Source organism: Halichoerus grypus, chromosome 3 (assembly GCF_964656455.1).
Source record: "Halichoerus grypus chromosome 3, mHalGry1.hap1.1, whole genome shotgun sequence".
Taxonomy (NCBI): domain Eukaryota; kingdom Metazoa; phylum Chordata; class Mammalia; order Carnivora; family Phocidae; genus Halichoerus; species Halichoerus grypus.
Genome location: NC_135714.1, coordinates 123,964,031 through 124,108,209, shown reverse-complemented (window position 1 = coordinate 124,108,209; position 144,179 = coordinate 123,964,031). Strand labels below are relative to the sequence as shown.

The window sequence follows — 144,179 nt, the reverse complement described above, 5'->3', positions numbered from 1 at the left end:
CGATAGTGATGGCATTAGGAAGAGCCAAAGACCAGAGAAAGAGGAAATGCTGACAAGGATACAGAACATTCTTACTACCAAACCTAGTCCTATCCTTCCATAGGAGAGATGCTATCTATGTAGTCTAAGAAAAAATTATAACTATCTAAAATATGCCCTTTAATTAAATCTTACCATGACTACCTCTTGTTACCCAACAAAGCTATGATCAAAAAAGAGAAAGTAATATGCTGAGAGAGAGAGAAACAAAATTATAAAGCATTCATTCAACAAAGATTTGACCATTTACCATGGGTCATGCAACAGTCTAGCACTGGGGATACAACAATGATCAAAATAGAACAAAGTTCTTGACCTCATAAAGCCAACATTCTAGTAAGGGAAGACAGACTATAGATGTATAAATAAGGAGGCCAGTGTGGCTAGATGTGAATAAGCAAGAGAAAAAGTAAAAGAGAGAAGGTTAAAGAGGGGGTCAGATATACAGCCATAGATATGACTGAAGAACTTTTGACTGTGAATGAGAAGGGAAGCAGTAGGACCAAGAAGAACCTGATTTGACTTCTGTTCTAAAAGGATCTGATGGGGATGCAAGAACAGAAATGGGAAGACCAGCTAAGAGATTACTGCAATAATGCACATGAGAACGATGAGGACATGGGACCACATGGGGATGGTGTTAAATCAGATTCTGGATGAATTCTAAAGGACCTGCTAATAAATGAGATGTGGGATGAAGAGAAAGAGAACAGCCAGGATTTAGCACAGGTTTTACCCTGAGCCACAGCAAAGATGGAGCTGCCCTTTAATGAGCTGAGGAAGACTGCAGGAGGTCAAGTTTCAGGTAAGATCAGGCATGTTTAGTTTCCGATACCTTAAGTTTGAGATGCCTACCAAATATCCAGGTGGGATCCTGAGTGGGCAGTTGCATTACTAGCATAAGGAAAAGGTCAGAGCTTCCGTGTAAATTTGAGAATCATTAAGTATTTAGGTGTTAATTAAATCTATGAGACCAAATGAGATTAGCAGAAGAGTGGCTGGAGATAAAGAGGTGTTTTACCATTTTTCGTAAAATTTTACACACACACACACACACACACACACACAGAAATACACATGGCAAAATGTTAACTTCGTCTATAGGTAAGTGGTATTACAGTGCTTATATGTTGTTTTTTGGCTAACCATATTTTTCTGTTGTAGGCAGAATAATGCCGCCGCCCCCCCCCCACCCCAAAGACGTCCATGTCTTAATGCCTGGAACCTATGAATATGTTACGTTAAATGGCAAAGGGGAATTAAAGTTGCAGATGGAATTAAGGTTGCTAATCAGCTGACCTTAAGATAAAACAATTATCCTGGATTATCCAGGTGGACCCAATATAACACCAAAGTCCTTTAAAGAAAGAGGGAGGTGGAAGAGCGAAATGATGTTATGTGATGAGGACTCAGCCCACCCTTGCTGAACCTCTAGGATGGAACAAAGGGCTACCAATGCCTTGATTTTAGCCCTGTAAAACCCATGTCAGACTTCTGACCTACAGAACTGTAAGATGATAAATCTGTGTTGTTTTAAGCCATTAAGTTTGTGGTTATTTGTTACAGTAGCAGAAGAAAACTAATACAGTTGCTATGGCAAAAAAATCTTTTTTAAAGATAAAACATAGAATTTGTATACTTTTAATAAGAAATGTCTAATAACTTCTCATGATTAACTTTTTACCTCTGACTGTATCTATAACCTGTAACTTGCTTCCTTCTGCATTGAGATTTCTTCATAATGTGGCAATCAAACTTGATGAATCAGTTACTATGACCATCAGCATTACATTCAATGTATATTTATGTCAATTTCTAAATTAAACATAAAATTAGCATATATACTTAAAAACCTAGTAAAAAGAATTATGTACAAGGTGAAATAAGTGATAATCATATTTTAGCTATGCTTCTATGCACAGACATTCTATCAGAATCATCACATTAAGATATGAAGTTCAGTAGTACTCTGAAATGATGTGATACACACGGGCTAGTAATCATTTTGAGCACGGAAGCTTTAAAAAAAAAAAAGTCTAAGGGCGCCTGTGTGGCTCAGTGGGTTAAGCATCTGCCTTCGGCTCAGGTCATGATCCCGGGGTCCTGGGATCAAGTCCCACACCAGGCTCCCTGCTGCTTCTCCCTCTCCCTCTTCCTACCACTCTGCCTACTTGTGCAAGCTCTCTCTGTCAAAGACTAAATAAAATCCTTAAAAAAAAAAATCTATATGCTTAATAAAAATTAGGTGTCTAGAATGCTTATCTTCCACTTTTTTGCCTGACAAAGTCCTACTCAGTTCAAATATCACCTCTTCTAGGACACATCTTCACTACCTTTCTCAGGCAGTCAACTGTTCCATCTGCAAAGCTCCACAGCCTTTTATTCATCTTGTTTTCTAATTCATCTATTTACAGATCTCTACTCACCAATTCTCCTCCCTGAGCCCAGTTGATGATCCTCCCAGAGGAGAGACAATCTCTTATTCTTAGTTTCCTCAGAATCCAGTACAGTATTAGGCACATGGTAACCTGTTAAATTTTTTTAAGGTTCATGAGTGGGTTCTCTACTTTATGTTGATCTAATATACTAGAAAGGAAAGTTTGAGTAACGTCCTTAACCTGTGTCATCTGAGAATCTTTACTAAAAGCATTCTACCTTCTAAGTTCCCTGTTCTGAATCAAGGCAACTTTGACATCTAACTAATGTTCCCAAACAGAAAAACAGATAAGTTTGTAAGGAATCAAAACCCAGTAACAAGAGCTTTACTAGACGAAAATATGTCCACTGATAATAATGCAAGCAAACAATATTCCCTAAATAAATGAGATGAATAAAACTTGTCTAATAAATAGTACACAGGTTGCTCTAACATTTAGTTATTTCTTACAACAATTTAATCAAAGTCTTTCCCAGAAAATCCATGCCAACAACCTGACAAGCTTATGGTTTATATTGCAGGGTTTATCACAATTTGGGATTGTGAAGTTCTCTATCCTTTGATGCCAATACAAATCTTAAAAGGCCTTTAAGTGAAAACAAAGAGCCAGGAAAAGGATGCTATCATTTTCCCCCATTCTTCTGCCAAAACCAAAAGGCTACCCAGATGTACATAATTCAAGGTTTTTACCCCTTCAAATCTCTCCATGGGGGCTGACTTCCTGGGTGGCCCCAACCCTTCTGGACCATGTGATGGCAGAACAGCAGCTGCTACCTTTCACTGACCGTTTATTATGTGTGAGGCATTTCTGCATACACTTCTTCAGCTAAGCCTCACAACAGTACACAGGATTCTATTTTACAGGTGAGGCTCAGTAAAGTTACACTGATTGACCAAGGCCTCACAACTAGTGGCAGAACTTGGGAAAAAGGACGGATTTTAAAAATCCAGATGTATATGAAGAGACGTGGTATCATGTCACACCAAGGGAATATGAAATAACCCTTTACATTTAAATATGGAATGATTATGGCAAGCTGTTTATCTTCATTTTTTTTTCTTTTTTGCTTAGGCCAAAATGAGAAATTGGTTTACATTTTCTGTGCAAACCTTATCAGTAGGCCATCCCAATAGTGTATAAGGTGACAGAACAGACCAAATTTCTACAATTTTTAAATGTTTTTCACTCCACAGAGAATAATTCACACCTGATAATTAAGTGCACAACACACTTAAACTGATTAATTTAACCTCAACCAGATTTTAAAGAAGTCCATAATTTCTGGGCGCCTGGGTGGCTCAGTTGGTTGGGCGACTGCCTTGGGCTCAGGTTATGGTCCGGGAGTCCTGGGATCGAGTCCTGCATCGGGCTCCCGGCTCAGTGGGGAGCCTGCTTCTCCCTCTGACCCTCTCCCCTCTCATGCTGCTTCTCTCTCTCTCATATAAATAAATAAAAATCTTAAAAAAAAAAAAGAAGTCCATAATTTCTTTTAAACCAATGTAACTCATCCTTTATGAACAACTCTCTACCCTTATAACATGTCACTGGCAGAACAGACTACTAGAGTGGCAAAATCATGGAGGTAGGGAGAAAGACTTCCCATCTGCTTGTGTAACTAAGCATCTTTTCCTGCTTTCTTATGGAAAGAAATTTTAAAACTTAGCCAATAATCAAACTGTTTCAATGAATTTTAATGATTCCTGAGAATCACGGAGGTCTCATCCTACAATTTTAAGTTGAGTACTACCAGAATACAAGAGAAATTTCTAGCATTTACAACATTCAGTAAGAGCCCTCAAAGCACTGCCATTCTTAATAAACCAGAATGTTAATTTATTAATATACAATGAAAAATATCAAGTGGGCAAAAATACTAAAATAAATAGGTAAGTGAACCCCCCTTTCAGGCAAAAAGGTTCCTATGGACAGCAGCATTTTAAGATTCACATTTGTTTTCCTCCAATCTCTTTTTAAATTCCTTTTTTTTTTGAGAGAGAGCATGCGCCCGGGTGTGTCTGTGGGGGGCGGGGGTGCAGAGGCAGAGGGCGAGAATCTTAAGCAGGCTCTATGCCCAGCATGGTGCCCGAAATGGGGCTCTATCTTACCACCCTGAGATCATGACCTGAGCCGAAATCAAATGTCAGAGGTTTAACCCACCGAGTCACCCAGGCGCCCCTCCAATATCTCCTTAATATCCATCCCCTCTTCCCCACCCTCCTTCCCACATTTCTCTACTATAATGGCTTTCAAGCTCTGATCAATGTCCATAGGAAGAAATGCACTTACATTAGTCTACATGTAGGAATATAACTCAAACAAAAGTTTCACAAAACACTTCTTACTGCTAGTACATGTGATACACTCTAATATTATCTTTTCTATTGTTTTTCTTTAATGCAGATTGCAAACTACCACAGGCACAATCCTAGGTTTGAAAAATGCTGATCTACTCTAGATACCTCTATGACCATTATTAATTCATCTTCCATATTACCACTTATCATCATAAAATGTAAATCTATTTTACTCATCTGCTTAAAATACATAAAAAGTTCCCTCTGCCTTATTTGTAAAATACATACATACATATATAAATTAATTAAATAGTTTTTCTTTAATTCAGCCATTCATTTACTCAGCAGCTATTTATTGAGAACCTACTGAACGCTAGGTACTGTGCTATACATTGGTATATGGGTCCAACATAGGTCCTTAACATTGTAAAGTCTACAATCCAGCTAAGACAGTTACTACAAAAATATTACATACTCTTTAGGAGTGCTCTTATCTACCTCTCCAACTTAATTCATTCCCCTCCTTCACTTTTACCACACTGCTATAACTATTCTGATTTGCACACAGGTCCCAGAAAAACCACACACTTTGGCCATTGTCCACAAGGTTCCTTCTGATTAGAACGTCCTTCTTTCCTTTAATCATCTCACAAATTCCTCTTCAGCCTTCAAGAAACAACTCAAGTGTCTCCTCTAGAACAGTTCTCCACTCCCCCTTTCCATGCCCTTTCCGTTGTCACTCCTTTCTTGTCATCATGTATAGGTCACATCCCTCTATTATAATGTTGGTCACATTGTTTTAAGTTGTTAGTCTTGCCTAGACTATGAGTTATCTTAGTTATCAATAAACAGCATAGTTTATTGCTCACAGAATAAATTAACGTATACTATAATTGTACATGGGTCAATAACTCCATTATGCTGATTACTCAATTAATCAATGTTTGGAAACATATATTTTTCTAGATATTTACAGTAAATATATATTTATTTTAAGGACTTTCTTTTTAAAGTCTTATTTCAATATGTGGATGTTTTCCTTCATTAAAAATTTGCTCAGCAGCAGCCAGTCTGACTTGGGATATTTGTCTTGAAATTGATCCAATGAATATTCTCAATTTCAATAACTACTCTGGCAAGAAAAAGCATATAGGATTTCCAAAATCAATACATTAGGTCAGTGTCTGCAGCACAGCACAGTTCATACAGGCAGGGCAGTATTACGCCATGTGTTTCCATTTCTCAATGCTAATCATTTTTGATTTGAAGATAAACTGTCAGATGCCATTAATCTGTTTACCATCTCCCACCATACCCCACAGAGGGTTTTACATTGTCCTTTTCCAATAATCTCAGGAAATTTTGGTAGAGCAGAATGACTTTTTAAAAAAGCAACCTTTAAATAGGTCATTGTTATATAAGAGTAACATCGAATACATACGGAACTCATGCAGGGAATATCCTATGGTTCTCTGTCCACTTTACCTTTTATCACTTTTCCAGTTAAGACTCAGATCTCCCCATTTCCACTTTTAGGATTCTAAATCTGTTTGGAAAATCTCTATTTTTCTAAATTTCATCACGGTTAAACATTTTCATTCATGCCCATTGCTAACACTCAAGTTCAAATCCAAACTGGTCTTAGGGAGCCCTGTGTACAATCTGCATATGAGGGACCCACATGCCCACATGGCAACAGGCAGCTAAGGGGCAAATGTTTCAAGCACTCACCAGCCCTTTCCATGCCAAATACAGGTTTTCTTTGGACATCATCAAATATCTCAAGTTGAGATTTACATTTCTTATGATTATATAATGTTTCATACCTGTTTTGCCTCTAACAGAATACAGCCCTTAAAATAACTGAGTTGTTCCCTTTTTAAAATTCTTATTACCCTGAACACAAAACGATATTAAGTGTTTACCAATAAAAGAGTATTTTGGACATTGTAGATGATCCCAAAATGATTAAGAATCTGCACAGGCTTTCGGGAAACGTGGTTTCCTACCAACTTGGAAAAGCTATAGTAATCTATTTGTTTTCCAGAGTATATGTATTTGGGCACAGCTCTTAAGAAAGGTAATAAAAGAAGAAATTTTATGCCATTTTTGCTTAGGTGGTCTTTCATTTGCTAATGAGAAATATAAATCATTTGAATACAGTACGTCTGCCGGAAAGGACTTAGTCCATGCCTCTCCAGAGTATTTGACAAAGCCTAGATACTCCTTGTGACTTTCAGTTTGAACCCTACTTTTATATCCTGGATTTTATTCCATAAAAGAGGAGTTTTAATTTCACTCTTGCGGAGAAGCTATCGTGCCCTTCTCTGATCCATTCTCTGGTTAACCATTCGCCAGGTTTGGCAGCGGCAAGGGACCAGCAACCTTACCAAAACCTCCTTACTGTGGTACAACGGTAAGCTCACAATCCTGCCTAGACTGATGTAAATTTTAAAACACTGCTTACAGAGCATTTCCTTTTTAAGGAAAAAAACAACGAAACTTCCCTCTGAACCCATTTTGCCGACGCCTGCCAGTCAGCACATATCCCGCATTCCCAGTATCACCCAATTCAACAATATTCTCCTTTCCTTCCCCCACCCCAAATCCTCCAGGGGGCGCCCCTGACACCGGGGTGGGCCCCCACCAGCAGCCCGAGGCGGGAGCCCAACTCCGGCTCCGGACGCCGCGCGCAACCCCCGCCCCACACTCACCCACCGGACGACAAGGAAGTGCAGCCCGCCCCTTCCGCCGGACAGGGTTCGCCCCGCCCCGCGCTGGCCGCGGCGCGCAGGCGCAGGGCTCACTGCTGGACGCGAGAAGCCCAGGGGCGCCCGGGGGCCGGACGGAGGCGTTGGGCGGGGCTAGGGTCTCGGCGGACGTGGCCGCGGAATTCCGGCGTGTGTGGGGGGCGCGTGTGCGTGAAGGCCTGCGGGCCTGCGTCGGGGGTGGGAAGTCGGTGGGGCGCCGGGAAGCTGTCGGGAAGTGAAGCGGGGGAAGGTAGTTTATGGCTTTCGGGTAGCTTTTCCCCGGGTCCTTATTCGGTCATCCACCTCCAGAGCTCGAGGGTAACATTCATACCCTCCCGGCCTTGGCGCGTTGAGAAGTCCGGGAGACGGAGCCAGAGTGCAGCCCCGGGGCCCCGCGGCATCGGCGGGCCGCAACCGCAGACCCCTTTTTTCCAATCCCAGAAGCTTCGAGTGTGGGGTAGAGGGTGAGACGTGGGATGTTTGACAAACGGTAACAGCAGGAAGACCCCAAAACTCCGGAAAGCCATTTCCAGCCTATTGGAATAAATGCTCAATCGAAATAGACCTCAAGTGTTTAAGCCATGGCATAGGTTTTTTTTCTCTTAAAAGTTACCATTCGTATTAACATTACTTGTACCAAAAGTAAGGACCCGCGACTGCCCTCGGAAACTCACCGAGGGGGAAAGGCTCCCGGTTGAAATGGAGATGAAAACGAACATGCTTTATATTTGCTACCAAACTGCGGGGCTGGAATGATAATGATAATTAATTTTTTGAAAACCTGTTGGATTATATAATAAGTAGTAAAACCTAAGTTTGACCTGAGTTCTAGGATTTTTAGGGAAAACTGAAGTCTCCCAAATGTATGCTATGATGTAATAAAGACAGCACCAATAGGCATTAAATAGCAAGGATCAAATTATGACAAATAGAAATGGTCCTAACTGGGGTCTATATTATAATCAGTATCCGGAGCCAAGACCACAATCTGATATGCCAACCCCCCCCCCCATGATATGCATACTTGAATGCATTTGTGAGGGGTTAGGCCTTCCTCAAGTACTTGGTATGGGTTCGTTCTTGTTGGACATAGAACAATAAAAAATAATGAACTGTTGGTTTTCATTACTGTCTTCATTAGTATTCAGACTAAAAGACCACCACTTTTACCCCAATTGTAATTGACCCAAGTATAGTCAATTACGGAAAACTAAACATAAGTCTTAAGTGAAGTAGAGGGCCTAGTGGAAAACATGGAAGCAGATCTGGTTTCAAGTCTCAGCACCTGAACGCAGTAAATACAATAAGGATAAAAACTTGGTAGAAGTTACTTCATTTCTTTAAGTTTGGAGTTATTCATCTGTACAATGGTTTGTGTTTTGTTTTTTATTTTTTGGTATTAAATTTTATGAAAGCTCTGTTTGCATTACCTAAGGAAATGAGGAAAATTTGTTAATTTAAAAACGATTTTTAATCCTTACCTGGTTTTTATTCTACAAACTGTTAAACACTTTAGTTCATTTCACTTTTTTTTTTTAATCCAGGTGTTTCCTAAACTGTTCTATGGAACGTTAGTCCATTGCAAAACGTTAATAGACGTTTCATAGAAAAAATTTCCAGCATCAGTACTGGGAAAACACATACCTGTTGCTGTGAGGTTACTGCAAGTACATCCATGTAGCATTCTTGCCAAAAACATTTAACCTGAATCTGTGAGGAACACTCGGATAAATTCACAATGTGATTTATTTGGACTTTTCAGTGTAAGGTCGAGGCACAGAAGAAATAAAAAAAGGACCAGTTTGCAGTTAGGGCAACTGAACTGGATAGGATCGTGGATTTTTTAAGTTTTAGAAGAATTCTGTGGACAATTGAGGAAATTTGAACATGGAAGCAAAATTAGATACATGGTTGACTTAAATTTCTCAGGTATGATAAATTGTGTTTATTACAAGAATGCTTTTGTTCTTAGGAGGTGCATGTTCAAGTCTTTAGGGGAGAGATCATGATATCTGTCTGGGAACTTCTTTCAAATAGTTCAGGCCAAAAAAAAAAAAAGTATGTATGTAAAGAGAAAACAGCCCTGTGTTAATTATGGTTCTAGGTGAAGAGTATATGAATGTTCTTTCAACTCTTCTATAGGTTTGAAATTTTTAAAAATTAAAAGTTGGGGAAGAAATTATAGCTAGCAGCTACTAGTTTTCCTTTTTTTTTTTTTCTTCCGAACTAGCAATTACTTTAAAATACACTGGTAATGCTTATTTATAGGAAAATACAAAGTTCATTTATATACTAGTTTTCTTATAATCTGACCTTGAGAAATGGTGTGCCATGTCTAAGAACTGTAGGAAACTGAGAAATTACCTCATTCTTAAAGGCATGATATTGAATCTACACTGAGGCCTATTCCCTGAGTAATGTTCAGGTACATCATCCAATGACCCCTGCTCTATGCTGTGTATGTTGCATTAGAATTTTAACAATATTAACGAATTCTTGTAATCTGTTAATAGTTTTTAAAATGTTCGTTTATTCCTACAAATATTTCTTTACTGCTGTGTGCCCAGGCACTGTACTAGGTTCTAGAGATAAAGCTGCCATCAGTAGTGTACAGATAAAGTTCCTGCCCACACAGTTTACATTTGGGGAACAAGAGAGAACACAGAGTACAAGCAAATATCCATCAAATGATAAGTGCTATGTAGAATAATAAACTAGGGTTTAGAGATTAGGGGACACCAGGTAAGGTTGGGCAAATACTACTTTATATAGAGTGAACAAAGAAGACCTCACTGAGAAGGTGACAGTTGAGCAGAGATCTGAAGGAAGGGAAGGAGTGGGTTGTGGATATCTAAGTGAAGTGCGAACTGAGAAGCGGACAGCATGCTTGGCATGTTTCAAGAATAGCAAGGAGACCAGAGTGAATGAATGATAATAAGAAAGGGAGAGTCGTAGTCGATGAGGTCAGAGAGGTAGCCAAGGCCAGATTATATAATATGCTTTCAGAGGTGTTTTAGCTCCTTTTTAAATAGAATTACCATCTGGGAAGCCCTTGCTGTAGTGCTAGTATATGTAGAACATAGTAACTGCTAGCTGTTTTTGTATTCGTTTTCTATTCCACAAACTTAGTGGTTTAAAAGAACGCAGATTTATTATCTTATAATTCTGTTAGTCTGAAGTCCAACACAGGTCTCACTGGGGTAAAATCAAGATATCAGCTGACTGCATTCCTTTCTGGACAGAATTCTCTCTAGGGAAGGCTCTGTTGCTTTGCCTTTCCTGCTTCTAGAGGCCACTTACATTCTTTAGCTTGTGGCCCCTTTCTATCTTCAGAGCCATTAACATTGGTCAAAGATTCTCCGCTGTTAAGGCTTCCTGTGATTAAATTGGGCAAACCCAGATAATCCAGGATAATCTGTCCACATCAAGGTTCTTAACCTTAATCACATCTGCAAAATCTCTTTATCCTTATAGGATAACATTCACAGATTCTGGCAATTAGGGTGTGAACATCTATGGGAGAGGCATTCTTCTTACCACAGTCCAACCTCCGAGCACCAAAGATTCATGTCTGTTCACATGCAAAATCTCACCCCCCTCCCTCAATCCCCCCAGTTCTCAACATATCACAGCATTTCATCTAAATTTCAAAATTCCCAAACCTCATGTAAATTATTTATAGGTAAGGCTCTGAGTACAATCCATCCTGGGACAAAATCCCTTTCCATTTATAGACTGGGAAATGAGAAAACGAGATGTGTGCTCCCAAAATGCAAGGGAAGGGGAGGCACAGGAGAGTAATTGTAGCCATTCCCATTCAAAAACGGAGAGGTGGAAGGAAAAAAGTAGTCACCAGTCCCAGACAATTTCAAAATCCAATCAGGCAGGCTCTATTAGTTTCAAGGCCAAGGAATAATCTGTGGTTCTTGGTTCTGCTCTCTGGGCTCACGGGTCCACTCTGGGCACTGGGAATCACAGCATGGCTATCCTTGTGGGGGCTATTATTATGACCATCACAAGCATCGTTATTAGATTTAATATTATTTTTTTACTAATCTTCATTCAGTAGTGGTTCCTTAGCTCTTAAATTTCTCCATTAGCCCCAGTCAAGAGGTTAATTACCTTTATACAAATACACAATCAGTACTTGAGAAGCTCACCATTTTAAGGACTTTATTGTACATCATTTCATGGTAAATGCAAATATCCCATCTAATTTCTCTTAGATGAAAAAGAAGGCACTCCAAATTTTATACACAGACCATATTTTCTTTACCTGCAGTTAATTTATTCTAAAATTATTGATTTCTGAAAAAATAAAATAAAAATAAAATTATTGATTTCTTTCAGGCGCAAGGGTACCTATATTATGTTTCATTTTATGGGATAGGCAAAGTTTTACAACTTCTAGGGTCATTGCTCTTTCCCTTTGAGGACACTGGAAACTCATTTCTGCCTCCCAGCAGGTGGCAGCAAATCAATATTCGATACGGTGCAGTAAAATTGTTATAATTTTCTTGTCCTGATAAACGTTCTGAATGTTGCAGACTGTGGCTATTCTTAGCTAGAAGAGCAAAAAGACTATTGTTACCAGATTGTAGGAATTTATATCGGTGTGTCAACTACTTGGGAGAATGTACTTATGTAACTAAATTTTATTATGTAGTTATATTAATATTCATTGTCTCTCACAGAACCCAAAGTCCATTTGTAAGCAGTTATGTTGGAATAACAATAACGCTCATATGTTCTCTCCATAGATAATAACTCTCCATTGCCATTATTTGGCTAATATTCATCAACACAACACAGCCTTCAAAATTTATGGGATACAGATACGGTATTCTTAGAGGAAATATGTATAACTCTTTTATTCCTTTATTAAAAAAGAATAGTTAATTAATGATCTAAGTCAAGGTCAGCAAAATGATCCATGGGCCAAATGTGGGGCAGAGCCTGCTTTTGTACACCCTACAAATCTCTTAACAGAGCTCATTTAAAAATAGAGACAAATTACCAGTGTCTGGAATGAAAGATCACTAAAGATCTTACAGACATTAAAACACTGGTTCTCAACTGGAGGGGTTTTGTCCCCAGGGAACATTTGACAATGTCTAGAGACATTTTTGGTCATCGCACCTGGGGAGACTGCTACCAGCGTCTAGTGTGTAGAAGCCAGGGACACTGCTTTGCGCAGGAGAGTTCCCCATGGCAATTTTCTGGCCCCAAATATCAATAGTACTGAGGCTGAAAAATTCTAATTAAAACCACAGAAGGAGACTATTACAAATTTAATAAAATTTGATAACTTAGAAGAAATGAATACATTCTTTGGAAAACAAAACTTAACCAAAACTGACTAAAGAAGAAGTAGAAAATCTTTGTAGTTGTACATCTATTACAGAACTTGAATTCATAATTAAAGAACGCTTTGCAAAGAAAACCTCAGGCCCCGATGCTTTCACTGCTTAATTTTATCAACATTTAAAGAATACATACTGTCAATCTTATATAAAATCTTGGAGAAAACAGAGGAGGAGAGACTACTATTCCACTAATTTTATAATAACAACATAACCATCATAGAAATATCTGACAAAGACATTAGAAGAAGAAGATGACAGACCAATAATCACTCATGAATATAAATGCAAAAATACTATATAAAATACTAGCAGACTGACCCTAGCAATAAAGGATAAAATACAATGGCCAACTGGGATTTTTCCTAGAATGCAAGGTTTGCTCAACATTTAATAAGTTAAACAATGTAGCTTACCATATTAATAAAAGAGAAAAAATGTTATGATCATTTCAATAAACTTAGAAAAAGCCTTTGACACAATTTATTGCCAGCTTATGTGGAAAACATTCACAAAACTAGAAATAAAAGAGAACTGACTTCATTTTATAAAGAGTATCTATGAAAGACAAATAGCTCCTATCATGCTTGATGGTGAAATATTCAATCCTAGGATTAGGAAAAAGCTGAAAATGTCTGCTCTCACCACTTCTATTCAACTTCGTCTCAGAGGTCTTAGATATTGCAATAGGCAAAAATAAAATTATACAAGGTGTAAAGATTAGAAAGGAAGAATAAAACTGTCTATTCACAGGCGTCTACATAGAAAGTTATTTTTAAAAACTATAATTACTTGTCTTTAGATTAATAACTGCCCATTTAGAAAATCTTTGAAATCTACTAGAATGAATAATTGAAATTAGTGAGCTCAGGATAAAAGATCAGTAATACAGAAATCAGTATTTCTATATATTAGCGAGCAGCAATTAGAAAATAAATTTTTAAATGTAACATTTAAAATAGCATTATAAATACCTAGGAATAAATTTAATGAAAGACATGCAAGAACTGTACTACTCTGAAACATTGCTGAAATGAAAGACCTAAATAAATGAATATGTGTGTGGATGGATCTCTCTCTCTCCCCTATTTGTGCACACAGAACATATACCAAGAAAGACCATATTCTGGGCTATAAAACAGGCTCGACTGATTTGTCAGGATTGAAATCATGCAAAATATGTTTCCTGACCACAATAAAATTAAAATAGACGTCAATAATAAGTTCCTGGAAAATCCCCAAATCTCAGTAATCAAAGGCATAGATTTTCTAAACTGCTGGCCAAAGAAGTTCAGGTTGATACCGGAGACATGTTTCTTCTCTCCACAGCCAGTTGAATCACATAGGAATTGATTGATTGATCAATTGATCACATTCTAACCAACTGCGCTAAGCTGGCACTGCCCTGAGATTGGGGTATACTGCGAGCAACTGTAGACGGCTGTTATGTACTTGAATCTTGCTCTGGGACAGAGTTTCAGCATATTTAAAATTCATGAGATCATTCCCATTCCTTGCTTTCTTTCCCTCACAGCCTGAAAATACTGATGAAAAATCTGGGAACAAGACTGTGGGTGTAGTTGACAAAACAGAAAATCTGTTCCAGAACAGCTTTTGATGAATTTAATAAGTGAAAGATAATGAACATAGACTACATTTGCATAATGGCATAACAAAAATTCATTGAACAATGCTAACTCTCTGGGGAAACTACACTTTGGAAACTGAATGTAAGACTGGTCCTGGCAAGACTATCCATTCTATCTAAGGATGTGCATGGTTTGAAAAGGGGGGGGAATCCCCCACATGCTTTATTCTCACTGATCTTAAATATCTTTCATCCTATTTTTCTGGAAATAATTAAAATTCATTTTCTAATAGAAAAATTCCCAGCATCTGGAGCCATCCAAATGTATCTCTTTCAAGAATTTATAAAAGTATACATTTCTCTTTAATAGACCTTCAGAAGGATTTGGGACTATAAATCATGTTTAATATTAAAAGGTTTTTTCCACCCTTGAAAAGAATTTTAGGTTACCCCCCAAATTATTTATTTTGACTGTCAATTATGGTTAATTTAACCAGATAATTTTCAAATTTCACTTTGTAAGAATAGTTTAGAAGACCTTTCTTACCAGAAGTTTCCTTCCTTTTCTCTAAAAAGGCACTATTATTTGAATGTTCTTTCAGTATCTACCTTTTGCAGTTTTTAACTTCAAGCTACTTCTGGTCATTCTAAAGATAATTATACCATTTGGTATAATGTTATACCATTTTGGCATAATTTTCTAAAATCTCAGGGGAAGTCTTCTTTTCTGATACTCATTCTATTTTAGATTTGAACATAAAGAAAAAACCAAATGTGATGGTTTTTTAGCAGTCGATCATAACTGATATTATTGAGCTATTTGATGGCCATTGTGCTATTATCATAAAAGTAATTTTTCCTCTCAACATTCCTGTGAGATAGATACTACTGGTATCCCCATACTTATGAGGAAACTGAGACTCAAGGAGATTAATCAAAGTGCCCAAGGTCGTATCATAATGAGTAGGAAAGCCTGGGTTTGAGCTCTTGTAACTGACTACAGTGTCCACATAATTCATCATTGGTGTTTACTAGCTCTCATTTTGCTGTGCATTAACTAAAGTAATAGCACTACTGTTTCAGATCCCCCAACTATTTATGAATCTCCCAATTTCAGGACTCTCTCTCTCTAAAACGTACTATAATGGTACCTTGTCTTCCTCTATGTGGCAGGTTTTCCAATGTGATACACAGTTTCACCACATGATGGCGCCGATGAAGTGAGAAGCCTCGTACTGATAGTATTTGACGTTAGGCTCAGACCTAAATATAAATGTAAACAGAAAATAATTAAAGGTGTTAAAAAAAATAAGATTAAAAAAAAGTGGCCACAAAGGATTACAGTCTAGAATATCTTTTTAAAACATAAGGAATGAAAAGATCATAATTATGAAAAGGGTAAGAATAAATGACTCATAAAAGCTAAAAATAAAAAGATAAAAGATGAGCCTTTGTATTCATAAAGAAGTATGTGGGACAGATGTCAGAGACTTCCCACAGGAAGGAAAACACCAAAGGAAATGAACTAAATGAGAGCAGGTGACTTACAAAAAAAAAAAAAGAAGAAGAAGAAAGAAAAAAAGAGACCAGCTGTATAGTGATGTAGCTCCAGGGTCAAATGAATAAGTAAGATTCCACAGTAAGTGCAAATGTGGTAGCAAAAGCCAGTGAGTAAGGATTTTAGAGAACCTTTTAATAGACATTACTATTTCTTTTTCTAACCAAGATAAGTATTACTATTTTTCCCCCTGCAATATCAAAGACAGAACTTACTGTGGAAGGAAGAAGCATTGTTTTTCAGAAATTTATTGAAGCAAATCTGTATGCATTCTGTTCATTACAGCTATTCCAGTGACTCAAAATGTGATCCCTGGACAATCTGCGTTACCTGAAGTTGTTATAAATGCAAATTCTTTGGCCCCATCCCAGACTGAATCCGAAACTCTGGGCATGGGGGCCCTGCAGGTGCTTCCGATGCAGCCGAAAGATCCAAGTCCAACTGTATCGCTTAAGAAAAACAGAAGAAGAAAAGAAATCCATCGAAACATTATTAATATAGAGATATTAAAAATTATAACATTAAAGGAACATTAAGTAAATAATGAAATGTTATCAGGACATTTAAACAAGTCTGATGGATAGTTTTTAATAATGGAAAATATATATCATAGTGGAAAATTCAGAATACAACATTGATCTCAATTATGTAAAAATAGTTCTGGAAAAAATAGAAGGAAACAAGCAAGAGCAGTTAACAGTGGTTGCCTTGGAGTGATGGGATTATATGCAACTTTCTTTTCTGCTTCTTTATATTGCAGGTGCTGTTTTCAAAATTTCTATGAGGAGCCATTTTACAAAAAAAAATAATAAATCATCAATATACTGATTTTTAAAAAAGTAAAAAAAGAGAGACTTTCTAAAGTCGAAATACTATTTACAGATTATATTCTTGCTCATTTTTTTTCTGTGTAAGTGGTTAATTAGGAAAAAATTGACACAGTGACAGTCCAAAGCATAAAGAAGAAACACAGTCATGATGTTGCTTACTGGAGAGACAAAGCACAGAAAGACCATGGAGTTGATGTATTCAGTGTTGAAAGTGGTACAGGAAGTAAAAATTTGAGAGGGAGAGAAAATAATCTTTTTACAGACACTAACCATGCGCTTTACTCTTTCAAGTATCATTAGTTAGTGAAAATATTAAGCATTCTAAAGTAATGTAAAGGGAAACGTCTTCAAATTTAAAAGAAAATAGGCTTAAACACGTAACCCCTAAGAAAGCTGCTTATTTTGTCCCTATGTCATTTGAATTCATGGTCTGACAAACCAACTAGGGGAAAAAAATCCCTCATATGACTACAATTGTAAAGATTAATATCGGGGTGCCTGGGTGGCTCAGTTGGTTAAGCAACTGCCTTCGGCTCAGGTCACGATCCTGGAGTCCCGGGATCGAGTCCCGCATCGGACTCCCTGCTCAGCGGGGAGTCTGCTTCTCCCTCTGATCCTCCCCCTCTCATGCTCTCTGTCTCCCATTCTCTCTCTCAGATAAATAAATAAAAAATCTTTAAAAAAAAAAAGATTAATATCTATGTTTATGAATATCTTGAATATTAGACCCTACATATGATTCTTTTTTTGACAAGTGCCTGTAAAATATATGTTAAAATTGATAAATATATTAGGCCACAAAAACTCAGTGATTTTTTTTAAATCTGAAACTAAACAGGCTACACTCTCTAAAAATAATAAAATACAATAAAAATCAATAATAAATGAAAAACAAGAGGAGGGAAAGGGAATCGTTTGAAAATGGAGGAGGGAAATGATTCCAAATAAGTCTTAGGGTAAAAAGGAAATCAAAACTACAACCCTTAAGAAAAGGCACATGTGAAATAATAGAACTAATGGATGTATCCAAAGTCGAAGTCAGAAACACATTTATTATTTAAATATTTTCATTACTTAAAAAAGAAAACTTAAAGGTAAATGAAGTATTCAGACAAGGAAAGATTCTCCCTGAGACCTCAGAGGGAGTACGGCTCGACCATCACCTTGATTTTGGATTCCTTGTTTCCAGAACTATGAGAGAATAAACCTCCTATTTTAAGCCATAAAAACAAAAAAAAAGGTAAATGAAGTATTCAACTCAATAAGTTAGAACTTTTTTTAGTTAGAAAGAATTTTTTTTTTAAAATCATAAGAAAGCAAATAAAAGTAAAAACAGAAATTAAAGAACTGTGAAATAAAAACTATTAGAGGTATAAGTGGACCAAGAGTTGTGTCATTGGAGGAAAAGGACTACAGAAATGCCCTGGAAATTTCTAATTAAAACACACACACACACACACACACACACACACACACACACACAGATACACACTCTAATACATTAAAATGAGGAAGGGGATAGAAACACAGGTTGAATATAGTTTTTTAAATTATAAAATAAGACCTACCTTTCCAATCATATGGCAGGCTACATTATTCAGGCCAACCCTCACACCTGGAGGGAAGAACAACTTAAAATAATGAATACACAAAAAACCAGTTCATAAAAGCAACACAGATCTGCTGAGACAGTAAGTAATTTCCAGGCCAAAATCTAAATAGAGGAGGAAAACCAGAGATGTTAGCAGAGCACTTCAGTTGCTTTGCCCTAGGAGCCTTTGCTAAACTAGGCAAACTTTCACTTTAGTGGCCTTGCAGAGTGTGGACAATGGAAATCAAAGCCCAGTGTTTACCTACGCTGAAGATCTAAAAGGAAACCCTTCCTGAATAAAGCCAAGATACTCAAGGGATATTCCCTCAGTCTAAGAATGAGCCAAAAGTTAACCTACCCCACTTCTGCAAGGAAGGTTTTCTTAGCTCTAAGCAGAGCAGGGATGGGAAATGAAAACCATCCCTGAGAAGTTTTAACCAGATGAATGCTTCAGGAGTTTGCATACCATAGTTACATCACCAAAGTGCTTCCAAAACCCTTAAGGCATGAATTTAAGCTGTTTCTGAACTGGTAGTATTCTTATGTACCAGGCAGAGACAAAAATATCTTCACTTTCAGCCTGTAGGAATCCTTAAAAATAATTTTCCAAGGGAAAACAAAAAGCAGTTCACAGTCAAAAGTAACAGAGTGCCACAAGGAGATCACCAAGAACAAAACCCAACAGAAACAATAAACTGCAGAAACAAAAAACATACGTTGAATTTAGCTATTTGAATTTTTCAGGGACAGATAATACAATTACTATGCTTACTATGTTTTTAAAAATGAAAAACAAGTTTAAAACATCTTCAGAGAATAGAAAACTATAAAATAGAAGCTAACACATTTGCAAGAGAACTAAACAGAACTTGTAGAAATAAAAAATAATTAAAATAAAACACTCAACTGGAGATTTAACAGAATTTCTATTAAGAAATAGTTGAAAAAAGAATTAGTGCATTTGAAGACAGGTAAGAAGAAATTATTCTGAATGCAGAGATACAAAGAGGTAAGTATGAACAAGAGTTTATGTAACATGGAGCTTAGAGTAATAAAGTCTACCACACATCTAATAACAGTTCCAATTAAAGAGAGAAAAAGAGATGTGGCATAGATAATGGCTGCGAATTTTCCAGAAGTACCCAAAACACTCAAGATAAATCTCCAGGTGTCACTGCAGAAAACAAAAACTTAAGATTTTTTAAAAAGCCAGAAGAAAAAAAAAAGACCCTATATTCAAAGATCTTCGGTTAGATTGACAGCAAATGATGAAAGCCAGTAGATAGTGAAATATCTTTAATATGTTGAAAGAAAATCACTAATCTAAAATCCTACATCCAGTAAACATTTTTAAACAAAAAATGGAGAGAGTTTACCACCACTGAAAAATCCCAAAAAAGAAATTGCAAAAGATATAATCTGGACTGAAGGAAAGTGATTTGAAAGGAAGAGTCTGATAGGCAAAAGGAAATAAAGGGCAGAGGAAGGACTAAATGGTATGAGTAAATGTGAACAAGTATTGCATGTTTCAAACAAAAATGATAGTGTTTAGTGGAATGAAAAACAACTTAGACTTAAAATCTATTAAAATAATGAAATGTTATTTGGGCACAAGAAGTAAATGGACTTAAAAGTGTTGTAGGTCCTTGTAGATAAATATATTGATTAACTTTAGGTTTCAGTAAGTTAAATATTTGTATTGTAATTTCTATGTAAAAGGAATGGGGGAAACTGAAATGATAAAAATGACCCAATCAACTCAAAAGAAGACCCAAATGTAGAGAAAAAGAAACAGAAGAAATAAACACAAAGCACAAAATAAAGTGGTAGTTTATAATGACTTACACAGATAAGCCCCTTATCTATTAGGAATTATATTTAATGTAAATGGATTAAATACTCAAGTTAAAAGACAGATTGTGAGACTGGATTTTAAAAAATCAAACCATATGCTTTTTACAAGGAGCACATCTAAAACGTAAGGATACAAAAGTGTTGAAAGGAGGAAAATTGGCAAAATTCAAATAGGGTGTGTGGTTAGTGTATAGTATTATATAAATATTAATTTCCTGGTTTTGATAACAGTACTATGATTATGTAAAATGTTATAATTAGGGAAATCTTAGTGAATGGTATATGGGAACTCTCTGTACCATTTTTACAACCTTTCTTTTTTTTTTTTTTTTTTGAGGGTGGGGAGGGGCAGAGGGAGAGGGAGAGAGAATCTTAAGCAGACTCCACATCCAGCCAGGAGGGGCCCCATTTTTAGAACTTTTCTAACAGTTTAAAATTATTTCAAAATGAAGTTGTACATATGCAAGTCTTATGATGCAGTAATGCCACTCACAGGTATATATCATGAAGAAATATTTGCAGTCATGTCCCTGGAGAAATGTATAAGAATGTTCAGGGGCACCTGGGTGGCGCAGTCAGTTAAGTGTCCAACTCTTGGTTTTGGCTCAGGTCCTCATGTCAGGCTCGTGGGATTGAGCCCTGCATCGGCTCTGCGCTCTGCATGGCGTCTGCGTGAGATTCTCTCTCCCTCTTGTTCTGCCCTTCCCGCTTGTGATCTCTCTCTCTCTCTCTCTCAAATGAATAAATAAATCTTAAAAAAAAAAAACAGAACGTTCACAGAAGCATTATGCCCTAAAATAGAAAGAAACAAATATCCATTAACAGTAGAATAAATAAATTGTGATACTTTCAAGTAAATAATCTGCTGCATGGATGAACACTAATGAGTCACAACAACCAAATACTCAGGGAAAAAATCTAGACATAAAATCTTTATGCTACGTGATTCCATTTAAAATTCAAAAATAAGCAAATTATAATGTTTATGGATACATACTTGGGTGGGGAAATTAAGTGGAAAAATAGAAAAGTGATTATTTTAAAAGTCACTATTATGGTTACCTTTAAGAGCTAGAGGGGCTTGCGTCTGGGGAGAGGAAAGAGGGAGCTAAGAGAAGGCATGGAAGCTCTGTGCCCCTTCCCCATATACTCTGCTCTATGCATCTCCTCATCTCGCTGCTGATTTATATCCTTCATTGTATCTTTTAATACACTGGCAAACTAAGTGTTTCCCTGAGTTCTGCGAGCCATTCTAGCAAATTAAAAGGACCTAAGGAGGAGGTCGCCAGAACCTCCAATCTGGAGCCGGTGGGTCACAAGCACGTTACCAGCCTGGGACTTTCTTGCCACTTGCATTCGTGGGGCGTACGTGGGACACAGTCCTGTAGAACTAAACCCTTAACCTGTGGGATCTGATGCTGTCTCCAGGTAGACAGTGTCAGAATTGAGTGTTTTGTGTGGGGTTCCCCCCAACCCATGTTGGGATTGGGTCTGGGGAACCCAAAAAGAACTGGTATCATTAGAAGCAGGACACAACAGAAGGAACACTCTGAAAGTATAGAGAGGAGATGAGCTGATTTAGGACCCCAGGACAGGAGAACATCTAACGCATTTACCCAGTTTTGTCGTTGCTGTCATCTGACCCAGAGAAGTCTTTTCTAAATAACTCCAATAGTAGATAAACAGCTTTGTTCCAAAGAGGTTTTAAGCAAAGAAAACTTAGGGGTACCAGATTTAGCAAATAAAAATCCAGGGTCTAATGCAATATTCCAAATACTAAAAATGTTTTTATTGTTTATCTGAAATTCAAACTTAACTAAGCATCCTCTATTTTATCTGGCAACCTAACCTAAACCTAAATGCATTTTGGACTTCTGTTCAAATGGTTACATTACCACAATTATTATCTTAGGGCAGCGGTTCTTAACTTTGGTGACAGATTATAATCAACTGGGGAGCCAGGATCTCAGGGGTGGGAACCGCGCATCGGTATTTTTACAATCAACCCTCCCTGCCCTCTACCCCTCTCCCAACCAGGTGATCCTAGTGTGCAATGTTTTCAAATGTTTAAATATTCTCCAGTTTACACAAAATTCCATAAAATGAAAAATCAAATTTCCAAAATAGTTGTCATAATTTAATTTAATGTATTTAAATACATTGTCTTAACTTGACAGTAGTATGTGCAATGTATCTGACATGACCACATCACTTTACAGGCAGCCTGGTTTTTACATTGCTCTGGAAACATTCAAGCTTCCTTTCCTCTCATTCAGGAGAAAAATTGCTAAAGGTGATGGTATAAAAGCAAGGGCTCTTCCCTAAACTGAGATGAAAAGCAATTCATTGTATTTTTTAAATTGTATTTGGTGATGGACTTTTATTTCAAAGTAGAAGGAAATACATTTTTAAAAAACAGATTATATTAAAGTATGAGAATTGCCTTGAAGCATAATTCAATATTTATCAAATTGTTTGTGTATTTCTGCTGAACTTGGAAAGAGTAGCTTTGGTCTCAGAAGACTAATATTAAACTGTCTATGATAAATATCCTTAGTCCCTTTTACACCAAATCCAAATGTGCTTATTTTGTTTCTTTTCAATTTCACAAAAAAGAGAGACAAGACTGAACTGCCGAATGTTTTTTTTTAATCTCATACATTATTTCAGCTTGTTAGAATAAATAAAAATGTCTGTTTATTTAATTAAAAGAACTCCATTGGCTGTGTTAGCCCATCTTCCTACTGATAGTGAAAGCAACTATACTTATAAAAGGAAAGGATCAAAAGTTGCGGGTTCAATTTCTCCAACATTTTCTAGTCTATTCTGACAGTTCTTTGGAGTATCAGCCAATGTTTTGAAAATGGTTTCTCTGAGCCTTGAAATAACCATTTCCTACCTCACATTTTTAAATCATTATTTCCTCCCTAGGGATAATTGATGGAGTGCCTCCAAAATATCTCCTGATTATTGATTAATGCAAATTGCTGATTGGAAAGAGAAGTTACCCTAAAGCCAGGAGTCTCATGGGGAAAGCCTGCTGGTCAGCCTGACATGGCTATCAGGGTGCACCACCCGTGATTGACTGCTCCTCTCTATCCAGGGCCAGACTTCAGCCTGGCAGACTCACACTTGATTTATGATCTCTCTGGTAAAGACCCATTTTAAGCACACTCATGGACACTAAAGTGCGTGACCAGAACGCCAATTTATTGATTGGTTATAAAAATATAACGTGTACTTGTCAATAATTCTCTCTACAGGCCAATTTCCATTTGAGGCCAAATTTCAATCAGAAGAGGAGTAAGATGATTTTAGTAGTTAGCATCATTGATCTATAATACCTGATATACCAGCTCCATTTTAGGGTTTTATCTCCTACGTTGCTGATCACCAGTTTTGACTGATATATACTTTTTTTTTCTTTTTACATATATCTAAACATTCGGTCAGATGACAGTGGAGTGTTGTTGGGCAAGAGTACTTTTCTTTATCTCCATGGTGAATTTGTGTTATTGATGAAATGATACTTCATAAGCTTTTTTAATGGCTTACTCCAGAGTTCAGTCATATTTTTCTCTTTTCATATTCTGAGAGCATCTCAACACTGAACAGAAGCTGCATGAGGACAGAACTCTTGTCTGTCTCATTCACAAGTATACCTCCAGAGTCTAGAACAGTGTCCATAACGTAAACACTAATAATAATAGTAATAGAACAAAGGAACAAACGCTGTCTTTAGTTACTTCTACATTACACAAATGTTATTAGAAAAAAGAACATGTCCTAAGTACCCATGGATTATTCGTCTTTGAGGATCTCAAAGGAAATAACTCACATAGCACTTGCCTATGACCCATCAGTTTAAATTAGACCTTTCCATCCCCACCCACCACTTTCTTATTCTCTCTCTTTTTTTTTCCTTCAGCACTTACCACAGTTGGTAGCTTGCAATTTATTTGTGCTTATTTATTTAAGATCTGAATCATAAGATCTGGAAGGTAAAGACTATCTGTTTTATATATATAGTCCGTGTCTATAGCTTATCTTCATGCTATGGGCTTCATGATATTTAATAAAAATCACTTGATCTGGGTGCCTGGGTGGCTCAGTCGGTTAAGCATCTGCCTTCGGCTCAGGTCGTGATCCCAGGGTCCTGGGTTCGAGTCCTGCATAGGGCTCCCTGCTCAGTGCAGAGTCTGCTTCTCCCTCTGTCCACCCCCCAACTCCTGCTCTTTCTCAAAAATAAGTAAATAAAATCTTAAAAAAAATCATTTGATCTATCTTGAAGTTGTAGGAGGAATAAGAAATGACTTGGGGATTTTGGATATCAGGCTAGTTGGATGATGAGCTATTTTGCCAAGTAGCCACCCCAATACCCCAAAATCATCCCCCACAGAGAAGTGCTGCTCACAGGCAAACCATGGATCATTGGTGTTCCCCCCGCTATCTATAAGAAGGAAAGAGCAAGGAAACAATTTCATGTTCATTTTGTAAATTTGAAAGTTAAGATTAATTTATTATATTTTCTGGAAATCTAGTTGCATACTTAATAATCATTATGTTCCTGAAAGTTGCTCATCCCAACTACTATTCCATTCATGGTGCCCTTTGCCTTGACTACTGCATTTTATACATTGAAGTGCTATTTACATCCGTTAATTTTACGTGTTTTATTGCATGTTATGATGGCCAATTCACAGAGATAAATCAGGTACTTACAGGTAGTTAAGTGTTAAGAGTTGTGTTGCAATGATAACGTCAACATAACAGAGCCCTGTAAACGGTGAACAAGAGTCCAATGCAAATATCGAACGTGAAACCATGTGTGCTAGAACAAGGGAATCTTGATGAATATGTGAAAATTGGATTTCACCAGACCAGCAATCAATTTGCCTCTAGTTTCTATTGCATTGTCTGTTACAAAACTTTGTTAAGGAATGGCAAGAAGCCACAGAAGCTTTTGCATTGCTTTCAAAGTACCGTGACCTTTCTGATAAACCAATTGAGTTTTTCCTGAACAAGCACAAAATAATGCTTTCTAATATGAAATTGATAAATTTTGTCATTTAAAGGTGAAGAGACCCAACCTAAAGAAACATTATTCGAAATTGTAAACCGAAAACCAAAACCACCACCACCACCACCAACAAATAAGGAAGTCACACTGTTGCTAAAAGGTTTATAAATCCAGCTGTAAGGCTAATGATAATTACCATGCCTGGGAAGAAACTTAAATTAGCTACTGGGAATTTCATAATCAAAGAGTGCCGTTGTACATCATGTAATATTCATGGCATATAGCACAGAAGGGCAATGTCTATCATGAGTGCCCGCTACCAGACATTTGGCTTACATTTGGAAAGAATCACAGATGTGCAGAGTATCAATCAACACTTGGCAGAAATGTGCAGAAATGTAGAGAAGGGAGGTGCTCACGGACTCACTGGTGAGTTTAGCGCTCTGCCATCGTGCTAGAGGAGATATCTCACGTAGTTGGCAATTATTTTGTAAGCCATGATGCAGGCTGGAAAGACAGCCACAGTACCAGCCATGTTTTCAACAAGGAAGTGTTTGCCTGTTGGAGAAATTGTCCCTTTACCTACTGCTTCATCTCAGGACATAGTTGGTGAACATGGTTAATGTGTTCAAACTGTGGTCATTGAGTATTTACCTTTGAAGCCTGCTTTGTGAAGAAACTGGCAGTCAGTACAAGCCTTCTTTTCCATACAGAAGTAAACTGTTTATCAAGGTGAAAGTGTGTAGACAAGCTTTTGAAATCGGGGATGAGATGGAAGCATTTCCTCATGACACAGATAATGGCAATTTTTTGTAATAAGTAGTGTTTTCAAGTGGCACATTTCAATGATATATTCTATTTTTTTAATAGCCTCAGGTTATCACGCCAGAGTGTAAATTTTCTCGTTTTAAGTGTTGTCACTATCAGGACTTCTTAAGAAGACCAAACTATGGTGTAAATCTTTTAATCAACAAGTTTGATTTTAACACTTGATTTTCTTCATTCATCGGGGAAATCCAAGACAGTATGGGACATCCTTGTATGTCATATTCTCCAAAAATAAAACAAAAGAAAGCAATCCAAATGCTTTTCCCAAACTAGAAAAAACACTTTTTAGAGCCAAATGAAATCAAAGTGGAGTAGGATTCCATTTACCATCATCTCTGAGGTTGAAACAAAACATTCCAAGTATCAGGTATAGACCTCCTTTTTTTTTATTTTTCACGTAGCATTTTGTGGGACGTGTGGTCCGGGAAGCACACTTTGGGAAAGGCCAGCCCTACAGAATTGTGATATTGGGATTTATAATAAACACACATGTGGTCTTCATCCCCATTTCCGGCACAGGGCTCCCAAAACCCTTGGCATTTCCTAAACGATGAGAGCAATGAAAGTGTGTTGATATGCTTAACAAACCCCTTTCAACCTCACCTGAGTTTATGTTAATGAGGTGACTTATGGAAAGTACCTAAGGCTGGGAGCTGGCTGCCAGGGGAATTGATCAGTTGCTAAGAGGGTTGAAAATTCCTGCTCCATCCCACTGACCTTGGAGATGGGAGAGGAGCCGGAGGTTGTTGAATCAATTGCCAATGGCCTATGATCTAAATCAATCATGTCTATATAATGAAACCTCCATAAAACCCCCCAAAAGATGGGATTTGGAGTTTCTCTATTGTGGAACATGTGCAGGTGCTGGGAGAAAGGCTTGTTCACAGAGCTTATAAGCTCTGGCCTTTCCCCCACACCTTGCCCTATGCAGCTTTCCATCTGGTCCTAAGTCACATCCTTTTGTAATAAACCAGTGATCTAGTAAGTAAAATGGTTCTCTGAGTGCTGGGAGCTGCTCTAGCAAATTACTGAGCCCAAGGAGGGGTCGTGGGAACCTCTGATCTATGGCTGGTGGGTCAGAAGCACAGATGACAACCTGGACTTGGCATTTGGCATCTGAAGTGTGTGTGTTTTGGGGGGTGCGAGATGTCATAGGACTGAACCCTGACCCCATGGGATCTGAGGTGATCTCCTTGTAGATAGTGTCAGAATTGAATTGAATTGAATTGAGTTGTAGAACACCCAGCGGTGTTGGAGAATTGCTTGGTGGTAGGGAAAAAACCCACACATTGGAACTGGGTGTCAGAATGAAAGGAATCATTTATATTGCCATTTCTTTGTTTTTCACCCCTGTTTTATGTGATCACTGCAGGTTATCAGTGGCTCAGGTGCTGTCAAATGATCTTAACACTTTTTGTTATACAGTACGTTTAAATGACATTAATTGTTTTTTTCTTATTAGAAAAGCAATGTGATCTTATGGAAGAAAAGTTGGAAAACACAGATCAGCAAAAAGAGTAAAACACCCATGATCCCACCATTTAGGGGTCATCACTGTTAACAATATCTGGGTATCAATTCAGCCCTCTTCTTGTTATAAATATACACATTTATATACTACAAGAAGACCATTCTGTACACACTTTTGAAACCTGATGTTTAAATTAACAGTCTACCACAAACTTCTTCCCATGCCAGTATTTGTCTACAGTATTATTTCTAAATGGCTAAAAATTCCGTATTTGTAAATAAGTAAGTATAATACTAAAATGCAGATCTGAACTATTGGCACAGACTTTGTAGGTTCAGGAAATACATAAATGTCTCCATTCATTTTATCTCTTCTGGGTTGCATTTTAATGCCATTTTTAAGGAAGGATTTGGTCAGCTTTTCCTAATCCCTCCACAGCTGCATTTTGACTATTTAGATAGAGCCACAGCTGATCAAGGTTATGTGTGTCTCTAACATATTTGCCTATGATAGTTCTTAGATGAATCCTGAAAAGTCACTATAATGTCTAGAGACACCTGTTAGCAATTCACGTATATTTATTTGTGCATTGGTTGTCATCTCTTGCACACTCTGGACGGACGACCAATGGTGGTTAGCAACAGAAACTCGAAGTTCAAGGGAGAAAATGGGAAAAACGCAAACCATCTTCCAGGAAAGGAATTTGGCTTTTGAATTGAAATCTGTAGAGAAATCACCATCTTTTCCAAAGATGATGCTCCCTAAGTATTTCCATGTGCCACCCAAAACCTTATGTGTAATTATGTTCCTATTTCAAAGGCCCTCGGAGATCAAAAGGGATTGACTTGGCGGAACCACTGTTTTCAGGAAGGAAAGAATGAGCTGGTGAAAGCCATAGTCTTTTTCAAGGACTCGAGTGAGGGCTCTCCCCCGTCCTTGTCATCATGTCTCCTTTCTCACTGCCTCAACACCGCCCATAAAAGTCATAGTACAGCAAAGTACTTCTGCGAGTTTAGCTACACTGCACCTGAGTTCTCACTCTGACTGTGAGTAGAGGGACTGCTCCTCTGGTGAAATAAACTCTCTTAAATTTGAGGACCTGATGGGTCACCAACTCGAAGCTCCTGAAGGATAGAAGGTTTACTCCAAAGTAGGAATTAAAAGTAGGGACACAATCAGGCATACTTTGAAATTAATTTCAAAGATGGAAGTGTGTATCTTTATTTTAAAAATGTATGGGCAGTTGATTCACTTGGGATATCATTGTTTCTAAACCATAAATGTTTCTGATCAGGTATAAGAATAAGCACAAACAACTAGAGGATTAAAGATCACACACTTCAAGAAACAGAAGTAGCCTAATTCTAAAATCTATTTTGGCTTATTGATCACGTAGAAGTATTCTCTTTCAATTTGCCAAATCACTCAGTCCATTTCTAAGGATGTTTTTATGGACTTAGAAAATAGATCTTGTGTTTCTGCCAAGGAGGGCTTTTGTTGCCAATAAATAAACTCCATACACATGCATACATGCACATAGACACAAGCTTCAATCTAGTTTCATGAATAATACTTCAAGAGCAGTCAACACTATTGTATGTTAATAGTTTAGAAACTTTTACAATTTAAAGTGAAGCCAGGAGCCAAAGTCCCAAAGGAATACTTAATTAATGCTCAAAAAATAATTGTTGATTGAAACCCTGTTCAGTCAACACATCTTCGAGAAAGAAAATATGTATTTGCCGACATAGAGATATATTTCTACTTTCACTTAAAATGGCTCATCGTACTCACATGTGCTTAGTCATTCTCTTGTCTCTCTCTACATGCTCATGCAGTTAGATAATACGCACTCAAAAGATATTTCTTGAACAAATGATCCTTAGAATTGCAAAGTATGTGTACGTGACCTGAGCAGAATTATTTCTTAAGTCAAGACACTTAAGGGAGACAAAACTCTTAATGAAATGTACATATTTTGAGAGACTTTTAGATCAGAAGATGACCCAACAGATCATTTCATCCAACCCCTTCATTTTACAGATAAAAGGACTCCTGCGCCGGGGAAGTAAAGTCGAATTGTCCAAGGCCAGAGAGCCATCCGTTGGCAAAGCTGAAACTCAAAGACTCTGGGACCCCAGGTCTCCCGACACTTAGGCTGAATACTTTTCACTCCTACTCTACCATTTCTCACATGGTGTGTGTTTTAGGAAATCCATATATGCAATAGTATTATACATCCATGTTTATAAAATATACACTGGCATGTATTGAAAGTTAAGCTACTCCTAAGTCAGTTCCTTACAGAAACCTTCGCCTATTCCTCAGACTTGGTCAGCAAGCCCCCATTCACTCTCATAGACTAATGTCCCAATCATTCAGAGTACTAACCCTGGGCATAATTTTACATTTTCTTGTATGATCACATGACTGTTAATTCTGTGAGGACAGGAAACACATCTATTTTTGCTATTATATCCCAAGCATCTAGCACAGCATCTGGCACTAAACAGCAAACTCTCTGGGAAGAATTGGGTAGCCACCATGGGTCTTGGACTCCAGAATAAAACTCTGCTCATTTTGGCATTTAGGATGCCCCTAACATAATGACTATGAAGGGACCCCTCCTGGTCAAACAAGCCCCTTGCTGACACTCAGAGGGTGTTAGGCTTCTAATAGGCCTTTCAATTGCCTGTTTCTTCAGGATGAATGGAGAATAGCAGTTCAACAGACATTTGAGAAAAGCAAGCACCATGATGTAGAAAGTCCAAGATTAAAAATCAACAACAATAATAAAAACCCAGAAAAATCTGTAGCAGAGGAAGAAAAAAAATTAAAAGATATTTCAAAAATTTTCAGAAAAAAAGAAATTTCGAAAATAAAAGATATTTCAGATTCACTTTGAGATACTCTATCTGAAAAAAGATACATGTCCATAAAGTAAGAATTGGATCCTATAGAAGAGAAACAATCAAGGAATAATAGGTCTTGAAAATGAAATATGATATCTGAAATAAAGCATTCAATTGAAGGGCTGGATGACAAAGATGAGTAAATCTCTCAGAAATCTGTATTGGTTTCATATTATTGCTATAACAAATTGCCACAAACTCAGTGGCTTAAAACAACACAAATTTATTACCTTACAGGTCTGGAGGTCAGAAGTTTAAAATGGATCTTCTTGGGCTACACTCAAGGGGTGGGCAGGTTCCTTCTGGAGGTTCTAGAGGAGGATCGGTTTCCTTGGGTTTTTCAGCTTCTAGAGGCTGTCTGCATTCCCTAACTTGTGGCTCCTTCCTCCACTTTGAAAGCCAGCAGCATGGCGTCTTCCATCTGACCCCTCTCTCTCACATCTGCTTCCCAGTCCCAGCTCCTTCTTTGATTCTGACTCTCCAGCCTCCCTCCTTCCCTTATAAGAACATTTGTGATTTCACTGGACCCATCTGGCTAATCTCTCCATCTGAAGATCTTCAACTCACATCTACAACGTTCCTTCTGCCATGCAAGGTAACATGTTCACAGATTCTAGGGATTAGGCTGTCCTTAGCAAAACTGATGAAATGATTTTAGTAACAGCTAGAACTATCATTGTGACTTTCAACATGAGGAAGAAAGAAGAGATCCCACAAGCTTTCAGTGGAAAAAGAGATCCTCTAAAAAAGATTGATAAGCAGTCTGGCATCAGTTTCTCACCAACAATCCTAGACAGCAAGGAAAAACTCTAACAGTGCCTTCAAAGTTCTTTGGGGGAAATATTCTCAACTTGCAATTCTTTAACACAAACTATCCATCAGGGGGGAGAGTGAAATGTAACACATTTTCTCAAAGTTGCCCTTCATTTTTTTTTTTTAAAGGAAATAACTCTTAGCTGAACTCCAACAAAATGAGGAAGTAAGCCAACAAAGAGGATGATACAGGATCAGGAACCGTAGATTCAACCTGGGACAGCAGTGAAGGTAAGTCCTGAGAAAGTGGTCGTCCATGCCTGGGCTGACTTATATAGACTGGAGGGCCAGGGAGACAGTTCCAGGAGGGAGGGCCCCAGAAAAAAGGGGGGGCATTTGGTAGACTAAATAATAGGATGAAGACTTTGGTAAAACTTGAAGATGTGACAAAGGACCAGAAGTGTTCAAGGAGAAAAGAACTAGTTAGAGACAATAGAGGATTGATAGATAATAGATTAGATGTAGGGATAGAGAGATGAGAGATAGGTAGATATATAGAGAGAGATTTGTTATAAGGGATTGGCTCGCACGATTGTGGGGGCTGGCTCTACAAGTCTGAAATCCATAGGCCAGGTTATCAGCAAGGGAAGATGACAGCAGGTTGAAACCACGGATACAGGCTGAAAGCTGGTGTCCACAGGAGGAATTTCTTCTTTTTTTCTGAGGGAAACTTCAGCCCACCACTTTAATCTCCCTTACTTAGAATCAACTGATTGGGGGCTTTAATTACATCTTCAAAATCCCTTCACGGCAACACCTAGATTGGAGTTTGAATAACAGGACTCTAGCCTAGTCACGTCGCAATATCAAAAACCTCATGACATTCAAGTCAAAGAAAAGAAAAGAAAAAAATCAGTAACTCTAAGAAAAACAAAAAGATCCCATCATTAGAAAGTTATGGTCCTGGAGCACCTGGGTGGCTCAGTCGGTTAAGCATCACCCTTGACTCAGGTCATGATCTCAGCGTCCTGGGATCGAGCCCTGTGTCAGGCTCCCCCCTCGGCGGGGAGTCTGCTTCTCCTGCTCCCTCTGTCCCTCCCCCCACTTCCCACCCCTGCTTGTGTGCGCTCTCTCTGTCTCTCTCTCTCTCTGTCTGTCTCAAATAAATAAAATCTTAAAAAAAAAAGAAAGTTATAGTTCAAATAAAAAGCAAACTGCACTGAAATGTTATTTTGATTACATGGTGGGAACACACAAAGGGAGAACCCATTTGAAGTTCCCTCCAGAAACATTTCCCTCTGAGGGATTCTGTAGTTGAGATATTAGAACCATAGAGCCGCTTGGCTCTAGCTGGATATTATTTACATAGTTATGATAATGTAAATGCTGTTTATTGGCTTGGAACATGTAGAATCAACCTGTGGCAAATCTCAGGAGACTTGACTCTGTTTAAGGAACACAGTGTAAATGCCATCAACCCTGACTTTGTGAAAATAGAGGTTCGGGTTACAAGGCTGGGAGGAGAAGCTGAGGGCAGAGTGAAGGAAACAAGAATCATGAAACTGCTATCCCGGGCGCAGGCAGGAAGGGGATGTGGGAGCCGTAGAGTCTAGCGAAATCGTCTGTCACGGGGGATCAATAAACGAGGTCTAGAGTCGATAAATCAAGAAATGGAAGTAGAAGCTTATTATTTAGAGCTGTGGAGATGGCAAGCAAAAGAAAAACAGTCACGGATGACAATGGTGGCCTCAGGGCAGCAAAATTAAGAAAGGGGAGAGCAGAGCCTGACCTTGTCGCTTTGCAAGGTAAGTCCCTCTGTACTGTTCGTTAATGATCACAGGCATGTCACCTGAATGAAAAATGTAAACAACTGTGTTTGTAAAGAAAAATCTCAAACAAAACAAAAGGCTGTGTGAGAGAAGTAGAAGAAGAAAGTTCGGGAACACTGTAGGAATCACCATATTTATAGTGGAAATCCAGCATTACCATCCAATCCCGTCTTCTTCTGTCTCCGTCCTCAGTGAAGCCCCCCCACCCCCGAGATTGGTGTTTGGGGGTCAACATTCAGCATTGGGCACACAGCTGGCCTGGGGGTTGGGGAAGAATGCTAGAGGACAAGTCAAGTATCACGTGGTAGTAACATAACATCTGACCCCTGGTCAAGATCACAGGGCATTTCTCCAACTGCCCGGCTTCCCAGGCCATCTGCCTTTTGGCTACTCACATGCACAGTCAGCTCTGATCAAACGGCCACTTGGCCGCCACGGGAACGAACCTGGAGAGAGGAGACGGCTCTGCCAGTGACCCCAATTCTCCTAGAGGGTCACCACATGCTGCAGGTGAGTAAGGCTTTTGTTGGAACGGTGCCAGGTCTGACTTCCTCATCGCAATTTCCTGGCAGCTGTGCTCCAAGGCTAGATGAAATCTTGACTCTTACCAGAAGCCACTCTCAATAAACATTTGCTGAATAAATGCTTGCATACATGAATGAATGATTAGAAGCTAGAGGAGAAAAGTCTCCAAGACGGGCTTGGAGGCGAGCGGGGCGGCAAGTGGGGGCACTCCATTATCTTTGCAGGTGGGGGAGCAGGCTGGGCAGGAGGAGAGATGTGGGGGGCACGGGGGCAGGCAGAGGGCAGACCACGGAGAGCTGGCTTCTCCGATCAGTCTTCTCCTCTTCGTGCTGTCCGCTCTGAACTCCTCTTTCTCTCCTGCCCTGTGACGCTCGGCCCCGGGCCCCGGGCTCTCAGGCCTCTTCCCGGCCACCCCTCGGTTCTGCTCGGCATCTGCAGTGAGCATGCAGTTGTCCGTGCTGTGCACGTACTTCTAATGCTTGGCTTCTCCACATTCACGGAATGTTCCTCTGATCTCCCTCCTGGCCTTTCTTCCTCCATGCCATCTAGTCTTTTCTAGGAGTTCCGAGAGAGGGAAGACAGGTCCGCACACACGGACCCCTCGCCCCGCAGCTGACCGGCTCATGATGGCAACATACCTCATTGAGCTGTTCTGCGGCCTGGGTTGGGAGCTTTTTCTCCCTCTCTCCCCCCACGAGAGCACCTCCAGAGGGAGACCTTTTCAGCGGTGGTTCCAAGCTGCAAGTAGAAGCCCCACAGGCAGTTGTGCAACCCAGGAAGAACCTCCTGTTCTTGGGTGTTAGGGCAAAGCTGCAGACATGGCTACCCCGTGCTAGACAGTTCTCGCCACTCTCCACGGCCACTGCCTCAAGGCTGTAATTCGAAAGAGGGGCGCGTTCCATGAGCAAAAAAGAACCTCAGTTTTACCATTCCAAACTGAAGGGCTGTGAGGCTTCTCTTTCTAAAAGCATAAAAATGCACTTGGGACAAGAATTTTCAAGGGAACTTCTAACTGTCACTCCCTATAGAGAGAACGAAGGAACAAAATGCATAGTCCCTTAAAAAAAAGTTAAATAACTTGGCCCATGTATAAATAAAGCAAGTCATCACAATTTCAGAAACTAAGGGCCTATGAAACTGCAATTTTAAGAGCTCCAACACAGCTCAGTAATTTTATTACAGAATTTGCATTCTGACCTGCGGTACAAATTTAAACGTAATTTAGAAGTATCTCCAAAGTGTGTGTGTTGGGGGGGGAATAAATGAAAGTACCAAATAGCACTCAGTCGTAGTACGGTTACATAATCCGGTGTAAAACAGAGATCAAGCACAGTAAGCAGATGCCTTAGCCCCAGTTTTAAAGTGGTACCCTTGATATTATATTTAATCAGTTTAGGAAGCCTGTCTAAGAAAACTGCCAGAAGCATCAGGCTTCTCTGATGGGAAGGCAACATGGGCAGGCAGTGGAAAGATCCCTGGAGACTGGCTTCCAGGCAGAGCTAGGACGCTGAGGTGCCGCGCGGCCGTGGGCAAGGCCCCCAACCCCCAGGACGAAGCTTTCTTCATTGAGGGAGGGAAGTCGATATTGGGTGAGATCTTAACCTTTTATTGGCCACAGATGGTTTTGAGAATTTAATGGAAGCTATGGGCCCATCCACCTGCAGGGAAAATACACCTCAATACGTGCACAAAACATTTTAACTGCAGTTTCAGGGGCTCATCACACCCCCCACCACAACCCTCCTCCTCTTATCCCGCGCACATGGGTATGCCAACCCGCTCTCCCTGGTTCTTCAAGGTCTCTCCTGTGACTGTCTGCTGGGCTGCCTCAGCTCAGTTGTGCACCAGGCTTGGCCACATCCTCCACTCTTGGAACCCCCCAGTATAGCCTTCCGGTCACAAATGCCCTTGATGAAAGCTTGTTGAATTAAACCTTTGCAAATACTCACCTGCCTTCACGCATCTCCTGTGTTTTTACTGAACACTATTCTGAAGAAGTAGAACATGAGAATCCCAAGGAAATGAAGCTCAGATCTCACATTCAGACTCAGGTGGTGAGACTTCCCTATGGAAAAAGCAAATCGTGTTCAAGGGTGAAAGGACAAAAATCATATTTAGAATAGCAGTTTCTGGAATGTTAGTTTACTCCAGCAAAAGATCATAAACCTTTAGTAAATTCATTTTCTCATTCAGACAAGCATTCACTAAGTGTCTATTATATTCTGAACCTCAGGTAACACCCCAGCGCCTGAGAAGATAAACGAGATACAGTCCTGCATTCAAACAGCAGCTAGTCGAGTGGAGGACTATGAGGAGAAAATTACAGTAGGAGCATTCATCACTTACAGTGGGAGTATGTCTAGAGTGTTATAATAGCATAATGGGGGGGGGGCAACACTGCCCGAGACAGCTGCAGGAGGTCCCAAATACTACTACTACTACTTTTTTTTTTTTTAAGATTTTATTTTTTTATTTGAGAGAGAGACAGAGATAGCAACAGAGAGCACAAGCTGGGGAGGGGAGGGAGAAGCAGACTCCCCCTGAGCTGGGAGCCCGACATGGGGCTCGATCCTAGGACCCTGAGATCATGACCTGAGCCAAAGGCAGACGCTTAACCGACTGAGTCACCCAGGCACCCCGGCCCCAAATACTTCTTGATAATGAGTTGGAATTTTCTGGGCAGCAGAAGGACCTCTCAGACAGAGGCTGTGTAAAAGCAAGTGGTCGTCAGGGATGAGGAGAACAAATTTTCCAGAGTGACTGGAGCTTAGGGCCTATATGGGGACACACTAAGAGGCGGAAGCAGCCAGACTATGCTCTGCAAGAGGGTGGCACTTCATTGACCTCATTATTTTACATGTCATATATGGTGATAAGGACTAACTGAAGGATTTTCATTGGAGTAGAGTGATAACACTGGTATTTTAGAAAAAGCATGTAGAGGATGGATTGAAGATGGGGGAGCCTGAAGGCAGGTAGTTCACACTCTTTACACACATCTCTCTTTGTATGCTCTCTTGAGAAAAGTTTTATTTGCCTAAGCTCTATGCTTATATGCCAGTTTTTGATAAATATTTCTTTGCTTAATTGGTAATCACGGTTTGCTGGGAGACATTTGACCTCATATTCATCCATTATGATTTTGTTTTTAACCCCAGTTTGAACAAGAAATCATTTATATGAGCTTTTATACACTGCATATGTGACCACAAATATATTTTAACTAAGAAATACCACACTTAATTGGAAAAAAAGAGCCTGCAAATCATTCGTGAATGTACATTCAGTTAGCTCTAATTTGTAGTCTCCGAAATGGTGAGCATGGGTGCTATTGATGCCGCCATATTGTTTCAAATGTCTTAACATTTTATTTCGTAATCCAAGCATTTACAGTTTTATATGTTATAAAATTATGAATGCTAGTTGTATGCTACCACCAAGATGTTTACCTTGCCTCATGTTATTCATTCTTTAATTCCACAAACATTTACTGGGCCCCTACCATATTCCCAGGCGATGTTCTGTGTTCTGTTGTATAAAACAGAAAAGATCCCTGAGCAGGTGGTGACCACTGGTGATGTGATGGAGAGTGCCTCGGGACCACCACGGCCAGAGAGGTCAGCAAGGACCGAAGGAAGTAATACTGAAGGAGGAGTCATCGCGCAAACAGCAGGGAAAAGAGCATTGGAGGAAGGGGGTGGCTGGTGCAGAAGCGTTCAGGTGGGAATGAACCTGGTATATTTGAGAATTTGGCTTGGGGTGGGATGAAGCCAGGTGGGAAAGGTACTTCAGAACCAGAGCACACACGACACAGGACACTGAATCTCAAACCTGAGACCCACTGCCTCTTTAAAAAGAATTGTAGTGCTCCTCCTACTGCTGAAGATAAAATTCCTATATATGTTAATTTCACCTTCACTGGTTTTTTTTTTGTTTTTTTTGTTTTTTTTTCACCTTCACTGTTTTAAAAGTTAACAACATATTAAGAAGACAAAAGCTATCTAATTCCCCTAGGAAACGTAAGAATGGTATTAAACTATAAATCCTGCCCCTACTTTGTAGGTGGCCAATAAATTGATGGACCTCATCTGCAATATTTCCCATGAGAAGAGTAAGACATATCCTACATGGTCTGTGTTGATTATTGTTTATTTTGTTAGACGATTGTTATGACAACCATTGTCTATGCATTGGGAAATAATTTATGCTTCATATGTAGTTCCCTCATCTCATCTCTTGATGGATGAATATAACTAGTGCAAAATTTTTGCTCATAAGCCCAAACTGGTATCATCAATCAGCCATTACTTCTTGTTAAAAGTAATTTTAAAAAAGCAATTTATAATAAAGGACTTTGTATTTCAACATGTAAATGCTTAGGCACGACTCTGCTAGAAGACGTACATAAGCGCGTTAACGGCCCAGTTAGGCAAAACTAATGTGCGTGTGAAGGGATGCTGCAATAGTGACTCAGACACAGCCAGGGGCTTCCTCAGCAGTGAGGTGATTTTCTGAAATGGGGAACAGTTCTAGAGAAAACTTGGAACAAAACACAGCACACCCTTTTTTGCTTTGCATTTAATATATAGTATCAAGTCCAGATCCAGCCTCAGATAATGATCGACCGGCAGAATGAAGGCCCATCCTGCAACTGTAGGACATCTAGCATTCCTCACGCTGCCCACTAAATGCCAGGTGCAGCACCCCCTCTCAAATACTATGACAATTCCAATGCTCTCACCAAACTCCAATCTCTCCCTAGCAATGAGAACCACCGAGGCATGGTCTTATGAGACATAGGAAGGAGTTTGGATTTGATTCTAAACACCTATGGGAACTTAATGAAAGGTTTTATGCTAGGAAGTAACATAAAATGATTTGCGTTTTTAAAGGATTTCCCTGGATGCCCTGTGGAGAATCAGTTGTAGCAAGAGCAAGACTGGTGATAGGGAGACCAGCCAGAAAGTGATGGTTGTAGTCCAGGCAAGAGATGATGGTGCCTTGGGCTAGGATGGAAGGAGCAGAGGTGGAAAGAAATGGATAAAGATATGTTTTGAGGGTAGAGGCAAGGGATCTACTGATGGAATGGATTGGGATGAGAAAAGATTTTTGGCTTTAGCAACTGGATGAATGATGGTGGTCTTTACCAAGAAGGGGAAGAGCATGTGGGGGAGTGGCATGGGATCATGAGTTCAGTTTTGGCCATGTTAAATTTGAGATGACACCATGTGGAGACATGGAGCAGGCAGTTAGATGTCTGAGTTCCCAGGGGATGCCCTGGCTGGAGACACGTCTGTGAGTCAATGGTAATAGAAGGCAACCCAAGCCATGGGATTGGAGAGTAGAGGAAGTCACCTTGAGAGAGCGGGTGTTTGAAGGAGAGGACAGACAGGACAGAGCCTTGGGGCCCTCCAACACCATTAAATGAGGCCTCTACTCTATTAATTATTCCATTACGAGAAACACTGAAGTTTTTACATTAATTTTAATGGGAATATTTAATGATTAATGACACCAGTGTTGGCTTATGAACAAAAATTTTGGAACTAATTATACTCATTTATCAAAGCATGAAGATGTACTTTTTCATGAATTTCAAATTATTTCCCAAAGCGTAGAGTATGATTATCCTAACAATCTTATGATACAAAAGTAGTAATCAATGTTTGGATCAAGGGCAGTCTACATAAGGGAGAACTTGGGCTTGTGTTCTCATGAAAAACTATAGATGAAGTCTATTAATCAATCTTTATTCGTCCCCTACAGAATAGGCACTGAGATTTTTCAGCTGAAAAATCACTTTTATATTTTCTAAGGGAATTTGATAGATTCTATTTTCTAAGTTAAAAAAAAAATCTTTTTCACAGCTTTATTAAGATATAACTTTCATACCATACAACTTTATTTTTTTAAAGATTTATTTTTTTATTTTGGAGAAATTGAGAGAGAGAGATGCAGAATCCCCACTGACCGCACAGGGAGCCTCATGTGGGTCTCGATCTCACGACCCTGAGACCATGACCTGAGCTGAAGGCAGACGCTGAACCAACTGAGCCACCCAGGTGCCCCCATACCATACAACTTTAATGTTTCTGAATTTGAAGGCAGTTACAGTGAACTTTTGAATAGACATATATAGGTTAAAAAATAAATCCCCCTGGCAGCCTAACCAAACATAACAATGACATCTCTTGTTTCCTGGGCACAAACTCAGGTAACAGTAGGACAAGCAGACTTTATATCATTGTCCCTCTTCTTCACAACATTCCTGATAGGTATGCCTCCCATTTTACAGAGAGAAATCCGGGCCCAAACAATTGGACACCTTCACAGAGATCACAAGAGGTCATCAGGGGCCAGGGTTTGGATGCAGGTCTCTGACTCAGACCCTTTCTCTCTCCCTTACTTCTTCTAGCTCCCAGTCTCCTGGAAGACAGAAGCTCCAGTCTGGAATATATATAGGAACCCTCCACCCATTTTAAGGGTAGCTCAGTGTCACAACCCATTGGGATTGATTCAAATTTTAAAGCGTTTTACTGTCACAGGGGGATTAGCTTTAGAGCCGTTTCTTAGTGGTGTTACAGTTAATGCCTTATGCTTAAGTAGAATTACATATCCTATAAAGGTTAAATTGGTTTATCTTGTCTCCTTCCTCTCAAAAGGCCCTATGCGAATTCCAATTTCTAAATATATTTAGGCAAGTGAGGGGGTAGAGTAGGAAAATTGGTAGGGACAGGAGTTAATGGATTTTACTAGATGCCAGTGAGTTATGAATATACGATGACTGGTAACTGGTAGAATCTGCTGTGTATTTAGGCAGACACCCAGGGCAGAGTGGCTGCCAGCTCACCCAGTTAGGAATCATGCACTTCCAGAAGTAGAATAGGAGCCTTCCATGTCCTGACCAGAGGAGACAGAATTACACTACCAAAATAAGTCCTTGCCTAAAAGGGATAAACAAGAATTTGGAATGTTGGAACCACACAGAAAAAGAATGGCTAAGGTTGTGGGAAAGGCATCCACTGGATGTGAATTTCCAGTGGGGTTGCCTTTCAACAGACGGAGCAGACTCTGGGTAAGAACTGAAGAGTAGCTTGAATCCTTTGGGGTCAGTGACACTCTAAGGTCGGTTGTGTGTGTGTTGGGGGGAGTTACGGTTCTGTGATCAGGTTTGGCGAACATTCGAGATAGAAACCACCAGGATGGAACTGGCAATAAAGAAATTATTTTAATATTGGCAAAAACAAGGGTAAGAGGTGGCCTAACGTGCAGCTAGTCTATAAATTAGGGGTGGCGTTGGGATAAATGTAAATCAATATTTGTAAGTACTCTGAAAACACAGTTATTTAGTAGTAAATAGAATAAAACTGGCAATATTGTCACATCAAAATTCTTCAGTCAAGAAACCATAGGGGGGATTCTTGTTGGAAGCAGCAGGGGAAAGAAACATCAGCTGTGCTATACATTGGGCATTTCTTTTGTGTGTGTTTTTTTTTCCCTCTACTCTAATGCTTACTATTGTTGTGGGGATTTAAAAAATTCTTGCTGGGTTTCAAATCATCTACCATATCCGAAAGATAATGAGAATACTCAAGAGTTCATTTAGGCCTGTTATTTATGAAGCCCTCCAGGTCATCATCACCACTGCACCCAAGCCACTATTAAGTGCTTACTGTGTGCCTGGCTCTGTGCCAAGTATTTAGTGCACATCACACCTATCACACAACTTATGAGCGTGACTATTCTTTTTCCATTCACGGATAATGAGACTGAAGCTCATACATTAATTCACTTGCCTGAGATGACACAGCTGGAAAGTGACGGAGTCAGCATTAAAAAATAAGTCTATAATAACTCATGTGCCCAGACTCTTTAACTATGGCATCGGCAACATAACTGTAAATCCATGGGATGGAAATATGGTAGAGGTGAATCTATTCTTTAGTTTCCATCTGACCCAAGACCAAGGGAAGAAAGAAAAATTTCTCTTGTGCTCTCACAAGGTATTTAGTCCTAAAGAATAGCAGCAGCTCAATTTCAATTTTTTTCTTAAGAGAGAGAGTTGGTGGGGGAGGGGCAGAGGGAGAGGAAGACTCTCCAGCAGACTCCGCACTGAGCACAGAGCCCGCCTCTCTCGGGGCTCCATCTCAGGACCCTGAGATCATAACCTGAGTTGAAATCAAGAGTCAGATGCCTAATCGACAGAGCCATCCAGGTGCCCCTTCCTTTTTTTTTTTTAACCTTTTTCAAACTTACTATGTGTTTAGGGACAAAGAAGGCTGTTACTTTGACTTACTTGTTTTTCGGATCAAGATGGGGGGGGGATTTACAAATTACCAGCTTTTCACAAAGTCTTCCTTAAAGAAGTCATTTCCAAGCTTTTAAATATGATAGGACCCTGCCTTTTAAAGAGCATATTGCATCTCGACAAGAATGTATGATGGCTTTTCAGTTGCTAGCACTGAGCTTCCAGATCTGCTGTGAAGAGGTTTTCAGTTCCAGTGCTTGGAAACTGCAGGCCTGACAATTCCCTACAGCACCATCCTTGGGGACCACTGCCTTAAAAACCACTTAAGAATTATAAAAATTATAAAATTACACAGTCAACAGACTCAATAAAAAAAAATAGGCTTTTCAGTAAACTGCCTACAATCCCAATTATCCCAGAAAAATAATAAATGTATTTGTAACAAAGAAATCAATAAACATTGAGGCCAGCAGCTCATCTTCTGTGTTGGGTGAAACCTCAGAGTTAGGAGATCTAAATCTGGTACAATATTCGCAAGGCATTTGGCAACCATCCCCTCTGAGAAGTCTTCCCTGACTCTTCTGGTCCAGTTTATGTTCCCTTCTGTGTCCTTTGCTGACATAGCACAGTGTTATTGTCTGTTTGCTGGCTTCCCTTTCTCTTCAGAGTGCATGCTGCTTAGGCGGGGCTGAGGATTTATTCACTTTTATCACCCAGCACAATGGTCGGCACAGGGTTGGTGCCAGTTAACGGCTCAACAAAGGGGGCCGATCATCATCTCCGTACTAATGGGACTAACCTTTAGACCTGAACTTCCTATAGCATGCTGAGGATCTCTGTGCCAGCTTATCATAACCACCTGGTTCAAGGACAAACTAACTTAATTACCAACGGTTAGTACAGGTGACTTTTGATTTCTTCTTTTTGTTTCTTAGACTTTTAAAATCTTTAGTGAACAAGTATTGTTTTGGCTAAAAGAAAATTATCTACAGAAATGATCCTTTTTTTTTTTTTTTAAAGATTTTATTTATTTAACAGAGAGAGAGAGAGAGAGAGCACAAGCAGGGGGAGCAGTTGAAGAAGAGGGAGAAGCAGGCTTCCCGCTGAGCAAGGAGCCCGATGCCGGGCTCGATCCCAGGACCCTGGGATCATGACCTGAGCCGAAGGCAGACACTTAACCATCTGAGCCACCCAGGTGTCCCGAAATGATCCTTTTTTTAAAAAAAAGATTTATTTATTTGAGAGAGAGAGAGAGAGACAGCACTAGAGAGAGAGCGAGCGAGCACAAGCAGGGGGAGTGGCAGGCAAAGGCAGAAGCAGGCTCCCCACTGAGCAGGGAGCCCAATGTGGGACTCGATCCCAGGACCCTGGGATCATGACCTGAGCCGAAGGCAGATGCTTAAATGACTGAGCCACCCAGGTGCCCCAGAAATGATCTATCTTTACAAAAGTATGTTCATACTGTATCGCATAAACCACACACTCTTGCAGGCTGACAAAAACTCAAACTACATGAAGCAAAAGAGGGATTATCCACAAAGATTCTGGTGTCCCAGGAAAACCAAGAGCAGGAATGTGGGAGCAGTAGGTTAAGTCCTACACCCCACAACCTGGATGCCCAGCCCATACAGGGCCAATCCCAAGGTTTACTGTAGTTTCAGCCAGGCACAGGATAACCCTTCCTTACTTCCAGCCCCAGAAGTCCCAAAGAGAGAGGTCCCTACCTAGACCATCGAACAGTGGCCAGAGGGACTGTATGATAAATCCCACAGAAACTCTGTGGGTTGGAGGCATGTCTTTAGAAACTGGTGGGCAGATGCTGGGGTGTCCCAAGCAGCAGGTATCTGTCACACATACTTTTACTTATACTGTTCTCTTGCCCAGAAGCTTCTCCAATGATCAAAATGTTTTCCATCCTTCAAAGCTCAACCTTAAATACCACTTTTTCCGTAAAACCTCTATTGATCTCTACTCACCCAAGTCTGAACTGTATCTTCCTTCCTTTGTGCTCCTCTGTGCTTTTCATTCTGCCTTATTTTATAGTAAATTTTTATGTCTGCAAACTAACAAGAGAAAAGGATGGTGATGCCTGTACTTGCATGGCAATTATGTTTCCAAGGTATTTTCACACTTTTTTCTTCCAAGAGAGCTTCACCTCCACTTTGTGATAAGGAAACAACAACATTATCGCCTTTTTACAGGTAAGGAAACAGAGGCTCACAAACGTTAAGTGACCCAGCAGACATGCATAAGCGTGTGTTATAATACAAGTATTCTCTCCAAGGCTTTGTCCACTTGCACCACGATGTTTTTGGAGACAGCAGGATGCAGTAGAAATTTGTGTGTGGTCATCGTTTGGGGAATCAATAGGGCTGGTAAACAACTGTGGGAAAGATGTATAAAAATACAAAGGAGAGGGGTGCCTGGGTGGCTCAGTCAGTTAAGTGTCTGCTTTTGGCTCAGGTCATGATCCCAGGCTCCTGGGATCGAGTCCCACATCGGGCTCCATGCTCAGCGGGAAGCCTGCTTCTCCCTCTCCCACTCCCCCTGCTTGTGTTCCCTCTCTTGCTGTCAAATAAATAAATAAAATCTTTAAAAATAAAATAAAAATACAAAGGAGAAAGGGTGGCATCATTTTGGCCGGGGAAGACCCTAAGTCTCCTCCAGCCTGCGTCCTTCCAGGGCAGACTGTTGGGGCGAGGGTGGGGGATAGGAGAGCGGCTGCGGCATTCCCGTCATTCCCGCGGTAAGCAGATGGGCAGGTGAGCCCCGTCTTGTGGCGGTTTTAGTTCTCATTCTTTCCCAATATTACACTTGCTTTCTTGTGTGAGGTTTAGATATTGGAACTTTTGGTTAACTGAGTGCTGTCCATCAATAATTGCTTGTGCTGCAATTCCTCACATAAATTTATACATTTAGGTGTAAAATTCCAAATTTTGCTAGTTTTTTCTTAATTTCCGAAGTTCCACATGTCCTTTCTCTTCCGATTTAAAGGGAATCTGCTCTCTTCACGATTCGGTTTCCCTGTCTCTGTGTTAGTAATTTAGTTTGTTAACGTCTGGCAAGGAATATTTGAGAAAAATCTCTCAAAAGAGTAGTAAATCTTATTATTCCTAAAATCTAGTGTGTGAATTCAGGAAGGAAACAACAAAGTTTTAATCAAAGTAAGCAATAATGACAGGTTTATTTAAAATTTCCAGTAGAGAAAACCCACTAGTTTCGGAATAAAAGTACTCAATGTACGAGAGCGTAAGTGAATATAAAAGATTAGCAGAAGAAAAATAAAACCAAACATAGTACAAAAAAATTTAAAAAGTTTGAAATGGATTTAAACAGGGATGTTCTTTAAATCCTCCAAATATTTAACAGTTACTAGGTTTGGCAAACAATTCACTTGAAAATTAAAGCCTATTTCTGTAAACTCCATAAAAACTGCTTAGTTACATTCAAGCACTCCATACAATTGGTACTGAAACATACAGGCAGTCGATTTCAGAGTAGCAGGAATTACTCATTTGCTCTCACAGTTACATGAATTAACCAGCTGCATAACTGCTTTTGGAGAGGAAGGGAGAGAAGACACGAGAAAAAAAAAAAAAAAAAAAGAAGTAGGATAAAATCTCTAAAAAATGGAAACACAGCAAAATTCAGACATCAGTTTGTTTCTTGAAAGCAACAAACTGACTCTTTACAGTATATTCTACATTTGCAGTTGTCATTTCCCTCTCCCCCACCCCCCTCAAATGCTCCTAAATCCACTAGTCTAATCAGTTCTTAACTTCCAGAGAGTCTGTACATAGATATTTAGCAAAGAGCAGACGCCTAACATCATTCTGACAGCAGTATGGTCAGGATACAATTTTAGAAAGATTACTATGTATATCGTCAAGATTAAACTTTACTTAAAAAACAAAAACCGTTACTAAACAAATAGTTTTAAAATATTATGAAAACCCATGAAAAGAAGACTCAACATGGGTTCTAAACCTGATAAAAACACACTTCAGAGAGACTATTAATGCTAAACTTTTGCCAAACGATGACCTTAAAGTGCCAAACACAAAAGAATCTCTTAGGATCGTTTCTCCAATAGATAATTTGTCCCTGGCTTGGCCATCTCTCCTTTAACTATACACGAAGTCCTGCTAAAGGTATGCATTTTAGTTGATTTTACCATAAAATGTTACAATGTAAACTGAACAGGTTCTTGATATCGACAGTATGTTACCAAGGTTTTTTTATTTCTGAATCCAACGGTTGGTCACAGAGGTCAAGTATTATCAAGGCTCCTTGGTCAGTTCTCGATCGTGTCTGACTCATCCATCCTTCAAGTACATGCAAGGCTCAACAGTTTTCAAGAGGCAGAAGCCTGAGGCCATTTAAGATACAGATGAAATAGGATTGTGAGGTGAACCCATCTGAGTAAGAACTTTATCCAGCCACTGGAGCGGGCCATGCAGGTGGATCTCAATCCAGCAGGGGGTGCTAGTAACATCCTGGCGGTGGTATTCTGCTCCCCAACCCTAGAAGACACATAGGAGGTCATTTAACTTGCTTAACTCCGTGGTTAAACTTTTAAGTAAGAAGAATTCTCATAACCGGACATGTTGATTAAAGACACGGATGCTTTCCATAAGACAGATGCTTGTGCACACAAACACACACACAATTTGGCAGGCAATTTCAGGGGATGGGTGTGTTCAAGGGCCCCTAAAGTCCCTCCATACTTTCCAGGTTAAGAGGTATGAATTTTCAAATACATTATAAGGCTGTTTTAACGAAGGCACTTTTTAACTTTCATTTTCATTTCCCACTATGTTACTGACAGGGTTGTAACAGATATTAAATTCTCATTTTATCACCAGGAAAACAAGGAAAAAGTTATGTTAGACAAACTGACATTCTGCTTCTCCCCCACTCAGTCACTGATGGTCCTCCTATCAACACAAGAGCTCTTGATCTTTCAATCTCGAAGCAGACTGAGAGAAGCACATACATATCCCAAAAGCTATTACTGACACCTCATCATGGCTTTGAATCAATAGATTCCACCATACGCTTGTACAAGAAGGTAGCTTGCCAGACATCTTCAGTATGACTGAACTGGGACACCAAAGCTGCACGAGAGAAAGGCAATCTTGCAATTGCAAAGATCAAAAAAACTCATTGGTGTGGTGGGCAATGGAATATAAGCTCTGATAAACCCTTGTTTCACGAGGGATGTCAGAGGTTGGGTACTACTTCTCCCTGACACCCACCTACTCCAGGAATTTCAAGAAACACATATAAATATCAGAACCTCCAGCTAAAAGCTGTGAGACATGAACTGCCTATGTATATGCACCCATGCATTCCTGCATCTATCAGTACATTGCTAACTTGAAAGGTTTGTGTGCATGTTTCCTCCATTTGATAGGGAGTTCTTTGAAGGGACCAGATCTTACTTATCTTTGATCTCAAACATCTAGCACAGTGATTGGCACAAAGCAGAAGCCTTAGAGATACTTGTTCAGCTAAACTGACTTGGATTTTTCAAATATATGGGGAGTTTAGTGTGCAAATAATTTATAAAATGTGTGCTTTAAAGTCCAAAATGATTGTCTTCAAAATAGCACAAGATTGGCTATTAATATGAGTAAAATGTTCTATATCATTTCTCTAAGATGCTAAGTGTGACAAGGGCAAGGTATGCAATCCTTATGATAAAAAAGAACAATACTGTACAAACACTATACAATTTTTTTTGTTGCAAACGTATGATAAGCAGCTGCCCTTTATCATGTCGGCAGGAGTTTTAAAACAAAATTTGCTGACCCTTAACTCCAAATCCAGCTTCCCAGCTATGTTCATTATATCTTATATTATCCCCCATTCCACTATATATCACATTATTTTATGATTAAATACATACTAGGGCATTAGCATTGTGAACCTAGAGAATGAGGTGCTTTTTCAATCTTTGCATTAATTCTCTGGAATAGTGCTAAAAATATTTGCTGAATGAATGAAATCTAATACATTTTTAATGCATGTCCTTATATCACACTTTTTATTAGTGTAAAGTTTGTTTTTACTTGTGTAAAAGTAAATAATTAAAAATGTATAAAAGTAAAACCATTAAAATTGGGTAATCAATATGAAATGAGCTTGAGGAGAAAGCCAGTTGGAGCAGTAGAGTCGTAAATTCTTCTTGAGTGGTCCGGTCCTTCAGTAATAGTAGACTACCACACTTCCCATCTCCATCCACCCATTTTAAACATGATGATCATGAAGATCGGCAAAGGATCCCTGTGCCTTAATCGCACAGTTAAAAGGGCAGCTAAAACTAGAACCTGGGTCTCTTGACTCTTAACAGGTATTCTTTCCTCCATACCAGTAAAACAACAAACAAAAAGCACTGCTGGCAAGTTACTGTCCTCATTTCAAAATTCATTTTAGCCAAAATGCAAAGTCAAAAATCAAACAGTGACTGTCAGTTGTGGATGAGTAAGATCTCTGTAGTCTCACAGGTATACAGAGTATTGGTCAACCTCTTTAAAGGGTAAAAAAAAAAAAACCTTTAAGACTACAAAGGGACCAGACCAGCCACACACAACTGTTGAATAATGTTTTGAGAAAACATTAAGAGAACAGAGTCAAAATCTGCTAATATGATTCAAAGAAGTAAGAAAAAAATGATACGCAGGGAAAGGTATCTTTGATCTAAAGGATGATTAACAAAGGAAGGTTCCAAAATTACCCTCTGTAACACACACATTACAAAACAGGTTTAACAACAAGTTAGGTGAGCTTCTGAAGAGAGGACATAAAAGGTGATTGCCTCACCCAAATATATAATTAGTTCTGTTTCTCGAGGTAACAGAGGATGAAAATTTATCTTTGAGAATTCAGAGACAAGTCAGTCACTAGCGTAAGTTACAACATAAGTTACAACTCATGAAATCTAATCAGATATTTAATTTTTTTACATTTCAGTGACATCTTAAAATTTTTTATTTCTCAGAGGCAAAAGAGAAGGCAGGAAAGAGGTTATTGTGAGTAATGTCTTTAACCTTCTCCATCCTCAACCCTAACAATAATCTTAGAAGTAAGGCATCTACTAATCTGTGGGCAAGAGTCTTATTAATTTTTGAATTATAAGAAAATGATGTTTACTGAAAACATTAAAAAAACCTGACCGATCAAAAATAAACCCCAGTGTGATGAATTTTTATTTACAAAAAGGTCACCTGTTTATTGTTGAAACAAAAGCAACAAATGTTACCATCACAAAGGTACTAAAAACACAATGAAAAGGTAGGGAGGGTGTGTTTACTGAATTGATCTCTTAAGAAAATGATGCATTTAAATTATACATGTTAAATATATAACAAAATATTTTCTTATGGTTCTACAATAGTTAAAACAGTGCTTATTCGAATAGGAAGAAGTTATTCAAGCCTCCTACACTGTTGACATTTAATACACACTCCTATAATTCTAATTATATCCTCATAATAACTGACATCCTTACTGAAGTTCAAAAATGCCTCGGTAATAAGTTGGCTTCTACGGACACATATCAAGGAGATACAGATTTGTACACTGAGGGGAAGTGCAGCAAGTGTGTCGACTCGGAGCTCACTTACCTTGACAAAGCTCATGCGGATAGTGCACATTTTAGTGAGCTCATAGACTGTCTCGAAGCCATGGTTCACAGACTGTGCCAGTAACTGAGCGAATTCTTGGTTATTAAAAATTTTCAAACTACACCCACTAGGGATCTTGCAAACAGTAGTGGGGTGAAATCCATGATGGTAGTTGCAGTTCCGACTTTGCACAAAGATGCTGCTGTCGCTGAGGCATTCGGCATACACTTCCCCTCCAACATAGTAAAGATGCACTCCTGTAGGAAGACAACACATGCAATGTCTTCATTATCATTTTCCTCAGCCAAAAAGCATCTGTGTATCTTCAAGATATGAATTTGCATGGATTTAAACTTTGGCTAACTAGACAGATACTCTCCAAATCTTGCACAACTGATAAAATCTTAGTTAACCCTATTAGGTCATACAATGTTCTTTTGTTAACACGTACGCCTAAGAGGTGTCTAGGAAATAACAAAGAAAGGAGGGTCAAGACAAGTAAAAGAACTAGAAAACCAGAGGTGGAGGAAGTAGTGCTGAGAGCTAGAAGATGTAAGGTCCAGGGGAAAATAATTATAAAAATAATTCATACTGTGTGCAATCTGATCTCCCCGAACTACCATCTGCTCCAAACTTCTTCCTGTGACATCTTAGAGTGCCAGGAGTGTAGGAAATTGATCCTACCCAGCCTTTAAAAAAAGGAAAGTGGGGGGAGGGGGGCTTTCTGACAAAGCCCTACACCATTAAGGGAGATTATTATAGGCCATGCAGCGAACAGAGTCACATCCCATGTGGCTTTAAACAATCTACTGTGCAGGTAACTCTGGCATATGCCTCAGCCAATGCTAAAACTATTGTCTCCAATCCAATCCAAAAAATTATGTGTTGTGTTTACATGTACACACAATGGCTAAGACTTCTGTAACAATTAAAATAGCTGCTGGAACAGAAGCCCACCTTCCTGCCTGATGTAGAGAAAACAATTTAAGAGACAGACTGTGTGTGTGTGTGTGTGTGTGTGTGTGTGTGTGTGTGTGTTGAGTTTTTTCCTGATTATAAAAATGAGGAATTTTCATTTTGAACATTTAAAAAGTAAAACAAAATATAAAGAAGCAGAAAATATCATCACTTGTTTAGTGACACAGAGACAAGAACTGTTAATAGTTGGACACACTGGATTACAGGTTTTGAGTATTACTAAACTTTCTCTGTAAACATTTAAAGTATCTACACGATTATATGGATACAACAATTTACTTTAGCAATTCTCCCAATACTGGACCATAGCGTTGATACTAATTTTCTGTTATAACAATGCCAGTATAAATGTCTCTGGATTATTTTTGATAATATCCTTGGGAGAGGTTCCTGGAAGTTAAATCACTGGATCGAAGGCTCTTGACTCACTTTGCCAAACGACTTTCCAGAATGCTTGTATCAATTTACACCCTACCAGCAGTGTATGAGTGCCTTTCTCGTTTTGCCTGGGCCAGGACTGAGTAAGCTTAAGACAAAAACAAATAAATTAAAATAAATTACAGCTGAAAAACAATATTGTTTTAATTTGCATGTGAGACTGGATATGCTCTCATATGTTTATTAGCCATCTGTTTCTCTTATGAACTTACTGTTCATATTTCTTACCTATTTATCCCACTGGGGTTCTAGTATTTTTATTGTTTTTTTATGAGCTATGTGTAAGCTATAAATAATTTATTTCCTATTTGTTTCCCCATTAGTCCTTTGTATTTTTAATCTACAGAAGTTTGAAAGCTTTGAGTAGTCAAATCTCTTGTGATCTTTTCTACTGCTTTTTATGCTTAGAAAATTTCTACCTCTTTGATCAAATGTATTTTCTTCTAGCTTAATAGCTTACCATTAAAAACAAAAAACAACAAAACTCAATTCATTAATCTATTTGCATATATGAAATGAGGTCAGGGTTTCTCCCTATAGCCTCACCTAAAAGCTAACTTTGTTACTGCAGGACCACTAGAAGACTACGGATTTGTTATGCTTCACTTAACATACATTAATTTTGAAATACAATATAGTCTGAGTTTAATTTCTTCTACCATTTTGTCTAAACCTGATTTAATTGTAGTTTTCATAATATTTAACCTAACATCAAGAATTTTTTCTTTATTCTTCCATTTAAAAATTTAGCTATTTTCACTTGTTTATCCTGCCAGGTAATATCAGAACACATTTTCCCACTTTCAAAAAAATAACACATTGTGATTCTGGCATGGGTTGTTTTAACCCATAAACTGAAATTAGGAAGAATAGACATCCTTAAAATATTCTCATGATATTAAGCCTTCTCTTTAAGGAACACTGCTTATTTATATACCTAAATTTTCTTTCTCTCAGTAAAATTTGATTTTCTTTACATAATTCTCATGTATTGCTGATTCGGATTATTTCCAAAAAATTACATTTGCTGTTGCTATTGGAAATGTGATTTCCCCCTCCACTATATTTTCTAACTGGTTATTGCCAGGTTAAAGAAAACTGGCATATAGTTTCTAAAAATAAATTCTTTAGAAGTTTCTAGATAAACAACCATAACTTTTGAATAAACACAAGGACCATAAATATTACCAGGTCAGTATTACTTATGTCAGTAATACTAACATGGGTGAAGGAGGAAAGGCACTCATACACAGACTTATGGTGCAAGTGGAAAGTAATAAAAGCTTTCTGGAAAGTAATTTGGCATAATATATCAAGAGCTTTAGACCTACTAATTTCACTCCAAGAATCTATCCCAAGAATATTATCAATTAGTTAATCACATCATCTGCAATATTGATAATTTTGGCTTATTTCCATTATCGATAACTCTACATTTGAATACATTAGTCAAGGCATCTGGAATAATTTTAAATAACCGCATTCCCAGAATCCTTATTTTCTTCCTATTTTTTGTTTTTTTAAAGTAGGCTCCACGCTTGGCATGGAGCCCGATGTGGGGCTTGAACTCACCCTGAGATCAAGACCTGAGCTGAGATCAAGAGTCAGATGCTTAACCAACTGAGCCACCCACGCGCCCCTCTTCCTAATTTTTAATAGAAATGTTCCAGAGTGCAATGGCTTTTTAGTACTTTGGGGTAATGGTCAACTTCAGAACTTAGGGAAAAATATATCCCTCCGTCCCAAATGTATGCAAAATTGTGTTTATGTACAATTTACAGGGTTTACAGATCATAGATCTCTATGTTACGAACCTAGTAGCATTTCATCATCAAATGTGAAGGTTAGGGTTTATTTTTTCTCCCTTAATCATATAAAGGAACTATCTATTAATTCCTGTTTTAGGCTTTTTTTTTTTTTTTTAAGGATCAAGTGTTGTATCTCAAATGCCTTTTAAGCATTTATTAAATAACCACTTAATCTAGTCCACCATTCTAAATTTTATAGGTCATTTTAAAAAAATGTTTACCATAGAAATAATTTCAAACTTACAGAAATAGAACAGCCAAGAAAAACAGAACAAAGAACACTCATATAACCACTATCCTGATTCATCTATTGTGACAAGTTTGATCATTTGCACCTCCTTCCCCTCTATGCTTTTATACACACCCTCATATACATTCATATATACACATCCACACATATATACATGTATATGCATAGATTTATATATATTCTGACCCAGGATTTGTTTTAGATGGACAGATATCTCTACTTATCCACATATTTGTGTGTATATACATATACGTGTGCATATCCTAAGACTAGGGATGTTCTCTTACATAGCCACAGGACAGTCAGCAATGCCAGCGCATGTACCATTGATGTAATAGTCTTACCTAATCTATCACTCGTGCTCTAACTCTACCTGCTGACCCCAGTAAGGCCCTCTGTGGTATTTTTTCCCCTTTCTGGGACAGATCATTACACAGCTTATTGTAATTTGGGTCAATGGGTCAGCTTATTACACAGCTGTCATAGCTCTTTAATCTCTTTTAATGTGGAACATTTGCACACCTTTGTCTTCTGACGTTGATATTTTGGAAGAATACAGTTCCTCCTCACCCTTTTTAATAGAATTTTGAGTTTGTCTGAAGTTTCCCCACTGATGAGATTCAGACTGGCATTCTCGACTGGAAGTCTGCATAGGTGATGTTACTTCCTTCTCAGGGCATCACATCCGGTGGTATATGACATCCATCTGTCTCTCACTGGTGATGATAATTTTGATCTCCCAGTCAAGATGCTGTCCAATGTCTCCACTGTATGATTACTGATTTTTATTCTCCCTTGTAACTAAGAGGCAGTCTGTGAGGAGACACTGCAAGACCATGCAAATATCCTGATTCTCGCAAAAAATTCTGTTTAGCATCCACTGAGGATTCCCGACTGATGGCTGCAAAATGATGACTTTCCAACTCTAGCACTCACTCTACATTTCCCAACCAGCCTTCCTCATTCATTCCTTTATCCATTTATTATTGGCGTGGACTTACAAAATTACTATTGTTTTTCAGTGGTTTAAAATCCATAGCTGTACTTAATTATCTTGGTGCTCAAACCGTCCCAGAACTGGCCCAGGAAGCCCCTCCAAGTTGGCTCCTGTGACATTCCCCCATCATTTTCATAAACGTTTCTTCACTGTCTGGTGTAACAAAATGTTCCAGGCTCATCATTGTCTACCTGGAGTCAGCCCTTTCCCTGAGAAACCCCGGATCCTCTCTCAGTGGGAAATGGTGTTAGAGATGATGGGCCGAGCACCAGATGTGCTTACTGCTCCTGGGTGTCTTTGCTTGTTGGCCCTTTCAGCAGACAGATCACAAACTATATGCATGTTTGAGCACACCTACATACGCACATGCACGCACACACACATCCACGAGAACATAAACATGCATACACATATTATTAAATCATCATTTCACCTTGATACCTCCACAGGGTTTATCTTTTGCCCTCCTCCACACCTGTATGTTTCTTATTCCATAGTGAACAGCCAGGCTCTCAGCAACATCCACCCACACACTCAGTCATTTGCTTCATCTTCTATCTCAATGAAGTTCCCTATTTTATTCATATTGCTACCAGATAATCAAGTCTACTAAAAAGGGTTCAGGATTTGTTTGGAAGCACTCTACCCTACCTGGCCTGGCCTGGAGATTCATAGCCGAACACTATATTCATAAGTTATTCTGGATTGGTTCTTTCTTTCTTTTTCCCCGTGAGTTACGGTACTCATTTGAAACACATTAGGTTTACTTGTTTTAACTTGCGTTTAGTTTTAGGTTGTAAGTCACTTTCTAACAGCTGCTTTTATCCTGCAGCAAAACGTAAGCTAGAGCAGTGCTCCCCAGATCACTATTTCAGCTAATTAATACCAACTCCGATGAGGCGGCAGACCACGAAAACTGCTGATTGGGAAGTGAGCAACGTCCTGCTGATAGAAACTGAAAGAATATTTACCAACTGGAGCCAGTGTTTCCTACCTGGTGTTTGCTATACGAGTCTGCTCTAGGAACAACTAAGTGGGTTCTAGGGGAACAGGGACACAAGAGACAAACATTTGAAAGAGGTTCGAGTGCAAACTCACCTTTTCCAATGTGCCGCCTGGTGTTTTCAATAGTGGAATTCCGGTTAACGTTGGAGAGCAGCCCAAGGCAGAAACGGTTCTTATTGTTGGAAGGATCGGTGAAACCATCCACCAACACACTTGTGGAGGAGGCGTGGAACGCTTCACCCACACGATTATTGAGCTCATAGTAGACAATAGAGCACCAGTGTTTTGGTTCCTCATAAGCAACCGCCTGAACATCTGTAAGAAAGAAAAGCTTATAGTCAACCTCGGTTAGTGCCTCAGGCTCTCAAAAACTGAAACTGTGTTGTAAAATTGGCTCAGGATCATGGAATGAAGATATGGAAAAGCAAGGGCCATTATAACGTATACGGTTTCTCTATGACATCCAAAACAGGTCCTCCTTACTAAGTGTGACATTCCCCTTTAATTGGAAAATAATTTTCCCCAATTACTATCAGATCACCAAAACGCCAGCTAAGCAAGCATACCAAGAGCATTTGCTGAACACTCACAATATGCTACTCGCTCCCCACCACAGACGCTGGCTCCCCATCTAAAGAAATACAAGTGGCAAGTGAAAAACCAATGGGAAGAGCACAATAGAGGACAGGAAATGTGCCAAAGGTGCTGGCAGAAAAAGGGTGACTTTCAACAAAGCCTTCACAGGCCTAGGCTTTTTTCAAAGCAATGAAAATCAGTTTCTAATGATTGATAAGCAGTTCCCTTACTTCACATTCAGCTGCCAATAACGATCACAGCCGCAGCTCGGCTCCAGTCCTCAAACGCAGGAAGAAATCTTGCCAGCTGGCCATTTTTACAGAATGAATCATATCTCGCTCATCCAGATTTCATGCTAACTTCCTTATATTTGCTTTAAGTCATGCAGAGCAGGTGTGTTTTGTCTCTCCATTCCCAGAATGGGCCAACAATGGAAATTACCCAACTTTACTGACAGGATGCAGCTTGTTAAGTCAAATCTCTTAAGACTAACAAATCTCCAAACAGAACATGCTTCTAAACATTTGCAACTAAAAGGTTCTAAAGATAAGTTCCTTCTGTAGTAAAACCTCTTATACCACTGCTTTAGAGATTCCAGGAATACAAACCACGTATGCCCAGTATGCCAATACGTAATGATCTGAGGTTTACGAGGTCCTGAGCATACAGTCGTAAAAAGAGAAAGAATATCCGCATTAGAAGCATAAGCTGTAACTGCTTAGGAAGAAGTACTTCTGTGTTCTTAACATCAACCTCCACGGATATCCCGATGCACTTAATTTTAGCATTCGGTAAAGAAAACAAAGAAAACGATCATTAAAAAAAATCCACGCATATGTTAGCCGCTCTATACACTTAAGCACGTGAGCCCAATACAGGCGTACGCTATCTTCTCTGCTGAGCAACGATCCCAGGTCAGCTTGCTGTATTTCAAAGCGCAAAATTTTAGTGATTTACCTAGTGCTAAATCTTAAAAGAAGGCTGCGACATCATTAGAGAAGGCTTTTATAAGCTATTGGGATTGTTCAAGATACTATTCGTTTAGGTCGGAGGATGACACATTTTTTCCTGTAACAGACCAGAAAGATTTTGTGGGCCATCTGGTCTCCACTCCAACTATTCAACTGTGCCCTAGCAGTGCTAAAGCTGCCACAGATCATACGTAATGGACGTAGCTGTGCTCCCGTAAAAATTTATTTACAAAAACAGGCAGCAGGCTGAATTGGTCTGCGGGCTGTAGTGTGCTGAGTCCTGCCTTAGGAAAACCAGCAAAGGTAAAACAGTAACAGAAAGGCCAACATTCCTTCCTCATGAAGATATTAACTGTAAACCTATTCTAATGGGGAAATTTCAAAAAGCTATTTAAAGGAAAAATTTTATAGCAACTGAAAGGCCTATTTCCTGACAGCAGACATTTTAGGCTTAACCACGATCGCCACAGGGTCCACCCGCTCCTCACTGGACAGCGGTGCTGTGCCCATCCTCTCCTGCTGTCCTGTTCCCGAAATACAAACTCCAAAGATGGGTGAGACAGGAGAGTTTTTTTTTTTTCCTCAACCAGCATTTTTATTTTTTGGTTGATAATTATGTTTGGGAGGTTGTTCGAGAGATTATGAGGAACCATAAAATACAAAGCCAGTAAGACAGATGTAAAAATATTTTACAGATTAAGAAGTTGTACATTCCAATTTACTACACTGCACATCTAAGAAAGGTTCTTTAAGTTTACCATCAGGTTTTAAGAACTTAAAAAAATGTAAGCAACTCTGATAAAGTCTGAGGTACCTCCCATTTTAATAAAAAAGTAGTAAGAACGAAATGAGACATACACCTAGTAATGAGATTGCACTGTAACTTCAATGTGCATAAAATGCATACATATTGAGAAATGGTCCATGCCACGGGGCACCAGGGTGGCACCTTCTTCCACGAGAGGCTGTTTGGGAGCAGTTTTCTTCAACAACATGCTCATGACCTCCTAAGGTGCTCAGGGACTCTCCCAACACTCACTGACCCGAGTTCTCTGCTCGGCTGGGCCCACACCACTTGCCAGTGCAGAACGATGGCGTTCTCCCCTCAGTCACTGCCGGCGGGATGGTTATGGTATGACAGGGCTGGAAACACACCCACTCTCTACCAGAAAGGGAAAGAAATGCTCCATCCTGCTTAGAGGTGCTGCTTATGCTCTTCCAGGTGAGAAGAGGAAAAACATGTGCCTCCGCCCCTTTTTGTAACGAGGTTAGAAACAAATAAATATAGCAAGAAAGAAACAAATGTTATATTAGTTTGTTCCAGCTGCAGCTGTATATGGATGAGGGCTGGAAAATAATGGTATTGATGAATATCAACAAAAGAACCTTTGGAAAGCCTTGTTATATGAACTTCTAATTTTGGAAATCACCAGTGACAACTCCACTTTAGTAATGTTATGCTCATTGCTTCTTACTACTATCCCTCTGTCCTTCACTTAAAAATATTCTTTTATCACCAATTCAAAATCATCAAGTATTGTGCTCTCAACAGAAGACCGCACAACTGTACTTAGGCCTTCATTAGTTAAGTCAGTGTGTTTGTTCTTCATAGGAAAGATTTATTTGTAATCCAAAAAATTCTATCTAGCTTCTCTTATTGAGCTCTTTCTCCAACAGCTATCTTTTTACAGACTAATAAACATTTGTGAGAGAAAGTAACGTTTGGACAGATAAACTTTAGACACTAAAAAGGGAATACACAGCAATGCATTTTACCTCCTCTGTTGATTTCTGAGGGCAGGGAGGGTGCCATCATATTTGTGTCCATCGGCTGAGAGCCATCCTGGGTCATGGGGTCTTCGGGAGGCAGGTAAGCAGGCGGGGGCGTATCAGCTACAAAGTTTAAAGAAAATGGTTTTTTTCTCCTTAAATAAACACACACACTTAAAACGTATATTGTGTGAAACTGAGACTGAATTGCCCATTTCAAGTCCCCCATCAGAAAATGGCGACTGCAGACACTGAACTGGGTATACGCTTCTACAAGCCTAACACACCTCAGGATCTGGTACAGCTGTGGTCAGCCCAGTGGAGGAAAAGCACTCTCCGCCAGCTCCAGGAGCGGTCTGCCTAGCCGGGCTCGTGCTCTCTTGTAATAATCAGAAGAGCTTTAAACACACTGCCATACAGTCCACTTTGAGAGGACCTCTGCGTTTCAGTTTCACTGGTGGACGGCAAAGCTACAGAGGATTTCTTAAGAAAAAGAGCTTCAGGGTCTCTTCCGTTAAACTCATAGGCTCTTAGGAATTTACCAACTGACTTTCATTACAGCCAATTTGCTGACTTCGACTGTTAATTTCTCCTGACTTCAAGCACTGTTAGGACTACCTTCTCCCTACCTACTTTAATAATCACTAGTTTTAAAATCCCTAGTAGCAGAATAATAATCAGTTTATCACAGCTACTTTCTATTTCAGAATTTACGTATGTTCTTCTAGAAAGCTCAGAGCCAGCTGGCAATAAGAGGCAAAGAGCATGACTTTTGAAACAAAGAACACTAATATGGGTCTTGTGTTTTCTTAAATAAAATAAGGGGTTATGGGTTGCCCACAAATAGTCCTTTGTGATCAAAAAGCAAGTCCCTCACTGGCTATCGGGAGCCCATCTCGCACACTTGACAGGGCAGGGAACAAAGCTTTACCTTAGGGAACCATGAACAACCCGGAGGAGTAGCCGAGATCACTCAGGGCAACTGTGGAATACAAATGGCCAATACTGCTGCTCCTTTAACAGCTTTTCAGAGATTTCCAAGACCGAGTCTCCAGCTGACTCACAACCCAGGAACTCCCACCGTCCAGCTGCCAGCAAGCAAGGACTCACAGCACAAAGACTGGACTATGGGGACCTTATCTGGATGCCTCTGCACCCTTTCTCCGGCTTCTTTTAATTCAGCTCCTTCCCCTGCAGCTGTAACACTGACTCTGCTTTACTTCCAGCCAGGAATGAAGACAACGAGCATCATGCCTCTGAGACCAAATCCAATAAATTTCTGCAAATGACCTGGTGAAAATTTCATCAGCAACCGATGGATCAGCACCACTGGGAGAGACCACCAGAGAGCGATGGGTAATACTCTGCTCTTCCCGCAAGTGCCTCCTCCCACCCCTGGCCGCTTTCTCTTTTCCACGTTTCCTTTACGTGGCCTGTAGCCTTACTCCCTCACAGCCGGGGACAAAGTGTAAACTCAAGCAATAATTTCCCAGTTTTTCACTCTTGGGCCCACCCTGGCTTTGCCACTGCTCAAAAGCTTCTGAAACTATCTCTTCACCACTTACCTGTTCATCAAACCCAACGGGTCTGGGAGAGAGTGGGGTGAATAGGAGATCACCAGATGATACTTAGTTTGACTTTTAAACTCATCTATATCCCTGCTGCCCTGCCTCATCCTAAACAGTTTTGGATTGAGAAACAAAACAATGCAAAATAAAAGGCTCAAAACCAAAAGAAGTCATAAATATGGAAATAAAAGACAACAGTATCAAGTGTGGACCACTTTTCAATTTTTGAGGACCTACCAGCACTGTTGTCAAATTCACATTTACTTAAACACATTTCAAGTGGCTTAATAAACAGGCCTGCCCGCCCATTTTCCCCTTCTTGAAGTATTAATCAATGTTAAGTACATCTTTGTGTAGAGCATCCTTCTTGAAGTCTACTGGCAAGAAATTTGGCACTAATCATTTTTTGTGAGATGCTTGCTTACTAACCTATAATTTGAAAAATATAATGTCCTAATTAATCATTTATTTTTATAAACATTACACCATCAGTTAAATCTAAAAAAGGAGGATAATTGTTTTTGTCTTTGCTAAGTTAAACAAGCAGATGGTCTCCAGTACTTCTGCTGCATTTCCTTTGTTGCTAAAGTATATGTTTCTTGGGATTACATCACCACTTAAATGAATTTAATTAAGTAGGGGGGTGTGATCCCTCAGGAAGTATCTTTTCTGAGGTTGCACTTACAAGAGGGTTTTTTTCCCCCCACGTACAGCAATGTGTGCAACACATTATTTTTCTCTTTCTCTCTTTTATCAAGAGCAAAGACTGTAACAATTATGCCACTCCTAGAAGGATGCAGCTGTTTCAAAACCCTTCAAAATCAAAACTTATTCAAGCTTCTGTGCCTGACAGATAAAACAGGACATTTGCTTGCTTGACCACAGCGGCATCCTGCATCTGAGAGCAGAGCGCCGTGTAGCAGAGCTGAAGAGCGCTCTGCGTGCAGGTGCACCCGGCTCCCCCCCAACCCTCGCAGCAGCACTGTCTACCTGACCCGAACGTCGTGGAATGTTCCAACCCACCTGGCATCTGGAAAGGGCTTCCTGGGTCTGAGCTGGTGGGAGAGTGCGGGTAGGTACCACTGCTGCTTCCAGGAGAGTTGGGGTAGCTGCTACTGGGGGAGTGAGGGAACGGATGGCTGTTGGGTTGCTGGAAAGAATCCGGGAAAGTGGCGTTGAGGGGCATGTGAGGCTCATTTTGTCCTAAGTTACGGAACTGAGCTAACAGGCTGTGCTGAGGATTATATTCGCTGTGTCTTGGAACCAGCACTGGAGGAAGAACTGGAAAAAGGGAAAGAAAAGCGAGAGATAAACATGGAAATGATGAATATCTGTAATAACGTCACAATGAACCCTGCCCTGCTGCCAACTCAAAATCATCATTCAAGTGCAAAGCACCTTTCACTCAGGAATAAATGGGGTAACAAATGGTCTCTTTAGAACGGCTGCGACGTAGGCCCGAGACCTGCAGCACAAACTGCCCAAGGAAAGTCTGCAAAACACCTTCTATGTTAAAAATGTTAAGGCTGGTTAGCCTGGTGAGGGGTATTAAAGAGGGCACGTACTGCATGGAGCACTGGGTGTTATACGCAAACAATGAATCATGGAACACTACATCAAAAACTAATGATGTAATGTACGGTGACTAACATAACATAATAAAAAAAAATGTTAAGGTTGCCCCATTCTTAATGTTTTCATTCACTAAAAACCGAAGCACAATTAAGAACATATACCACCGACGGTTCCACACGCTCACAGCTCTGGTTGTTGATAAGATATTACGTTGAAAGAGTTAATACTTACTGAATGGTATGGATTATTCACCACAAATGTTTTGACACATTAACTCACTTTAAAACAAAAGGAGGCACAGTAAATAAGATTGAGAGGATAAATACAGTGAGCAGCATAAAATCCAAATGCCAATGAAGGTAGTTAATTAGATAAAATATGTTTTGTGGGACAGACTTTATGTTGTGTCCAAGTAGTCACACTTCACAAAAAACCTTTTCCCTGAGGATATTAATGCATGTAACCCACTTCTCAGTAATCCTCAGCACTACCTGACAGGCAAAGGAGAAAACGGGTTATACAATCCACATTTTGCTAATTGGATACTCAAAGTATAAAGGCCAAAAACATACATACCATTAGAGAAGGAAAGAAAACAGCTCAAGTCATTCCTAAAAGCTCTGTATGGTAGGAACCTAAGGAGTTAATAATTAGCAGGGTCTGCAACCTCCAGAAACCTCTAGAGGCAAAGGCACTATAAATAACTCTAAATAAGATGCTAATCGAAGTGAAAGCCTGGGTAACAAGCCCTAACTGGGTTAGATCCTCAACTTCCCACCACAGTCTCCAGATAGCTCCTCCCCAGGAACAAAGGCCCTCAGAACCCCTACTACTCTCATGGCCTTGGCTAGAAAAACCACCCATTTGGAAATCTGCATGGAGGAGAGGGGAGGAGATTTAAAATCTGCTACTGTTGTTGGGAGCTGGAACTCAGAATATATTCTCCCCAAGAAACAATATTTAGTGGCATTAGGGATTAAATAGATTTTTGAGGGCTTTCCAGGGATCTATCTGTAACTTACACCATTCCTGCAGGAAAATGTGCCCTGAACACTTAGATTATCACTTACTCATGAGCTGGAGATTGTTTTTCTTTTAAGCAAAAATAGGTTCTTGAAGGTCTTAAATGGTCTCATAAGCTATATCTTAAATTGCTGATCTGTAGAAATAAATTCCCCACTAACTGATCCTTTAAAAAACGAATCTTTTTAGTATAATACATGTATTTCCTTTACTGCACAGTGATGGAATCTAGCCAAATTAAGTCATCAAAAGCTTAAATCCTCCTCCTACCTTTCAATAGTCACCTGAAATATAAACTATTTTGATGAAGAAAAAATTCCTAATTGTCATAAAGGCTCCCCCAATGTCAACAGAAATCTATATTCCAAAATAAACAAAGGCTCTGAAATAGCACAATGCCTGTGAATTACCCATGCAATTAAAAACAGTCTTTTTCTTTGAGCGGCTGCCGCTGGACTCACTACTTCCCAGCCTGCCTCTCATGGTCATCTAGCGATAGTCTCAATTCTGATTAGGGCCTCTAAACCCTGCCCCCAAAATGCAGCACCAGACGACACCTGGAATCCATCCTCCATCTTGACCCTTCAAAGGACACCCCCCAAATACACACACACACTCTACTTACTGGAGCCCCTGTCTCAGCGACTCCTATTGCCTATAATTTGAGAACTGGGCATTTGCTTCTCATCGCTCACAGACGACAGTGGCAGGAGGAGGTGGCAATGTACACCTCGAGTTCGTGTCTGGCATGTGTGTTCCTGCAGCAACCCTGTAGTGTGCTGTGGTGGTCCGGCTCCGGGCGCAGCGCCGTCCTTCGTCCACAGCGCAGATGACATCATCAGCGTTTGCAGATGACCTGGGAATGAGCCACCAACTACAGCAAAGCGCCACCCTCCAGATAAGCTTGAGGAGAAAAATAACTTTTTCCTCACCTCTGATTAGTAAGATCAATTTTGCCACTGCCAACACAGGTACAAGTATCTTTATTATTTTTTTAAGTGGGCTCCACGCCCAACGTGGGGCTTGAACTCATGACCCTGAGATCAAGAGTCCTATGCTCTACAGGCTGAGCCAGCCTGGTGCCCCGGTACAAGTATCTTTTAATAAACTTTAAAAAAATGTGTTGAGGTATCACAGATCTATAGTAAAATGCACAAGTGTTCATATAAATGGAATAATACATACTCTTGTGTCTGGGTTCTTTGGTTCAACACTGTCTGTAGGAGTCATCCAATGTTGTGTGTGGCATCTTATTATATGTATATTACGATTTGTTCACTCAGTCCCCCCATCTAACCTCCTTAAAGGATAATCAATTTCTTTTTATCCCCTGGTTTATCCTTCCTGTATTTCTTCTTGAAAAAGTTAAGCTGACAAATATGTGCTTTCGTCTTTACTACTAAACAGGAAAACAGCCTACTCTATATATTGTTTTGCACTTTGCTTTATTCACCTATATCCTACAATTAACTTACTAATTTAGAGAGATCTTCCTCATTTGTTTTTGCAGGTAATACAGCACCATAGTTTCTTCAGCCAATCTCCCATGTCTGGGCAGTTTACAATATTTTACCACTACGCGTAACACTGTAATGAATAACCCTATGCACACATATACTGCCGTATTGTTAAAGGAGTACCTTCTGGGTAAATCCCTAGAAGTGGCCATACTGGATGAAAATGAAGATACAACTTTGTTATCGTCAAGCACCCCTTCACGGGGGTTGTGCCATTTCGCATTGCTACCAGCCATGTACGAGAGTGACTTTTCCCCCACAGCCCCTAGGACAGACTATTTTGTCAAGATTTTTTTTTTAAGGAATTTCTTTTTTCTTTTTCTTTAAAGATTTTATTTATTTTAGACAGAGACAAAGAGTGGTGGGCAGGGGCAGAGAGAGAGAATCTATAGCAGACTCGTGCTGAGTGCGGAGCCCGAAGCGGGCCTTTACCCAATGACCCTGAGATCCTGACCTGAGCCGAAACCAAGAGTTGGACGCTTAACTGACTGAGCCACCCAGGTGCCCCAAGATTGGTCAATCTGATGGGTGAGAAATGGTATTTTGGTGCAATTTTAATGTATATTTCTCTTATGGTGAAAGTCGATCATCTTTTCATGTATTTCAGGGGGTATTTTAATATATGGTTTTGCAAATGGTCTGCTTGTGCCTTTTGCCCATTTTTTGGTCTTTTCATTTTTCATTAAAAAATATAAATAAATATATATTAGAGCTCTTAGCCTGTACTATTTTATATGTTACAAATATTTTATCACAATCTGTCATTTGTCTTTGACTTTACTTATTTGAAGAAGCTTATTTTTTTTGGTAATCGAATTTATCAATATTTTCCTTTATTGCATATGGGTCTTGAGTCACAGAAAGGCTTCTCCTACACCCAGATTATAAGGAAGAATTCACCCATGCATTCTTCCAGTGCATATAAAGTTTCCTATTTTACTTAGAGCTCTGATCCATCTGTAGCTCAGTTTTATTTATACTATGAGGAACAGATCTAATTTTATCTTTTCCCAAATGGTTGGCCAGTTGCCCCAACACCATTTATTAAAAAGCCCATCTTTTCCTCAGTGATTGGATATACCACCTTTTTCATAAGGTTCCATATATGTTAGGGTCTATGTTTAGACATTCCATTCCATCCTATTCTAGTCGGTGCCCCACCACCACCGTGTTAATTATAGAGGCTTTATAGTATGTTTTAATAGCTGATATGGCTAGTCCCCCCTCACAGTTCACTTTCAATGTTCTGCCTGCATGCTTACTCCTCCATATCAACTTTAGCTATCATCTTGTCTACCTCCAGAAAAAGAGATTTTGGTACTTGTACTGGGGTCACAATATATTTATAAATTAACTTATCAGTAAGAATATCTTGATGTTCAGATGTCCCATTCAAAACCTAGGACGGTTTCTTCAAGTCTACTTTTGCACCTTTTAGGAACATTCCGTAGTTCCTATCCGTGTTCATCTGCTCGGGCTGCCATAACAAAATACCACAGACTGGGTGGCTTACAAAACAGACATTTATTTACTCAACGTTCTGGTGGCTGGAAGTCTGAGCTCAAGGTGTTGGCAGGATGGTTTCTCCTGAGGCCTCTCTTCTTGGCTTGCAGAAGGCTATTTTCTTCCTGTGTGTCCTCACATTGCTTATTTCCCTGGTGTCTCTCTGTGTGCTCTAATCTCCACTTATAAGGACAGATTGGATTAGGACCCACCCCAATGGCCTCACTTCAACTTTTTTTTTTAATTTAAATTCAATTAGCCAACATATATTACATCATTAGTTTCAGATGTAGAGATCACTTTAACTTTTTAAAGGCCCTATTTCCAAATACAGTCATATTCTGAGGGACTTATGATAGGGCTTTGACATATAAATTGGAGGGGGGGGATGAACAATTCAATCTAGAACACTGCATTAGGTTTCATACATTTCTTATTACATTTACTTGTATTTTATCTTTTCTGTTGCTACTTTAAATGGAGTTTTCTCTTCCATTATATCTTCTAACTGGTAATTATTTTTATATATGAAGGTTATTGATATTTCCTTGCTTTTATATACTGCTACCTGGCTGAATTCTTTTGTCTTAGTTTTATCATTGATTCCTTACAGAATTCTCCAGGTAAATGATCATGTCACCGACAAATAGAGTTTTCCTTCTTTCCTTTCCAATTGTTTTCTCTTGCCTAGTTGCGTTGGCTAATAGTGCCAATATAACATTAAAAGGTACTGGAGCCAGGGAACTTCCTTGACTTAATTCTTGACCTTGGTGGGAATGCCTCTAGTATTTCCCCTTAAGATGTTGACTTTAGAACTCTGGTATATATATTATGTTAAGGAAGTATCCATCCATTCCTATAGTACAGTGCTGTTATTAGGAACAGGTGTTAATTTTTTTTTAAAGATTTATTTATTTTGAGAGAGAGCATGCCTGTGATTGGGGGGGAGGGCAGAGGGAGAGGGAGGGAGAGAATCTCCAGCAGACTCCCCACTGAGCGGGGAGCCTGACTAAAGGCTTGATCTCATGACCCTGAGATCATGACCTGAACCGAAACTAAGAGTCAAACGGTTAACCGACTGAGCCACCCAGCTGCCCGCAGGTGTTAAATTTTTGTTAGAGAATTTTTCAGCATTTCTGAAGATTGTTATGATTTTTCTTCTTAGACCTAATTAATATGATTAATTATTCTTGCATTCCTGGCATAAAACCTGCTTGGGTCATGATATATTATTTTCTTAATGTGGGATGTTAGAGTCTAATAACTGATATTTAGGACTTTTAGACCAGTATTCATATGTGATACTGATCCAAGTTTCTTTGTGTGTGTGTGCGTGTGTGATCGTTATCAGGTTTTGATATCAACGTTGTACTTGCTTCATAAATTATTTCTGCACTCAGAAACAGTTTATGTTGCTAACTAGTCTCTAAATGTTAGGTAGACTTTCCCCGTTAAATTATCTGGGCGTGGTGCTTTCTTGTGGAGTAGCTCCTTAATAACTTTCTTTATTCATTCCACAGAAATAAATTTAAACTTTCTATGATTACTGAGGCTAATTCTGGTTAATTATATTTTTCCTGGAAAATTATCCATTCTATCTAGGTTTTCAAATTTACTTGCATAAAGGTATGCAAAGTAATCTTACAATGAAGTTTTATATCCTCTGTATCAATAACTGTTTCCCTCTTACATCTTTTTTAAAATGTTTGTGCTTTCTCCCCACCCAATCTTTTTTTCTTAATTACCTGATCCTTGGTCTTTTTTTTGAAACGAGGATTTGTTGATTTGACTTTTTAAAAAATTCTCTATCTTATTATTTTTGCTTTCATCTTTATTCTCTCTTCCCTCATACTTTCTTTGATTTACTTTGTTCTTTTCCTAGAGCTTTTTTGACTGGAAGTTTAAAAGTAATCTATTTTTATTCTTTCATTTTTACTGATAAAGGTGTTCAAGGCTATGAATTTTCCTCTGATCACTGGTTTAAGTGTATCCCATTGATTCTGATATGTAGGTGTTTTTGTGATCATTATTTTCCAAACATCATGTAATTTTTATTTATATTTGCCCATTCACCTATGGGTCATTTAACAGAATAGCTTTTAAATCCCCAGGTGTAAGAGCTTATTTGCTTTAAACTTCTAGGTTTATGGTATTGTGATAAGAATGCTGATTGCACTATTCCTAATTTATGGAACTTGCTATTTTCTTGGCAACTTACAACAGAATAAATTTTTGAGTGTTGCTTGTACACTGAAAAGAACGTATATTTTCTATTATCAATGTGCAGTGTTAACAGGTATCTGTAAGAGCTACCTTAGTAATAATGTTGCTTAGGTCTCCTGTATCAGGGGTCAGCAACCTTTTTCTGCAAAGGATCAGAGAGTAAAAATTTTAGGTTTTGTGGGCTATATGGCCTCTGTCACAACTTTTCAACTCCTCTGTTGTAGCAAGAAAGGCATAGATAACATGTAAAAAATTGATTGTGGCTGAGTTAGGAAACTTCACTTATAGGAACTGGTAACAGAAGGGATTTGGCCTGTGGACATAATCTGCAAACCTCTTTTGATATCATTACTTATGTTTTTTCCACATGACCAGTCTTCTATTTAGACTGGTATGTTAAAGTCCCTATTATTAGCATGCTTTGTTTTTGTTTTAAGATTTTACTTATTTGAGAGAGAGTGAGAGAAGCATGAGCAAGGGGAGGGGCAGAGGGAGAAGCAGAGTTGCTGCAAGCGGGAGCCCGCTGCGGGGCTTGATCCAGGACCCTGACGTCATGACCTGAGCAGAAGGCAGACACTTAACCGACTGAGCCACCCAGGAGCACTGTTATTTGTTTTTGCTGCCATATCCTATAGTTTCTGCCTTATACAGGAAGTTGCTGTGATATTTGGTACCTATATGTTCATTATGAAGTGTCCTTTGTGTCACTACTTTTTGGTCTGAATTCTGTTTTGTCTGGTATCAATCAGACTCACAGCCCCTACTTCTTGTTTCTATTTGCCAGATATAACTTTGCTAATTCCTTTATTTTTAACCTTTTTTGTCACTTTTCATTTTTTGAAGGGATGGATCTCTTGAATACAGCACTGAGTTTTGCTTTATGAACTAACTTGATAATTTCTTTAATTGTTGAGTTAAGCCCATTTAATTTATTGATATGAATGACGACGTGGTCTCAACTCTTGTCACGTTATTGTATAGTAATTGTCACATATTTACCGTATTTCTCTATGTGATGTGATTCTTTCTCTTCTGTATTTTTAAAGGAAGTTCTGAAGATAGCTTTGCATTTCTGCTGCATGATTATTTTTGTATTTGTACTTAGTGTCTCCAATCTTTCTTTGTTCCTTACTTGTGTATTTTCCAGTTGCTAAGTTTTAAATGGTATCTTTTGACTCTCATCTATTATCTATACAACCAATAATCTTATTCTGCTTTCCTCTTTTTCTGTTCTTCTATTCCATTTTTAAATTTGCACTCTTTCTACTTTGTCAGAACATCTAGGGTTTACATATTGCTTTTCTACCCATATAACTATTCTTATTTTTGCCTTATCTCTACAACTTCATCACCAAATTTTCCCGAGTCATCTCTTAGTTGAATAAAGTTACCCCATCAGATTTCTCAGGAAGAGCTCAGTGTAACAGTATTCACGCTTACACATTTAAAACTTTCTGTACTCACGATACTGAAAGAGAGCTTGTCTACAAGCCTTTGATTTCCTTAAGCTTCCTGAAATGCTTTTTCACTGTTGCCAGTTTCTGTATGATGATTTTGAGAAGTCTGATTTCAGCACGTTCTTGCCTTTACAAGCTATGTGTTCTTCTTGCCTGCAGGCCCTGAGGACTTTTCTTTGTCTTGAAAGTCTAATATAGTTTTACTAAGGTTTGTCGTAAAGTTCATCATTCTAGATGAATTTTTCCAAGTAGTTGGTAGGTCCTTTCAATATGTAGATTTAGGTTTTCTCTAACTTCTGTTCCATAGTCTCTAGGACCTTAGGAGCTCCAATTATACATCAGTTAGACCTTCTTTGTTGTCCATTTCAACCGCTTTCTCTCTTTCCCAGTCTCCCATTCACTTGTTAGTTGTTTTCCTGCCTTCTCCAGTGAATCTTCTTACATTTTAATAAGAATCTATTCTCCCGTTGGCATACTGTAATTTATTCTTTATTTATGAAGTTTTGTCTTAAAATTTTCTGAGTTCTATCACTCTCATTAATTTTCTTCCAATTTTTGTCCATTTCTGTAGTTTCTGAATTTCTGATTTTTCTCCCAAATGCTTGTTTGAGGATATTCATTTTGAAGTGTTGTCTTACACTGACACATTCAAGCCATACACTCAAAGAAAATGCTTGCAAATCACATAGATGATAAAGATTGTATCATGAATAAAGAACCTCAAAACTCAAACCAATTAAAAATTAGGCAAAAGATGTGAGCAGACTCTACACCAAAGAAGATGGACCTTAAAATCACTGTGCTTAGTGAAATAGGTCAGACACAAATGGACAAAGATTTTGATTCTATTTATATGAAAGACTTAGAATAGGCAAATTATTAAGATACAGAAAGTAGAACAGATGTTAGTTACCAGGGGCTGGAAAAAAAAAGAAAAAAGTAGTTATTGTTTAATGAGTACAGAATTTTTGTTGGGATGATGAGAAAATTTTGGGTATGGATAGTGGTAATAGTTATACAACACTGTGAATTTATTTAATGCTATGGAATTGTACATTTATGAATGGTCAAGTAATAAGTACTACGTTATATATATTTTACCACAATAATTTTTTTTAATTATTAGAATCGACCATACCAAGTGTTGGCAATAGGGATTCTCATATATTGCTGGTTGTAATGTAAAGTGGTACAATCACTTTGGATAACATTTTGGCAGTTTCTTACAAAATTAAACATATCTACCGTATGTCTCAGCCATTTTCCTTCTAGGTCTTTACCCATGCAAAATGAAAACATATCCATACAGATGTGTGTGTTTTATCTGTGATAGCCAAAAACTGGAAACAAATGTCCATTGACAAGCAAATGAATAAATTATGGTATATTAATACAGTAGACTACTACTCAGCAATAAAGAGGTATGAAATACTGATTCATACAACTCAGATGACTCAAAATTTGCTGAGAGGAGGCAGACAGAAAAAGAGTGTAGGGGCGCCTGGGTGGCTCAGTGGGTTAAGAGTCTGCCTTCAGCTCAGGTCATGATCTGAGGGTCCTGGGATCGAGCCCCTCTTGGGGCTCCCTGCTCAGCGGGGAGCCTGCTTCTCCCTCTCCCTCTGTCCTTCCCCCCGCTCATGTTCACTCTTGCTCTCTCTCAAATAAAATCTTTAAGAAAGAAAGAGAGTGTATACTGTGTAATTCCATGCATATAAAATCTAAAATATGCAAACCAATGTATGGTGACAGAATGCAGAGCAGTAGTTACCTGGGGATGATAGTAAGGGCCAGAGGGAGAGATTGCAAAGATGCAGGAGTAAATTTTGGAGGTGATGTGTGTGTTCCTTGTCTTTACTATGGTGATACTTTCGCAGGAATATGTCAAAACTAATCACACTGTACATTTTAAACATGTACAGTTTAGTCTATGTCAGTTATTCCTTAATAAAACTGTTCAAAAAGTAAATGTGAAGAGGCAATTTAAAACTGTCTTCTATCAATTTTTAAACATAGCTAAAATGTTTTATTATCAATTCCCTTTTCTAATCCCATCTTCAAAGTTTTGGAACCGTTACTCTGAGCTCTTCAATAGTATATTAATACCCAACTAAAACAACTTTATCCTACTATCTCTACTTCTGTCACTATATGATGTGTAGCTCCTAATGCAGAATCCCCATCCAGGAAAGGAATTCCAGTTGGTTATCAGACATACCAGCTCTTACAGTGAAAACCAACTGAAGATATCAAAGTAAAGAGCTGCAAGGAAGCTCCATGTTAAAGCAGCGATAACACTTAAGACATACAGTGTCTCGTATGGGCTGTTTAAAGTTAATAAGCAGAACTGCAAGGTAAAAAGTAAATGGATATCCTATGCACTCTTTTTTTTTTTTCCCCCCCAAGCAGGCTCCACACTGGGCGTGGAGCCCAACACAGGCCTTGAACTCATAACCCCGAGATCAGGACCTGAGCTGAGGTCAAGAGTTGGATGCTTAACTGACAGCCACCCCAGGTGCCCCTCCACTTGAAAGAGGATTTTTCTTAAAAAAAAAAAAGGACTTCTCTGTCAAATTTATCTGAAGTTCCATTTAACCCTCTAACAGATGGCTGCCACCAGTGTTTTAGAGCTTCTCACATTACCCTCAGAATCTTTCTGAGACATTTTTGCAGTGTTTTTCAACATTTTTCAGTGACAGAAAGTGAACTCATCTGGTATCTCAGCAGCTCCACTGGAATTGTGAAATTACACTGAAATTTTTCTTTACCAAATTCATACACATTTTATGCCCTACTCCTTACTACTTACCAAACACAAAGATGATATTTTAAGTAACTTACAATCAAGTAAAACTGCTACTCCAAGGAGACGTAGGCTCTGAGTACCCGGAATGGCACACTGTGCTGAAGTGGGTGGCAGTACCCTAGAGTCTGAATGTGTGGGTTTCCTACTGACTCAGTGCCACAATTCTTAACAAGTTATTAATTTCTTAGAAAACTACAGCCAACAAGTGACCAGTAACAGCCAGAGGGAGACAAATAATATACAGAACAGACTCTAGAACTAAGAGCATTTATCCTCAAACCGATTTTAGGTGATCACCATATTCCACAAAATTTACATTAACATACCACTGTCACCACAGATATTTGCTCTAAGCCAGACCCAGGCTGAGCATGTTGTATCACTTTGGAAAGAAGAGTGCTTACAGGGTAACTTCCCTAAGGTCACCCAAGAAGCGTCAAGAATTAGGAAGGCATGGAGCACTCTCAACCATGACGTTCTCCTGCTTCAGCGACTCTAGTATCCAAGAATGTTAAATTACGTCCTATACAGTTTAAGGGATGGATAAGTAGAACAAATTTCAGAAGTGTTTCTGGACAAAAGAAAGTTATGGTCAGCCAATTTAAAGGAAAAAACTCTAGTCCAATTTAACAAGTTCAGTTATGAGATACTTCTAACTCCCTAATGATACAGAATACATGATGACCAAATCTGATTTGTGTAGTTTGAAGACTTAGAAGTAGGATGTCCGTATATTCTGGTTTGCCTGGGACAGTCCCCAATTTGTATGTGCCGTCCAGTGGAATTATTAATAGGTGACCCATGTCACTCTCAGAAGTGTCCCAGTGAGGACAACAAATTATATGGGCATCCAGACTATAAAGAGTAACTATTTAAATTCAGGAGAGGAAAGATCTGGGTCTGGGATCTGGAACAGCTGCCAGCCCCAGAGAGAAGTGTTAGCGTGCAAGAGACACACGGTGGCTCATGAGGCAGGGCTGCATCTACGTGCACAAGCTTCTCTGAGAGGACAGGCCCAGCCCCTCTGGCCTGGGTGGGCCCTAGAGGGCAACGCTGCCGCTCCCTCCCAGACATCTCTTCCCCTTCACCCCCCACCCCCCTTGTTCCCTTCACTCAATAATATTTCAGGTAACGAAAGATTAAGAGAGCGGTTTTCTACTGGGGGAAAAGGAAAAAATAAACATCCAGACGAATTTTCCATGTTTAAATGCACCTTCTATGTCCAATTCTTATTTCCTAGGCGAGAGGTGGATGAACTAGCTGAAAGAAACAGGATTTGCAAACTCTGGGCCTGACTCAGGTCAGGAATAGGAAGGTAGAGAATGAGAAATGTCTTCCTTTTAATATTTCTTCCCATGTTTCAGGCGATTTCTATTTTATGGAAAACAGATACGGAAGCACGGACTCTTCTGGGGAACCAAAGTTTTCTTTGGTGCACCGAAAAGGTTACTCCTACTTGGCAATTTCAAACAATGACTCAAATTTGTGGCTTCTCTTTCCAGGGCTTCTCCTGGTTAGTTTGAATTCCAAGAATTTCTTTGGAAAGAGAAACCCAATGGGTAAAACACCTTTCTTTATATACACAAATTTCTTTTTGATTTCAATCATTTAAAAATCAGACTGTTGTGTCATTCCTATATTCTAAGAGTCCTAACCCTGGTAAGAACCCTGACTGGCTTCACACCACCTCTTCAGGCGTATCTGGGGGGTGGGGGTGGGGGAGGACTCCTAGGCAATTTCACAATGCCTCCTTCCACCCACCTGAAAATCTCTAATTGCTGTATGTCTTTAAGAGGAGGACGCTCTCTTCCCTTCTCTTCCTGACTAAGCAAGGGGGGAGAAAAGTCAGATTGCTGCCTTTTCCCAGAGATGGACCTCTGCTTTTCAGTTTTTAGACGTCTCTTTTAGTTAAAAAAAAGTAAAATCCCTTTCTCAGTCAACAGGGAAACCAAACTAAGAAAGTTTCAGGAAGTGAGTTTCAGAAGACATTTGTGATTCTGCTACTGGACTCTGCTTTTCTGCGTTGCCAAGGCACAAGGAAAAGGCATGAAAAAGAAATAGCTAAAATTGGAAAGAGGAGCAGAGCTCTGGAAAGCATTCATGCACACCCTCTAGGTTTGTGAGCTTTTTCAAGATTTTGAAGTCCTGTTTGAAATTCTATCACCAAGTCAGTGGTAGCCTAGTAATGACACTAAGGCTGACAAATCCCTACCTAAATTGTGACCCACCAGATGCTGGTGAATACTATTTTTTTTTTTTTTAAACATGCATGAGAGTTTTGATAACAAAGTGGCCAGGCCCTTGCCTACATTTGCCCACATATGCATGAGGGCTAACAAGCTAGATGCTACCCAGTGGTACATAAATGCTTTTGAGTTCTGAAGACTTGGAAAAGGCATTTAGGTAACAGGACATCTGAGTTCAGCCCTGGCTAGGATAATAACTACTTTTCTGACTTTGAGCAAATCATTTAACTTTTCAGAGTCTCAATTTCCTCACTCAAAAAAGCAAGGGACTTGAATTCGAAGGGACCTTCTTGCCCTAAATTCCTCAAGTCTTCTGACTGATGACAGTGCTGCTCTGTCTATTTGGGGCTTCCCATGTATAAAATTCAGCGCCAGACCCCATCTCAGTTGGGTCTCAGGACACCTTGGGAGGTCACCTAAAAAGCAGGAAGGAGGCCCAGGGCTAATCGAAGAATGGCTCGAGGGCGAGGCCAGTGGCGGCCGTTCCCCGTGAAAACAAGGGACGGTGAGGCTGCCAGAGCAGCTGTGCCCGGTACAATATCTGCACTAGACAGATGTCCCCAGATACAGTGTGTGCTCGGTGACCTTCTAAACAGAAACATTTCGAGGAGAGAGTGGAGAGGGGAAGACCATTTAAAAGTTCACAGTATATGTACTTATGAAATGAAGCTCCTCACCTCAGGATGTGTCAGGGAAACTTCGCACTGAAGACAAGATTCTCAGAACCTTTAATCAAGGTTAAATTTTAATAAAACATATAGCCCCAAATCCCTGAGTGCTGGCATTTTATCTCTTTGTTTGCTTAGTGGTGGTGAGGCAACAATAAGGAGGGTGTGAAATAATATTAATGTTCACTGAGCACTACACACACGCCCATCAAGTACCGACTACGGGTGAGGCCTTGTGCATGGCACGGCCGATGCAGAAGTCAACGGGACAGCCATGTCCCTGCCTACACGGAGTTCCTAGCAGATCACTGAACCTTCACAATGGACGAGGAAGCGGGCTCGGCCCAGGTCAGGAAGACAGCCAAGGTCACCACAGATGCTGCGCTGAGGGCCAGGCTTTCAATCAAGGCCTGCTCATCACCACTACACTGCACTGCTCAGTCCTGTAAAACTGGAAGGAGATTCTGGAAGTTGTTGTTAAAACCCTCTTTCCGGTCCTCTGTTTAGTTTTTTGGGAGAACATCTTTTTAAAGGTTAAGATAGTTTTGCCTAAAGGGAATAACTTCACAGTATTTTCTAGGAATATATCAATTACTCTTCAGTACAAATACATTAAGAGAAAACAAAGATGTGAACACAGTTTGAATATAAGCAGAGAAATCAGTTGTATTCAATAACAGAATCTCCAAGCTTAAAAAGAAAAAAAACCCCAAAACATTAAATTTACTTAAGAGTAGCCACATCTAATTCAACTTTGAGAACTGAACTTCCTAGATAATTCCAGGCCAGGGATTCTTTCTGTGTACTACAGCTGATTTCCGTGAAAGACATCTTATCTGTGAATGTATGCACCCACGGTACATCTTCTGTGATTCCATGACCCAGGCCAGGTTCCAGTTCCAACCTATCCTTGGGGGGATGTGTCCTCCCACCCTGTCTCCACCCAGCCATCCCGGCTTCTTGCAGTTTCCATCTGCTAGTTTCATACTTCTGTACCTTTGACCCTATTTCCAAGTCTCAGTTCTAAATGTCATCTCCTTTATGGTGCCTTTCTTGGTTTTTCTACTCACCCCCAGTAAAAATGAATTCCTCTTTTCTTTGTGCCCCACTGTTGCCTAAAGAGACCTCCATCACAGCATCTGTAACATTTAATTGCTAATTTGACTTTACCTCACCCAGACCCTATGCCCCTAGAGGGTAGATCTGAGGTTTTTTTTCCTTCTGTATCATTCAGTGCACAGCATATAATAGATTCGTATTATTTTTTTCAATTAATGTATGTTTGTGAATTATATTACTATTCCTGGACTGTTTATTATGAGCTGATTAATATAGACCAATCTTTCTCGAAATCCTCAGACTACCTGCATCTGGATTAGCAAGATACTTGTTTCAAATGGCAGATTCTTGTGCCTCATCCCAGATACGTTAAGTCAGACTGCCTGGGAGTCGGGGTGCAGGACAATGAGGGGTGACTGTAGGCCCTGGCAATGCAGGACTAGCTTTCTCACCCTATGTCTCTAGGTAGCTATGAAACCTGGAACTTCAAATTTCTCACATCATTCCTCTTACCCCTAAAACTCTATACAGTACCAGTTCCGATTCTCAGGTACACCGATTAAAATGAGAATGATATAGAAAACACGAGCAGGGCCTTACACGAAGCTGACCAGAAAATTTATCAAGTGTGCACATTTTTGGTCAGGTGGCATGGTATCATGCGCGGGCTTTGGAACAAGACCGCCACGAGTGCCAGCTGTCTAGACCGGGCAGTGGAAGTTCTCCCCCGTTTCTGTAGGGATAACGACACAAGCCCCCCAACAACTCCGTGAAGCCCCAGTGCTGCAGCACAGGGCGGGCTCTCAAACGCTGCTTCCCTCCCTGACTCCTCTCTCCCTACTCTGGGCCTAGGTTCCTTTCCTCTGTGGAGGGTTTATTTGCTTAACTACCACAGAAGGAAGGTGCTATGTTATTAGAGCTTCGGAGTTGGTTAGGGGAAGACGAACTTCAGAGTGTAAGCTAAAAATACCAGGAGGAAAAAAATCCTTCATAAGGTGTAGATGGAGTAGAACAACAGTTAGAGGCCGGTTTTAGTTTTTGGCTTCTGAAATTGGAATTCCTGCTCAATTCTTTACTAGCCGATTATTAGGACCTCACTTCCTTACAAGTAAAATGGGAATAACAGTACCTCTCTCAGATTTTCATTTAACATTTATACAGTGCTTCTACATGACAAGTGCTGTACAAACAGCTCCCTTCGCTGTCATGACTCTGACCGAGGCGCTGTCATTACCACCACTTTTTAAAAATGGACACTGAGGTACGGAGAGGAACTTGCCTTTAAGAACATAACCAGTAACCAGCGGAGACAGGATTCAAACCAAGGCATCTGGCTCCAGAATCTCGGCCCGTAACCACTGAGCCGTGGTGTCTTCCCGTGTTGCCCAGGCAGGCTCCGGGGCCATGAAGGCCCTCCGTGAGGGGCAGTTACCATTGCGCAGGCAGCGGCTGGCTGCCCTAGACACCACTGATATGTAAATGACCATCCCAGGGGTCGCACCAGGCCGTGTGACTTAATTTGTAATTGCAGCTGAATGTAATTAGTCCTCATTCCGAGTTCAAATTTGATTCCATTAAATATATTCCATGAAACAGATACTTGTTATCTAATGATGAAGCTTACTGACCAATGGGAAATACACACAAGTAAAGCCTCCATGAACACCTGAAGCACAGGGGTGGACTCACTTGATTGTGACGGATGGACCCTGACTTCAGGCAGCTGGTATACAGTTCAGATCACATGCTCTGCTACTAAAAACCGTAGATGCTCTTCTCCTTCATTAGAGAGAGAAAACTGGTTAAAGTGGCGGGGAAAGCCACTTCTTTTGGCAAGCAGTACAGTGTGGTGGTTGGCAGCATGGATTTTGGAGTTAGACTTCAATCTGAATCCCAGCTGGCCTGGTTTAAGTTGTGTGATGACTGACAGTGCATCTCCGTGGCCCAGCTGGTACCTGTGCCCCTGACAGTTGTGGTCAGTATTAAATGAGAATACAAGGGGTGTGACAAGTGACAAGCACAGTGCCTGGCACACAGCAAGCATAAAAAGTAACTATTCTAATTTTCACTGTTACTATTATTATTATTGTAACTATTATCATTAGTTTTCCAAAAATTTGTTTAGTCAAACTTTACTTACAGTATGAATTTCATTTTTAGTCTGCAGATGTACACAGAAGTTATGTTCCTTATTTCAGCCACGCTGTGTTTCAAGAATGCATACAGAGCCTTTTCACATGCATTACTTAATTCAATCCTTGCCACAACCCTGGAAAGTAGATATAATCAGACCCTATCTCACAGATTAGCAAACACAAATTCAGAGGACAAGTAACTGGCCCAAATTTTAGTCCAGGCTTTTGGATCCGAGACACCTCTAACCATATTTTAACCTTACAACCAAAGAGATACAAGCTATCTGCTTTAAACTGTCTTATTTGTCCTGAATATCCTAAAGAATCCATATTTACCAGTCAGCAACGGGCATTCTATCGTGAATAAGAGCCCCTCCCCCTTTCCCTCCATTTATTTATCATCAGGATTCCTGTTTTTAACCCTAAAGGGTTTATAATTATTTTCTGTCCATAATTATTTTGTTGATCAAACTGTCTCTGATTAAGCCACGGGCAGCTCTCTTCAGGCTGACCCATGTCCTTGTGACATGCTCCCATCAATTTTCTTTTTTCTACATAGCTTATCTTAAAATCAGCACTTCCTCGTCCTATTTAAAAGCTGTAGGTTATATTGTTTCAAAAGCATGTACCCAAACTGTTTCCTACCTTGACCATCATACTTAAATATCTGTCTGGCACACCACCATACACTAAATTTTTTCGACGCTCAAGGAAAGATACTGTCACAGAAAAAATACTGCTAAATCTCCTACAGAGCTAGCTAGACATAACTGTAAGGGAAACGATAGGGAAACATGAAGGAAAAAACATCCAAGACTTCCACTCTGCTGTCTTACATATGTTTACATTTACTTTACAAAAAGCTGCCCCAAGACCACTTACAGAAATCACAGGCTCTCCTTTTGCCTTACTGTGACTGAAGATCCCAGACAGGCAAGCAGGCAGGTGGTCGGAGGAAGATGATGTGTGACTCTAGAAGTCAGACAACTACTAGGATAAGAATTGCTTCCTTTGTGCAAAGGGTTAAGAACCAAGAACAGCGAACAGCGGCGTATCCTGGGGAGCGGTGTTAGAACCGAGGTAGTGATGTAGAATGTGAACCTGATCTTCCATTGTAAGGTCTGCTGAGATTCCAGAGCATGAAGTTTGATGATACAGAGAACTGGAGGAAAATCTGCCAAGAGTCCTTGGTTGCCCTAAATCTTTTATTTAAACATGGTCCATGTTTCTAGACTCCAGATCTTTTTTCAGGGAAGTTACAGTTACTTCCAGTTATATAACCCACGTCACTCACAAATTTATGAAGAGCAGACCCATAAGAGAGTATGAGAGCACTGATAATGAGGAAAGTGGAAAGGGTAAGCGGCAAGTTAAGTGTTTATCTGCCCACCTCCCACACATGGGTAAGAATCGCTGTTGACATAGTGGAAGCCCAGGCCAGACTAAACTCAGGGGGAAACAGAAGTCTGCAGCTTTCAAACCGGTCCTAACACCAATATCTAAAAATGACACTAATCCCCAGCCAAGCTGCCAAATTAACAAAATTGGTTTTTCCTTTTTTTTTTTTTTAGCTTTCCTATTCTTCAAGCCCTCTGAGATTTTTAACACAGTGCTTGTGGCACCCTATGGCTTCCCAAAGTATCCCAGCTCTGCCCTTTAAAATAAACATCCTCTCTTTCCTTCCCTATCTCTTCCCCAAAGAAATATTTTTCCAACCATCAGGACAGTGGTCTGATCATTTGGCTAATTTAAGATTATTAGGCATGAGGCTGAGGTTTTCAGAACATTTGCATTTTGAAGTAGAAAAAGACAAAGGAATGAAATATACATTTTGGGGAACAAAATCTCCAGTCTTCTTTGAGCCTTTTGATATCTAGTACCAAGGAGGCTGGAAGTTAACACTGAGATACTCGGCCTAAGAGCATTACATAAGCCAACCTTCCCTTCTGTAAGTATCCATTAGGAGCATAGGGCACTCCAATATGGGACAAATCACCAGTCACTCCCCTATCCCAACCACATAAAACATTCCCAAACCTACAAAAAAAAAAAAAAAAATCACTGTTTGAGGATGCTCCACATGTGAAGCACAACTCACAGGTCACATTATTTCACCCAAAGCTAGTCTTGGAAGCCAAGTTTTTCCTTTTAATTTAAATTATTATTTTTACATAGTTGCAATTATTATGTACACTACTTCTTTCATTTATTATGATAAACTTTCTTCCGGTTTTTGAAACAGTTTTTCTTCATCAGCCATGGTTGTTTGTGTTTTGTTTTTAACAACTGCTAGCTGGCGAGTATTCATTTGGCCCTAATAAACTAGCAGTGGTGGAGGGAAGTGTCGAACTTGGAATGAATCAGAAAGATCTGAAAATACCTTCTCTTGCACACCTAATGTTGCAGAGGTAGAAAAAGAATGAAATGGAAGATAATGGTCAGGAAAGCAAAATGATGAGAAAGATACTTTGTATAAGCTGTATATTCTTAATATTTCAAATTGGAGTATATCTACCAACAGAAAAATCCCATCCAGAAACAAATCACATAATTGGCCAGATATCTGCCTCAATTTACGTACTTTTACAACTTTTGTAAAAGTAACATATAGTAAATGTTACAACTTTTCATATGTTCATCAATTAATAAATAGCACAAATCCAATGCCCCAAATAATGCACTAAAAACAGCTGCTCAAGAAAAAAAAATCAGAATAGACTTCACAGTTTACCTTTAAGAATATGGAATCTGCTAAAAGATTTGGGTATAAAATCCTACTCAAAATTATATTACTTCATCTGTTTCTAGTAATATGGTAGATGACAATGATGAAATTATCAAACACAAGCCAAAGGCCAATGATAATAGCTTGGAGAAAAATTCACCATCTAAACTCCATGTCCACTTGGTTGTGTGTTGAGCTTTTACAGAAGGAGGATTAGTGATCAAACAGGATGGAGCCCTGAGTAGACTCTGGAAGAGCAACTACAAAGGCAGGGACATTCATGCCCCAGGATATCCCAACTGCAGTCAACCTCTGCAAAGGGCCTCAAGGTCCCTCCCCACCACCCACCCTTCACAGGTACAAATGCTTTGAAATGTACCTCTTACAGTTTTCAAAGCATTCTTCCTTCATCTAAATATTGTACACATCTCTCTCCCACACTGGAAGAATTAAGAGGACAGGGGTGCCTGGGTGGCTCAGTTGGTTAAGCACCTTCCTTCGGCTCAGGTCATGATCCTGGACTCCCTGGATCAAGTCCCGCATCGGGCTCCCTGCTCGGCAGGGAGTCTGCTTCTCCCTCTGACCCTCCCCCCTCTCATGTGCTCTCTCTCATTCTCTCTCTCTCAAATAAATAAATAAAATCTTAAAAAAAAAAAAGAATTAAGAGAACCACCCAGACTATGACAGGAACATATAGTAACTAAATATAGCTGTGTACCCATCACAGTAACTCTTATGGAATGCATTATGTGCTGATTTTCTTCTTAGTCTTGACCTTTCATTTTAATTTGTTTTTCCCTGGTCTACTTTATTCGGAATACTTTCTACTTTCCGCATGTCTCCTTATAAATGCATTTAAATCCTGTGTACAATGAAATATACATACATATCGGCACCACCCAGAAAGACTGGAACACAATGTCCAGATGTGTTAGAGTTGAATGAGGTTTTCTGCGGCCACTCTCAGGCTTTTAAGAGTTAGCTGCATCCCCTGTCCAGACTTCTATTATTCGATTTCGCAACCTGTGCTATAACCGTATACCAGCCCTTCTTGGGCAGACACAGTTCCTGAGAATTTGTATATGCACCATAAATGTTTAAATGAGGAGAAATTTAGATGTAGATAATTATGAAGTGTGATGGTTAATTTTATGTGTCAACTTGCCTGAGCTACAGGATGCCCAGAGAGCTGATAAAACATTTTTTTCTGGCTATGTCTGTGAGGGTGTCCCCAGAGGAGATTAGCATTTCAATCAGCAGACAGAGTAAAGATGATTGCTCTCACTAATGCAAGGTGGGCATCATCCAATCTGTTCAGTGCCTGAACAACAAAGAGGCTGGGCAGGGGCAAATGTGCTTTTTTTTTTTAAGCTTGAGCTGGGAAACCCATCTGCCCTCAGAGATCGGTGGCTCCCGGGTCGGTTCTCAGGCCATTGGACTAGGACTGGGACTTAGACCACCAGCTTCCTGGTTCTCCAGCTTTTAGACAGCAGATCATGGGACTTTCTGGCCTCTGTATTTCTGTTAGTCAATTCCTGTAATAAATGTCTTCTTATATCTGTATCTGATTGCTTCTGTTTCTCTGGAGAACCCTAATACACAAGTCATAACGTTTTAATTTTTATAGGTAATATTGTTGGCTAATTAATCCCAAATCTTGAGAATACTTAACAATGATTATATCCTGATATCTGGTTTACAACTTCAGTTATCAGACTCCTATGAATCACCACTCAGATAAACTTGAAGGAAAAGTCAATATTTCTCCACTCCCATCCTCCAAATGAATATACTAACACAAGCCTAAAACAACAACAACAACTTTACTTGGATATAAGTTTTTGTCATCATTGGCTCAAGTGAAAACACATTCGCAATATGAAGAAACATTTTAAAAAAACTGTCATTTTGGTTAAAATGTTCATTTTATTAAATCTCAATCCCATAGTATATGTCTTTTTAGTAATGTGTTTGGAAAATAACAAGTGCGCATAGAGCACCTAATGCATTTACTGAAGCACAATGGTTTTCCTGAGGAAAACCACTAGCGTGATTGAGTCATGAGCTGAACTAGGGACTTCTGCACAGATCACTATTTTTTACATTAAGGTAACTGTAGATTCATTCACATGCAGCTGTAAGAAATAATACAGAGAAGTCCTCTCAACTCTTTACCTAGTTTGCTCCAATGGTAACATCCTGCAGAACTACAGGACAACATCACAATCAGAGTATCAACACTGATGCAGTCAAGACACAGAGAATTTCCATCAACCCAAGGATCCCTCATGTTTCTGCCCTTTTATAGTGACACCCACTCCCCTCTGGTCCATCCCCTCCTCAGCTCCTTGCAAGCACTAAGTTCGCTCTCCATTTCTAGAATTTTAAGACTTTCTAAGGTAACATTTTCCAAGCCACGAATTACATGGTGACTGAGGCAGCCAAAGAGTCAAAACTCTCATTCAGCCAACAGGTGAAGAGGATTTTAGGTGTATTTTAATTTTAACAGCTGGGAGCCATTATGCTGAAAATAAAAGCACCGGAAGCTAACTCCAGGGTGTTACTTTAAAGATTAAAATTGAAATCTCAGAATTTCGAGCTCAGGTTTAATACGGCCTTTCAAGTTGATTAAGTTTAAAGTACAGAAGATAGGTTTCAAGAGCCATGTGAAAAATATAAAAAATAAATAAGGCCAAATGACAGGAAGTCTCCACAAAGGCATGTTAATATCAACAGCTAGCCACTGAATGGTCTTCTTAACACCACAGTTAGACGACTGACTTTACCACTGTCAGCATTTACTTTGGTAAAGAAAAAGAAAACCTATATTTAACCCAACCACTAATAAGCAGCCTTGATTCTAAAGGCTACTAAAAGTCCAAGTAAACAGTCACCTGTTACATCATCAACAGGGTCACAGTCAGAAGCTGCAAGAACTTTCCTTCCTCTCACTATCCACGCATTTGTAGAAGAAGAAACCCTGAACATTTTTTACTTTCCCAAAGATATATTTTTCAGTAATGGCCAAGGCAGTACCTTTCACCGAAAGGAAGGCTGTCCCCCCTTTCACCTCCTTTACATTGTTAACTGTGATGAATACAAGTTGCTGGAAAGTGCTTCTGTAACTTCTGGTCCCCCCCCCCACTACAATTTTTAGACCCTTTTATTTATAACAAAATAAATTACATAGGTTATAGAAGAACCACAATTCCTTAAACCCATAAAAGTATTTTTGGTCAAACAAACAGTATCAGATAGCCATAAGAACAATTATAAAACCTGCATTGGGCCAAATCACAAAGCATTCCTCTCTCCCTGACTCCTCCATCACCTTAAAGACACCTTATGATATTTTATCAGAGCGCTGATCTTAATGAATATCAGAGAGAAGGAAAATTCTGGGAAGAGCAGGTCAATTTTATATCTGTAACAAAACCTGCAAAGTCCAAAATGATGAGTGACTTCAAAGACAAACCATTAGCATCTCTTTTCAATAAGAGACAACTTCACCTAGTCAACTGGACTTGATGACTTACCTGGATACCTTAAACCAGTGGTTCTCAAACTGTAGCCTGCGTCAGAATCACCCAAAGAGCTTGGCAAAACACTGATTGCTGGCTCCATCCCCAGAGTTCAATTTAATAGGTCTGTGGAAGGGTCTAAAATTTTGTATTTCTCAAAAGATCCCAGGTGATGCCGATGCTACTGGTCTGGGAAGCACACACTTTGAAAACCACTACTCTAAACCTAGAGACACCCAATTTTTGTAGAATTTTTCTCTAGAGGTCTTAACAGGGGTCTCTGCAGAAAACACCAGGTTTGGGAGACCTAACTATCTTATGCTTAAACTGCTAAATTGCTCTTTGAAATAATTCATCTGAGGTAAGTAGTTACATAGCTCAAAGTAATTCAGTATTGAGCTGTGTATGTGCACCTTAGAATTCCAGACCCCTTTTCCCCTAGTTCACAGAAACGATAACCAGGTGTGCTCCAAAATGCCTACTGAACTCTGGGAGAGTAAGGGGCTTAGGCGCCCTTATACTTCTGGTGGGGCTTCTCCTCAAAAAGTGTAGGGGCTGCTTCATAGTGGTCTCTGGAAAAAGTCCATTTGTTCTTATTCCCACATCAGCCACTTTACGATATGAAAAATATAAGTAAAATCCTGATATGTTCAAATTCAACAGATCTTGGCCTCAGCCTCAAGCTTTCTAAAACTGTTCTATGTTTGTCTCACAAAATTCTTGGCTACGTTGGGGGGGGGGGCGGCAGGGGGGATGAAATGACATTTGTGGAGTCTCAAATGTCTTATTTTAGCTGGTTTTCCACCCCCCCATCAAACCCTTTATATGTAAGTTATTCAGAGTAACAAAATCATCTCAGTATTAACTTTTAACTTAAAAAAAAAAAAACTTTCCATTTTGTGTCAGAGATGTTAGTAGTAATGTTAGGTGTTATTTCATTGTCAGCAACAAATGAACAAGGGAAGATGATGTTCAAAGGGTACAGGCAAGCTGAAAACTCGCCTCCAAAAAAATGGACAAATGACCATACAGAGAAATTAAAACCAGTATTTTCATTTACCAGCAAAAATTGATCGAACTGTGCTAGTTGCTAAAGTAAAAACACTAATAATATATATGGTCCCTGCCCTCATGGAGCTTTATTTACTATCTTGCAAGGAAGACTAACAGAAAGATAATTGTAAATGTGAAGAACATTATGAAGAAATTCAGAATGCTATGGGAAACAGAGACTAGCCTACCTGGGGGGTGGGAAAGGAGGTATCAAGGGAGGCTCCTCAGCAAAGCTAACCTCCACCAAGCTTAGAGCTGAAGGATAAATAAGAGTGAGCGAAGCAAAGAGGGAGGAGAAATGAGTTACAGATGGAGGAGAAGAACACTGAGTGCTCCCTTATGACTCAAACACACAAAACATGGAAAAGTGGGAAAAGGAGCTGGAAGGGTAGGCAGGACCAGAATGTGCAGAGCTCTGTGTACATGCAATGGGAAGCAGGAAGATAACATGATCATAACATGCATCTTAAAAGAACTCTCTCTATTGTGCAGATATTGGCCTGAAAGGGGTGACGGGTCAGGAGGCACAGGATGCAGTATTCCAAGGATGGAAATGGCAGGAGGGTGGATGGAGGAAATACAGTGAGTCTTAGTTGTCTGACATACAGGTCACTTAATTTATAGGGACCTCAGTTTCATCACTAATGAAGTAGGATTAGAATCTTTCCTGTGTATCTCTTAAAATTACTATGGTGATAAACCACACATCTAAATAATCTTGTTTGTACCTATTACTTATACACTACTTTTTTCTTCTCCCAAACTTAACTCCATCTCGACTTCTGGCTAAAAGACCATGTATCTCCGCATTGAGTTTTTGCTTTTTTTTTTTTTTTAAAGATTTTATTTATTTATTTGACAGAGACAGACACAGCAAGAGAGCGAATACAAGCAGGGGGAATGGGAGAGGGAGAAGCAGGCTTCCCGTGGAGCAGGGAGCCCGATGCGGGGCTCGATCCCAGGACCCTGGGATCATGACCTGAGCCGAAGGCAGACGCTTAACGACTGAGCCACCCAGGCGCCCCTGAGTTTTTGCTTTTTAATTTACATCACAGCACGTATAACAGGCAGAAAAAAACGTGTCCATTAGAATAAAGAGAATTCAGCAAAGTTGTTGGGAAAAAAAAGCAAGTGCCGTCCTAGCCAAGATCAACTCTAACAAAATATAACTTTTTCAATAAAAACCAACCAGTTATCTAGACATTAAAGAACTTTATGGAGGAAACTTAAAGAAAAACACCTAAATAAGTTTAGAAAAAAATGTAAGTCAATCCTTCTCAGAAGAAACCAATGAAATTCCAAAAGAAATTTCCAGGGTATTTTTCACAGAATTTGACAAGGTAATCTTAAAGAATATAATACAGAAATCACAAAAACATAATGTTGAATGAATATAAGTTGTAGAAGGATGTTCCAGTATCATTAATACTTCTAAACATATAATATTACATGTTGTCATAGATTCACACAAGCAAGTATGTATGTATACATACATAATAACAGTATAAAAACACGCATGGGAATGACATCAAATTCTAACCAAAAAATTCAGAATAGTTACTGAAGGGAAAAAACAGGACCAGAGAGGCATAAACTAGAGTTTCAGTTTTATTTGTAATCTTTTATGTCTTAAATTGAGTGTATACAAAGATGTTTATTACATTATTCCCTAGTCTTTAAACTTTTTGTAGGTCTTAAATAGTCCATAAAAAAAATAAAAACAGAATGCCTTTTGAGAACCACATAAGTACATGATCTAGCACAGTAGTTCCTAACACCAGTTCAACAGCTACTTGACACCATCTGAAGTATTTGTTAAAAACACAGACTATCAGGCTGAGCTAGAATCAGAATTTCTGGGAGGGGACCATGTGATTCTAATGCACAGCCTCATTTGGGAACCCCTGGTAACCACAAGCTATTAATAACTAATCCATCAACAAAATGGGTTCCAATCTGACAATGAGATATTTAAGTGCTTAAGATTGCCTAATTACTTTCCAATTGATGTAACGGTCTAGAATGTGGATTCTCATGTGAGGGCAAAACCATACAAATTTTAATGTATATCCTTTACTATAACCCTGCCCCCCAAAAGAGGTCATATATGTAAAAACTCCGAATATCCTATAAGGTAATAGTATCTAATGATTCCACAGCAGAACATAATTCCTTCATACCCTCCACAGGGAGCAAAATTCCACCAGAGGTGATAAAAGATGCTCCCTTAAAAATAAAAGATGCTCCCCTTAAAAAAAAAGTACAAGTCATTGGCAATTGCACTAAAGATGTATTTCCCTCAAGCATGTAGATGGTAACCCCATGTTTCTTTCTTTTTTGAATTTTCTTCTTTTGTAATTAAAATCACAGCTAAGTTAGAGAAATGCACGGAACCAATGAGAAACATAAAAAATAAATTTAGAAAGAAAACTATTTATAGTTAGAGGTGTTAGTATTGCTATGACAATTTTGCCCTGCTCCTAAGAAATAAAATTAGAGAGTACTAAGTTGTTAGAATGTGGAAAACCTTCAAGGGCTGACATATTTTCCCCTAATACTTAAAAAAATCACAACTAAAAATACGGAAAGGGATGATTTTCATATTTTAAACAATACAAATCTGCTAAGCACATCAATATAAAAGGACTCACTCATATGTAGAACACAAGGAATAGTGCAGAGGACCACAGGGGAAGGGAGGGAAAATTGAATGGGAAGAAATCAGAGAGGGAGACAAACCATGAGAGACTCTGGACTCCGGGAACCAAACTGAGGGTTACAGAAGGGAGGGCGTGGGAGGATGGGGTAACAGGATGATGGGTATTAAGGAGGGCACTGATGATGAGCACTGGGTGTTATACGCAACTAATGAATCATCGAACACTACATCAAAAACTAATGATGTACTATATGTTGGCTAACAGAACATAAAAAAAAAAAAAAGGCTCACTTACCAGGGCTTTCTACACGCTTATAGTGGTAGGGATTGATGCACACCTCCTTCTGCTTGGAACCAAAAGGAAACTCACAGCATTCCAGTGGTTTTAGTTCATGGTGGCTCTGAAGATCAGGCCAGCGCCACACACGGCAGTAAATGACATGAGGCAGTCCCTTCCGGTGGGAAACTTGCAGCCTGCCATCCAGAGAGCGGGGAATGGTGACACAGTTACTTGGCTGCCCCGGGCAGCTCAAGGCCTTTTCCAGTTCCTCCATGGCACCTTTCTTTTTCTTCAGTTTTTTCACCAAAGCATCAACAGCTTTCTCTGCCCATTTTTCTTCTTCATCACCCTGTTTCCACCCAAGGAGTCTCTTCACAGCTGGACTTGTGAAGGAAAATAAACTTGTCACATTCATAATGAATGCACTAGTTATAGACTCCTTGTGTGTGGTGAAATAAAGAAGTCTCCAAACGCAAAAGGACAACAGAAGAGATTTCACTTTATTTACATAGGATTCTCTTTAGCTTCTTGGTTTTGAGATCCCGAAAAGGAGAAATTACCATTCCTAGTGTTTTAAAAGTAATCCAAAGTCAGCACCTAGCAAAGAAAAAAGGGAAAAAAAAGTTTAAAATAATTGCTACCACAAAACTACCATTCATTAAACAACTGCAATGCGCCAGGTACTATTTTAAGTAATTTTCTGTATTATGATATTCTATGGGCTGAATTATGACTCCCCCTAAAATTCATGTTGAAGCCATAACCCCCCATGTGACTGTATTTGGAGATGAGGTTATGAGAGTGGGGCCATAATCTGGTAAGATCAGCAGTGTTATAAGAGGAAGGGCCCCCCACCATGCACACATACTGCGGAAGGGCTAGGTGAGGACATAGAGAGAAGGCAGCCTATGAGCAAGCCTGGGACAGAGCCCTCACCAGAAACCAAACTGGTGGGAACCCTGATCTTGGGACTTACAGCCTCCAGAACTGTGAGAATAAATTTCTGTTGTTTAAGCCACCCAGTCTGAGGTATTTTGTTGTGGCAGCCCAAGCTAACACTCAGTATTTAGTTTACTTAATCTTTTCCGTGAGGTAATACAATCACTCCCTTTTACAGAAGAACAAACTGAGACAGAGTTTAAAAAGTAGTATGTTACTTGTTCTGAGATAGAAGCAGTAGAAACCTCAGTGCACATAAGTCCAAGTTCTCAACAGATACTGTAATGTTTCATTCTTAGATTCATTTATAGGCTCTAAAAATGTATTTCAAAACATACCTCAATCAACAAAAACTGAAAGCAACAGGAAAAAAAAAATAGTAGTCTTAACATCTGTTTTTGGTTTGCTCCTCAAGTATCTCTTACGATAAAAGAAAAAGTAGTTATACATATACTGTGTAAACATTACAACATTTTAGGGTATTTATTCAGTAAACAAGCCGGTGCCTATGGGATATAGGGCAAGTAAGTATGAAATTTATTTGTTTTTTATTGATATGAAAGGAATGAAGGACATGAACACATACTGTACCAAATTCTTTCGTCCGGTTGTCTCATTTAAACTTTCCAGTTACTCCTCACCAGACAAAAACAGAGAAGATGAGAGACCTTCAAGAGGATAATTGCACAAACTCCAGGTAAGATGCAGTAGAACATGTATCACATCAACCTCTTCCCAAAAATCACTATAAAAACTAATAAAATATAAACAAACAAAAAAGCCCCACTTTAATTTTAAAGATATCAAAGAGCAACCAAGGTCCTCAGGACTAGAGAGGCCAAGATGCTGAGAACAGAAAAGCAATGAAATGTGAGCTGAACATTCTTTCCTGCTCTTCTTCTCAAGGCACTTCCCAATGCCTGTGCTATAACTAGCAAGGAGACTGGTAGCCAAGCTGCAGGAGGCTCAAGAAGCAAGCAAAGATTTCAGTGGCCTCATAGGGTGGAGGAGATCAAACAAGCAAACTCTAGTGGAGGGCCTGTGGAGAAGGAGGCTCTCAGTTGAGACGGCAAAGCGGTATGCTCTAGTGTAAGGGCAAAAATGAAATGGACCACTTTTTATACTGAAACACAGCCTGAAATCTTTTTTTTTTTTAAATCATCTTAATACTAGACTGCATCAAGGTAATGGGAAACGAAGAGAAAAAACTGTTGCAGAGGCAATATTTGTAGATACTAGCCAAGGATTTTCCAAAACTGACAACAAACAAGTAGATACAGATCCATGAAGCTCTACAAATCCCAAGAAGGATAAATACAAAGAAATCCACAAGGTTTGATGTGCCCTCTCACACAAAAATCGCTGAAAACCTATGACAAAAATCTTTAGAAAGACACATTACTCTCAAATAAGTACAATAAGGCTGATAGCTGACATTCCAACAGAAACAACGGAAATAAGACCATCCTTAGTGTGCCAAATGTAAACAAATAACTGGCAACTCAGAATTCTATAGTTAGTGGAAAAATCATGCAAAAGTGATTGTAAAATAAATGTGTTTTCCAACATACGAAATCTGAGAAAAATTCCTTCCAGTAGGAATCTGTGAGGCCAAAGGAAAAAGATCCCAGAAAGAAGCAAGGAATGGCAGGAAAGAATGAAGAGCTCCAGAAAGGTAAATAAAAGTAAGTCTAAATGATACTGACTTTACAAAACAATTACAGGAATCTCTTGTGGTTATTTAAAAAACAGAATTAAAATGCATGACCAAAAAAAAAGCAGAAAGGGGCAAATAAAATTAGTGTTCTAAGGTCCCCGTATTACCCAGCAGGCTGTGATAAAGCATTGAATTATTATTGATAAAGTCTTGTCATAATAAAAAACTACTGAAAGAGAGGCACCTGGGTGTCTCAGTTGGTTAAGAGTCTGCCTCTTAATTTTGGCTCGGGTCATGATCTCAGGGTAGTGAGATCAAGCCCTGCCTCAGGCTCTGCGCTCAGTGGGGGCGGTCTGCTTCCCTCCCTCTTCTTCTCCCTCTGTCCCTCCCCACCACGTGCATGTGTACACTAATTCTCTCTAAAATAAATAAATCTTTTAAAAAAATAATAAAAAGGTAATAGAGAAGTTAAAAAATATGGAATTATTTTTTAAAATATGATTAACCCAAAGAATGTAAGAGAGAAAAAAAAAAGCAAAGAGATGGGACAAATAGAAAACAATAAGATTTAGATCTAATCCCAAAAGAATCATTAATTATTTAAATATAAACATATTAAATATGCAAGCAAAAGATCGGCAGGGATGGATGGGGAGCACCACTTAACTACCGTACCTACAAGAGACACACATTACACACAAACGACAGAGAAAAGCTGAAAGAAAAAGGATGGAAAAAGATATACTATGCATACTCTAACCAAAAAAGCTGCCATAACTATCTAATCAAACAAAACAGACTTCAAAATAAGAAGCTTCACCAGAGATTAAAAAAGGGACATTTCATAATGTTAAGAGTTGATCCACCATGGATATAGCATAATCCCTAATCTTCACATAACAACAGTGTCAAAATATATAAAGCAGAAACTGACAAGTAAAATAACAGACAAACCCACAATCTTAGTGGGAGATTAAAATAGTAACTGATAAAACAAGCCAACAAGAATCAACAGATACAGAAGATTAACAACATATTTAAAAAACTTGATCCAATTCATGTACATAGATCACTGCACCCAATGACTATAGAATACATAATACTTTCAAGTAGACATAGAATACTTACCCAAATTGACCATATAAAAATCCATAAAGCAAATCTCTACACATCAAAACCATACATACTGGTCTTGAAAATAATTGCACTTAACTCATGGGTCAAAGAAACTACAGTGAAAATTAAAAAAACTTTTAACTTAATGATTATAAAAATACGACACATCAAAACTTGTAGGATGTGGCTCAAGCGACGCTTAGCGGGAAAGCTGTAGTCTTAAATGCATATATTAGAAAAAAAAAAAAAGAGATGAAAACTAATGTTCTCTGTATCTACCACACAAAAAAAAAGAACAGTAAATTAAACCCAAAGAAAGTAGAAAGAAATGAGAGCAGAAACGGGGGTGGGGGGGGTGGGGGGGGACTGAGGGGTAGGGGTGGGGCAAGCATAACAGAAAACCTACAAAATCAAAGTTGCTTCTCTGAAAATACTAATAAAATTGGCTAAATCTCTAGCAAAACTGGTCAGTAAAGGAGAAGGCACAAATTACCAACAACAGGAATAAAAGGGGAAAATCATCAGTGATCCTCAGAAGTTAAAAAGGTAAGGATTATGAACTGCTGTCGCAGCAAACTGCATCTCTGCAGCGACTCCAGGGTAGTCCGCATGTCCGTGTTCCCCACTACAGGAAAGTGATTGAGGAATTCCATCTTACTACTCTTCCTGTCTTTAGAGCCCAGCACTGTACCTGGCACACAGCAGATCCTCAATAAATGTTTAATGAATAATTTAGCTCCCTGAAGAAATCAGAAGGCCAAGTGTGGAACTTCAACTTTATTCAATAAAATATGAATTAATATTACTAAATATACATATCATTAAATGGGCTGTAAGGAGTCCGTTGTTTCCTTTCTTAAAGAGTTTTATCCAAATTTACCAGTCCTTTTGAAGTTGGCATTATTTTCATTTAACAGAAAAGGAAAGAGAAAACACAGCTGGGCCACTATCAAAAGCCACACTTGGTCAGAGTGTACCTACCGAAGTCATCATTTACTTTCAGGTTAGCTTTGCAAAAGAACAAGGACGACTTCTCTCTAGTCTTCTGGTAACAAATGACAAAGGGAATACATTTCTTCTTACTCTATATGGCCTTTTCTTCTACTCCAATAACTGCTTTTTTATATTTTAGCCAATGATTTTCAAAGAGAAGGGAGTGAGTTTCTATCAAAATCATCTGGGGCTGTTTCAAACTCGGTCAGTGATGGGTTAGTTGTACAAGGCAAGTATATTGGGGGGGGGTAGGGGATGGGGATGAGATTAAGAACCACCATTTCAGAGCCTCGTTTTTACTATTCAAATTGACATTCATTCAACAAAGCTGTACTGAGTGCCTGCTGAGTGCTTGGCACTGTGCTATACACAGGGGACAAGGGCAAAAATGTCTATCTCCTGAAGGGGCTCACAAGCTAAGGGGAGAGCCAGGGGGTACACAACTAACTCTCACCAGGGCAAGTCGGTGTCCCTGCATGCTAACACTAAAGGATGGGGCTGAGGTTAGGCCAAGTGTTAGGGCCTCCTCCAGAAGGAATGTGTGACTATACCAAGGTTGACCATGAGCACAGGAATAGAAGGGGAGGCCCATGTACTATGCATTTGCCCATCATGAACTAACTATAACACTATATGATAAAAGCTCTAAAGCAATTATAAACAATAATATATAAAAGAAGAGAAAGAACAATGAATTCCACGGATTTCAGGAAGTTTTCCCAAAAAGGTAGTTTCGGACAGGTCTTACAGGATAAGTAGAATTTTATGAAACAACAGAGCTAACATTTTGAAATATCACTGCATGACAGACACTGCTCCAAGCACCTTCTATCTCCTAACTAGTTTAAGCTTTGCAACAAACTCTCTGAGTAAACACTATCATTTCCCCCGTTCTACAGGTAAGGAAAGTGAAATATGGAAAGGTTCAATCATCTGTCCAAAGTTTACATACACAGCTGTATGCCAGAATCAGGGTTGGAACCCATCTTGTCTGGCTCTAGAACCTCAACTTTTTAACCACTTGTTTCAATTGCTAGTTCTCACAGACACAAGACAGAAATGCTGGGGTTCAAGGTGGCTGGTGAGGACACAAGGCTGCTAAGAAGGGCAGGTGCAAGACTATGAGGGCCGGTGACGCATCTTACCCTGCAGACGAGTGGCAGGTTTTATATCAGAGCCCTGTGGCGATTAGCTCTATGATTCAGAAAGACAGTTAATGTGTTAGCCTCAGTACAGGAAGCCTTTTCCAAAAAGAGAACAAAAAACTCTAAACACTGTAGGAGTCAGCTGGAGGATGCATGTCCTGATGCCACTCACAAAAATGAGTGGCTAGATCACAAAACTTTACGTATAAATGTGCGTAGATGAAACAAAATGCAGGCCGATGACTAATTTCTGCCTATTTGAGTTAGGCATTTTTTTTTATATACAAGTCAAACAAGCCACCTACCTCCCCATCAGGAACTCAAATGAGTCCATGATACTATGGCCTTGGCAAGACAACTCATTTTTTTCTGCCCCTTTTTGTACTTCCTGCTTTAGTTTATGTCAAAAGCTAAGTGGCCTTATCAGTTTAAAGTGCAAAATAAAAACATGAGTCAGCAAACAGAGATTTCCTTCCCTCTTCTCCAAATACAAACATTTCACACTGACACACACACACATACACACACACACACAGCATTCATCTAGTAAAGAACCCCCCAGAAGCCTTAAAAATACTATCTTTTGTTCCAGCAACTTCACTTTTAGAAACTTACTCTAAGGAAAGATTCTGAACTAGAAAGGTAAAACGTTTTTGCACAAAGATTTTCATCAAAGCATTATCTATTTTAGGGGAAAAACAGTAAGATCCAATAACTGGAAAACAGTTAGGTAAGCTACGGTACAATCCACTCAATAGAATATTATGTAGCCCTTAAAAAATTATGTTCATAAAAGCTATGTAATAACTTGGAAAAAACCTTAAGCACAACATAAAATGGTATATACACATACGTAAATATACCAAAATATTAACAGTGGCTGGGTTTGGAAGGTTAGTAATATCTCTCTCCTACTTTTCTAAACTTTTCAAACACTTAATGAAAAACTTTAACTTCTGAATTTTAAAAAAGGCTCTATATGCAAATATTTGCAAATTACAAAAAACAAAAATCAATTTCATGAAGTCAAGCTACATACAACCTCTACTTCTAAAGTCTAAAGACTTAGAGCGTGATCTGATTTTGGAAGTAATAAAAATACAGTTTAAAGCAGGGTTCTAAATTCGGAACTTTTCCGTAGGGAGTCTTCCCTATGGGAAGGATTTCTATTAGCACTGCCAGAGGCCAAATGAGAAAAATACTCTTATAATACTCCGTTTGACTAGGGTATTTAATTTTGCAACCTATGTGCTATTCCTTAATGTTAAAAGGAAAAAAAAGCGAAAAATTTTAAAATACCTTTAACTGCTGTGTAACTTGCTTTATATTTAAAGGAAACCTAATTAGCCAATTGCACAACAATGGACATTTTCTTCATCCTGGCCTCGTCAAGTAAAGAAACATGTAATTATCCAACTGTGTGAATAAAAACAAAATACACTATCTGGTGTTCAATACTTTTCAGATCCCAGACTCCCACAGAGAGTTTTATTTATTTAATTAATTTTTTTTTTTTAAAGATTTTTTTTTTTTAATTTATATATTTGACAGAGAGAGACACAACGAGAGAGGGAACACAAGCAGGGGGAATGGGAGAGGGAGAAGCAGGCTTCCCGCGGAGCAGGGAGCCCGATGCGGGGCTCGATCCCAGGACCCTGGGATCATGACCTGAGCCAAAGGCAGACGCTTAACTGACTGAGCCACCCAGGCGCCCCCCACAGAGAGTTTTAAAAGAATTATTCTAATTGTATCTGAAAATACATTTTAAAAAAGGGCAGAGAGAGGGTAGCTGCCAAGTGGTACAAACCCAGTACCATTATAAACTGATGAAGGAGAGAGGAGACAGATCAGAACCAAATTAAATGCCCTCTGTAGCTTCAACCAGTTGGTTTATAATTCTTGCACTGGCATGGAATTCAATGAAGTAGACAAAATAAATGACTCCATTAAATATTGAGGGAATAAATTATTCAATAAAATAAATATAAAATATAGGCTCCAAAAAGTGACTGGGGAAAAAAAAAATCAAAGACTCCTAGTACCTTAAAAAAATAACGGACAGAAGATAAATGGTCTATTGTCAATGAAGCAAGCAACTCACTTTTTTTTCACTTCTTGTTCTTTGGTTCATTACTCTGTCTTAACTCTAATGGTAAAACAGCATGGCATAGAGATCAAAAGAATCAAGGAACTAAACGCACAGGATATTGATTAACTTCACTTTGGAACTGTTTAACAGCTGGATAAGTTATTTAAGGAAAAAAGACAACTGCAAAAATTAATCTTCCTATAAAAATGTTTGAACCATTTTTTAGGAAACAAGTATTTCCAAGTAACAAAATAAACTGTGCACGTTTCCTGACTTATACCACTACACTAGCTTTCTTCTTAAACAGATGATCTTGTGAATAAGCAGGAAAAGTAAGACATGAGCACCCAAAGAAGAGCTACACTGGGGCTACCGAGAAATCATAAACCAACTATAGGATTTTTGTAGTGCAATAGTTTTTTATATCTAAAATGTTTCAACATATACCAACATACACCATGGAGATGTAAAATACCACAGAGATGTGTTGTATAAAGCAACTGGGAGCAATATTAGTACTATAGAAAGGTATGTGTCATCTATCCTAACATCCAATTTTCAATAGGATTCAAGGTCTGATAAGAACCCTTGCCTCCTCTGAGATGCCTGGCTAAAGTAAAACATCAAAAAGGGCCAAAAAGTGAACATGCCAGTGGATCTCTAATGTAACTTTCCATTACTCCATTTTTTTTTTAGCCTACTTGATGTCATCTGGGTACCCAAGTCAACTGCATACTTTTACCAAAGGCAGAATTGCCAAAACAGATCATGATTCTCAAGAAGAATAAAACAAAGATAAACTAAAAATTCCTGACACTCACAGAAACCACAGAATCACAGAAGAAGAGTAGACACTACCGATTAGGGTTAAAAATGCTTAAAAAGATGAAGGCTGCAGCAAAGAAAAATATTCCAGAGATTCAATGCCAGTAAACATTATAAAACATAAAGAGCAATCCATCATTAAGCCAAGAATTACAAGCTCTTCTGGTTAAGAGTAAGATGGAGAATTCACAAAATGGCAAGAGAAGGGGGTGGGGGGAGATCATAACCATATTCATTAGACCTAAGTAAAATTAGGCTATGGAGTCAAGTCCTGAAGAACAGGGATCTTCTAAACTTTTGCTAAAACTAAATTACTTAGTACTTAAAAGGGGAACAGCAGACAATCCACATGGTGGCTTAGGAACGCTGAAGCAGAAGCAGCACATACACTCACATCTGCGGGTGGAACAGCAATCCCAGGAACAGTACCTGTGAAAAACAGTAACGAACACAGGCAGAGATAGTACTCTGGAACAAGTAAAATACAGCCATAAGCGGTATCAGCTCTAAACAGTTCCCAAGAAAAGCACGAAAGACTATCATACAGTTCCTTAAGGAAAGCGATACATCTTTATCCACTCTTAAAGCAGACAGGAAAAAAAAATGTTTAAATTTGCAATGCAAGTATAATGCCATTACAATGAATATCAGAACAGAGAGAGGGTTTCTCTAGCTATCTCGGTCTCAGACAAATACCTCAAAGTTACAATGCTCTATGATTTGGTTTCAACAAATAATCTGTTCAAATGTTTCATTTCCCCAGTTACTCCAATTAGGAACTAACTTCATTTTGAGATATTTGAATTGTAGGAGAAAACAGGTGAAGTGCCTCTGCATTTTTTTCCTGTTTTAAAATAGCAGTTAGCCCTCGACTTTCAATTTCAAACAGGTCAAATGTAGCTAAATAAAACTCACCACCAACCAAAACAAGGGGGAAAAAAATCCTAGAACAAGAAAATGAGGATGAATAAAATCTTTCTCCAACTTTTACAGATTTGAAAGCACTTTTTAAACCACCCACTTCGCTGCCAGGAAGTTTGGCTAAAAGGAACTCTACTTCAACTGAGTCCTCAGAAAACGCAAGTGTATTTAAACAAATTCCTACACAAGAAAGTGCTATGAAGATCCACCAGAGATCACAGAAGAAATCTGCTGGTCTTAGATCAAAGCAGCAGCAAAGTCCCACCATTACAAACACCCAGAAGTCAAATTTCACGTTACTCAGTCTCTTGTTATTAAGCCTTGTTATTGTTACTTCCAAACATTTCCCAACTTTCTAAATGTGTAATTAAATGACACAGAATAGTTTGCCATTTTTTCAGAGATTAATGTTCCAGATCTGGGGTAATGGGGGAGGAGTGAAGATGGGAGGGAGGATAAGCTCTTGAAAGCCTATTTTTAGTAGTAATGTAATTACGCAGTACTACCACCTTAAAAACACGTGCGCTAACAGCCAGTTTCCCGGTCTCGCAGGTGTGACATGACTAGCAAGAACTGCAGTGAGGTCTCTCAACAGTGTCAACCGAGTGGGAAACTTTGGAATCAAAAAGGAAAGGAGTAGCAACATGTAGACTTTGAATAGCAGCTTCCCACTTACCACTTGTAAGTTCACTGCAAACTGTGATTTCGGCCAGATAATTTCAAAAGCAGCATCCCTTTGATGAAAATGAAGCATGGAATTTATGGATGTCACAATTACTTGAGACTTTAAAGAGGACAGGGCTCTAGTTTACATATTTAGGTGTGCCAAGTACACTATTCAATACATCTTCCACTGTGTTAGAAAATTCTTGAAGACGAGAATGCTCTCTGGTTCTGTTCTGCATACACAAGTCCTTCCATCCTGACAAACCTAGGCTGCTTATGGGACAACTGGTCGATTTTCCCTAGTCACAGAAACTCCCCAGAGGATGGCAAGTGTCGGCTGTGTTTTGTTTCATGAGATGATTACTTGTTAAGTAGACTGAAGGCACTTAGAAGTTTTCTTACTGTCCTCAACTTCAACAAACAAATCTGGCTTATTTGTACATCTCCTCGCCACTTCTTTAATCCCACTGAATCCCTGTTCTCAAATTCATGCTTGTAACGGAAGACTACTCTTCAGTTCATGGTAGCCTTTCAAGATATCCAGGTCCTAATTACCTCACCCTGATAAATGTCATCTGCATTCACCTCAAGACTGGACAGTCATTTGGCCTTCAAGTGCTCACTCCCCAAACACAGGAGGATTGAAGACCAGAGGCATTTTAAACTTTAATTTTGTTGAGTACAAGAAGAAAAACTCTACCATAGTTGTCTCTTGGAAAAAAGAAAAACACTCTCTTTGGGTCACTGTTAATGTAGAATAGCAATTTCACAGACTGCAAAGAATGCTAAATGTGGTAAATTCCCACAAGTAGTCAGTTATGAATGAGTCATCACTAACAAATGAACAAAATTATTCTAATTGCATTATTACCTTATGTAAGTATTATACTGGTTGTTTTTACAAACATTATCTTACTGATTTCTACAGCAATCCTTCAAGCTATGTATCATTATCTCTATTTTCCTAATAAACCTGAGAATCAGAGGTCAAGTAACTTTCTCAAGACCATATTCTAGTAAGTGGTAGATCTACATTTTAAACAGATAACTACACAGAACAGGTGCTAGAGTCCATTAATCAGGTTTAAAAAAAAGTAATTCAAAATCCAAATTCACAGATGAAAATGGAGTAGGCTAGAGAGGAAAAAAACTGCCCTATTTAAAAAAAAATCCTGCTGTATTTCATTTTTTGGAACATATTTCTCCTTCCCCACTGATCTCACAGGTGCTGTTTATGACAATAAACACACATCTGTAGGGGTGAGCTGACATACACAAGGCAGGACAGCCTGAACCCTCTCCCTATATTTAGATCCTTCTGCTCAGCTCTTAATTGAATAATTTAATCAGGACCCTCTAGAAGGGAAACACATCCATATTCATCACAGGCATCAAAGGAAACATCTTTACAAGTTATATCCTTTTACAAACCAACATATGGTCTCACGCCATTCTCCCAATTGTTGAACTCCTCCTCTGGGAAGAGCATGGAATTTTATTTCTTTTTATCACTTGAAAAAATCACTTCCCTCCTAATTCAGTAAAACTGGGTGGAGGCCACTTCCTCCACAGGTGAGAGAAATAAAACTTGTTGATCTGTCATTGTCAGGAATTTTAAAGTTAACTATTTATTCTATGTACTTTCAAAATAGAAACAAAAGGCAGACTCAGTCCAAAATAAGAAATCAGGGCACATGTCCCACACTTTTAAATAAAACCCCTACAATTTTTCTGTCACTGTAAGATGTTTCTAAATGAGAAAACAAGGGCCCTTCCCTCGGAGTGAAAAGAGGCAGGCTGAAATGGTAGCTTCCACTTAGAAGCTGTACTCTGAACAAAACACCGCTCTGAGCTTCAATGTGCTTTTCCACAAAATTTTGATTCCATCACCTATCCTGCTGGATTGTTAACGAGGCTCAAATATGAACATGCAAAACTGATTTGAAAATTACAACATGCCAAAAAATGTAATATATTTTATTAACACAACAGCTTCACAAATAAGGAACTTAATTTGAATACTTTGTACATACAAAAAACCAAAGTTTCTGTCCTAGTTTTGTCTGTTCCGTGAAGTTCTAACTTTATAAGACATAAAGAAGGGGGGGCGGGAAGGAGGGAAAAGCACTGGGGACATGGCACTGAACAAAAGAGACCAAAAGCATATTTTTAAAACTCTGTGCCTTCATGAGACCTACATTCCAGTGGTCAGGGAAGGCCTCACGAGGAGGGTGCTATTTGAACAGAAGCCTAGAAAGGTGACAGGCTGAGCCACGTGGACAAGTGGGGCAGCACACTGCTGCAGGGGGAACGAGGCAAGGGGCAGGCGGGAGAGTGGAGGTGGGCCAGGTAACGGGGGCAGACCCACGGGGAGCCAACCCACGGACTTCCCAGCCTGCACTCTGAACTGAGCTGGGGACCACGGGGGAGATGTGAGCAGAGCTTGACAGGATGAGCACGGGTTTGGCCCCCTGAAAGAATAGAAGTCGGAAGCAGTAGGAGTGGTGACGGCTGGTTGTGGTAGTGGCAGCAAGAGCGAGGGAGACCAATTAGGAAGCTACGGCAATTGTTGTGGTTGGAGAGGGTCAAAGGTTTGGATCAGTGTGGCCCAACAGTCAGATCCTGGATATATTCTGAAGGGAGGGCCATGAACAAATAACACTTTATTGCTGAAGTAAATAAAGAAAATAATTAACCATAAAGCTGGAGAAATCGGTTTAATTTTTAGACATGCAAAATCCCATATTATGGAACTATGAGGCGGAGTCTCTGAGGTGGGGTCAAAGGTCACTGGAGCAGTCCAAGAATCATCACAGGAGCAGGAGGGAGGGAGTAACGACTGGTAGCTGAAATCTCGCAGGAATGAGGGTGAATGATGGGGACCGGGGCAGTAAAGCACTAACAAGGAAGGAAAGTGAGAGGTGAAATCTGACATGATATTCAAAGCTGGGTGTTTCTATGGAGGACGGAAGAATGGTGTGGCGGTGGCAACGAACAGGGCCCCCGCTTCCAGGCACCATGGTCCTCTGTTATGAGAGAGAACGCCACGCCTTAAGACAGCTGCAAGGGAAGCGACATCCTCAGATGAACATACACAAGCATATTCATGTTCTAAATAACCCAGATGTCTAACAATAATGGAGTGATGAAATCAATTAGGGTACATCCGACAATGATGTAACTGTTAAAAGAAAAAAAAAAACAGACAGACTTTTATGTCTAACAGGGAAAGAAAACCATACCATAACTGTTCAGTTAGAAAAAAGTTGCAGACCAGTACATACAATATGGTTCCATTTCAAAAACACAAAGAGAAACAAAACCTGTACAGGTATAACACAGGTATATTTTTAAAGGCCTGGAAGGAAATGCACAAAACCAAGTAAGTGATTCCCTCTAGGAGTGAGCTGGAAGGAGGGGAGTGCAGAACATTTTTACTTATAACCAATTACTGTTTTCAATTTTAAAACCCAATAAAAATAAATAAAAACTGAAGAGGGTAACATTTATTCTACATCACTCTGTAAGACAGTATTATGACCAAGAGGTGGCAAGATTTATCTTTTTATAAAGAAAAAATAATTGACAGTGTTTCTGTACAGAGTGGAAATATCACTGCAGTGGGATTTTTTTTTTTTTTTAAAGATTTTATTTATTTATTTGACAGAGAGAGACAGTGAGAGAGGGAACACAAGCAGGCAGAGTGGGAGAGGGAGAAGCAGGCTCCCCGTTGAGCAGAGAGCCCGATGCGGGGCTCGATCCCAGGACCCTGGGATCGTGACCTGAGCCGAAGGCAGATGCTTAACGACTGAGCCACCCAGACGCCCCTGCAGTGGGATTTTTAAGAGAAATCTATTCCTGTATACAGAGTTGGAATATATGACTTAATTCCAGGTGAAGAGGTGAGCGGGAATGCACTTTTTTATTAAGCAAGTCAGCCACATCATCAAAAAATTTAATTTTATAAAATGCATATTATAACAAAAAATAATTTCCTTCCCATTCTAGCCCCTTAGTCCCCTTTCCATTAACAATTCAAATATCCTTCAAACTTTTCAATGCATGAATTTCTTACCCCAAAAAAGTTTTGTATTACTCAAAAATCTTCAAAAGCAATTTGGTCCTTCACTTTTCCAGCATATAAATCTGTTACTTGGAAGAACGAAATAGTTTCTAAAAATCAAAGTTTACACAATCACTGAAACAAACATTGACATTAGCCAGATTTCACTCTCCTCCGCATGACAATCAACGACAGCCTGTTTTCAATCTGCCAAAAACTAGACTGGACTTAACAAAGGTTCGCTTGGCCACCTCGGAGAAAAAACTGAACAAAACAGTAGCAGCCCTCTTCCAGAACAGGACAGCTCCCTCCAGCTAAGAGCTAAAAGAAGCAAATGCAACATCTCCCACTGGGTTAGAGGAAAAATGCTCTGGTTATAAGCAAGGGTAACCAACGGAATTAGATGAGAGCTGTACCATAAGTCCAGACTTTCTCTGCCTCAGTCACGGGTTCAGTCCGGTCCTCCATGAACTTTACCACAATGAGTGACTTACCAGTCAGAATGGAAACACCTAGCAAAGCTCTCAGAAGTCTTCGGAACCCAAATTCTCCTCCTTTAGACATTCAACTATTAAGACAACTTTAGTCTTCACTAATTCACTACTTAATTGAACAAATTCTTTAAGCGCTTACCACCAACATAAAAGTGCAGTAGAAAGAAAATTGAGTATGGTACAGTTCCCATCACCACCAAGCTTAGAGTTAGGAGGTATGTCAGTGAGAGATGGGAGAACCATCTTATATGATGACTGTGATAAGAGCCACACAACGTTTATCTAAGGAGGAACATACATACAGGGCAAATGGCCAAGAATCTATGCTGTTTTCTTTGCCACGACTACATCTCACATGCATCTTGGGCTTTGTTTTCTACCATGCAATAAAAATACAGATTGAGTTCAACTGATTGTTAAGCAGTCACATCAGTAGGAACAATAAAATGGATAATCCAAAGCAGCCTCAATAAAAATTAGCCACTGTAGACATTTTTCCAAAGAAGACATACAGATGGCCAACGGGCACATGAAAGGATGCTCAACATCACTAAGCTTCAGGGAAATACAAATCAAACCACAATGAGATACCACCTGACACCAGTTAGAATGGTTTTTATCAAAAAAAGGTCAAAAAGGCAAGAAACAAGTATTGGTGAGGATATGGAGAAAAAGGAACCCTTGTGCACTGTTGGTGGGAATGTAAATTGGTGCAGGCACTATGGAAAAGAGTATGGAGTTTCCTCAAAAAATTAAAAATAAAAATACCATATGATCCAGCAATTCTATTACTTGAGTATCTACCTGAAGAAAATGAAAACACTAATTCAAAAAGATATATGCACCCCTATGTATATTGCAGCATTATTTACAATAGCCAAGATATGGAAGCAACCTGTGTCCAACTATGGATGAATGGATAAAGATGTGGTACACACATATACACAGTCACAGACACACACACACACACACAAATACTACTCAGCCATAAGAAAAGAATGAAATCTTGCCATTTATGACAACATGGATAGACTTTCAGGGTATTATCCCAAGTGAAATAAGCCAGACGGAGAAAGACAAATACTGCAAGATGTCACTTCTGTATAGAATCTAAAAAACAAAACAAACAAAACAAAACCCAGACTCACAGGCACAGAATAGACTGGTAGTTGCCAAAAGGGAGGAAGGTGGGGAAAGGGGCAAAATAGGTGAAAGGCATTAAGAAGTACAAACTTCCACTTATAAAACAAATACATCATGAGGATGTAATACACAGCATGACAGATACAGTCAATAATATTGTCGAATTACTATGTTGTACACCCGAAGCTAATATAATATTGCACGTCAATTATACCACAGTGAATTAAAAAAAATTAACCACTGTTTTTGGAATGTATTATACTTTATCAAAGAAAGATTTTAATTCCTTATCACAGTTTGTTTACATTAATATTATATACCCTGAGAACACAGCAAATTCTAAAGAAATGCCTGTTCAAGATTCAAATACCGCTGTGGAAAATCTCTAAGTGGATGATGCAGTCAGTTAACTAGAATGGTTTTATTATAAAAACTTACAAAAACAAACCTATTTTGTCATACAAATCTCTCCTCCTCTTGAAATTCTGACTGTAGGCAAGAAACAGCCTTAATAGAACATCTGAAACACACCAATTTGAAGACTCAACAAACTCTCATCACCATCACTACCAACTTCAAAAGGAGGGAGTTGTCATGCACGGGGTTCAATGGATGACATCATATGAGTGCATCCATGGTCTCCATCAATTTTCAACACAGCTCAAGTATTCAAAAAGAATCAAAAATCATCCTCATATCACCACCACCACCATCACCACTCACAATGAAGCACCAAGCACTGTTCTGATACTTTATACCTACTGCCTCTCATAATCCTTACAAGAATCCTATAAGGACTATTTTAGACATGATGAAACGGAGGTACAGAAAGGTTAAGGAGCTTGCCAAGGCAACCAGTCTACCACCCTGCTCCTCCTAAATAACCTCCTCCTGTGTCTCATGCATAAAGCAGAAGGACTGGTAAGCAGGGATTTGCTTATAGTTTTATTTTAATCCCTCCAATTCTTCCCTTCCCAACTTATTTTTATTTTCATTGTTCTTTCCTTCTTGATAACTTCCCACTTTCCTAGAACATGGGAAAAACCAAGAGTTTTATTATCAGGGCAGCAATGACAAAATTAAGTTCATTTTAATCTTAAGAGCCCAAAATAAGGATAAAAAGTCATAAGCTACAACTCAATAAGACATAAGGAAATTGCACCATGGCTTCACACCAATAGACCATATATGTTTCCAAATCTTAATATTCTTTTCTTTTATGTCTGTGGAACATTAAAATTAAACTCCTTTGATGAAATGCATTTTTTTTACATTCTCACTGATTATTCTTAGGGTTCTTCACTGAAAACATAAAACTACTGGCTTAAAAAAAATAAGCCAGTAGTTTTGTTAAGGTAATTTTCCACTCAGGCAAATGTAGAGATGGAGAAAATGTATAGGTAAAATATTAAAATATTCATTTTAATGGCTAACACACAGCTGACAGTCACAATGCTATCTATACATGATGGCAAAAATGAATACTGTGAACTCTGGAGGATGTGGGTGAGGGAATGAGCAGCAGAGGGGAAGATAAAGCAAACCGTGTACCGGCATGGCAGTAACATCAGCTGGGGGCACTACCCCTTCAACTCTTATCTGCCTCATAACCCCCCCCTTCCCCCCCCTTCATGTTCTGTGGCAGGGTTTCTCAATCTTAGCATTATGGGATGTCAAGCAGCATCCCTGCCCTCTACCGACTGGATGCTGGTAGAATCACTCTTGCCCTGCCTCCCCTACTTGTGACAACCCGAACTTCCTTTTCTCCTTGTAATCTAAATGCCTCAGGCCTCAACACCTCTATTTAGCTCCACTTCTAGACACTAGGACACAAGGAATTACTGATCTCTTCAAGAATGGACAAGAGAAAGAGGTCAAACATACACATCCTTTCTTCCTCTCTCTTTTTCTCCTTAAACAAAAAAAAGCAGGGACAGTGGAGCCTGGGTGGCTCAGTTGGTGGAGCGTCTGACTCTTGATTTCAGCTCAGGTTGTGATCTCAGGGTCGTGGGATCCAGCCATGGGTCAGGCCCGTGCTCAGCAGGGAGTCTGCTTGAGATTCTCTCTCTCCCTCTGCCCCTGCCCCCACTTGTGAGCTCGTGCTCTCTAATATAATAAATCTTTAAAAAAAAAGGGGGGGGGCAGGAACAAAACAGTCAATCGTCAGAATTAACTGGTATGGTTTGAGCACCTACAACGGGTATTACACAGGGTCAAGTGCTGCTGGGTATAAAAGACATAGTTCATACCCACAACGAACTTAAAATGAAAAAATTCACTCATCAGGTACCTACTGTGTGTCAGGCCAAAAGTTCTTAATGCTGGTAGACATTAAACTTGCCCGTAATAATTTTATAAAAGCTCCCCACCATAACCCTTGAGTAGAATCCCCTAGCGGCAGGTCCATGGATTTCTGCGGTGGTTGTTCAAGTGATTTTAATGGGCAGACCAAGGAATAACAATCCTGTGATCATAAAGACACTGCCCGTTACCCCCAAGTAACTCAGTCGAAAGAGGTAATAAGAAAACCATAACAAAGGCTATTAAAACAAAGGCTAGACTAGACAAGCTGGTTTGTACTGTTCGTCAAAGTTACAAGATTTTTAGTGCAAGTCTAACATTTATGACCACTGATTCCCACCTTATCAAGTGTATAAAACATACCTTATGAAGTACAGACACACTCAAAAACTGCTGAAGGACAGGAAGCAAGAGCTCCACCAACTGCATTAGCTTTCTTTCTCAATCCCTTGATTTTAAAGGCTATCCCAATTATAAGAGAAATACCTTCAAAGTAAGAATATGTAACATTAGTAATGATGGCTTGTTATTTAACTTTTCTTATTGTAGTCTCCTCCTACTGATAGGATTGCTCCTTGGAGGCAGAAACTGAGAATACATTTCTCTATCCCTCCCGCAAATATAGCAGACACACAGCAGGAGTGCACAAGTTACTTGCTGAATAGATTTTACCGGCTTAACAAAAGGCAGAACCCCAGAGTGAGGCTGCACCTTCTTAAAGGAGCCCTTCCCGAAATACAAATCCACATCTCAGCCTGCACAATTTGACAAGACAGAACTCTTCAGTGTTTAAATGCAAATAAATGCTATAAATACAGTTTGTGTGCCAATCATTTGAATGTTAATCAACTTAATTTTGTTCACAGTTAACAGGAAAACATTTAAAACCAATCAAACATTCCCTCAAGCTTGAACAAACTAAATGGAAATCCTGAGCACACAAACATGAACACAAGGAAAATAAAGAGGGTGTTATTAATCATGCCAGACTGCAAAGCCAGCAATGGGCAAAAAGCAAAACAGGAAGCTGTAACAGATGAGATGGCAAGCCATATACAATCTGCCATCCTGGGTGTTCCAGTAGGGGCTAAATGCTAGCACAACATGCTCTGCATTATTATTCCCTTTCATGAAAAGCTACAGTCTCTGATAAAATTAAGACCCGTTTTCCAGGCGGTCACCCTCCCTGTCCCACTCAGCTTTTAAAGAGTCTGAGCCTGACGAAGGCATATCAGTTCAGGGTTCCTACTCACAGTCACTCAGAAAAAGGAGGGGATGGGTACTGGCCTGAGTGGTAAGTGTGTAAGTGAGATTTAAAAGTCTTTTTCCCCCCAACTTTGAAATATTCACAGATCATCTAAGGGGCACCTGGCCGGCTCAGTTGGTAGAGCATACGACTCTTGATCTCAGGATTGTGAGTTCGAGCCCCACACTGGGTGTAGAGATTACTTTTAAAAAAAATCTAAAAGAAAGGAGATGGTGAGGCAGAAAATGCTGCCAAATAATTCTACTCTGGGGGCGCCTGGGTGGCTCAGTCGTTAAGCATCTGCCTTCGGCTCAGGTCGTGATCCCAGGGTCCTGGGATCGAGCCCCGCATCGGGCTCCCTGCTCCGCGGGAAGCCTGCTTCTCCCTCTGCCACTCCCCCTGCTTGTGTTCCCTCTCTCGCTTTGTCTCTCTCTTCAAATAAATAAATAAAATCTTTAAAAAAAAAAAATAATAATAATAATTCTACTCTGTCTAGCAGCTCGGTAAGAACTCCCTTAATGCTGAGGTAAGACCGAGTGTGCTTCAGTCAGGTATGGACCTCACCCACAAGCAGCAGATGTTTCCCTTACAGACAGCATATGAAAAGCCTTTTTTTACATCCATGATCACTGTTATCCTTAAGAGAAAATCTGGGAAATTAAATGCTGATGCCTACCTTTTAAAATTACTTTCATTTTATAAGAACGTCTACACGACAGGACCTTTCTCACTTTGATACCTTATAAACTAATCAACTTCAACAATCAAAACCATATTCCCAAGCCCACCACTGGGTCTCCTATAAGAAAATGCCACTATAAATAGAATCTAATGCTGCAACTCAGGTAGGAGAGAAAGAGGCCCATCTCATTATACTCTGTGAAGCACTGGTGTCCCTCAGGTTCATCAATCACGTCAGTTGATTGAGAAACCGCATATAACTGATAACCCCTAATGGGATGGGAACACCTCACAGTCTTCCAAGACTCTGATCCCAAAATCACGTCATGGAGAGGAGCAGGGTATGATCAAGGAAATAAGATGGAAAAAGCTTGTCTTTTATAACTCTGGCTTATATATACCATGTACCTCCCAGTAACTCCAGCTTTGCTTAGGCAGCTGGGAAATTCTGGCTTCAATGAAAAATAAACCAGTTTTCCCAGACCAATACTTCCTGGTACATAAAGAATAACACAATAAAGTAAAAGACATCATCCCTATTCCAGTGAGGAATCTGGCCAGGACACAGGAGAACATTTTTTATTAGTAGCTAGCATTTCATGTATTTTTTAATTGTCTGTTCACGTCCTTTACCAATCTCGTTTTTTAGGGGTGCTGTCTTCCTATTGATTTTAGAAGTTTCTTACATAGAACAGTAACTTGCTGCAAATATGTTACCTAAAAGGTTGTTATTTGTAAGTCCATGTTTAGTTATTTGTAAGTGTGTATTTGGCCACATAAATGCTGTCAAATCTATAAAATTTTCCTTTATGGATTCTGCCTTCCACATTTAAAAGGGCTCTAGAGCTGGCTATTAATTACCCCCTCCTGTCTCTTGATGAAATGGCACATATCAATCTCCCCCTTCCCTTCCGACACTATGACAAGAATCCATGCCAGAATCTTTCTACACTGAGTGTGTATTACTCCACTGGAAAAAAAAAAAAGTAACACTAATGAATGCTATAAAAAAAGCCACAGATAAATTTGAATACTTATCTTTAAAAGCTCTGGGCAATTTAAGTAACTTCTTTAAATCATTAAAGGGCGTTCTTCTCTTAGTTCAATTACTATATTTTTCGCAAAAACCTTTATCTGCAATTGTCAGGGAAATGCTCCATCTACAAATTCCCAAACTTGATATTTCACAATTTCATTACCAGGATTCCCATTGCTTAACTCTTCTCAATTCATTTAAGTCCATTAGACTCCTTATAACCTATGACCCCTTATCTAGATTGGATTCAGTACTGTTCTCATTAACGTTCTAGACTCTAAAATCACATTGATTTTTATAAACAGCTAACGTTTTCTGAATGTTTATTATGCCAAATCCTATACTGAGCATAAAATGCACCTCCCCTCTCCCCCATTTTAACACCTCTGAAACGAGGAACTTTACAATCAATGGTAAGTCATATCTAATTGACGGGGTTTTTTTTTTTTCCTCGAGTAGCACATGAAATAGTACAATGAAATAATTAGCAGCATCTTAATTAGATGAGATATGAAAGTATAATTCATTTAATCTTACTATCAATCCTGAGGCTGATACTATTATCTCTATTTTTCAGACAAGGAAAAGCGAGGTACCAAAGTGAATGGTAGCTCCCCCAAAGTTATAAAAAGCAAGTAAGTGGCGGGGCTTAGACTTCAACCCAGGCAATCTGACTCTAGAGCCTCATCTCTTAACTGATTTGCTATGGTAGGCCAGAACCATCTTTACCAACATTTCTCTCCAATCTTACTATCAGGTCATCCAGTTATTCTAGAAAGTAATAATTACCTAATCCACAGCCACATCAAACTTCCCACCAGGCTCTGCCCTTGCTGTTTAGGCTCTGAATTCTCCATAGACTCAGTGGCACACTACCTGCAATGGTTCTTTCAAAACTTCTCCATTATTCTTAAACTTCCAATACCATTTGCCGAGTCGCCCACCTCACCACCCCAGTAAGGGACTCGTCTCCCACACTACTGGGAAAGTCAGCACAAGCTGGCAGAAGCTCCGCCATCTCCTTTCTTCTAACTTGAGCCCCATCCTACTTCTCTCTCGGACAACTGTCCCACCTTACCATGGTTAATATGTTGTCACCTGCGCCCTAGATCACTCACTCCATCATCTTTAATTGCTCTGTCCATTAACTTCTTTCCTTCAACCTTCGGAATCAAAGAGATCGCATCTATTTTGAAATATAAGTCACTCGAGGGCATCTGAGAATCTACTTCTCATTTTTCTTTTTTTTTTAAAGATTTTATTTATTTATTTGACAGAGAGAGACACAGTGAGAGAGGGACCACAAGCAGGGGGAGTGGGAGAGGGAGAAGCAGGCTTCCCGCAAAGCAGGGAGCCCGATGTGGGACTCGATCCCAGGACCCTGGGATCATGACCTGAGCCAGAGGCAGACGCTTAACGACTGAGCCACCCAGGCGCCCCTACTTCTCATTTCTTAATATGCTCTGTGTCTCTTCACACCTGCATTCACTTGATTACCCTGACCTTTCCTCCTTCAACATGAGCCAACCATACAACATTTTCCCACTCTGAACCTACTTCTGGAATCTCTCTTCCCCAGGCTTTCTGGTTTCACTGCTCCTCTGACCCTACATCTTTCTTCCAATTTCTTCTTCCATCCACTTTAAATATACCTCTTCCTTCTACTAATTCCCAATCGTGGATTTCAGTGGAAGGCTCGACCCACCAGCTTTTTCCTTTCCATGGTCCTCTCAGAATACCTATCCACTCTTGGAAGGTCAACCATCATTTCCAGGAGAAGACTCCTGAGAATCTTTTGTGAAGCTCTGAGCCCTTCCCTAAGCTTTGGTTATGTATCTCCAACTTGCCGGTAGGACACTTCTACTTAGAGACTCCACCTTAATTTGACATGTCAATTCAATCTTTATTCCTTCCACAACCAGTTCTTCCCTATTCTTAAGAAAAGACTTTATTAATTTTCCAGCCACTCAGGTTGGAAACAAGAATACTCTCTGACACCTCTCTCCTGTTACTCTATAGTGAAATAACCACCAACCGTTTTTTTTTTTGCTCATAAAACCCATCTCTATCACATAGATAACTCAAATAGCTTTCCTATTAATCTCCTGGCATCCGGCCCTACCTTCTCCAATCGACACTGCATGTTCACCTTCACCGACTTCCCAATGCTTCCTTATTCTGGCACTGTAAGGTACTCAAATTCTCACCCCAACTTAAGCCTTCTGAACGTGTCTTCCCCCTTACCATACTGAGCCCCATCAGGAATACCCACTGTGGTGAGGTAGGGCTGCTCACTAGCCTCTACATCTGTGCCGTCCAATATGACCGTCACAGGATAAACACAGTTATGTTTAAACATAACGTGATTAAAGTTAAAATATCAACTCCCTTCAGTTGCACTGGCCACATTTTAAGTGTCACGAGGGCTAGTGGCTATTATATTGGACAGTGTAGATAGCAAACATCTCCATCACTGCAGAAAGTTCTGTTGGGACATGCTACTGTAGAGATTCTCAACACTCATGCCTAACTTCCTTGGTCTTTCATACCACTACTCTGCCTAGAATGTTCCTCCCTTCTACCTATGCAAATCCACATGTCCTTCCATACCACAGTGGTCCTCATGTGAGTTGTCTGCGTAACTTCTTATATGATCTTGTAACAACTCTTGCAATGTTGTTATACTTTTCCATTTTTGTGTGTCTTCTAATTATTGGACCACTCAGAACTAATAAATATTCAGAGTAAATGAAGCATATACTCACTATAATACTGAATCAAAATTATCAAATTAATGGTATACATAATATCCTTCTTCCATTAAAAAGGTATGTTTTCTTTCAATCTAAACAAACAAAAGATCATGTATTTAGCTAACTAAATGACTTAATTTAATGCCTAATTATAATACTTGAAAGATAATTAGTTCCCCTTTTTTTCTTGTGGTGTTTGAAACTGAAAGAAAAAAAACCTTAAAGGTCTGAAATACTTCCACTTTGCATAAGCACACCGCAAAGAAACCACAAAAGACAGACAAGGAAAGGAAAATGAATGAACGGTTTGAGTAACTACACCCTAACTCTCTGAGATTATAGGAAAAAATATCTATTGTACGGCTACCCTAAAATTAAGGAGAAACTACAAATAAAGTATTTAAAAATTATGTATCTAAATATATTTTTGAATCAATAGCTAGACCCTTCTATCCTCTTTGCAAATATGACATAGTGAATATTTATCTATATTCCGAGCTCAACAGCATATAGACGCATAACTGCTGTGTATGTATGTGTTCTTTAAATTCAAGATTATTGTCTCAAGAAAAATAATTAAGAAACCAATCCACCACACCATAGATCTGGGTTCCTGACAAGGGAACAAGGCTCCTTATCTGAATACTAGAACTGAGCAGAGATTTGGGGGAAATGGCCAGGTAAGGATTCCCTCAAACTTTCAAAAGCGGGATGCTTTATTTTCAAGCGGGAGTCTTGATTTGAGTTCTGATTTGAGCTTATAACAAAAACTATAAAGATGTAAAACTGCTCAAATACTGCAGTTCCCAGTATCTTCCTAAAACTCTGATGTGATCACTGGAGTTGAACTATTTATGAAAGTCTTGGCTTTTTCTGTCTGAAAACAGCCCCTCTTACATAAATGAATGTTCTACAGGCTGTTCGTTTCTGCAAATCAGCCAGCAGCACCTGTAAAATGTTACTTTTTTACCTGATAGGACTTGTTGTACATCTCTAAAACTGACTCCATCTTAATAACGCATACCAAAATGAAGATTTTAATTTAGATTTTAAGTAATTACATTCATGCTACTTAGCTTTGTTTTTTTTTTTTTAAAGAAAGTTACTCTGGAGTAAGTGTTAAAAATTCTTCAGCTATTTTTGCTGCAAATCAGATGACAGATCACCACTATCTGCACTACCAGGTAACAGCAGAAAAGGAATATAAAGAGCCAAGAGATTTCAGTTTGGAGGAAAAAGGTGATGCCCTTATTTGTTATCAAAGCATCCCCTGCTAATCTTGCTACAAAAAATGAAACTAGAGCTTCCAAGTTGTTGAACACATCAAAGTGCTAGGAGAGTGGCAAGCCTGGAGAGGACACAGAAGCTCCTCACCCCTTCCTCTGTACCTTCCCCTGTGCCCTTCTTCCTTCTGCTGTTCCTGAGCTGAATCCTTTATAATAAACCGGTAGTCTGGTAGAGAAAGGGAGGAGGAGAGAAAGAAAGAAAGAACAGTAAAACCACATATAGAAGTACCGTTACAGAGAATACTTCATCAGCCTCATTTTATGACTTAATATCAAATTCCTCTACCTCCTTGTAGGTAAATTATCCTTCTTCTCCTCATATCTTTCCAATTCTCTCCCTAATACCTGCTAGCTCCTTCCTTAAATACTCTAAACCTTAGCTTTTGGTTAAGAATGTAATTTGCTTTTGAGAGTCAAGAGAGAAAATTCGTAGAGCAGAACTGACTGATTTAATTTGATCTTGATACAATCTTAGATCTCCCATTTTCTAGCAAGGTCCCATTGATTAAATGAGACATAGGGCTTTTCCTTTCCACCTCTACAATGAAAAATATCAATTTTAATCTGTAAAAAATATCTCTCTCAGATTGTCAAGACTTGATTCTTATTCGGCTCAATGTTAGGTACAAAAAAGTCGATGCCAGGCCAAAACTTATCCTTTCCTCCCCTCCCAAAATTACACTGGATATGCTCAGAGCAAAACCTTAGTAACACAATGAGCGTAGAAGGAAAGGATAAACAAATGAGAACTCAACAACTGTAAGAGTGGTCTGGGTTCTGGCTTTCCCCCTTCTACTCACTTAGGTGAGTGACTCCAGGCAAGTCGGCTGTTTTCTCTGGGCCTCAGATTGCTCAGCTTGATATGAACCAACGGGATTAGAAAATCTTCAAAGCAGCTTTTAACACTAAATATCTCTATTCTCTACAAAGGAAGTTACACATCTTAATGTTTATGAACGCACTTGGCAAGACTATTCCATGGATGTCCTTCACCTGAAATATCATGCAATTTGGGTACTTGTGTATACAAGCTCACCAGGGCATATAAACATTTTTGCATTGGAGGATCTTTGGATTGGAGGATGGGAATGAGCAGATACTGGATTCATGGTTTCATCAGATTCTTAAACAGCCTGACCAAAGAAAAAAAAAAAAAAAAGGGTTTAGAGTAACTGCAAGACTACAAAAAAGTAGACATTAAATGTGGAAAAAAAAATTCCAGGATTTGCCATGAACTATTTTCATCTCAAAGTACAAGATCTAACAGCTAAGAGAAGACTAATTTTGATGAGATAAACTGAACTACTAGAACTTTTCTCTTCACTACCATCAGCTTGTGATATTACAAGAAAAACACATGGGGAAAGTGGCAGGAATTATCCAGAAAAGCAGAGATGAAAATAATTCAGCACCGAAATGCCTTACTTTTTTGTCAAATTTATTCTTCCAATTATGTTCTGCTTAAATATGTATAATGTAAACATTATGCTTCTTCTTAAGCACTCAAAAGAAGACAGCCCGGAAAAGCACAACAGAGGGCAAATCTGTCTAAAAGCCTAAAAAATAAAAGTCAAGTCATGTCCATACTGGAATAGTAAAACCCAGCAGAACAATGATTATTTGAATATTCTAGACAGAAAAAGTATACATATAAATATAAATTAAAAAATATATGCATATATAGTTAATTAGTTAAAAGTGAGGCTCTAGAGTCAGACTGCCTGTTCATAACCCAGCTAAGATTATAAATCATAATCACTCACTAGTTATGTAGCCTGAGGCAAGACACTGAATCACCCCGAACTCAAGTTTCTTTGCCTGTAAAATGTGATAACAACAGTACTTATGTAAGTTTTGGGGTTTCAATAAGGTATGAGTATTAAAAATAAGCATACAGTAAAAACTCAGAAAAATATTAACTACATTCTAAACCAAATTAGGGTCTATGATAAATATGATCCAGAGAAAAATCAATCTCATTTTATCCAGTACTTCAATTATCACTTCCAGTTTTTTATTTTATCAAGAGCAACTAGTAGGTGGAAAAATTAATGATACATCCCTTACTTTTCCTGACCCCACAAACTCATTAGAAGTAGTAAGCACAGAAGTAGCTGAAAGAGGAGTAGAAAGGAAAAGCAGAAGTAAAGGTCCTAGAGCAGCACTGTCCAGCAGACCCTTCTGTGAAAATGGAAATGTTCAATATACATTGTCCAATATGGTAGCCCCTAGCCACATGTGGCTAGTGCTACTGAGAAGATGAATTTCAATTTTACTTACATTTAAATACCCATATGTAGCTATAGCTACCTTATCGGATAGCACCTCCCCAGATGACCCATAAACTGAATAAAGATTGCCAGAAATTTCATCAAAAAACAAGTCTTCTTTTCCTGAACTGTTCATACATTCAATTCAAATATCTTTGCTTTCAGTGGAGACCTGGTAACCGTGACTAGTTAAAGAAATAACATGCCAGCTGATCCATCAATACTGTGCAACTCAGTGTTAATGAAAGGATCAGAGATAAGAAGTACGTGGACCCTAAGAAGGTCCCTAAGGCCACGTTAAATTCAAGCTCACATGAAGCCTGATTCAGTACACAGGATCAAGAGCTGCAAAGGTCCTTATCAGAACCCCCAGTGCATCTGTCTCTCCCCTACCAAATGGAAAGCTACTTAAGACAATGCAGACTGAACATCCTTTCGTTTATCTTCAATTTCTTCAGAAATTCAGAGTTCTGTAGGCCTTTCCCTCTTTCAGAAACACTAGCGTTCCTGGGCAGCTCAGCCTTTCCACTATAAACAAAATCCATGTACCACCCATATCTGAAGTATAACGCCAGACTCCTGCTTAGCTGCCCCTGTAATATGGTTTAATTATGATGACTGAACTAATAGGCTGACATCATAGACTTTTACAGGCTGACCCCATGTCATCCTGATGTATCATTTTGCACCAGTTCAGTGCTGTAAATCAATTTAAGATCTCAAGCAGGTTGAAAAGGCTGGTAATGATGCTTTCTCTGCTGTCTCTGGAGACTCTACATTATACACAACTTACATTATTTATAAAGTCTCAACGATGCCTCCATTAGCCTTGTAAGACTACACAAATGAGATCTTTTATACACACAAAACTTGGCCTTGATTATGTAGGCAACTACAGCTTAAATATAGTCATCTAATTACACCCCAGTTTCTTCTTTTTCCTATCTAACCAAGTCATTAAATTTTATCTTTGAACCAGAATTACTATAAATCAAAATCACAAACTGAAATTTAGTTTTTAACTGATAAATTGCATGTGGGAAAATGGGATTTACTTAATGCTTTAATGAACTTAGTAGGAAAAAATTAAATTCCAAGAGCTGTAAGAGGTTAACATTTTTAATTGCCTAAAAACGGTCATTTCTCTAAAATGCAAAGGTCATCAGCTCTTCAAGGGTATAAAACCAATGGATACTACAAAAAGGAAAAATGTATTTGGTTACCTACCTGTGGTTGGAGGGGTCAAAACTAAATCAAGGACAAATCCCTACCCTCAGAAGAAACCCGATCCTGCCTGGATCCTCCAGAGGCTCTGGCATCACCCACCTCTAGAAAATCATCTCTCACGACCCTGGTTACAGTTTCCTAAGAATTGCAATATCATACAAATGTATACCACCTGCAGAGAAATATCAGATAACTGCAAATGGGAAAGAGAGGGAGAGAGAAGGACAAACACCTTAATCAGTTCAGCATACTGAGGCCTGGCACCTACATCAGAATAACAATAATGCAAAATATTTCTACTACATGAAAATGCTGGGGCCCTGAACCTGGGTCCTGCCTCGATTTTTTTGTTTTGTTTTGTTTTGAAATAGTGGTTCCAATACAGCTCAGCTACCTCCCATAAAACGTAAAGTGGTAATTATAAACAAGATGAAAAGTCAACATGGGCAGGGAACAGTTTTCTCATTGTTACTGAAAGTAGGCATGTTACCCACCACAGGCAATCAGAGCAAGAAATGCTCTGAAATGAAGGCATTCTGTGATTGAGGTGCCAAGAGTTTCAGCAACAGGATGACACACTGAAATCATGCGACTTCTGTTATCATTCCACACACTCTGAAACTTCAGATACAACGGAAAGAAGAGAACAGGAGGGCAAAGGAAAAGGCCGGCTGCCCCAGCACTCACGAAAACGATGCTTTCTCAAGGAGATGGTGCTGAGATGCGCCTCAATTTCCAGCAGGGAAGCGTCTTACTGGCTATCTTGCACAGTAGATTGAAAAATCGTATGCGCCTCAAAATAAACAAAAGCCGCAGCTACTGTAGTTGTAAGATCCGGCAGGCATTTGTTCTTCCTCCCTTCCTAAAGTACATCAAGGAAACGTTCTCCCTTTAAGCCTACATGTATATTAAGCAACTAGAAAAACAAGCCCACGTCTGTCTCTCTCACACCCACTCCCCCCGCCACCTTCCTACGGCAACCACCCCGAGAAACACTAACAAAGACAGAGAGCGGAGTAAATGAACAGTTGTTCAACAGCGAACTCACAAATACACATGCAGTGAGGCAATCGAATCCGGTAAAGGGAAAGGAATGAGACGACACTTGGGAGACGCACGGGGTGTAGGCGGAAGAGGAAAAAAAAAAAAATTACGCGCCGCCGCCAAGCCTTTGAATAAATTAGAAGGAATTTCGGTGCGAACTTTCCTTGACCTCGACCCCCAAGAGGCTCGTTGGGGCAGAGAAAGGACCCCGTCTGGGATGCTGAGGGGCGCGAGGTACCGGGTGTCCCCCTCGTGCCAGACCCGCTCCGCGAGGCGCCGACCGCGTACAGGGCAGCGCCCGCCGCTGCCCTCCAACTCCCGCAAGGGTCGCCCGGGCCGGCGCGGGACACAATGGGCCCGCGGGCAGCGCGGACGGGCCTCGGCCCGGCTGCGGAAAGGGAAAGAGAAACGGGGAGCGGGCGGAGGGGGAGGGCGGGAGGCGAGGTCCCGCCGCTGCCAGGGCCGGGGGCGAGGCTCGGGGCCGAGGAGCGCGGCTTCCCCACCGCAGACCCAACAAAGACGCGAGGGGAACCCCGGCCGAGCCCTGCCCGGTCGGCTGGGCGCCAGAGCAGGAGGAGGTGGCAGGTTCGCTCCTCGGAGCGGCCGGGAGGCGCCATCATGGGGGGGGGTCCCCCAGTCCGCCCCACGCGGGGAAGAGCCCCCTCCCCGCCGCGGCCCGCGTCACCGGCCCCGCACAACCGCGGCAGCCCCGCGGGCCCGCGCTTGCCCCACAAGAGGCGGCGGCGGCGCTGGAAAGCCCTGGGCGCCGAGGGAGGGCGGGGACGCGGCAAAGGAGAAAGTTGGGTTCGGGTCTGTTTCGTTTTACCGGGTTGGCGGCGCGCCCGTCCGCGCGGGCGCACGAGTGACCGGGCGAGCGGGGTCCCGCGGCCCCGGTCCCGCCGGCGGGGCGCTGCGCCGCGCTGCGCTCGCAGGGTCCCTCCCCGCGCCTCGGCCCGGGCTGAGCCGCTCGGCCTCTCCTTCCTCCTCCCGCCCGCCCGCTCGCTCTCTCGCTCGCTCCCGGAGCCTGGATTGATCTGGTCGCGCTGGCGTCAGGGAGTCGGAGCCGCCCAGCCTCCACTCCTCGGCTGCCAATACCCGGCGCACTCGCCCGCCCGCACGCTCGCTCGCTTGCTCACACGCGCACCCGCGCGCCGCCGCCGCCGCCGCCGCCGCCGCCGCGCGACCAGGGATCCTCTCCAAATTCCCGGCCGGTTAGCGCGAGCGATGAGCCGCGGGGCCAGTCACCCCCACCCCCACCCCCACCCCCACCCCCCGCCTGCGGCCCCACGCCCCATTTATTCCGAGGAGAAAAAAACAACTTTCCTCCTCCCGCTTCCTTTAGTCCCGGTGGAGCGGACTTGGTGCATTATCCTCAAATGAAGTTCGGTGTTCAGTATTTATTTTCTGAACTGCTCATCACCCGTCTACCGCGCCCTCCGAACCCTATCGTTAAACGTGGAGTGCGTTTTTGACAATTATCTTTCGAGGCTCCCCTTTTCATGTCTAGTTTCCATTGCCCTTCACTAACTTTCCGATGTTTTGCGAGCCCCGGCAGTTGCACGTACCCAGAATTGGATAGCCTGGTACTATTGCATGTGCTTATACCAAACCCCGAATCAATAAATGTGCTTTGTGCCAGTTCAGTATCTAATGATTCGAGTAGGTAACCTAGTTGTTCCAAATAATGACAGATGCCACAATGGAACTCAATTTTTGATCCAATTTCTACTATCTTATATATGACACCAACCCCCTAAAATAAAAACAAGCTGGCTCTCATCTAATCTGCATAGACATTGAACATATCTTTTTGTAAGAATTAATTTTTCCCTTGGCTAGCTCTCTGGAAGCTGGCATGAAATCTTGGATAATTACCATAATGTTGAGTTATGTTTAGAGAGGAATAATTACTCTGAGGAATAAATTTCTCATGAACCCAAAGAATCATTACCATCAATATAAAGAAAATATCAAAGACCGAGGTAAGTTAATAGTACTCTCCAATTGTTCATGGACCTTTACATGCCCACATTCTATTTTAAATTCTTATTTCTTAATTTATTTCTGCATTTCATGTTTAATTATTCAAAGGAAATGCAACAAATCCCATAAAACACATAAAATACCATTTATAAACTATAGATCGGAATATTTCAGTTAATTTCTTCGTTAAACTATTTGAGCACTTACTGGTCGAATCTTGGGCCTCATCTTATTTTCCCTAAAAGCATCATTTGACACAGTTCATCATTCTCTGCTCCTTGGAACAACAGCTGGAGTGAGCCTTGTGAAATGCCACTCAGATCAGGTCACTCCTCTGCTCAAAACCCTTCCCTGATAAATAGAATGTGCTATATACACAATGGAACATTATTCAGTCATTAAAAAGAATGAAATACTGACACATGCTGCACGAATGAACCTTGAAAACATTATGCTACATGAAAGAAGCCAGACACAGAGACCACGTATTGGATGCTTTCATTTATATGAATTTCCAGAAGAGGCCTGTCTATAGAGACAGAAAGTAGAATGGTGGTTGCCTGTGTTTGGGGCAGTAGGGAAGTTGGGGAGGAGTGATAGCTAAAGGTTACAGAGTTTCTTTTTGGGGATAAAAAAAAGTGTTCTAAAATTATTCTGTGATGGTAGTTACACAACTCTGTGGATATACTAAAAGCCATTGAATCGTACACTTTAAATGGGTAAATTATATGGTATGTGAATTTTATTTCAATAAAGCTGTTTAAAAAAGACATGACAACTAAACGCAGTGTGTGATCCTTGATTGGATCCAGGACTGTGGGGGAAGTTATAAAATGACATGATAACACTTATTTTTTTATGTTATAAAAATTATAAAATTATTACATTTTAACCTACACATGACCTTTCTTAGAGCAGTCCTAGTAGCCACAAATGATAATTATGAATACTATACATGCTTTGCAATTTGATTTTGCCCTTTGTCAAGTTATTTCTTTAAATGGTAATAAAAACTTGGATACTTTTTTTAAAAGGACATTATTGGGACAATTGTCAAAGCTTGAATATGGCTCGTGTATTAATATCATTGTATGAAAAAATCTTCCCTTGGCTCCCCATTTCATTCAAAACAAGAGTTCTCACAATGTATACAAAACCCTACCTGCTCTGCCCTCCCGACTCTTCCTTTCCCATTCTCACCTGGTCTCCTACCTCTCTCCCTTGCCTACTTCCTCAAGTCAGACTGGCCTCCTCCTCATAAGTCCTGGAGCAACCTGGGCACAGTCCCACCTCAGGGCCTCCACACTAGCTGTCTCCTCCCCTCCCTCACCTCCCGCAGGTCTTCACCCAAGTGTTCCACTCTCAATGAGGCCTACCCTGGCCACTCTATCTAAAATTCTACCCACCCCTCCCAAACACACGTATTTTATAACCCTCTTTCCCTATCACTACCTAACTACCTTCTTAGCCAAAAGAGCAGGACTTTTAGTCTGTTCTGTTCATTGTTATTCTCCCAGAGCCTAGAGTAGTATCTAGCACCCTGTAGGAGCTTATTAAACACCTGTTGAATGAATGAATGAATGAACGAACGAATGAGTGGAGCACTGTTCTAATTACAGGGCATATAGTGGCAAACTACACAGATAAAAATCCCTGCTCTCATCAAAGAAGACAAATAATGAATAAATACACAAATATGCTAGGTAGTGGGTGGTACATGGGATGGAAGAGGCAAGGTAGAAAGGATTGGGAATGGGGGAGGTTGCTATTTCTATAGGGGTAGGGTAAAGCTCCCGAATAAGAGGTCTTGGAGGAAGAGAGGGGGCATGCCACTGATCTAGGAGGAGGGTCTCCGAACTCCCAAGCAGAGTGAAGAGCAAGTGCAGAGCCCCTGAACCTGAGTCTACTTAACCCATTTGCCGAAAAGCCAGGAGGCCAGGTCACTGACACAGGGAGAAGCTAGGCACAGGAGGGAAGAGAGTGTGTGGGTCCAGGTGCACCCGCGCCCGTGGCTGCAGAGGCGGGAACATAGGGAAATTCTCTTCTACTGCTTCTCTTATCTTGGTGAAGTAGCCACGGCCCCTACTTCCCGAGAATGGTGAGGGTGGGAGACACTACGGAGGTTGGGAGAGAGAGAAGCAGATATGAAAGAGTTATCTTCTGGGAGAGTTTGAGAGCAAATGAACAAGGCAAATGCGGTAGGATTGCCAGGCAGTGCTATTAAGTGCCTATTTGAGGTTAGTGGTCATGAATTTAAAGCAAGACCAGTCAGCAGGGCTGTGGATTTTTCTCCAGCCATGTCGGCCTAAGGGGACAGCGCTAGGGTTTTGCAGGTGGGTGTGATGAAGGGAAAGAGGGTCAGAGAGCAGAGGGTGTGGGCAGAGGAGTGACTGTGGCGGGCTGTGGGAAGGAGGGAGGTGAGGACATAAAGGAGTAGAGAACAAAGGAAAGGTGATAGGATCAATGGATTGAAGGTCCCATGGAGTCCAAGGATTGCCCGAGTTGGGACCCACTCCCAAATGCTGGGAACAGTCTGAGAATGGGATGCTTGAAATTATGGAGCTGGGGAAGTTTGGGGAAATGCCAGGATCTAGCAGTGTGACCAGAGAAAGTGGGTGGCTAAGGCAGGGAGAAGGACAAGTTCTTCAAAGAAAAGGAGGTATCAAGGAACTGAAGACAAACTAATAATGCTATTGAGCTACTTTGTTTAAAAAACAAAAACAAAAAACAACCACTAATCATTTATAATAAGGCAAGCCCTTAAAATTGGCTGCAAATATTAAATATTCAAAATATGAACCCAGGAATTTATTTTAAGAGATGGTTCTACTCAATAGAAAAATAAATGTAATGTAGGATTTGTGTAACAGCTCCTTAAGTGAATTTAAATGAATCAATTTCCCTGGAGTGAGCCCACCAAGGATCACTGGTGCGGTATTCCAGACATTAAACAGGAATGTTCCAGTGATAACTAGAGTTGGGGGAAGAGTGCAAATTATGAATTTTTGATGTTGAAATCCCTCTATTCTCTCATCACACCTTTTCCTCCAGAGAGTTTTTGGCTGCTTGTGATTAGGAATGTGTTTAGGCATGCTGTTTTGTATATCTGTGGGAAGACCCTACCTGCCTTCTAAGTAATATGAGGGTGGGAACTGTGTCTACTTGTTTCCCCTCTGCATGCCCAAAGTTTACACAGAGCTATCACAGGAGACACCCAAATATTTGCTGAAAGAATAAATATCTAATTGAACTGTGGTAAAAATTCCAATTGGTGTTTTTCTTAAAATAGGGCATACTTCGCGGTAGGGCTTCTTTCTCATGATTGCCTTCGCTCCCAAGTCTGAATTTCTAATTTATTACTTATTTAAGTGTATTTAAACTTCTAATTTAAAATTTCTAATTATAAATGCTAAGAATTTGCAAAAAAGTTGTTAGCCCTTTTTCTAAGAGTTTGTTTTTTAAAAAACATCTTTTTTTTTTTTTAAAGATTTTATTTATTATTTATTTGAGAGAGAGAGATTGAGAGAGAGAGCATGAGTGGAGTGAGGGGCAGAAGAAGAAGCAGACTCCCCACTGAGCAGGGAGCCTGACGTGGGGCTCAATCCCGGGACTCCGGGATCATGACCTGAGCTGAGGGCAGACGCTTAACTAACTGAGCCACCGAGGCGCCCCTCTAAGAGTTTCTTAACAGTCTGTACGCTACAAGTTCTGTGTGAACATTTTATAGTAATTATTATTGTGACAGAATTTTATAGGAATTCCCACAGTTTCTGAAGTTTGTGCAATGTTCTATAATCTTTGCGTAGCAGAATTATTCTCTGGGACCCCATTTCCAGGCAGGGGTCAGGCAGGACAGTGTTTACAGCATCTAGACACAGGCCCTGGAAGACTATTTCTTCCTCCATTTGCCTGCTGCACAGAACTTCAATGCTGTTATTCCCCAGAACCTCCCAGTGAATATTAATGCTACTGAACTCCTAAAATATAATACAGAGACAGCATTTTCTGCTTACCTGATCTCTATTAATTTGACCATTATTAACAAAGATTGACCCCAATTTTATGAGTTTGCTACCTATTATTCCAACTGATATTTCTAACAAATGTTCAGACCCAAGTTTGTGCCCCCACACTAAACTGCTGACTTGTCACATCTACTTCTTGCCAGGTAATCATATGGGGAGAAGTTTCCATGGGTTCATTCTTTCCCTAAGATGTTCACATCTTTCTCCAAATGATCTCACGTCCTTCCTTTCCCATTGCCCCCAGGTACTTGGATCTTGTGCCTAGACCTCTACAGTGGCCCTCAGACTCTCCTCCATGCCTCCAGTGACCCTTGTATCATTCTAATTGCTGAATAATCTCCCACAAGGAGTTGTTTGTCCATGTTATTCCCCTGATCAAGAAGTTCAATGGGTCAGCAGTGCCTCCCAATAGACTTCTAACTCTGAGGCCTGGTACCCAAGGTCCCTTGAAGTATGACCCAGACCCACATTTTCCTGCCTGGTCTCCTTCATTCTCCCACAGAAACACAGGCAAATTTGCAATGGTATTCTTCCAATTTTTTTTTGTTCATACTGCTATATGATCCCAGCATCTCCAGTTTTCAAAATTCCTCCTGTTCTTTAAGGTCCAACATCATCTCCTAGCCATTAAACAAACAAACAAACAAACAAAAATACTTCTTAAAGCTGGGATGGATGGGTTTATTGATCTCAAAATCTTCATCTTAACAAATGAAGGAAGTGAAGTCTAGCGAAGTTCCGTAATTTGCCCAAGGTCAAAAAACTAGTAAATGGTAGAATCAAGTCCAATCCTGGGCCTCCTAATCCAGAGTAATCTCTTCTCCATACCAAAGCTTCATCCCCAAGGCCTTCTCTGCTCCCTTCCTCGCGCTGTGCCCCATGCTCTCGGTAGCTATGTGTCGCATGTCACATAACACTCATCCTTCGACTCATTAACTACATACATATCATGAGGCCACACAATACATTGTAGAGTTGGATGAATAATGACTAGTCTTTTCTCCCACAAACGGCTAGTTTTTTTTCCCTCCTCACTGACACAATATTTTGGCACAAATCTCATGAAAAGGGCCACATTCCACTGCTGTTATATATCAAATTCATAATAGCTAGAGTTTACCGGGCATTTACCTGGAACAATGTAAACACCTGAGAGGCATCATCTTACAGTCTGAGAGCTTCGCTATGAGATAGATGCCACTATCCTCATCCGCTGGTAGTACCAGCGCCTACTGAATAGGCTTTGTGGGGAACCATAGTGATAACGGTAATAGCTAATACATATTTAGTGTTTCCAATTTTCCAGGCATTGTTTCGAGCACCTTACATACATGTTATTAACTCCTTTATCCTTCAGAACAACCCAGTGATATAGGTATCATGTTATCTCCATTTTACAGATGAAGAAAATGAAGCAGCATGATGTGAAGCGCCTTGTCTAAGTCACACAGCATGTAATTCCTCCAGCGGGCTTGGTATCTGGTATATTGTGTGTGTTCGACAAAGGTAGTCAGTAGGCTGGGCGCGATTCCTGCCTCTGAAGTCAAGTGTTTTAGATGGACTCATACCGACAAAATATTTAGTGGACTGGTCAGTTTTTAAGTTTTAACGAATACCCGAATTCAAAAAAAAAAAAAATCTTAAATAGTTTTGCTTCTGGTAACGATTTCTCTTCACTAAGCCCGCATCCACTGGCAAGTTTGCCCAAGTTCAAAGGCTAGATTTGGCTGCCTTTAACACGAAAGCTAAACGTCAGTGGCTTAAGCAATAAATAAATTTACTTTATCTCTTGCAAAAAGAAGATCAGAAATAGGAATTCCAGAGGTGGGAAGGCAACTCAAAGATGTCTGGGCCGAGATCTCTGTGATTTCCTTGTCCTCTCCCTTGTTGTTGATTATTAAATGGTTGCTGCGGCTCTAGTCATCATGTCTGCATTCCAGGCTGGAAAAAGAAAAGGACAAGGACAAAAAGGGTAAACTGAGGCCGGAGCCCCTTTAAGGAACACACACTACCACCACCATCTGCGGTAGGGCCATCACTACGACCAGGACACCTGCTTACTTCTCATTAGTAAATATTGTCATATGGCCCCCTCTGTTTGCCAAGATGGCTGGGAAATGTCATCTTTTGTTTTTAATCCTAGAAAACTGCCACAACAGATGGTATTTCTGCTAGTGATGAAGAAGGAGAAGAATGAATGCAATGATGTGCTCCACATGGTTCGTACTGGCTTATGAGAGCTGATGGTTAAATTTTCAGCTGTTTTTTGTTTGTTTGTTTTGTTTTTGTTTTAACAAGCCGGTTGTTAAACACCACGATAGCCTGAAATTGGTCACAGTGGGAGCCTTTACACCACAAAAATTGGCAAACGCCACAAATTAAGGCCTTTAAAAAAAAAAAAAGCCAGTTGTCAAACATTTATCAGCACACCACTGAATATTGGATAGGTGACTAGGAGTCCCAGAAAGTTTTTTATTTTGCCTTATTGTATTTGTCATTTATTTCCGACTAGAATGGCTAAGACTTGTGAACACTTAGGCAGGCAATCTTTTGAAGTTCTTGGTATATTAATAATCGCCCTCTCTTTATTCTATAGAAATGTTGGGCATGTGCACTTACATTGTGTTTTGATATTTCCTCAGAGAACGTACAAGTTGTTCTTTGGTAGTCAGTCAGGGATGGCATGAAAATATTGTAAATGTCTCTTCAGGAACTTGAAAAGGTTTTGCGTAAAAAAATAGTCTGTTCTGGTAAGCTGTGCAGAAACACATGCAGAAACAGCCCCTCTGTTTGTATTTGAGGCAAGTGTGGGATCAGGCCCTGCCTAAGACAGAGCAGCTTTTCTAAGCTAAGGTATAACTTCATCGAGGTATCAAAAAATCATTTAAAATAATTTCTTCTTCCAAAATGTATTCCTGGGAAGAGAGTAAAGTGGTAAAGTGGAACATTTTCTCCTGCTGGTTATGAGGAAGAATCAATAGTTTTTCACTCTTAAAGAAGAGACTCCCCAGGTAGGTCTTTTCTGCTTTTCTTTTGAACACAAACAGGCACTTAAAAACACAACACTGATAGGGACAAAGAATGTCTTCCTTTTGGTTTGAAGGAGGCAATAAGAAGAACGATTTCAGGAGCTGAGCCAAAAACGAGAAGAAAATCTCAAGGGCTTGTGAACATGACCCTACCCTAGGGCTCTTGCCTCTAGAATAGAATTTAGGTTATTTAGAAATGAGCACCAGAAACAAAGTCACATGTGAATTAGAGTTGTAAAATGTATCTTAGATTTTTCTTTTTCTATTATTGTGATAAATGGACAAGAAGAAGCCTTTGAAATTTTACATTAAAGTTTCCTTTAAGTTTTTATTTCTCTGGATAGTACATTTTAGGACAGAAATTTTTAGTGTTGTTTTGTCACCTTTAAAGTCCATTATATAATTGAAGATAGTAGGTGGGGGCTTTATGTTGTTGTTGTTTAAAAGGTTTTTCTTTTAAAAATCTTGCCTTGTAGGATTTACTGTAGCTAATGTTATCCAAATGCCACAGTTGAGATGATGATCCTTATTTGAAAATAAAAACACTGATCAGTAGCGATCAATCTAGAAGCCTCGGGTATCCAACTGACCAAACCACGTTTGAGCTCTGTCCAGGATTTTTCGGAGGATGGTCAATAAATAACATTTGCTTCCTGTCCTGAGTGTGGAGACAAACCAGAACCAAACCCAGAAGTCAGACAGATGGAACTCAAAATATGATCTTTCTTAATTACAAAGTGTATTGCAACATTTAGCCATAGACTTGTGGCCAAATTAGCTTGCTAATATTTTACCTCCAAACTGGAAAGTCTCAGGCATCAGCAGAGTGGAACAGCCCACAGGCTGCAATTTACTTGCACAGCTGTGGATCAAAAAGGTCATTCCCTCACAGAATGCTCTTCTAGTTTCCTAGAGGATTACTTCACTCTGTATCTTCTCCTCTGCATATACCCAGTTAGCTCATCCTTCAAAAGAAGCCCAATGTTGCCCTTTTCCACCTGAGACAAAGTGATCACGTTTTGGTTGTTGGTTGGTTTGTTTTTTTCTTCCCCGTTTATCACAGAAATACACCACTCTGCCTAAATAAAGTCCCCTAAAGTTTGCATTTTGTTTTTCAGGAGTTCAAACTCAAATTTTATCCATTTCGAAGTTTTTGCAGTTGGATGGACCCCCAAAGCCATAACTGCTGAGTTAAAATGCCTTGTGCAAAACCAAAGGAGAGAAAATAATAAGTAAAAGATGGGAAGATGACTATAGAGGGTCCTGGCAAAAGCCAAAGAACAATATTAATTCAGTCAGGAAATGTTTGTTGAGTGCCTACTATGTGGCAGTACAGTTTTAGGCACTCTGAAGAACAGCAGCTTTTACTCTGGGTTGGCACATGTTTTAATTGGGGAGACAGACAATGAACAGGGAAGACTAAGTAAGTTAAGATGTGATCATCTAAGCTTTGAGGACATAAAACAGGGCAGTGTGACAGTAGCTTCAGGGAGTGGTCAGGGTTCTACTTTTTTTTTTTAAAGATTTTATTTATTTATTTGACAGAGAAAGAGAGCACAAGCTGGGGGAACGGCAGGCAGTGGTGGGAGAAGTAGGCTCCTGCCGAGCAGGGAGCCCGATGCGGGGCTGGATCCCAGGACCCTGGGATCATGACCTGAGCCAAAGGCAGAATGAGACACCCAGGCGTCCCAGGGTTCTACTTTAGATAGGGTGGCCAGAGAGGGCCTACCTGAGGGGAGAACTTTGAGGTGAGATGTGGACAACGAGAAGGAAGCTGAAGAAATTATAGGTCATTTGGAGCCCCTCATAACGACTTTGGATTTTATTTGAAGTGTGACAGGAAATAGTCATTGAATAGTTTTAAGCAGGGAAGACACAGGATTTGGGTTACATTTTCCTGGCTTCTCTGTAGAAAAATGAGAACAACAGAAGAATCCAAAGTGAAATCAGGTAGCCCAGGGAGGAGGCTTCTACAGTGGTCACAAGAGAAAATGGTAGATTGGACTAGGGGTTAGTGATGGCGATGGACAAAAGAGGGGAGAATGCTGCAGTAAGGATAAACACCTCATTTACTATAAGTTTCAGGAGGACGAAGATTGGGCCAGGGAAAGTTATCTTTTCATGGTGACTTGAGTTCTTGTAAATTTTAGGAGATAGGCATATGTATATAGATATAGGTAGATAGATAGATAGATAGATAGATAGATAGATAGATAGATAGAGATATACAGATATATATATTGCTTGTCACACATTTATATTTTCCAACCACACTCTAAACAACCTTGAGTCTTCTCTTCAAAAATAAAGAATTACAGAGTTTCTCCACCAGCAACTCCTTTTTTTCCTTCTTGTGTTAACTTTTCCTCTTTATGGCCTCTTCCCCCAAACAATAAATGTGCTTCTAATATCTTCCATTCTAGAAACACATCTACACAACCATTCATAAACATACAAAAAAGAGCCACTAAGATAAATCCACTCTTCTTCCCCAATATTTCTCTATTTATTTCTCTATCTATTCTGTGTCCCTTCTTGTCCAAACTTCCTGAGAGAGCGGTTTATACTTCCTGCCATCTCCATTTTCTTAGATCCCATTCACACTGTGACCCACTATAACCTGATTTCAGTTTGCACTAGGTCATCCAAACTATTCTTGCTAAGCTAGGGCCACTGCATACTGCTGGGAAAGTTGTGTATATACAACCTAGCCCTGCTTAAGATTTCCTTGACCTTCATATTGCCAAATCCAATGAATGTTTGTCTGTCTTCTGCTGGATGGTTCAGATTCACTAGACACTATTCATCATTTGTTCACTCTCAAAAGCTTTGGCTTTGGGAAAGCTGGCCATGATGCTAATATCCATTCCTAGAGAACTAGTTGAATGAACACACTGGAGTACTCTGGAACTGTAATAAGGAATTAAGATTATTTTCTATATGCTGCATGAATGTATCTGCAGGATATATTGTTAAGTGAACAAAGTAAGGTGGAGAAAAGTATGTATAGTTTTCATCAATGTAGGTATGTTATCTGTTTTAAGAAAGTGGAAGGATATGAATATATATCTATATATATTTGCTAATAACAAAACAAAAATGAAAGACTAAACCAAAACTTTAAAAAAAATTATATATAGGGGAGAGAATAAAGTGGTGAAAATGAGAATAGAAACTAGATTTCACTGAATATACCATGTTTTTAGATTTGACTTTGGAACCATGGGAATGTTTTGCCTAACTATAAAGCAAAGACATTTTTTAAAAAGAAACAATAAAAAACTAAAATCAAAATGAACAAATGAGCCTAACTGTGAATCAAGCCTGTGGCATAAAGAGAGGAAATATTTCAAATGACAACAAATACAGTAATCTGACTGTAAATACTTAGTGGGATATAATCTAAGGACAAAAATAACTAAAAAAAAATCAAACTATTTTCATAAGTCATATTGTTAGTGATAATATTTGGCATTTTTATTCCGAAATTGTAATAAAAATAATTATTTTAACATTGTTGCAAACCAAGACTTTCAGCATAAGGCAAAAGCAATACAAATGCAAATTCAATTAGCAATAATCACGCCTTGGGTAAGCCTCATTGGCTACGATACTGCCACTGCGAATTCAAATGACTTAACTACAAATGCTTTGATCTTATTTTTGAATTGGGAACATCAGTATGAACTTATGAGGTATTTTGTCTAAAAACACATATTGCTTGGCTCTTTTGAGGAAAAAAAAATCTTAGAAATAATTACCAATGTAATAGCAATGAGCACCTTCGGTTCCCAAATTGTGGTCTCTGATTAGCACGTCCCATTAAAGAAACCGGAACGTTTTTTGAGAAATAAGTGATCCCAGATCTGGAGTAAAAAATGTATAAGATAGACTGTGTGAATCATCTTGTTATAGCAGAAAGCAAGGAAGCTAGCATTTGTTCCTGGCGTTATTTCAGAAAACTCAAGAATGGACTTAAAGAAGCTCCTATAAGCCAAAGATGGGGCAATTTGTACATCAATAAAATACTTGCAATAGATTGAAATACACAAAAATATTTAAATGAATGACTTTATAATAATACTTTGAAAACATCCCTCATTTGATCACATTAGATGCTAGGGAACCAACTTATATTGAAACCCGGTAAATAAAAAGAAAGAATGATGCGTTTATTCTGCCTTTATTATATGACAATATCTCCAGGTAACCAATAGGTGATATGGGAAACTTTCTCTTTATAAAAGTAATCCCATTAACAAATGAAAAAGGGATGCATGAAAAAGAATGATGGAATCATACTACTACTATATTGTAATTTCCAATCAAATAAAGGATCTGGATAATAATCATCAATGGCTGCTATCTCACCAAAAGAAAGGTAACCAGAAGTGCACAATACCTCCTGTGAGGGTATTCTTGCCAAAAAATGGAACATAAATTGGTCAAGCCTTGCCTCTAGATCTAAACTACCAATATACAGGAAATATAGTAGATACAAGAATATATTAAATGACACAATGGAGACGTTCAGCAAAGTCCAGAATGAGGGAAATTCTACAGGACCCAGTTTCTTCAATTAATAACTAGCCAAGAAAAACAGAAGGCTGGCGGGGGGAGGGGGAGAATGCTGTCATTTAAAAGAGATCTAAGAGACATATTAACTCATTGCATTGTGCAGATCTTACCTGGCTCCTGCTTCAACCAAAAAAAAAAAAAAAAGTAAACCCCCCCCCCCAAATTGTGAGACAGCTGGGGAAATTTGGATATTAACTAAAAATTTAATGACATTATGGAATTGTTAACTTTTTTGTTGAGATAATGATATTGTTATGATATTTTTTCAAAAGAGCTCTTATCTTTTAGAGATATCTACTGAAATATTTGCTGATGAACCAACATGACACCTATTTTGTTTCAAAAATAATAGTTTAGTTGGCAGGAGGGAGTGGGTAGAGATACAAGTAAAATAAGATTAAAAAAAAATAAGTGAAATAGGACTGGCCATGAGTTGACCATTGTTGATGGCTCTATGGGAAATCATTATACTATTCTTTCTACTCCTTGTGTTTTAAATTTTATATAATAAAAAGCAAAACAAATGAATAAAACCCCTTAGCTCCCGAAGTACTGAATTCACCCATTCTCTTCTACCTCTCTGACCATTTCCTTTTTCCTCCTTTTGTGTGCTCCTTCTTTCCCTGTCCCATAAAATTTGGTGTTTCATTTTTAGCTCGTTGCTCTTCTGACCCTATCTACTCCCCTTGAGCGATTTCATTCAGGAATCTCATAGCTCTGACTACTATCTACTTAGTTACCAGAGGATTTCCAAACTGGTATCTCTGGCCCAGAGCTCTCTCTGATCTTCCGATTTTCACATCCAACCGTCTAATGCTTATATTCTCCTGGAAATCTCATACAACCTTTACATGCAACATATCTCAAACTGATCATCATCCTCACTCCAAATGTGCCCTTTACTCTGGAGTATCTGCCATTGTCAATGGCATCACTCATAGTCATCCAAACTAGAAACCTGGACGTCAGTCTTGTGTTTTCTATCTCATCTCCCATATCATCAGGTAGTGTTGATTTTCTCTCCTGAGTATTTCCTGAGTCTATTACTCATTTGTTTATTCAGTGAGTGTTTATTGAGCACTATCACATGCTAGGCACTAATCTAGGTGTTGGAAATATAAAATTAAAAAAAAATTGGACAAAATCCCTGCTCTCACAGAGTTTATATTTTAGTTCTAGATTTTACTTTAGACGTTCCTTTTCTCTTTCCTAAATTAGTGATATAGCCTCCTAAGTAGTCTCCAGCCTAGGCTCCTTCAGGAACATCCTACACAACAATGGTTCTCAAAACATGGTTCCTGCAGCCACAGAAGATTGCCTGGAACTTGCTAGGAATGCAAATCCTCAGACCTCATACCAAGCCTCCTGAGTGAGACACTCAGGGAGTGGAGCCCAGAAATCTGTTTTAAAGGCCCTTAAGGTGATCCTTATGCACATGCTAACATTTGAAATCCACTGCTCTACAAAACCATCAGAGAGGTTTGTCTAAAATGCAAGTCTGGCCATACTATCTCCCATTTAAAACCTTTCAGAAGAAGTGTGCTGAATATAGGAAAGAGCCCAAGCTCCGTGGAAAGGTACACAGGGCTCTCCATGATTGGTTCTAGCCTGCCTCCTCTCAACCATCACTGAACACACCCTCATTTTTGGGGGCTTAATTCTGGCCTGACTTCCTCTAAGAAGATTTCCCTCATTGTTAACTCCAACCCAGTCAAAAGCCCTACTTGTGTGTTTATAATACTGCATCTGTTGTCATCATTGTATATACCACATATAAGCAGAGGAATGTGTCCAGGGCTCTGGAGCCAGATAAGTATTGTGAATTTGGGCAAGAAACTCATGGTCTTCACTTCATCTATAAAATGGATTAATAGGCCCTAGATCCTAAGATTGTGAGAATTGTGTATAGTGCTGGCTGGCACTTGGTAAGAGCTCTGTGTTACCTATTTTTATAAATTATCTTTAAATTTTTTTTAAGATTTTATTTATTTATTTTGACAGAGAGAGAGAGCATGGGTGAGTGGGGGGAGGGGCAGAGGGAGAAGGAAAGATAGAATCCCAGGTAGACTCACACTGAGCGTGGAGCCCCATGGGGGGCTCCATCCCACAACCCTGAGATCACGACCTGAGTGAAATCAAGAGTCAGTTGCTTAACCGACTGAGCCACCACAGGTGCCCCATGAATTATCTTTGTGTGTGCATCTCCTCACTAGATTATGAACTGCCTGAGGGCAAGTGCCTGGGTGTTATTCAGCAATGTGTTCAAAACACCTAGCATGGGATCTGCCACATAATAGGTGCTCGCCACATATTTGTAAATGAGTTAATTTCCCAAGTATTCATTTCAATTCAGGTAGAAGACTCAATGAGTGGGTTCTGTTTCAGTCTCTGTTGCTAAGAGATCATTACATTGTTTATGGTGAAATGTTCATTAATAGAGCAGTACACTGGGTGCCTGTGTGGCTCAGTCAGTTAAGCGTCTGCCTTCAGCTCAGGTCATGATCCCAGTGTCCTGGGATCAAGCCCCGCATTGGGCTCCCTGCTCTGCGGGTAAACCTGCTTCTTCCTCTCCCACTCCCCCTGCTTGTGTTCCCCTCACTCGGTGTCTCTCTCTGTCTCTGTCAAATAAATAAATAAAATCTTAAAAAAAAAAATAGAGCAGTACACTGAAGCAAAACTGAAAAGTATGACAAATACATATTATAATTACCTGACTTTATTCCACATAGGTTTTTAAAATGTCAATAATGCTAATTGTGTAGAACAATCTCACTACCAGTTTCTTTCAGCAAAATTGCTTTCACACATTTAAATGGTTCTTTCCCTAATAAGGAAATGTGTATAAATGATAAAATGAATTGCCTGCTACGTTTTACCCCTACTTTCACAGTAGTGATAATCCAGGCCTGCGTAAGCCCTAAATGTGTTTGTTTTCCCTGCTCAAGTTTTCTGAAGCCTGTTGTTCTTCCAGTCTCTCAAATTCCTATGCTTTGACATTCCCAATTTTGCAGATCTGAATGAGGTATAAACTTTTCAGGCCAGAGAGACCTGTGCCTTTGCAAGATTCTACCTTTCAAAAACTCTTCCCACACCAGAAGCAGCAAGATACAGTTGATTTACTAGGTCATTCTCGATATTAGCAGAAAGGAAAAAATATTATATGAAATCCCAGAAAAACTGCAGCAATGGAGTTTTCTGACAGTGTAACCAAATATTCATCAAAGATAAAATATTCTTCTTTCCTGGGAAGTAGAGGCTACCCTGACCCTTTCGGTTACTCTTTGGGGAAATCAACTATTATGAGTACATGCTCAGTCACAAGAATTCTTGGGTAAGGTATGTCTTATCATCGTCTCAGTTCTTCTCACTGAGTCTGGACATTGCAATCAACCCGAGACCTCAAGCCTCCCTGACAGTGTGGCTCCTCAAATTATAGAGAAAGAAACTTCTTTTCCCACATCCTCTATTACTTTCCGGACACACATGACTCCACGCTGGCTAACCCCCAGAGGGAGGGAAATACACAATTTGGAATAAGTCTTAAGGTGTTGTTCCCTTTGTCATCTTTAATGTGCTAGAATATCTGGTATCAGGCCCAGAAAATCAAGATTTACTTCCCCTTCCCTGAAGCTGTTTCCTCTAGGTAGGGACACTGTTCGGTAAGCAAATGTGCTTTGGCTCAATCTGACTTAAAGGAACCTAGGCTGAAGCTCTCCATCACACAAGCTTTCTCCCCCGTGTATTGGTATTGATGTGTTCCTTCCTCTCTCCAAACCTCTCCCAGAAAACATCTCCCTTCCTAGTAGTGTTTCAAAGGACAAAAATTAACCCTCGTCAATCTTTAACCCTACGTTGTAGTGTTTGGATATTTTCATGTGGATCAGCTTACTCGTTCATGTTTGTTCAGTGAATATTTCCTGAACATCTACCAGGCCCTCTTGCAGGTCAATGAGCAATACAGAACTCTTGGTGTCATGGAGCAGTCATCCTAACGGATCCTGCAAATGTCCTGTGAGGTGGCTTCAAATTGGCAGCATGCTGGTATGTAAGAAGAGGCATAAAGAACCAGACAAGCACATGCGGATTTCCTGTTCTCAAAGCTCTTACCATTACCCTGTGGGTCCATTGTTCTCATAGGTAGGCTGCATACTTTACTTCTTATATTCCCAGAAACATTGGGCTTAACTGCAGGTGTTGTGGGAATACATTTAAGAAATTTTAAGAGAGACCAGGAGGGAAATGACTCATTTTGCAGAAATCCATGTCAAGTAGTGTATCTGGAATGATCCTTTTTACTAGCTGGGAGTTCAAACACAACTGCCTTGCTTTTATTTATTCAATTTATTGCTGGAGCACCCATCTGCCCTTCACGACAGGAAGTTCATTTGTTTCCCAAGGCCTCCCTTCACCACCTTACTTGGGCAGGAACACAAAGGATTAACTCAGTTCAAAGGAGATGGGTCCCGCTGCCAAAAGCCAGGAAGGAGAAAACCGGGAAGTGTGCCCCGTCTACTCATGCCGGGGCTTGGGTCTCTGCCACATGAAGTCACAGGTGAGTCCTGCACATTCCGATGTCAGGAAACTTGCTCGTGGTTGCTACGATATGCCTATTGAGTCAGCTCTTTTCTTCCCATCACCCCGCGGCGGCCCTGCCTGAGCTCTGGGGCCACGTCTCTGGTAGATCACGCTCACCCGCTCAGCCGTTTCCCCCAATGCTTCCTCAGCTGAGCTCCAGGTGTGCCGTGGCTGGGGAACCCAGCCTCAGCCTCCTGTCACACTGGAAATGTTTTCCCCAAGAAGCCTGGTTCGGTCTGCTATGGCATCTTTCCTTGCTATGGGACCACTGCAGCCATCCCAACAAGAGATCTCCCTGTTGCACATAAGAAGGAAAGACAGATGGTGCTAAACAACAAAAACATATGCATTTTACACACAAACTTTCACAGGCAAGGACTGCCTGTTTGCCTTAAATTTTCATAACTTGGAGGGTCTTGTAAATCATTTGTTCCGATGAAGCAGTATCCTCCAAGGGACTGTTCTTGGCCATACAGCGGAAGGGGCACCTCATTACAACGCTAACTTTTCATGAAGAATGTCTGCTTCTAGGACTATGGCTATTGAAAGGGTCCCAGGGCCCTAGATCGCACATTGAGCACCACTGCTAAGCCCTTCTCTCTCACTGCTCTTCAACCAAACCTCATATTCCCACTAAATTGGCCCCTTCTTTATCCCCATAACATAAGGTGGGACTTAGGACTCAGAAGTTCTTTTGCGTTATGTCCTATCTCTTTACTCTCCAAGGGCAGGGACTTTGTCACCTTGTGCTCAGTACTAAACTTTGAACACCATAGAATACAACACCAAATATTTGTTTTTCCTCCTTGTGACAATATTTTGAAAGTCTTAAATTCTTTAAATTATTAAAAAAAGTTCATGCACACTAAGAAATTCTAAAGCAGAAATGTATAGAGTGACAGGTGAGAGATATTTGCTTTTTTTTCCCTATTCCTCAGAGACAGATCATTTAACACTGTGACCGTGGCACAGATTGTTAAAAATTATGAATATTTTGAATTATAAAAGAGATACAGGCTCATGATCTTAAAAATTGAAAACTTTCCAATTATACAGCAGAATAAATAGAAAAATAAAATCGTTAAGTCCCACTTTTCGGAAGAAAGGGCTCTTGAAAGTTTAATATTTTAACACCTCCAGAAAGGTTTCTAAGCCTATAAGCTTTTTGTGTTTTGCTTTTGTTTTTGCGGAAATTGTTTCCTGGCACACCGCACTGTGACCCTGACCTCCCCCAGTCCAGGTGTTGCTAGATTTCTGCCTTCGACACTACTACTCATTCTTCTTTTCCCACTCCAGCCAATCTCATTTTTTAGACACCAGCTACTCCTGTTCCTCTTTTTGACTCTAACAGGACATTTATCTGGGATTTCTGTTCTTTCTCCGAATGCCTTCACCCCCAGAGAATTTGTCCATTCCTACTTCTGTCCCCAGTGATTCCCCTAACATTCAGACTCCAGAACCACTTCAGTCTGGATCACATATTTAGAACATGGCACATGCCGACCTGCATTGCTGTGTAATTTTTTATATTTTGTTTGCCAAAATCAGCTTTTAAGGAAAGGATAATATCTCATTCATCTCCTTATCCCTGGTACATGTGCGGCATTGTGTTTTCAATAAACATTTATTAATGATGAATTTGTATACTCATGTTATGTTACCATTAGCATACATATTTGGGAGTAGACTGTAATAAATAGTAATTGAATTCTCAGTGGCCCAGGCTTGCTATATGTGTATTTTATAATAGATAGAAATGTAACTTGATGGGTAATAATAACAATAATATTTATTGAGTGCCAACCATATACCTGGCTCCCTGTTAAAACTTGACGTGTGGCGTCGTCGTTAATCTTCATGAAACTTTCCGTGGCAAATACTATAGTTAGCCCCATTTAAGGTTAAGTAATTTGCCTAAGACTACACAACGTGAAAGAGATAGAGCCAGGACTCACACCCAAGCATTCTGGCTCCAGAGCACATGTCCCTAACCACTTCGCTATAAAGTGCTTTTTGCCCCAGCAATGATTTCATACGAGTAGTCTACACTCGATGCCTCCTTTTCATCATCATTTGGTCTTTCCTTCTAAAATTGGGTGTCCCCAATAACCCTCTGACACTGTTCTTGAAAGTTTCAAATTACTTTTTTCTTATCAGTTCCAGTGGCCTTATGCAATTTTACTTCAAGATTAGCATGTGAGAGCGTAAAGTCTTACCACCTTAAAGAAAAGTCCTCTTCCTCACTTATTTCCGTTTAATGGTACCTATGACCACTCTCTAGTCAGCTGGGGAACATACTGGTCATTTTCCTCTTCCCTGCCCTTTGAGTCCCTTCAATTGCCTCTCCCACAAATTCTACTGCTGAATCTTAAAAAAGAAAGAAAGAAAGAAAGATTTATTAACTTGAGAGAGAGGCGGGGAGAGAGCACGCATGCACATGCACAAAGGCAAACGGGGAGGGGCTGGGGAAAGGGAGGGGCAAAGGGAGAATCTCAAGCAGACTCCCCTGAGTGTGGAGGGCAGAGCCCGCTCTGGGCTTGATCTCACGACCCTGATATCCTGACCTGAGCCAAAACCAAGCGTCAGACCCCACCAGCTGAGCCACCCAGGCACCCCTACTGCTGAATCTTTTAACTTGCTTCTCCTTTCTAGTGCTACCATCTCACTGCTTCTCAACTGCACTTGGATAGCCTTCTGATTGTTTTATCTTTATCCCCACCTTCGCTATCTTCCCACCGGTTGCCAGGCTAAGTCTTTCCCAAAGCCTGACTCTGAATCTTGTGCTTCCTTGCTCAAAACTCCTCAGTGACAAGCCACATGTGCGTGAAAGACAAATTCTTCAACGTAGTTTCAGAAATCCTCCGTAACAGTGATTCTCAAACATTTTTGTTTTAGGATTCCTTTTCATTCTTAAAAATTATTGAAGACCCTGAAGAGCTTTCATATTTATATGGGCTATATCTATCACTATTTACTGTATTAGAAATTAAGACTGATGAAATTTTAAAAATATTTATATATTTTTTAAATGACAATAAGAAGCTCATTACAGATTAACATAAATACGTTTTATGAGAAATAACTATTTTTTAAAAGAAAAAAATTAGAGAGTGGCATTGTTTCACATTTTGGTAAATCTCTCAAATGTCTCACTTAATAGAAGACAGCTGCATTCTCTCTGCTTCTGCAGTCAATGTGTTGTGATATCACAGGTCATGTAGCCTCTGGAAAATTCCACTGTATACTTAGGAAAGTGAAAAGGCAAATAACATCTCAGTACGAATGGGGAAATAGCTTTGACCTCACAGACCCTTTGAAAGTGTCCCAGGTCCCCAGATTGTGCATTGAGAACCACTGCATTGTGCTTCTCTTTCACTGCTCCTCAATCAAACCTCATATTCCCATTAAACCAGACTATTCTTCATCCCCTAAACACAGTCACATTTCCATGGCTCTTCTCTGAAATAAGTATTTTGATTAGACAATTTGTTTGTTGGGAGTACTGAATGGTTTGCCAGGGTACAGGGATTTAGTGAGAAAAAACCCAAGAGAACTTTCATCTGATTTACTGGAAAGCACTCCAGATTAAGAATCAAGGAACTTATGTGCTAGTGACATATCAGTAACTAATATTTTATGTCACCTTGGACAAGTCATTTAACTTGGCTAACTTCGTGGTTCTCAGTGCTTGCATTTATAAACAGAGAAAATAGATAAGATGAACTGTGGGAGTTGTTCCAAGTCTAAAATCAGCAGTCATTTGGAATTAAGTTACCTTAAGTCTGTTCTGAGAAAGTAGGAAACACCTGCCACTTCCAATATTTTGTATACTTCTCTCTCTTTTGCTCTCAACTACAAGCTGCTGTCTTATTGTGAGTACATAAAACATCATAAAACTGGAAAGTTTTCAAGAAAGAACCCTTGGAAACTTTGTTGAATTCCTTTTTTTTTAAATTGAGATATACTTGACATGTGACATTATATTAGTTTCAGGTATATAACATAATGATTTAATATTTATATATATATTGCAAAATGATCACACAATAAGTCTGATTGACATCCACCACCACACAGTTATAATTTTCTTTCTTGCGAGGAGAACTTTTAAGATTTACTCTCTTAGCAACTTTGAAATACACAATACAATATTGTCTGAAATACACAATACAATCAGCTAGAGTCACCATACTGATTATTACATCCCCAGGACTTATTTATTTTGTATCTGGAAGTTTATACTTCCTGACCCTCTTTTGTGCCCCCCCAAGCCCTGGCAACCACCAATCTGCTCTATGTATCTATGAGCTTGGGTTTTATTTGCTTGTTTTTTTAGATTTCACATTTAAGTGAGATTATATAGTGTTTGTCTTTCTCTATCTGACTTATTTCACTTAGCATAATGCCCCTCAGGTTCATCCATGTTGTCACAAATGGCATGATTTCCTTCTTTTTTATGACTGAATAATATTCTAGTGTGTGTGTGTGCACTGTATTTTCTTTACCCATTCATCCATTGATGGATATTTAGTGAGTGTCTTGAATTGCTGGTAGTTTTAATTAAATTTGGAATAAATTTCCAATATATTTCATAAAATCTGGTACACCTTCAGCCATTATTTTTTCCTTTTTATGTTCCCTTTTCCACCTCTCCTCTCCTGTAAGGACTCCAATTACACATTGTCACACATCCATAATGGTCTGTCCTTTTCTCTTTTTTTTTCCTTCCTTTTCTGTCTTTGTTTCATTTTGGATAGTTTATATTCTACATCTTCAAATATCTTCAACTTTACCAGTCTTTTCTTAAAACAGGGTCAACTCTGTTAACCCCATCTAGTGTATTTTTCATCTCAGATACTTTATTTTTCATCTCTAGTAGTTTTATTTGGTCTTTTAAAAAAATCTCTTTCATGTTTCTTCTTAACATGCTCATGTTTTCCTCTACCTTCTGGAACATATGGAGTACATTTATGATAGCTATTTTAATATCCTTATCCACTAATTCTATAATTCATTTCATTGGGTCTGTTTTTGTTAATTGATTTTTCTCCTCATCATAGATCATATTTTCCTTCTTCTTTGACATATTGTTTTTCTTCTTTGAATGCCTGGAAATTTCAACTGGATGCCAGACATTGTGAATTTCATATTGTGCATGCTGGATGTCTTTATTCCTTTAAGTATTCTTGAACTTTATTCTGGGATGCTGTTAAGCTACTTGGAAACAGTTTGGTTTTTTCAAAGCTTGCTTTTAAGCTTATTTAGGTGGGACCAGAGCAACCTTTAGTGGTAGGGCTGATTTGGCCCCATTCCTGAAGCAATACCTTTCTGAGTACTCCATTGCTCTGTGTAGTATGAGGTTTTTCCACTCTAGCTGCATTGCACTTGTGCAATCTCTGGGGGTTATTCGAACTGCTCCTTTTTGGTGATTCTTTCCCTGGCTCTCAGCACATGCATGAGTGAATCAATAATCCTCTGAAGATTCAAGGGAAACATCTGCAAATTTCTAGACCTCTCTTTATGTGGTCTTTCCTCTCTTTGTAGCAATCTTTCTAGTATTTTGTTTCATCATCTCAGGGATTGCTGTCCTGAGCTTCTTGATGTCCAATGTCTGAAAACTGTTGCTCGGTCTTATGTTCACTTTTAGTAAGTTTTAAAATTTGGGCCTTTGCATTTAAGTCCTTGATCAATCTGGAATAGAATTTTTTTTTATAATGGTATATAGTGAGGGTTCTGGCCTGACTTCAGTCCCCTTCAAATTCATATGTTAAAGCCTAACCCCCCAGTGTGACTGTATTTGGAGATGGAGCCTTGAAGGAGGTAATTAAGTTTAAATGAAGTCATAAGGTGGGGCCTTAAGTCATTAGGATGAATGTCCTTATAAGAAGAAGAAGGGACGTAGAAAAGCGTGCACACACAGAGGAAAGGCCATGTGAGAACCCAGGGAGAAGGCTCCATCTGCAAGCCAAGGAGGGTGGTCTGATCAGAAACCCACTCTGCCAGGGCGCCTGCATGGCTCAGTCAGTTAAGCGTCTGCCTTCGGCTCAGGTCATGATTCCGGGGTCGTGGGATCAAGCCCCACATCAGGCTCCTTGCTCAGCGGGCAGTCTGCTTCTCCCTCTCTCTCTGTTCCCCCCCACCCTCTGGCTTGTGCTCTCTCTCTCTCAAATAAATAAATTAATCTTTAAAAACAAAACAAAACAGAAACCCACTCTGCCAACACTTTGATCTTGAACTTCCAGAACTGTGAGGAAGATAAATCTCTGTTGCTTAAGCCACCTAGTTAGTGGTATTTTGTTATGGCAGGCCTGGCAGACAAATCCAGTAGAAGATGACCCGTTCTGCTGACATGTTTATTGGGGGTCTTATCTTTTCCCCACAGAACTGCAGCACAAGCTCTGTCATACAACACGTAAGTCTTCTTCCCTCTAAGCCCTCTACCCAACGCCACTCGTCAACTTGTCTATTCTTGCACCAAGACAATACTGTCTTAATTCTTAGAGTTTCAAATTATTTTAATAGCTGATGAGCAAGTACACCCACCTTATTTCTCTTCATCAGGACTATTGGTGATTCCCAGCACATACGCATTTTAGAATCATTTCGTCAAGTTCCACCAAAAGCAATGTAGGGAGTCTAATTGTGTGGCATTAAAACTGTGTATCAGCTTGGGGACTATTGACATATTTAGAGTATCGAGTGCTCCCATTCATGAATAGAGGATCTTTTTTATTTATTCAGTACTTTAATGTCTTTCAACAGCATTTTATAGTTTATCCATAAGGGTCTTGCACATTTTTTGGTGAAATTTGTTCCTCAGTACCTTTTTGTTGTTGTTGCCATTGCAAATGAAAATTTTAGAGTCTATTCACTCTTTGTGACTGATAACATATAAAAGCAACTGATTTTTGTGTATTGATCTTTTGGCCAACTACCCTAACAAATTGCAATAACTTGTGTATAGTGTCATTCAGGTCTTTTATGTATGTATATCATCTGTGGAAAATGGCTGTTTTTCCCCCTTCCTCTCCATCCCTTGTATCTCTTATCTAGTTCCCTAGACTTACTGCACTGGTGTAGGGCATCTCACACGGTGTTCAATAGCAGCGGACCTTTTGGCGTTGTTCCTGATTTGAAAGGGAATATTGTCAATGTTCCCCATCTAAAATGATAGTTTATATAAGTATTTGGTAGTTATCCTTCATCAGGATGAGAAAATTCTCTTCTGTTTCTAATTTGATAGGGATTTTTTTTATTAAAACTAGTTGATACATTTATATATTTTTAATTCTACATCTGTTGCAATGATCCTATGATTTTTCTCCTTTAATATATTTGTGTGATAACTGATATATATAGATTTTCTAATATTAAGCCACTCTTACATTCTTGGGATAAACACAACTTAATTACGGTGTATTTTGTTTTTCTGTACATGCTAGATTCAGTTTGCTAATATTTTATTTAATATTTTTGCATTATGGCCTTAAATCAGATTGGCCTAAATTTTCTTTTCTGTACCATTCTTTTCTAGTTTTAGAATCAAAGTTAAAATGCCTCAGAAACTGCATTCCTGCGTTTTTCTTCTTTTTACATTTTTGTGTAAGTTTATATGAGACTGGAATTATTCATTTCATAAAAGTCGGTAAAATTTGCCTATTACATATATACAATAGATATATATTTCTTGTGAGTCAGTTTTGGGATATATTTTTCTTAGAATTTGTGCATTCTGTCTTTATTTTCAAGTTTATATTGATGTAAGGT

The 144,179-nt window shown here is 39.6% G+C and overlaps 2 protein-coding genes and 1 pseudogene across 15 annotated transcripts in view; all 3 read right to left on the bottom strand.

Moving 5' to 3' along the window:
* MMAA (metabolism of cobalamin associated A) overlaps positions 1-7,607 on the bottom strand; it is a 22,500-nt gene extending 14,893 nt beyond the window's left edge. Inside the window, exons 1-2 of one of the 6 annotated variants that reach the window (XM_078069283.1) lie at positions 7,486-7,503; positions 2,466-2,567 (exon numbers count right to left, since the gene is read on the bottom strand). The gene's annotated coding sequence lies outside the window, so the exon portion shown is untranslated. Of the gene's footprint in view, positions 1-2,465; positions 2,751-5,359; positions 5,560-6,502; positions 7,354-7,485 lie in introns of those variants that run through there. The other 5 variants (XM_078069281.1, XM_078069286.1, XM_078069285.1 and 2 more) reach the window with 5 other exon arrangements.
* A 37,449-nt stretch (positions 7,608-45,056) lies between these two features.
* Positions 45,057-119,335, bottom strand: SMAD1 (SMAD family member 1). Of its 9 annotated transcripts, none has more exons than XM_078069278.1 (8): positions 119,049-119,335; positions 89,605-89,686; positions 88,343-88,924; positions 60,904-61,161; positions 58,319-58,435; positions 55,089-55,310; positions 49,520-49,776; positions 45,057-46,414 (listed from the first exon to the last, which is right to left on the bottom strand). In XM_078069278.1, the coding sequence occupies exons 3-8, from the start codon at positions 88,740-88,742 to the stop codon at positions 46,271-46,273; spliced, it is 1,398 nt and encodes a 465-aa protein (XP_077925404.1). In that variant the 5' UTR covers positions 88,743-88,924; positions 89,605-89,686; positions 119,049-119,335; the 3' UTR covers positions 45,057-46,270. The 9 variants fall into 9 exon arrangements, with proteins under 9 accessions (XP_077925404.1, XP_077925405.1, XP_035933666.1 ...); XM_078069279.1 differs by lacking the exon at positions 119,049-119,335 and adding an exon at positions 89,853-91,270; XM_036077773.2 differs by lacking the exon at positions 89,605-89,686.
* An 11,402-nt stretch (positions 119,336-130,737) lies between these two features.
* Positions 130,738-130,890, bottom strand: LOC144381436 (U4 spliceosomal RNA; annotated as a pseudogene).
* Between the last annotated feature and the right edge of the window lie 13,289 nt (positions 130,891-144,179).

Excerpts from the sequence above, each read along its gene's own strand:
- SMAD1 (XM_078069278.1), bottom strand. The coding sequence starts at position 88,742 with ATGAATGTGACAAGTTTATTTTCCTTCACAAGTCCAGCTGTGAAGAGA. Across the intron at positions 61,162-88,342 it reads TAAGCGTGTAGAAAGCCCTG|TTCTTCCTCCAGTGCTGGTT; the intron begins GTAAGTGAGCCT and ends CCCTTTTTCCAG. Across the intron at positions 58,436-60,903 it reads AAGCCCTTTCCAGATGCCAG|CTGATACGCCCCCGCCTGCT; the intron begins GTGGGTTGGAAC and ends TAAACTTTGTAG.